A 121,896-nucleotide genomic window follows, 5' to 3' on the forward strand; every position below is an offset into this window, starting at 1 on the left:
GCAAATGATAAGTACTTTTATAGAGGTTTATCATCTTGGACTAGAAACATTGCCTGCAACTTGAAAGTCAATGTTCTTTCACAACAATTGGTATGCTACTTCGGAGTCTGGCAGCTGAAGGTAGTTAGAGAGAGAAGTGATTTCCTTGTGACCCCAACTATTATTTCATACCAGTGTTTGCTGAAGTGTTTGCACATTTCTCAGCACCCAAAGCTGTACACCGTAATGAAGGTGTTAAAACACCTCCCTGCACGCAGGAGGAGCTTCCTCTCCATGCCCCTCCCACTGCCCGGTCCCCCACTCTCCATTCTGCCATCTGTTGTTTGTGTGACTGATCAGGGAGCTGGGCTAGCCCTGAGTACAGCCCTGAGGGCCAGAAGAAGAGGAAGAAGGAGAAAGCTGGGGCAAGGAAGAAGATTCCATCCCCTTTTAATGGTTCTAAGATCAGCTAGTGCCACAGCCATAAGGCATGCAGATTCTCCCAAAGTTTCACTTTTCCCCTCCTTGCGTGGTTAGTCCATGAGTCATTGCCACACAACATAGAAAAATATTTTTTGAAGACTCAGGAAATGCATCTGGATGATCATGAGATATGAAAGCCTATATTTCATTCCTCCTCGGGGAAGAAGTTGTCACAGAAGACTGTTTCTTCTCAAAGCAGTCTCCCCAAATACACCCTTAAGCAAGACAGAGTGTAACTTCTTTATGAGGTGGGTCCTCAAGACAAGGTCCATGAGTCAAGCTCTTACTCATTTCCATTGACATGCCAAGGAGTCTTTTTTGAGGCATGTACCTTCTAGGCAAATAGTGCCATCAGAAATAATTGTAGTGATGCAGCTCTTCCTTCCAAACAAGCCAACATTTGTTAATTCACAGGACATAGTTGGCAGTGCCCTTTGATTAGAGGGCTGAGTCAAAACTCAGATTATGTCTACAGGTGCAGGAGTACCCACGCAACAGACTTTGCTTTTCCCAGAAAATATCTGGCTGCTGTCTTTCCCTCTAGATGTCTCTTCCTCTACATCTTTACTTACTATGCTATGTTCCTTTAAAATTTGACTTACTGAAGTCACTCCTTAGTTATTGGACCTTCTGTTATCTCCACCATGGTGGATTCCCCCTTAGGAAAACAGCCCATTCATCTCTTGACAGGTTCTCTTCATGCCAGCCTGCCTGCCCTGGGTGCTGTTTGCCCACAATTTGCTTTCTATGGTGAAAGCTAGTGATCAACTGTTTTATGACCTCCTCCCTGTCCAGCAACACACGGGAACATGGAGAAGCACAAATATAGTTCATACAAGTAATACCCAAAGCCTCTTTTTACCTACTGAGCGTTTATTTAGGGGTACAAAAATAGTTGCCCCAGGAGTGTGGAAATCATGGATAAAGCAAAGAGTTAAGTATTTCTAGTTCACATGAACAAATGGAACAACATTTCAGGAGTGTTCAACTCATCAGCTGCATCTTTGAAGACCAGAGCCTGGTGTGGTTAAAAGAAGAACATTGAACCTTGTGCTTACAAGCACTTTGTGGACTTCGTAAAAAGGATGATTTTGTTAATGGTTAGCCAAGTCAATAACAAGACTGGGGAAACTGTTAATGATATATTTACCCAAAAGTGCAGCCAGAGCAATTTGTAAAAAGATGTTTGATATCCACATGAATACACAGTCATATCCCAGGGAAAAATGGGCAGAGTGTTGTGAGTGGAGTACAAGCTCCCTGACTCACAAGGAAAATAACAGAGTCGGAGGAGTATCACTTGGAATGATTCCTTCTGAAAAAACAGCATTATATAAGGATAAAATTCATTCCAGTTGTGGTGGATTTCATTTCATTTTTGCCTGCCCACACCTGGGGTCAGAGCAATAACTCGTGCCAAAGAGCCTTTGACTCAGGAACATCCAGGTTTCTGCATGTTGCCTGTGCTGATAGGACACTTTTGTTATGCAAACACTAAATGATGTGGAGTACAGACAAAAAAGAGAACTGGTTTGCACTGGGATGTGGCCAGATGGCACAGAGTCATTCCCTCCATTTCAGCCCCACCTCTGAAGAAAATGCCTTCTTTGCTTATGGATGCTGCCTAAAGTGCCAGTGATGCATGTTAATGCCTACTTTGTTCTCTGCCTTTGCATGAGATCAGCTGCTCAGGGATGATCCCCCTTCCTGTCCACATCTGTGCTAGCCCTGCCTCAGCCTGTACATTACAGCACAGTTTCTGCTCATCAGCAGGGCATAGTTTGGAGAGGCCTCTGAGCCACCAAGGACACCCTCCCCTGCAGGCTGGGGAAAGGCTGCCGCTCTCTCCCATTTTCCACTGCCTCTCTGGGGCCTCACTAACAGCAGCTGATGGTCTGTCCAAAGGGAGCTGTCACATCTGTCTGTAACCATGGTGACCAGTGACTTGGGCCCAGCATCCTGGAGTTCCAGAAGCTAGAGATGAAAGTGCATGTGTAACGTTTCTCTTCTGTGGGACTTTCTCTTTTTCCTGAAAATATCTGCATATTCTGCCCATACTCCAGCCCTGGAGTGCAGACTTATGGAAAGTAGATTCCCTTTGCATTTTTAAATACTTTCAGAGGCTGTTTTTTATTTCCAAGGGAGAAATACTTGGCTTCAAAGAACATATTTAAGAAAACATAACTTCTGTGATCATACATCATCCACTGGATGTACATAAATATCTTCAGTCAGAAAAAATGCACAGAAGATAATGAATACAAAGCAAATCTTATTAAAATATGATCTACCCCTTCGTTTTGTATTACAAACTGTGTTTGCTGAGTACTTTCTCTTTGCATTAAGAGACTCAGTATTGCTGCTTGGCTTTCTGCCACTTTTCATCGTTTAACTCCTTTTGATAATTAGCAGCTCTTCTGTTTATTAGGTTTTTGTTAGTTTGGTGAGGCATCTCCACTGGGCATCTCAACCCCAAGTGTTGCACACAGTCAGTGTCACAGCATGCAGCAGTGCAGGGGAGAGGAGTTCATAGTCACAGGTTCACCCCACTGCTCACTTCTCTTGTACAGGAGTCCAGATCCCACGGTGGCTCCTACACTAGAAATGACAAGCTCAGACACTGGAGGCTTTGCATGTCCCTGGGATCTGCAGACAGGGCAGGACGTGGGTAAACCCTGACCTGAGAGACACTCACTTAAGCCTTTTGAAGAGAAGCAACATAAAAGCACCAAACATTTGTGTAATATATGTGTGTAATGAAGTTAGAAAGCTACTCAGTATCAGAGTGACTAAAAGGGGTGATGTGGGGTCTGCTGAGGCCTGGAGAATTATTTTTGTTGCCTCTTGTGCTCTGTTTGGGCTTTTAAACTGAATTTACTTAGTCTGTCTTGTACACAGCTGCTATGGAAGCACATATATGTAAATATTCATTAAGATAAATACACCAGCTTTAATAAATGCATCTCTTCTCAATGAAACCTGCCCATCTGGCATAAAGTAATGCAGATATTTAAAGCAGGGATAACAAGTAGAAATTTCACCTTTTGTGTGTTACAGTAGATGTCAACAAACTTGTCTCTATTGCCATGATACTGTTACCTATACCCTAAGTAGTCTCTAGGCTCACACACTGCTTGGGCTGTGGGGATGGAAGTGAGGAAGGTTTTCCTCAGGACAGCTAAACTTAAAAAATGGGAATTCAATCCTTAAGCATGACAGAGATGACCTTGGATTTTTTCAACAATACTTCTGGAGTGCCTGGGAACTCCATTTATCTGCCACAGAAGAAGAATGGGCTGCAGGAGTCGCTGCCACAGCCGTGGCCACTGAGTGTGTAGCTGTCACACGGGCAAAGCTCCCCCAACCCAGGGGCTCTGCAGCTCCTCACTCCCCTTGATCTCTAAGGCTCAGAATTACAAAGTGACAGACCTACTCTGCCCGTGTTGAAATCTCTCAGCCTCCATGGAAGCTACCTGAAGTGGAAAGTTCTAAACACTTTCCAAGAGCTACTTGACACTCTGCAAGCTGAAGCTGTAGCAGTTTGTCATTTATTTATCTTTCATTTGCATGTTGGCCATCTTGCTGAATGGTACCTGATACATACTTACACTAAGGTAAGGATTTCCTGGATCACTCCAGCATTAAGGTGTGGTGATGACACTCAGTCTATGTGAAAGTGCACCTGTCTGGTGAATATATGGTCCACAAAGCCCAAACTACTCTCTCCCCTTCTCTTTTTATTTCTCTTGCTCTCTCCCCCTCTCTTTCTCTTTCCCTCTCCCTCTCTTTCTGAAAGGTTGAGGCCAAACTGTCAAATGCTGCTTCTCTGCTGCACACTGTCAAATAAAGGTGCATGTGAAGACACAAGCTAGAATTTACAATAAAATCTGATAAACAGAGGAAGGAGGCAAAAAAGAGCAAGAAAACCTAACTCCCTGCATACTGTAATTTGTCATTGGTGTTCTGATGTTCCATTCAGACCACTGAACCCTTTCAAAAGAATAGAGGTTCAGCTTATGACATCTGATGCTAGCAACAAACTGGAAAGTTTGGAAACTGAATCTCAGGACCTGTGCCTACTGAAGTCTGAGTAATGTTTTGTGTCTTTGTTACCTTGACTTGATCTCCAGTTCAAATTACAGCTCAGAAACTGAGACCATAAAGAGATAAAAGAGAAGTTTATCTGTATCAGACATAACCTTTGCATCCTTTGTGCCTAGTCTCTCTCTAGCTGAATTGGTATAGCTTGACAGGATGTGAGTGAAAAAAGAAATAAAATATTTCCAGATATTTTATCTATACAAGAACCATCCTTGCTCAACTTACCCTGCTTTTGTTTTTGTTTTATTTTCTACCAACACTTGCAAAAGGTGTTTCTTTTTACTGACATTTCTGGGAGTCTTTTTTTAATAGACCAATGTAATATAAACTCACTACATAGCAGAAAAATGCATATGATTTAACGAATGAGTCACATGCAACAAATAATGAATTATGGATAGTAGAAGTCAAAAGAGAAGTCACAAGCCTAATGCAGCATTTAAATCCTGTTTGCAACATCAAACGAATGTGCTTAGATTCAGTTCTTTGCATATTTGCCAGCAAACTGGCAACTTCTCTGGTTTCCATGACCCAGAAAAGAATGCCACTGATTTCCTGATTTCCCTTTGCTAGTTCTTGCTTCCCATACCTTGCTTTCCAGTCTATTTAAAGAAAATATAAAAAGAAAAAAAAAAGAAAAAAAAATGAAAAACACAAGAAACACAGAATCACTAAATGTCCTTTAGGTGAGACTTTCAGAAGGGTAGTCATTGGCCAATGTGCAGACACCACCACAGCTGCCAGGAGTTGCCAGCATTGCTGAAAGACTGAGCCCAGAGAGGAAGGAGCAGGTGCCTGTGAGAGGCAAACTGCTGCAGCCTCTCTGCCCCATCTCTGTGGCCCCTGTACCTGAATGAGGCACATTCAAGGCCCTGCTTATGTCATGTGGTTAAATATACAGTTTTACTTTCCAAAATCTTAATTTTGGCATTTCTCACAAGTGTTATGATCACACTTATTAAATTAATATGTGGGCATGGGTAGAAGAAACAAAAAGCACATTTTGGTTAGTTGCAGTAGAGTCGGAGGCTTGGAATGAAAGTGTCACTGCAAAATTTGTTATACCCCTACTCTGTGACCAAGATTCCATCTTTTATATGTCAAGCAATCAGCCAAAATAGTTGCTTGCTTTTGCACCTTCTGGCACAGGCATTGGTATGATCTTGAGCTAACACAATCTTCCTCTTCAGGAACACACAGTTCAACGTGTGCTCTGCACATGCCAGCCCATCTCTCTGACCCCACAGGCAGAACTGGCTGATGCAGGGAGGGCATTTAAAGAAAAAGCAGGGAGGCAAAGCTGGCTGGCATTGCTCCTGGACTGTACTGTGTCCCTGATTACCTCCTCTGCAGATTGGCTATCAAAGCCAAATCCTTTGCCATCCCTTTTTCCTTCACTTCCAGCCAGATTCACTGCCTGTTCTTTCTCTTGTCTGTGGTTTACCTCCTTCAGTTTAGTTTTCCTCTCCTCCCCCAGATAAAATTGGGATGGTCTGTTTTCTCCTCTCTTCTTCTACTTTTTACTAGAGGACCAACCTGCAGTGCCAGCCCCTTGCAGCAAAGACTGCCTTACTGTGGGTTTGTGCAGTGCTCACCACACAAACATCCTGATGCAATCTGAGCCCTTTTGGTGGTGCTTAGCCAGCCCATCCACTGTGTGAGGAAAGCACTGCCCTCTGTCCTGGGGATGTAACAAGGTGGCCCCTACTGTCTCTGAAGACCTAGCTGAAATCATGTCTCATATGGGAGCTGCCTGATGATGAGCATTGTCTTCAAGGAGTAATTAATTCTGTGGCAAACTTCCTTAAGTCTCCACCTCTCTCTTGTCCTCTCACTTTTCTGCAGCTCCATGGCTTTTTCACAGTACAGCTCCAACAGCCAGTGGAGGAAAGATACTGTGTATTTTCTTGTCCATGCCTTTACAGGCATGGTGGAAGCCTCAGGTATAATTTCCTCACACTCCTAGGACTGGTGATGCTGAAGTGGCATAGGTGGAGCAGGGAAGAGACACCCAGTTTCTCACAAGCAGGAAGAGCTGTCCCAGACTGGTGGCCTCTTTCTGCTCTGGCTTGTGAGGTTGTTGCTGCTGCCTCCACCCCTGCCTGAGGTGAGGGAGCTGCCTGCCTCCTCCGACAGCCCCAGCCGGCCCAGCTTGCCAGAGCAGCGCTGGGAGACCCGGGCTGGCAGCGCCTTCCCTGCACCTGCGGCTGCGGGGCCACTGCTGCCTCTCACCCAGCAGCAGCACCACAATGGGCTGCTGCTCATTGTCTGCAGGCTGCTGGGCAAGGCATGGGCTCCAGCAAGGCTTCCCAGCCTTGCTTGGGAGATTTGGAGGCTGTCCCAGGGCTGAAGAGGCATCTGGGCTCATTGTAGGGAGATGAGCAGGGTCTCACCACTGAAGCGAAGGAAGACAAAGCAGAGCACTTGAAATTCCCGTGTGCTCCATGTCCAGGAAGTCAACCTACATAATATTTTCCTGCTAATACTCTGTTAATGTGTTGGAGTTTGGGGAGATCTTACAGCAAAGAAGGATACTGGGAATGGTTCTGTGAGAAATTGTCCCAGAGAGCTGATGCTTGCGTAGAAAAGGCAGAGGGATGTCTCCTTCCCTTAGGGCATTTACAAAGCACTTCTGGTGCTTTGCAGGGACCTTGCTCCAGCTTGCTATCCAGCTGCTTGGCTCCTGCAGTTACCCCAGAATGGCTGTCACTCCTCCCTTACTGTGGGGAGACAGGGGTTTTGAAAGGCCTCTGTTTGCAAAAGCAGCTCCTCCTACCCTCTGCTTCAGTCTAGCCAGCAATCAGAGGTTGCCATAGGAAGTAATGTGGGTACTTCTGCCACGTGGTTATCTTAGTGATTCTGTGCCTTTGCAAGGCAGAGTTTCATCCCTGAGCTGCCTAGGCAACCTGCTTTAAGCCCTGTCTTAGGGCAGTCAGCAACCTACGAAGGTGGCTGCTAACAGAAAAGCTATGGAGAAGTGAGTCTGGCTACTATTTATAAAGGTAGACATTATTGTCAGTGAACTACACTTCATGAGCAGCGTTTGCTCTCACTCACTGCATGATGTCACTCAGTCTGTGGCCTTATTCTGTAGTGTAGGAAAATGAATACTTTTGGTCAGTACTAGTCATCTGATCCATTCCTATTTGGAGGCAAATTTCATGCTGGAAAATGAGTGTATAGTTAGCTGACAGAAAGGAAACAAAGGCAAAACTTTTCGCTACCACCCAGAATGTTTTTGTTGTTGAAAACAGTGCAATTATAATAAGCCTGATTCATTAGTTCTCTTTTAAAATTCACACACCTTCAGAGATAACAATCTACATTTAAATTCCATTTCTAAGTGACTTAGTTTGACCTGCTTTGCTAGAAATAGTAATCCTGCTCATGAATGCCATCTGCCCATTCAGACTGCTCTTGTACCAAATAATATCTTCAAGGCTGGAGCTTACGGCTTTAACTATCACATGATACACAGTCCCATGCCTCTTAATCAGAGCATCAAGTGATTTATTCAATGTGCTTTTTTATTTCCTGCCACAGCCTGCCCTCTCAGAAGTTTCCAACAGCTTGAGGCAGCCAGAATTCATTCTTAGGGCTGTCTACTTTCTGGCTGGCAATGCTGTTACAAGCAGCATACTTTTCTGCTTTATCTTGCTGTATTTGTTTCTCTCCCAGTAAACTTCTCCTCGTAAAGTGAAAGTCCATGGTAGTGGGGGTGAAACAAGATGATCTTTAAGGTCCATTCCAACCCAAGCTGTTACTATGATTCTACAGTTTCCACACTGTTAGATGAAGCATATAATTCTGCAGTGACTGCAGCAAGATTGTCTCTGGCTCCAAAATCTGCTTTAAGAAAGAAGGTAATTTATTTGTACCCCACCTGACCCAATGGAACCCTGAACCAAAGGCAAACTTCAGGCAGTACTGCACTGTCGATGGAAGATATTGACAAGATTGCATAAGTAACACTACATGATGTTTCTGTGCCACATTGCTGCAGAAAATCTCAGTCTGTAACGCATTTGGCAATTTTTTTTTTTTTTTTTGTGTTTATGTGGCCATGACCTAAAAGCAACATCTCGTAAGGTGAACCATGGGCCAGTCATTACAGCACTGAATGTTTACTCCAAGCTTGCTTTTAACACAAGCAGCCACACTGATTTAGACACATACAGAGCATTCATTTAGTCAGATTTTCTGCTGTAAATGTAATTAGCCCTTTTACCAAAATTTGAATGTAAGTTCCCAAAAGAAAAAATTGATATAAGCACCAGACTTTAAATCCAGCAATTTTTGTTTTATTCTTAAAAGTTCTTAGAATCCTGTAAGCTAAGGAAGCACGTCACTCACTCTTTCCTAGGGCAAACAGAGATCAAAACTACTGAGAAAAAATTTGAAGAGCTTAATGTTGATCTCCTGACTTGTAGCCTTTGATTATCATCACAAGACCATCCTTTCTTCTATTTTAATAAATAAAATCAACAGCAAAATCAGTCTGAAATGAGACAAAAACATCTCTCTTGTTGGAAAGTGCTTAAATATTAAGATTAAGGATGTGTATTGCTGTTTGTTATTATTTTAGGTCACGGTGAAGTTAAGGAAAAGAACTTCCTTAGCACCTTGTTTTAAAATGGCTATCTCCCTGCATGTAGGCACATGATTTGATTCTGGCCATTTTATTGCAATGACAGCCTCCATCTGTGACTCAATTGCACTGTGTTTCTCTTACAGCTGTGCAAGCAGAATGGAGGAGCTGTTACACTGTGCACAGGGTCGGGAGAGAGGCTGTGGTGAGAGCACTGGAGCACAGAGCCAAAGGTACCATTCCCAGCCTTTCTTGGCTCTTAAATTACATTCTGCATTTTTGTGTTTTAGGTGGAACGTTACACTGGAGCTGCAGAAGCAGAAAACCACCCCAGATGAGTCATTCATACATCCTGTGATTGTGATTTTGTTTACCATCCTGACAAGATAAAGATTAGAATCCTTTGAAGGATGACTAAAAATTGTTGCATGTTGCTGCTAAAAGAACATCAGCTGTCTACTTTAGTATTATCTTCTAATTTTTGCAATCTTTCTCATTCATTTCTTGGAGATTGTGTGTTAACAGGAACAGACATCTCCCTTTCTTAAAGGGCCTAGCATTGCAGTGACCAGCTGGGACACCATTAGTGCTGCTGAGGTGACCCTTCTGGTGACATCCAAAGTACTAGAGCAGGATTTCCTGAGCATGTTCAGTACAAGTAAGGATGTGTTAAAGCAGTTGCTGTGTAGAGTGCATGCCACAGAGGAGAGCCTCTGGTCTCCAGCATCACCTTGTGAAAAATACGTATTCAAGAGGTGACCTGGTAAGGCATCACCAGTGTAAAAAAAGAAGAAAAACTGATCTCACACACTGTAGACACATTATTCCAGATGCAAGGGTCCTTCTTTTGTCTCCATGGTGTCCATATGAGTTCTGTCTACAGTCATAGTGATTTGGACACCAGTCCCAGGTACCTAAAGCAGTAGATTTTTCTAAGTTTTCAAACACAGACGCTGTTGTACAGTGGGAGAGGATGCCATATACATTCTGCTGGGCTACTCCACTCAGTCCCCTAGTGCCAACACCAGTTTAAAGTTATTTTCTGAGAAGACAGATGAAAGTGATGATCTGCTTTCATTTCCTGCTAGTCATGAATAGCAGAGACATGTCTGAGATGATTTCTGGACATGACAGGACTGTGTAGGAAGAACCTAAGTCTCAAAGATCGCTTCCAAAATTTGTGATGTTGTTATCAGACACCTTCCAGCAGCAGCCTACTGTGATGACACCGTGCTGCACCTGAAAGAATCCTTTGTGACCTCTGTCAGCGACAGACTCTGACCAAAACCTGATGTTCTTGGATCTCAAAGAAGACTAGCATTTGTAGAACTCATGGATGGGGAAATGAGTCTATCTGAGTCTTCATCAGGAGTTTTGCACCACTGTACCTCAGCTCTGCCAGTTTGAAAAGGATCACAGTGGTGGCCATCTGGAAACTTCTGTTTTATTCTCTGCAGTATCACCCAGACAGTGGTTTGTGGCTGGGACACCTCCAATGGGCATTTCTGCAGTGTTTGGAAGGACAGCTGAATGGTACAGCAGCACAGCTGGAAATGCTGATAGATGAGGTCCCCAAAAAATCTCAACAGGAATTTAGTCTGATCCTCTTCCCCAACCAGTCCTGAAGAACCATAACCTAACCCGATCTGTGGTACAGCAGATGTTAGAGACCTATTGTGGGTAGGGCTGGGGCATGAATATCACATGAAGGGACACACTGCAACAATTCATGGTCCAGATAACCTTTTTCCACTGAACTACACTGGAGCTATTGTTGTTGTCTTGCTGAACATCTGACTGAACATCTACAGCAACTATTGGCAAGAATTGCTTTTGGCAACTTGTGTAACCACATGTGTTTTCAATTAATTCTCTTATCAGGACAAAGGTTAGTAGAAATTGCTGAAGAAAATGCTTGAATAAATTACTGTAACCAATAATTGATATCTGATACAAGGTTTTCCTCAGGAAAGGTGCTGGAATGCATGAGCTAAGTAAAAGTTATTTAGAGACATAATCAAAAATAGTGTAATGCTTCTGTCAGGAAATCAGTACAGAGAAGATCTAGTAGCTGATCAGGTAATGGTAATTTTATAATGTGGTATTTGCAATGAGTATCTTTTAAAGGCAAATCTTAACAGATTTTGATTAATTTTATTTTTCAGCCAAAACATACATGAAGAAATGGTGCAGTTTGTGAGTGTAATTAATATACTTGTGGGAAAACCAAGCATTTTCTATATTAGAGAGAGCCAACCAAATATCTAGTGCAGTAAAACCTGAAGAGTTATGTGGTATTTTACATGTCAGTAAATGTTTTGGTATATAGTCACAACTTCATTCAAAATTAATATTATGTACTTTGTTTTCTCTTCATGGCCAGTATAAAATGCTTCAAAAGAAAATCACAAATACCCTGAACTGTGAAGTATGCACAGTGCTGAATTGAGCTGATAAGAACATTCTGCAACTAAAAAAAGAAAGAGCAGTCTTCTGTGCATCAGTAATAACAAAAGAATCAAGAGCTATGATCATTACATTAAGCTGTGCAGCCAGTTACTAAGTGCTAATCAATAGACACAGATTTAGAAATGAACGTAAGCCCTTTCCAGTAACAGAAGTAAGCAGAGGGCTCAGAAATAGCAGAGTAACAAACCTGCTCTGCCTGGAGGAAGCCATTTCCATCACTCAGGCTCCACTGCCGTCAGCAGTGACACACACAGGCCCTGGAAATGGTACTGCTTCAGTACTGAGTGCAGGCAGCACTGAGGCTTTCTGCTCCCAAATTGCACACACCTGCCTTCTTGTCTGAGCAGAAATGTCTGTTTAAAATCCTACCTGGCCTGGAGCCAGCAAGTGACAAATTGACTTTGTACAACATGCATAAAGACCTGTAAGCGTGATGATCTCAATCTCATCCAGAAAAGGATGGAGATTACTATCTCTCCTCACTTACCATATAAGAATTTTTAATTTGACTGCATGTCTAATTTATTGTAGGGAGAAGTTAGGTAAGACAACAATCAAGATCCATTTACCTGCTGCAGATGCCTGACTTCCAAGCAAAACTCTAAATGCCATCAAAATATTTAGAAATGTCCAGATAGATGTGCAAACAGATTTCCTGGTCACCTGATACTACAGCACCAATACAGGAATTGCTTTAGGTCTCTGTGTCAGACAGAAAATTTTGTCTCCTTGAAATTCAGAAGTTTCCTCTTGGTATAAGAAAGGACTTTTATATCTGGAAAATTTCCAAAAGCTTAGCAAAGCTGAGAAGTCAAATTAAATAGTGATTACATATTTTCAACAACATTTCACTGACAGTGATCTGTGTCTTCTTCCTTCATATCAGCTGCTCCTTGTACAGAGATTGCCTGAGCTATCCCTCAGACAGCTATAATTTTGTAGTAAATCCTTTGAACTTAAGGTGGTATGGGTCTGGTGACTCTAAATACAGACTCAAGCATGAGAGAACTGCACTTAGCCAGTTTGAGTGTGTGGTGAACTTTGCCTTCATGGTGAGGCTTAAGAGATGTTCATGCAGACTGAAATCAAAAGGAATGGCACTGTCCTTCATCTTGCAGGTATATGTCCCCCTCCTGCCTTGTGTTGGCAAAGTACTCATGGCTGTGCCATCAAAGAGATCAGCAAGCTGATCTAGTTGAAAACTTGCCCTAGAAAAATAGCAGATTGTTTTTCAGCTGGGTCAGTGGGTTGATCCAGCTGACTGCAAGATCAGACAAGCATGAGCACTCCTGTTCCAGAACCTAGGCTTAATGAAACTGTGCCCTGAGATGTAGCTGTGACTACATAAAAAGTAAAAAACTAATACGCTCAGCAAATACTTGAGGCAAATCCCAAGTCCATATTACACTGACAGGAGAAGCCATAAAGGTAATTCAGTGAATTAAGACTAATAGGTAGATCAGCAGGGTCATATGTGTCAGGAAAGCTCAAGAAGCAGTCTCAACCATCAGCTCTTCATAAAACCCACAGATATTACACTGAGAGCTTCAGGCATCAAGATTTAGTGACTTTGGTTTTGATACCTTAGCACCCTCACAGTGCTGAGGCAGATCACTGTCTTAAAGGGTTTGTGGCTCTGAATCTCTTCATGTTTCTCTGAAACCTGCTCACTAGTATTAGCCCTAAGAGAGTTGATGCCTATGCACTTGGGATCACACACATTTAGATCAAGTAATTTGGTATTTTAGAACAAATAGAGTTTCTTTAGTGTGACTAGAATAAGGGGATCCTGGCCTTGCTGTCCTTGCAGTTGGAAATTCAGAAGGAAACATCTAAAACTGAAGACTCTAAAAAGTATATGTAGACTTTGAATTGCATGGTTTGGTCACCCTTTTCCTTTTACTATTTTTTTATTAATATTGTGTTTGGAGAAATGACATCAGTGGGAAACCAGAAACTATTTCTGCAGATCAGCTCGGATTGCTTATTCAGAGCCTTTTTGGCAGAACAGGACAGAGTTTTGAATTTTTCACTCTGTTGTCTGAGTTCCTGAGTATGGCCTGAGGCCAAACTGTTCCCTCTTCATATGCCTATATAAAAAACTCAAGCAAACACAATGGAATGGCACATCGGAAAGCTTTTAGACTCCTGCACCACTTAGCACAGTCTTTTTAGCTGTCTCTGCACTGTTTACTCATCCTCCTGCACCACTGGCAGTAAAAGCATGCAGGAATCCTTTTTCTTACCTTCCTTTCCTATGTGCTTTTTTCCTCCAGCAGCACTGCAGACACAGCAGCATATAACCAACTCAAAGGAAAACAAACCAAAGCAACTTTTGAATTCCAAGCCTCTGCAGGACAGGCTGCTTGTGTGAAGCTGAAAAGGAGCCAGAGCATACCAGCAAGGAAGCTGTGATTTCATCCAGCAGTCTGACAGAAAATCCAAGGTTCCACTGCAGCAGTTTGTGCAGATGCAGCAGCCTCCCTCTGGCTGAGTCCATGTCAAATGTTAACAGAGGAGTGCCCAGAAGGTGGATGCCCATGTAATTCGGTGTTGCTGTCCCTTTGCTTTTTAGTAGCGACTCTCTGAGGAAACCAGGTATGCTCTACAGGTTTTCAAACAGTTTTTATTTCTTATGGTGATGTCTAATTTCTAAGGGAAAGGGAAGCCGCAAGGAAATGGGGAGATGGTTGAGAGGAAGAAAGTCCTCCAAGGAGGGTCATTCTTCTTCCCATGGAATGGTGGTAGTGGTGTGGTATGTGAGGGTGTGCAGGAAAATTAACCTGAGTGGAGGTGGCTGGGGCATTTGCCTGGGGTACGAGTAAGCAGGAAAGTCTCTATGAGGTCTGGTGTGAGGACTCAGGGATGATTAGCACTCGAGTCATATGTTTTGGTGTTTGCCCAGGGACTGATATTTGTGGTTTGGCATCTGTGCATCAGCTTGTATGCTAGGTCAGCAGGCAGGGGAGAAACTGGACAGGTAGGGCAGTAGGGCAGAAGGCTTAAGATGGTGTGTGCTGGGCTGGGGAAACACTAAAGGTTGTATCAAACCCATTTGTACCCGTGTGACTCTGGAATGACTCGGCTGACAGCAGTAGAGTAATACTGACAAAACTGAACAGGATTTTGCCTTGTAGTGTGAAAATGAGAAGATTTGGCAGAGGGCCTGGGCGGGTGCTGGGAGATAGTGTCTGAATGCATGTGACTCTGAAAAAGTCTGTGCCGATTGCTGGGTAGATGTCTGAAGCCCTACAAGCATGCATCACCCTTTTCCCATCACAAAGGAAAGAAACAAAGAGGCTGCAGCACTTCAGACAGCCTACCCACTGAATTATTAAAAGCAACTAAATAACTACAGAGCTCCAATGAGTTACATAAAACTGCGAAACTGGCTCACTCCCTTAACTTGAATCCATAGTGTTGTCTCTTCCTAATCACTACATTATAGTAGTAAATCCATGGCTTGGGGCAATGCTTAACACACTTGGAGAAAGAGCTGAAAATATAGTAAGAGGAGGGTGCAGGTGAACTGACAGAACACTGTCAGAAAGGTTCTTGCTGAGGAACAGTCTCCTGCTCCTTGTGAGAAAGTGACAGTGTCTGAAATAGAGCATGTTTTGTGCCCTATTGTGTTTTCAGAGCTCAAGCCTGCCCAAAAATGCTAATCTGGAGACAGAAAAGCAGAAAAGCAAAATAGCTGACTGTTGTTACAGAGACTATTTCATGTGCTGGGTTTATTCCAAAACAGGCAATGTAAATCCTGCATACCATCCATGCTGGCTCTCTTGTACCCTTTTGCTTGCCCAGGATCATCATTCTTCTTGTCAGATTCCCTCACTCTGCCAGAGCTGAACCTGTGTCATGGTTTTAAGTCCAGTTGGAGATGAAACACTATACAGGTTCTCTCTTAACACACAATGGAATGGAGAGAATGCAAGTAAAACTTTTCTCTTGAGATAAGAACATTTTAATAATTTAAAATATATTAAAAAAAAAAGAAAAAAGAAAAAAGAAAAAAGACAAAGTGATGTACAAGGTAATTGCTCACCCTCTGCAGGCCCATGCCAGATCCCCCTTCCTGACCCCAGATCAGCTCTCCTTCCAGGTAACTCCACCAGTTTATATTCTGCACATGACATTCTATGGTGTGGGATATCCCTCTAGTCACTTCAGACCACCTGCCCCAGTTGTGCTCCTTCCCAGTTTCTTTTGCTTACCTCTTCACTGGCAGAGCAAGACACAAGGAAAAAAAAAAGTCCTTGACTAGGGATAAGTGACTTAGAAAAAAACCAAAACATCTGTATGTTATCAACAGCATTCTCATTACAAATCCAAAGCACAGCACTCTAGTAGCAATTGAGAAGGAATTAACTCCACCTTAACTGAAACCAGGACAATATCCACCCCTTATTCCCTACCATTGTACCATGCCAAGTTTCACACTGCCCAATACCCCATCATTTTCCCTATCCATCTGTTTTGATAGATATACTTACAATCATTCTTTTAGTCTATGGGATGCCTCTGTCAAAGGTTCATAAAATGTCCACACACACACACACACACACACACATACCCCAAAAAAACCCCAAAAACCAAAAGGTTTGTGGAATTCTTTTACTCCATGACTTTGGCCTTTGTCTTTGGTAACAGTCCCTCAAACAGGAAAGATGGTGTGAGGTGTTGGATTGGTGCATGGTGTACATTTGAGTCAGTTCTCATTCCAGCACTGCTGCACTTGTTCTGTTCTATCAAAGTTCATTCTTCATTGGTGTGAAGGGGGAAACCAGAAGGAAGTCAGGCTCAGACCCCTAGAATGCTTGTGGCTAAGATTGATGCCATGAGATGCTCAGTGATGCACACAGAAGTGCTAATATCACTACTGGGTAGTTATAACATTGTAATTAACTGTTTATTTTCACCCAGAGTCAAATCTCTTTGAGGCATACTGGACTTCTGCATCCTGCCACATCACTCACCAAGTGCATCCAGGTTTTTAGCAAAAGCAGTCCCATGGATAGGTTTGTCTTTGCCTGAGGCAGGAACAACCCAGGGTCTTCCCAGCATATTTTTAATGTGTACTACAGGAACTTTATCTGCTTCTACAGTATGTAAAAGTTTTGACTGGGCAGAGCCATCCCAAGTGGCCCTCTGGTGTTGACTAACAAGGTGGCTTTTGCTGAATGTGCACATCAATGTTTGAACATCCTACCACTCATTGCTGTCAGTGTAGCCTTTAACAGTCCATTGGATCTTTCCAGAGACATGTATGACAGGAAATGTGATACAACCACTGAATGTGGTTGGGCTCTTTGGCCCAAGTGTCTCTAAGATTGTCTTGGAAATGAGTTCCATTTTTTGATTCAGCTCTTTCTCAAGCTGGACCCTTGTGATTGCTCTGTGTCTGCTTTACCAGCAGCTAAAGAGCACCCTGAATGCTGCTTTGCTCTCCTTGCATGGAGGTGGGTTTATGTCTTCTGAAGATGGAGATACCCAAGGCTCAGGGAAAAAAGTGTTTGCAAATATTAAACATTTATCTTTGCTGAATTACCTTCTCTTTTCCAGCAGAAATCTTATGCAGAAATATTTTAAACAGCTTTATTTGTTTGTTTTTATGTAGCATTAATACATTGGTAAAAGTCATAGTGAGTTTGCCAGAAAATTGTAATGTTTGCCTCATAATTTATTCATAGTCTTGTGATTAATAGGTTTGTGTGGTTGACCTGCATTATCTATTTTTCTTTTAAAAAAATATCAACAAAAACTAATCAATATAGAGTGACTATTTTTGTGAAAGACAAATTTTGCTGCTGAGTCTTTCTAATGTGACTACACTGAAACTCATTAAATTTAAAGAGGTCAAGCCTTTAAAAAAGGTTGCAGAAATAAATTAGTAGAAAATATATAATGTAATTAGCAGGTGTATAAATGTATGTGATATTATGAAGAATAATAGATATAAGTTTTAGAGAAAAAAATATCTCACAGCTCAATGGAGTTTTTTGGGCAGAGGAAGGAGACAGAACTCCCCAGTGAAGTCTCAGAAATCTGACCCTGGAATTGTGTTCTTTGACATAAAAGTTATCTGAAAAAAGAAGCATGGTTTGAGGTGAGAGACGGCAAATTCCTCTAGATGGCAAAAATGAAAGTCAGCCAGAGAAAAAGGATGTCATGCTATGAGTTATTGGGTTAAAATGGCATAAAAAAGTCAGTGTTATCAAAGGAATCCTAACATTGTGTGCAGAGAGAGTAGTACTGAAGAGAGAAGTCCTATTACTCGGGTAGAAGAGATCCCTGAGTTATGACGGTTTTATAAAGGGTAAGAAAGCTGAATAAATGGGACACAGTGAATGATTAAACAGCTGAGGACTCTTCAGGGTGGAACAAAAGAAGCAGATGGGAGAGTTCACAAGGAGTCTTAAAAACATGAGCAATGTAGAGAGAGGAACCAAACAGTCATTGTTCCCTCCTTCACAAAGCAGAAGAACTAGAAGGAACAAAGAGAAATGGGTGGGTAAAAAGTCCCAAACAAATTAAAAGGGGTGCTTTTTTGCCATGTACTTCATCTTTAGAGCACTGCAGGATTTGGTGGGTGCCAGAAGGTTCTGGGGGCTCACAAAGCTACTGGACAAATCAATGGAACAAAAATGAATCAAAGTCTATAAACCATGAAGACACCCCATCTGTCCCAGGGTGTTCTTGATCTGCAAATGGCTGCAAACTGGAACAGGTACTAAGTGTCACCATGTACATGTCCTACTGTCCTGTTCTTGTAGCCTTCTGCAGGCAGCTGATGCTGGGATGAACAGGTCTGTTCTGACCCAGACTGGCCATTTTGGTGAGACAGAATCCATCAGGAAACTGAAACAGTGAAAAAGACACGGAGGTATCTGCATTGAAACAAAACAAAAAATTGTTCCTGTGTGTCAAACTGAATAGCAATGAAGAAAGTTTAGCTGTCACTAGACTAGTGAGCAGTATCAGATGGTTCCAACTATATCCAAGCAAAATAAATAGGCTTTTGTTTCTTGCAAGTGGGGTTTAGACCTGCAGTTCCCAGAGCTACCAGTCTGATGGTAAGCTCCTTTAAAAAACCAATTGTTATCTTGACCAATTCTTGGGGATAACCTTTATTAGGATATGAATGGGTAAGCAAATTATGACAGAAATGCACATCTGGAAACAAGGTCACTTTCAGGGGCTCCTGCATGCTTTTGTGAATTTTTGTATTGTTTGTTCTTTTTTAAATATCTACCCATTCAAAACTCCAAAGTACAATCTTATTTTTTCAAGAAGAGCAGTGCAAAAATTCAGAAATGGTAGATAACAGGTGAAAATGAAAATTGCTAGGACTTTTCCAATGAACCACCACTAAAAAGAAGTTTTTAAAAAATAATATTACTTTCTGTGAATTATGCAATTTCATAGCATTAATTGGGACAAGATCATATAAAGCATGTATGTTATTGAGAACTGCAGAGATGCTTTTTGCAGAGGATTAGGAAGATGGTATTTTTCTATGGGGTGTAGATCCAGCTAAAGGCAATAAGCACATGTGAAAACTGCAGTCTGACATGCTTTTAATGAGATTTTGTCTCAGTTTCACCTGTTGAACCAACTTAAAGGCCACATCCTTCAGCTGACTGTTTACTGCAGAACAGGTGTGAGTTGTTAGACACATGACAATGTGTAACTGTAAGAGACCATGACTGGTATAATTAATGCATCTACAAGCCATGAGCAGGTGCAAATTGAGACTCAAAGTCCTGCCTATATATTTTTGAACCATTTGGATTTCTCATAAGGCTTCTCTCCTTCTTTGTAGTGGGAATTATTCTAGCTTCAATCTGCATAAATTTCTGCATAAATCAAGTTTTCTTACATCGTCCAAACTCACTGCACTAAAGGTAATTTAACTCTAGTTCAACATACATTGTAACCAGTGATTTACCACAGCTGTTTTTGAATAAACTTTAAACTGGATTAATTCCTTCTAAATGGAAAATCCAAGGCTGGTCCAAGTAGATTCACCGATTCAAAACTAATAATGCAAGTACATTTTAATTCTTTCATCTAGATTAGACATTGAACAAATTTAGGTGTGATGCAATATGTTTCCACCAGGCTATCTCGCTACCTCCTCTTCTGCTCTGGAAATGGGCCCTAGAACCATCAGTGAAACCATCCTAATGTCAGAGTGTGCTGCCCAGGAATAACTGCAATGAAAAATCAAGCATTACTGGAAATCAAGTCCTGCTTGCAGTAAGCAAACCTAAACAAGGATTATAAATAACTAGGGAAGACTTTCCACAACTCCTGTGCTTTAAGACCCTTCTGGAAGCATATAATTTCACCTTTGCTTTCTACCTACAAGATAATGTTTTTCTTTTCTCTCTGGTATTTCTATACCACTGTAGCCAAACATGAAGAATGCAAACATGAAGAGTGTTCAGTCTGTATTTCTTTGTCCTTGAATTCATTCAACAGCTTACTCCTCCAACATTGATCTGGAAGTGAGTAGATAATCAGAGACTGTTTCTCCTCATGATATAGATAGACCCACACCTAGATTAGTATTTTTTAAATGGTTTTTTAGACCATTCCTCTATTTCCTAAGTGCAAAACTGTTTTTTCTATTTTATTAACTCTTTTGATTTTTTTAAAGTAGTATAGGAATAAAGGAGTAATGTGCTTCCTTGGGAAAACAGACTGTTATTCATTCCCTGCTGAAAGACTGCTCATCTCAGCTGACAAAAGATGCCCTTTCCACAAACCACTCCAATTTAAGATCATGGACTTAAGACACATCACATATTATATTAATTACTCCACAGTTTTAAGTATTGTTTTTATTATATCATTAAAAGACAGGTAAATTGGCCAAGATAGGTACAATTCATTGGAAAGGAGAGAAAAAGAGACTGTAAAAGTGGCTAACAAAATCTAGGCCTTACATTATGTTACCTTTTCAAGGCTTTCAGCTGAAATCTTTATGATGAGGGTAGATAGAGCTTAATTGAAAAATGTCTAATGGGTACTTAAGAAATTCCAGGAATGGACAGTGGCTCACTGAACACTAAAATTTTGGAACCATTGACCTCCATCCACTCTCTGTGAACATTAATACCGCACACTGAAGAATTTGAGTACCAGTGAGATCTGTGCTGGTCTCAGTGCTGGGGCTTGTTCTGTTGTTCAGGAGAACAGTAGGGAAATACCACTTGTATTCCTGCTCCTTGCTTTCCATCTTATTATCTTCTCCATCTATGCAGAAGAGAAGGAATTATAGTAGAAACCCAGGAAGAATTATGCTGAATAACTTCAAAGGATACTCTTTGTACTCAGGTACTGTTGTAGGACAGAGGGAGTCATCAGTGAACCAATGATAAGAAGAACCAGATTTTATTTGAAGTTATTCTAGTATGAACTGGTGTCATTCTACTTACTTTCATGGAGGTGCTACAAATTTATATTGATGTAAATTAATTCAGAATGCTTAGTATTTTACTGAAAAACTGACTTGAAGAGCAGGCATAGTGTTGCATCTGTGCAGGATCTTTAATTATTGTAATTATTTAATAAATCTGCGTGGGCTGAAAGGTTCTACTTTGAAGCATTCAAGTGAGAAAAACATTATCGTTCTGATAAAATCTTTAATTGTCCCTGCTTATCTTTCTCAGTCCAACAGTTTATAATTTTTTTGTAACACACATGATAACTGTTCAGTGCACTTCTACTTAGGCTATGGCATACTTCCCTTCTAAAGATTTTAGTAAATGCCTTGTGAAGATTCATTCCGATGTTTGTACATGATGGCCAATTCTCTCCTGAAAACTCTTATTTTTAGTAAAATTTGTGTTATCAATCTGAACTGTTCATATTCTTTGCACAGTAAAATCTGATATTCTAAGGGTGAGTTGATGTGCTGTTGGCCATTGTCTCCATTTTCATTGCTGCTGTTACAGTTTTGCTGTACAATCACGCAAGGCAATGTACAGCCTGCTTAGCTTCACTGATCTCCTAGATAATGTGCAAATGGCAAGCACTGTGTTTGCTCTGTCCTACATCTGCTTCTGAGGAAAACTGGGCAGCAGCAGAGGGAACAGGAAAGAGCCTTGGAGGTATTGGCAGGCAGGAGTTTCATGGAAGAGGCCAGTAGAAACCTCTGCCTTCAGGATGCTGTCAGCAGTGAGCAGGGACACGCACATGCAGTCATCGTCTGGCACGTGTAAGATCTGAAAGAAAGATAAAGTCTTTTCAGTAAACAGGAAGTCTTGGTTCTGAGGTAGAAGAGGCTTCTCTTTCTCTTCAGCCTTAGGAAGTAAAGAGGATTTGTGTGACCATTATTATGGCAAGGACTTCCTGAGTCTGGGTTTGGGAATCTTGGCTCATTTTCCTCTCCAGCAGCTGCAATGCCAGATGGGATGGGCTGGATTGAATCCTACCATGTTCCACAGGAGTTTAAAATAAACTGGCTTAAAAGTAGGATTTAGTCTGCCTGAATTTAGTCAGCAACTAACTGTCATCTAAACTCCAGGGCAATGATTGAACCACTTTTCCCCTAAGCTCTTTGTGGCTGCTGCAGAGGCTTGGGTGCCTTTGAAAGCCACTTATCTCTCTGAGCTTCCCAAGGGTGGGCACCTAAGCAGAGACATGGGCAGTCACTGGGGCTCCCACACCTGCAGCTCGGTGACTGTGCTGTGTAACCTTGCTTAGCAGAAAAGCAGTGTCAGACTCCTTTCCCTTCCTTCCTGTTCTATTGGAATGCTGGTGGTGCTTGCCTAGAACTGCTGTTCTTGAGGGATTTAAGCAATTTCTGGGTGAAGAAGTGTTGCCTAGGTGCTTAATTCCTGGAAAAAAGGCACAGTCTTGGGGTCTTCACAGCTGGTCATTGCAGGAAGTTGCTCTCTTGGCTTGGAATACCCCAGAACTGGGTTTAACCCAGTACCCATCTGACAGGGATAGCTTGCTTGTTTCCTGTCAAAAAGGTGAGCACAAACATGAGCAATAGCCAAAAGCAGGTGCCAAGGGAAAAAATAAGAAAGATGGCCATAAGTAGATGCCATAGGAAAAAACATGAGAAGCAGGGTGTACAGGCAGATTGAAATTTATATTTGCAAGACTTAACTGCTGTTACCTCGTGTGTATCTAAACTTACTTTGGCAGGTGGGTCCTGGGATCCTGCTGTTTGAAGCATTCCCAAGATCTGGCTCTGACCATCCGTGTAATCCTTGCAGGCAGCCTGGCTTAAGTTTTACAAAGCCAATATGACACCAAGGTAGCCAGCAGGCCCTGGGATGATAAGTGAAATGCAATTACACGGTCCTCACCAGAAAAGGCAGCAAAGGTCAGGGAGTAGGAGGCTGATGGACCACGGAGAGGCATAAGGATGTGAAAGGATGTACTTGGGCACCCTTAGTATATACATTTTTCTGATTTCTAGAATAAGGACGGTGATGCTAAAGCTAGGCATGCATGAGTTTATGAAGCATATTCTTATTAACATTGCCTGTACCGTATAGCTTTTACTTTCATAAAATTACTGAGTGCCCTGGCCATGCAAGGTGAATTCCTGAGAGCAGCGAGAGCAGCGGCGTGCAGTCAAGGCTCACTATTTATTTATTTGCCTACGCGAACCTGTTCTGTCAGGGAGCTGATGGACCCGCACTCAGGGCAGCCGTTCGTGCTGGGCATTCCAGCCGAGCGCCCGAGCCCAGCTCCGCAGCCCTAAAGCTGCTCCAGGGATTTACTGCGAGCAAACGCCACAGCAGAGCGCCAGCCCTCGGAGCCCTTCGTGAGCCCAGGCAGCGCCGCGGGGACAGCGGGAGGGTGGCCACGGGTACGTGACACGCATGTGAGGGCGTTTTTAATATTGACGTTCAAGCCGGGCAGGGTGCTGGTGGTGGCGGTGGAGTGAACCGGCTTAGGGGAGCACCTCCCGCCCGCTCGGGCCCCCAGCAGGAGCTGCAGGCCGGCCGGCTGCCCGTGAGGCACTTGCCGGGCGCTGTGGCGGCCCGAGCACAGGAGCAGGGGGAGCCGGCAGCCCCAGGCTGGCCGCGGCGCTCCCGGAGCGCCCTTGCGCCGCCAGCCCGGCGGAGCTGGAGCGGGGCGGGCGGAGGCGCGGGCGGGGCGGGCTCTGTGTTGCCGGGGAGACGGGGGCGGGCGGCGCGGCGGGGCCGGGCAGGAACCTCCCGCCATGGGCTGCCGGGACGCTGTCAGCGGGATAAGAGCGGAGCGGGCGGCCGGGCGCGCCGGCTGTGGCGGGGAGAGGAGCGGGTAAGGGCGGGCCGGGCACCGCCACGGCGGGGGGCTCGCCTGGCGGCGCGGGGCCGCGGCAGGGCGCTCGGCACGGGCCCTGGCCGCGGCTTTCGGCGGGCCGGGGCCGGCAGCCGCGGCGGGCTGTCAGTGGCGCTGCAGTCGCCTGGAGATGCCGCTGGCGGCTTGGGGCAGCCCGGCGGCGGCAGGAGTAGGCGGAAGGAGCCGCCGGAGGTGGCGCGGGCGGGCCCGGCCCGGCCCGGGCTCCCGGGCAGCGGCAGCCGGCGGCGGCGGGAGGGGCGCCGCGGGCTCGGGCCGAGCGATCCCGGGCCGGCGGCGGGCGCTGGGCGGCCCGGAGCGGTCCCTGCTGACGTGAGGCCTCGGCCTCTGCCGAAAGGCGACGTTTAACACATGGTGTGCGTGTCCAGGCGGTGCGTGCGGGTTCTCCTCCGCCCCCTCCCGCGTTACCGGGATGCTGCGCGGGTGACCGAGCGCTGGAACGGATTGCCCGGAGAGGTTGTGCAGTCTCCCCCACTGGAGATGTTCAAGAACCGCCTGGACTCAATCCTGTGCCGCGAGCTCTAGGATGACCCTGCCTGGGCAGGGAGCTTGGGGCCGGTGTCCCGCTGTGGTCCCCGCCAGCCCGGCCGCTCAGTGCGCGCCCCTGCGGCACCCGCGCAGCGCTCCGCGAGGCGCTGGCGCAAAGCGCGGACACAAAGCCTGTGCTGTCAGCGAGGCGTGCGTGCAGATAAGGGTGGAAGAAAAGCAAGTGTGGGCTGTTCACGGAAACGCGATAACGCTGGCGAACGTGGAATAGGCAAGAGTCGCAGCGTTTCAGCACCTGAGCTGCCCCTTTCCAAAAACATGCATCAAAATGAGTGGAGAGAGGAGCGATGGGAACTCCTCAACATATTCTTTGATTGAGGGAGAATGTTCAAAGGCACTTCTCCGAGAGAAAAGCAAAAGTCTAAGAATTGGATATTGTCTGATATCCCCAGAGAAACTAAAGGGCTACCTGTTACTAATATCTGCAGTGTCGGGAGAAGGCAAGAAAAGCAAGTGCATCACTGGAAGTGAAAATAAAACTTCTTGCATAAGAGAAAGCAGAGCAATTGAAGAAATTCAGAAAGAAGATCAGGCTGAATGTCATGTCCTAGGAGTTGGAAAAGCGTATAATGTGGTTGTAAATGTGTTGGACTTGGTAAAGAAGAAAATCTGGATAGCAGGCTTTTTATCTTTTTATTTCTTCTTGCTTGTAGTGCCGTGTGAATCAGTAAGACTTCATTATAAGGATCCACAGGAAACTTGGAGCTGGTGACACAAGCTTGTGTACTGTTGCTGATGTGTTGGTGAGACAACTATCTGTTTTAGTCATGTGTATCATAATCTTGTGCCAGGTAGCAGAAAAGAGGTGTCTGGAACATTTAACTTTTCCTGAAGAAAGGATCAGATTTTGCTTACTTGGACAGGAGACCATGTCTGCATAGAGCTTTTATCGTAATGGAGCTACAGTGTGGTAAGGACTCAGGAAAACATTCTTGAGTCTCCTTTATGCCTGTATTGTAGGCACACAGCCCAGTAGTGCAGAGAAGACAGCGTCCTCTCAGATGCTTTAGGAAATCTGTGGTTTACTGGCTCTGAGGATTTCTGGTGGATGTTTCGAATTGAGTGAATGGAAAATATTGTTTTCGTATACTGTCATAGATAAGGAAAAGAAACCCATCTTTTTCTAGGCTGTTTTAATTTAGTTGTTCTTCCTTGTTCTTTGGACAGAAACTTGCAAGCTAAAAGCATGTAGTTTTCAATGCTTTACTTATAAAATCAAAGCCATTTGCCAAAGGAAGTCAGTTGTCACTTGGTTTATTAGACTGTGTACAGATTTCTTGAGAGGAGTTTTTTTGATGTCACTCACTTCCTGCCTTCCCTTTTTTCTTGCCCTGTGAATTTTTTTAACCATACTCAAAGACAGATTTCCATCAAAAATGTTTGATTGTAAGAAGTTTTTCTGTAAGTTTAATAACCATTTAATTAAGGCTCTCCCTTGATGCTTCTTTTGCTTCCTCCTTTACCGTAGTCCCTGGTAGGTTTTTCACGTCACCACATCAGTTGTTGGTGTAGCTTAAGATAGTAAGGAAAGACCCTGGGAGTACTTTGAACAATAGTATAGGATCTGTTGGAAAGTTGGACACTGGGTATATAAGCAGTGGAAAAGAGAAACTGCATTCTCAACACTTACTGAAAGTAAGTCACTGCTTTCATACAGTTCTCTTTTCAGTCGAGGTCAAAGAGCATAAGCAAATATTGTGATTCTATGAACAAGCACTTCAGGAAGCTCAGCTCTCTATTTCTGTTGTCAGTGATTTCTGTAATAGACCATGGTGCTTCCTTATGAGTAGAAGTTGTACACCCTTTCAGCTGGTAATTTAATATTTCCTTCATAGTTGCATAACTTTGCTATTGCCATGGTGGTCTCTTTTCAAATAAGATAATACTGCCCATGAAGGAAATCTGAAGCAAAACTAGTTTTGATACTTGTCTTTTGAGGGCAGAAAGGAGCAGAGGGAATGCAGGGTGAATTGATGATTTTGTAAGAGGATTCTGCTGCACCTGGAAGTGCTGTCCAGAACAAGTTTGCTCATCCTCTGTGGGTGAATTGCAGTTCTTTGCAGTGAACAGCTGTTGTTGACAAGAGCACACTAGTACCTGTTTTATTCCTTTTTGAGGAGTTGTCTGGCTCTGTGGGCTTCCTTAGCTAGGAACTGTAGTAGCTGTTGTGTTACCTCTTTTTTGCTATGCTTGTTGGAAAATTGGATTATATTGTTAGAAAAGGATTGTAATATGCAGTGGTGGAAGGCCTTTATGTATATATGCCTGGGATTGCTTTGTCTCTTGCTTTCTTTTCCAGCTCTGAGATGGTTATGAGAATATCAGGTACTTTGGCAAATTATTCCTTGCTGGAAGTTCATGGGCCTTTAGATAGTGTCAAGTAGTTGAGCTACTGTCATTGCTATTGGTTCCTGTGACAGCACTGATGTGAGGATGGTACACCTGGGACTAGATCAAGTAGCAGAGACTTGAGACTCCTTCTCTTGTGTGATTTGGACTGGTTTGTCTGAGCTTGCTAAGCTGATTGAGCAGCTTCTTACTGCTGAAAGAGGAAATCTCCCAGCACAGCCTTCCCTTCACTGACAGTGATAACTGCCTGATCCCTCAGTATGGCAATTAAACAACAACTCCAGCTGAAAAAGCTAGTTTTCTGCAAAACGGTCTGGGTGGGCCATGTCAGGAAGGAACTGGATGAGTGCAGTCCTGGAGGTAAGAGGAAGAGAAGAATTGCTGGGGAAGAACAAAAGCACCTTCTTGCTAGTCATGAGTTGTCAGGTGGGCTGTGCTGTCTTGTTTAACTCTACCCTAGCTGCATTTTGAGATGTGGGCTTTTACTAAGGTTCAGCAGGGTTTCTGATTCTGTCATGGTCTGTTGAGAAGAACTAATAAAGCAGCATGGTAGGCACCAGGTTTTCTTTTCCTCTGTTTAAATTCAGGTCTTGCATTTGAACATGGCTCTCAGGGACTTTGAAATTAGTGCAAAGTGAAGTCTTGCTTCCAGATGGAGCACTCTATACAGAAGTCATACTGGAATGTGTGATGAGAAAGGAGAAGGCTGTGTGTAATCTTGAGTTTTCTCTTGCTGTAAGCTGTTGGCTCTTTCATGTTTGCTTTTACATGTTTCATGTTTGGCTATTCATGTTTGTAGTCTGGGGTCTGATTAAAATCTGTTTCTGGGAAGTCAGGTTTTTTGTACCAATTATTTAAGTAGAAGTGTGAGTCTTCTCGTGCGTTTCTTAGGTAAGTGTTCTGTGAAGATATAGATTAAATCTTAAATCTTATGCTGAGTAAGAGCAAGGTGGGGAAAAACCCTGTGAAATTCATTAGCTCATGAATGTTGAAAAAGGGATAGGTGTGTTATATTGTCATCCATGTAGTGAAGTCCTGGAATAGTGCTGTATCTTGGTGCCTGTACCTGCTGGAACTTCTGTTGTATCTTTGTTTTGGATGCGTCTCTAAAGTTCCCCTAGCTTTTATTCTTTAGTCACTATTGAACATTTAATCTTCCTTTATATTCTGTACCTCATGGATTTTGTGGTTTTTGATGTGTTACAAAGTAGCCAGGGCTTCTATTCTTCTGCTTCTCTGTCTTCTGTTTTAGTCAGCTTCTCCCCCATAAATAACTCCCTACTGCCTGCTCTTACTGTGGATGAGTTTTTGCAGTGGGGAGGACTGAAAGGGTTGTCTCCTGCACTTCTGAGCTTGTGTAGCTCCCTGCAGGCATCTGGGGCTTGCCCTGTGACACTTGTTTGTATGCTGAGGTACTGTGGGAATTACTCTCAATTACACTATGAAAGCTTTGCTGCACTTCCTGGATAATTTAAAAGGTGGGAAATGGAAGGCAAGTCACGAATAATGGTTTGCAGAAGATGGTTGGAAGACTCGTGCCTGTCAGACCGTGTCTGTCAGATGCTTGCTCAGCCACTCTGACAATCTCAGCTAATTCTATGTTTATGAATTCTTTGCTCTCTTTTCCCACACCCAGAAAGTTGAGCTGCTTGGCTTCAGTTAGAAGTTATCACCATGATCCGTGGAAAAGTACAGGAATATGAAGTACTGTGAGGTTGGAGGAGGGAGTTTCTGATTTTTTTTCAGCTTTTGACAGTAGAGAAAAACCTTTCTGTTTTCCAAAGAGGAAATATTAGGAGGAATTATTTCTGTTGTGAGGCAAGAGTTTAATCTTAATTTCCAAGAATTGACATCAATCATTCTTATAATTTGCTGTAGAGGAAACAAAGCAAAAGCCCTTATGTGTAAAACTGTGTGCTACATGATTTTTATCACTTTTCTTTGTATTACTTGCATCTTTCAATGATACAGGGAGATTTGAGTCAGTGAGGAATATGTAGTTTCATTTTTTATTTGCATGTTTCGGTTAAGAAAAGATCAAAGCTAAGCAGAAAACTTCCTTTATGTGTCTGAATATATAGAGGAAATGCTGGAGGGAATGTGGGGGTGATTTTTCACTCCAGAAGGTACTCCTAATTACTCCAGAACTATTTTTAGAAGCCTAAATTACATCAGTTACAAAGCAAATTTGATTATTGGAGTCCCGCTAAGTCCTTAGTATTTGCAGCAAAAATTATCATATTATGTTTGCTTACTGAAAATGCTACTTGGCTACATATGTACCTTCATCTGGCATACTTCATGCATCTCAGCAGTGTAAAATCTTTTTTTTTTGTGTATTCATGAGAGATGCACATTTATAATTGGGGGCTTCCTAGTATGGCACTATTTTTTTCTTTCTATTGTGAATGGATTAAAGGTTTTCTCTTGTGATTCAGTATTTGTTAAAGTTTGTCTATCTAGTAATAGGTATATTGAGAAACAACATGTTTTTGGTCATTATTATATGTAGCAAAGTGTAATTATTAATTATAATTTTTCTGTTGGAATCTGTACTCTAATTTGCAGTACTGCTTAAACTTCAAAAATAAGTCAAAAATCCTAGCTGTTCTTTATTTGTATTCCTGTTGGAGTAAAGCTGTGTAAAGTGAGATGATGGGAGTCATTTTGCCTGTAGTTATCTGGAATGTTGACTGGGTCATCCGGGTCCATCAGTGCAAGAGGGGCATTTGTTTTGAATGCCACTTTGCTGTAAAGCCTGGGAGAAATACAGGATCTGCTTCCCTAACACCATCAAAGCTATTTCACTTTGTAAAGAAGCTGGCATACTGAGCTTAACAGAAATACCAGTATATGTAACTCTCAGATATTTTGGTGACTTGTTCAATTGCCACTTTTAGAAATGTTTACCTGCTATTTTGTCTGCATCTGACTGCTAATAGCAAATACCAACTTCACAATTGGTTTTAAAGATTCACAAGTGGAATTAGTCTTCAGTCCATCCATGACTTTATTTTTTTTAAATCTCTGATCATTTATCTTCCCCTCTTATTTAATTGCTCTTAGTGGGTACTTTAGTCACAGTGTCAAAACTTACCTTAAGCACTTTGTAGTTTCAATCTTCTAACTACTAAGCTTTCATTTAGGGTAGGTTTTACTCATTCATATCCTTTCAGTAAGAGTGCTTCAAGCACTCAAGAGTGCTGAAATCTTCTCTTTCTCCAGGTGTTGGTGCAATCAAAGTGTATAAGATTATAAGTTACAAAAAGTTTTGTATCATCCTCTAGGTCATGACTTGATCAGATTTGTTGTTCCAAATGCAGGGTGTTCTTCATACTTGTGTTGTGGCCCCAACTGCAGTCACAGGGGCCACACTATTTGCAGTACTGTGGGCTCACATAAGAGGAGATCACAAAGTCTGCCTGGTTGTGCAGGGCTGATCTCTGTGGGCTCAGTACTGGAGACACTGGCACTGACCTTCTGTCTTACCTGCCATAGTAGCCTGCTGCTTTCCTTTCAGTTTGCAGTCTGTGGATGTTGTCTTGATCTTTAGATTTAGTTGTTATTGTGTAGACATGACTGTTAAGGCTTGCTTGTTCTGTGGTTCAAGTATCAAACCTACAGTATGGAAGAAGGTATTTAGGAGTACTACTTATATATATATTAATTTAGTGGAGAACTTGTTAGCCCTCTGAGTAGTGTTCTGAGAAAGTCTTGCTTAGGAGCATTGCCTTGCCACTGCCAAATGTTTTGCAGATCATCTTCATCCTTCATTTTTCTTTTTGTAAGAACTTACTGATCTTTCATAGATTCTGCCTTGTGGTGGAATATTTGTCAGTTCCTTCCTTTAGTACCATGCATTTGCAGAGATGTTGGCCTCTGACACTTTCGATAAGAACTGAAAGAGATCCTAGTTTCAACTCTGCTAACAAAGCTCGTTGCCAGCATTTTCATGGTATTGGTAGCAGCCTTGTATTCTTTAGTGCTTTTTAGCTGATGTCCATGATAGCAGGCATATTTGTTTTTGACACAGTTAGTGCTGTGATGATTATCTTTAAGGCCCCCAGCTTTCCCCATGCCTCTTGTAAGGAATGCTTACTCTCCATGCCTGTGTGCAGTCATCTGAAATATGAAAATTTTAAATGAACTGAAATGAATTTAATTTGGCTAACAACTATGTTGTAGTTAATGGCTCTGGATAGTATAAGACCACAACCTTAGCATAAAATTGAGTATAGCATATGTACAGGGCTAATGTTTAACTTCAGTGTAGGTGGTTGTTTGAGAGCCTGTCTTTCATTAGTGTTGTACTTTTTATCTTGTTAGGTGAATCATCTTTCATTTTTTTGCTTGATTTCTGGCTTGACAAGAATGTATTCACAGGTGTTTCATATTGTTTGATGACTAAATATAATTCCTCATGAAGTTGAGAAACTGTCTCAAAGCAGTATTGTCTAATATGCAGCTAGCCTGTGGTGTTCTTTGCCATTAGTTCTGGCTCAGTGGTATTTCCCCCAGCCACGAAAAGGAGGAAATTATTGATAATTTGTTAACTTGGAATATTGTTCTTTATAACTCAAGGCAGAACCTGAGAACCTGCTGAATTTTAGTGAGAAAAAATGTCCCAAGATGACACTTTGGAAACTGTTGAACAGCAAAGCATGAACTGGGGGCTTGGAGTGTGTGTGTATTGTTGTATGTAAACAAGAATGTGTTCATGTTAATCTGAGATAGCTCTGAGTGATGGTTCTATCATTTAGAGCTGGTTTCACCAATAGTTATGCTAGAGAAGTGAAATTCTAGAAACATGTTGGGGAGAGAAAACATGAACACTGACAGGTCAGAATATATAAGCTGATTAAACTTTAGCAAATACATTGTAGGTTATGTTTTGAAACTATACTCTGACCAAGTTTTAGAAGTGTAGTCTGCAACAACCTTTGTGCCCAAAGACCCAGGAGTTTGATTTCAAAGTATCAGAAAAAAACCTGAGGCCTGAAAATCCATGGGAAATTATAGTCTGGGAGTAAGCAAGGGTTTGGCCTTTTCTTTCTTATTTCACTGTGTGGTACACCACAGGTCTGGGTCTTGATAAGAAGGGTGACAGCTCTGAAACTGTTTCTGAGAAGGTGACCTGCCTGCACCTACTCTAATGCTTCTGTAGCTCAAAGTGTCTGTAGCCTTGGGTATGTTTGACTTGATTTTATATCTATCTTTATCTATATATCTGACAGGTATTTTGGAAAGCACCTGCTCCTTTTATTTGAACAAACCTGGCCTATTATTTGTCTGATCTCATTTGGTTCTTTTCCCTTGGCATTCCTACCTACATGAGCACTTGCTAGTTTAGCAATCATCTCAGTGTTTCCTAACCATATGAAACATGAAAATGCGTATTTTTATTTCTCTAAGGACTATTTTTTTCAGTAAGCACAGTTACCTCCTTTAATTTTTTTTTCTGTGTAAGATACAATGCTTGCACATCCACAAGAGGTAGAAATTTCCTGATTCTTAGGTTGTATAAGCACTGAACTTCTTGGATTAAGTGTGTAGTACCATGGCAGTAGAACACAAGTAAACAATGTGCTTATAGAAGGTTTACAATACTTGTAGAAGCAGCACTCTCAAACTTTGGGTGTTGCAAGACATCCCTCTTAAGTGAGGTGGGAGTTAATACATGAGGTGGCAATATTAAGATTATGCAGACATCAACGTGCTTGTATATACTGAAACATCATTACTCTGATGGTCTCACCATGCTTTTGCAGGTTCATTAAAATAATACTTGTTTACTGTCTTGTGCACTTGACATACTTCCCTGGCTTGTTAAAAAGGCAATGCATATGTTATTTATCCAAACATGCCAAGCATTTTTGTTTTTCACATTTTTCTTTGTTCTGGGAGAGAAAACTCCAAATAACTTCAGAAATAATATTGATCTAGTGGATTACATGTAAGGGTAAAAGCTGGTTACTGAACTCCTTGATGAAATCAAATACTTGGTCAGAAATAGCACTGAGCCAAAAAAGATGACAGCTACCTGCAGTCTTATAATAAATTCTATATGTTGAGAAGTTGATTTTTTTTCATGTGAAGTGTCATGGTTAGAGCAGAACTGCCTTAGCATGTAATCTTCTGTAACCTCGAATAGTTAGTACATAGTAGCAGAGGACAGAGCAGAAAGTGGTTGAAAATATTAAGCAGGAGGTCTTCTGTGGAGCTGGAGTGTTGTCTGGGATGCCTGTTTTGAGAATGAACCAAACTTAAAAGGTTTTGGTTTTGTTCTTGTTTGCTCATGTTTTTGACAGAGTTGTTGGATGGTTAGCAAATGTTGGCTGTGTTTTGTAAGCTATTCTTTTGGCTGATTGCCCTGCATCAGTAATGCTAAGCATCAAAGTGTCTCAAGCTTTCAGAGATGCTGTGCTTAAACTGCAGGTTCCTGTTTTCTTTCTGTCTGTGTGTTGCTCCTGCTGTGTAACCTATTTTGGCAATGTCAGCTGGATATTTATTTCCAGCTTCTGTGAAGTTTTGAATCATATCAAAAGAGCAGAAAAGGAAGAATGCTGATTTTGGTGGTGTGTTACTTTGAGCCTTTACTTGCATTTTCCCACCACGTGCAGATTTCAAGGCAGCACTGTGCTTCCCATTTCCTTCCAGGCTAGACTAGATAATGTATTTCTCTATAGCATGCTCTCATGCACTTGGTCTCCCCAGTTTGCACAGAGGTTTTGTTTCTTAGTTTAATTGTTAGTGTTCTTTAACCAGACAATCAAAATTGCTGTCTGCCACTAACAAGCTAAACTTAGTGTCTGCAATAACCCTGACAATCTTTGCTGCAATAGCAGCAGCCTCTTGTGGAGTGTCTTAGTGTTAATAAGATGCTGATGCTCTTCATTATGTATGCGTCCTCTGCTAACAGAAGCTTGAGCTTAAATTGGAAGTTTAACCCCAGACTAAATCTGATTAAATAATGATTGATATATTAATGCTAAAATCCTTGAAAATGTAACAAGAATGCTCTCCAGAGCATGAACATTAAGCACGAGCAATGAGGCTGGGATAAACATTTGCTAATTGGAATAAATACCGTATGAACTAAATGTAGTATTTGTTGGCCAGAAGTGACTTCTATATATACTTTACTATAGAGAATGGGTGAAAAGGGTACAAGTTTTTAACTAGAGGCCAGAAAAGTCTTTATTGCACAATGCCTTTTAGAAACTAAGGATTTTTCTTTAAAAAAAAAAAAAAAAAGAAAGCTATTTTAATAGCTACTGAAAAAGCAACTTCATTGCAATCTGTACTTAAAAGGGCTTGTAGCCCTGCCATGTCTGGTCAGTGTTTATCTCTTACGTAAACAGAAAACTAGGGAAGGTAAATAAATTAACAACTTTCTGTAGCTATGTGTTATCTAGTTCTCTTGTTCCTGCTGTAGCTGTTGGGCAACACTTTCTAAAAGTAATAAACTTATATTATGGGCTTTTGACTTAGTACTGTATTGTATTATGGGCTTTTGACTTAGTACTGTATTTTATCATGATGCTGCTGTTTACTGGACATTCCAGGCCCTTCTGGGCAATGTATTGCTGGAAACAACTAAGGAAAAGGCCAGTTCACTCCAATATACAGAATACTAGTTCTGAATATGCTTTTTTTTTAAATTTTCTTCTTTCCACAAATACTACTGTTGTAAGAGGTAACATCTAATCATTAGCATGATGCAAATTTAATATATTAATGATTCACTAGATAACTAATTTGGTCTTATTTTTGAGTTCCATCCTTTTGAGGACAATTTTGGTATTTTCTTACAGAGTCCACTTAAGTACAAGACAGTCTTATACTCTAAGATGTTCAGTTGATTAGCAACTTCATAAAAATGGAAAGAAGTTCTGAGAAAATGCAATTTTCAGGTGCAAGAAATAAATTTCTACTACAAAAGTAAATAGGGAATAACTCCCTTGAGAGGTGGTGCACAAAGGGGCCAGAGGGTAGACATGATACAGGTTGAATTATGAGCATGATGCAAAAATGGGCATGTAAAGGGCAGCAGAAGATCAGATTATTCACAGTTAAGTGATTTTTATTTTTTATTAACTTATGGCTTTTTTCCTTTTATGGGTAAATACTATGTAGTAGGGGTGATTTTTATGAAATATGATATTCATATTCTTCTAGCAAATGAAATGGTGCTTTTTTTTAAGAGCTGGCTATATGAAACTCTGACACATAGTGTATTTCAGAACTGTAAAACTGTTAATGTCTCGTTGGGACTGTGTACAGTGTTCTAGTAGGTTTCTTTCTGCTCCCATACAGCTTAGTTAGGTCATATCACAAACTGTTTCCAAAGATGTTTGTGCTGTCTATCTGTTTCAAATCTTCATTGCTGAAAAAGAAATAGGTACAACTCAGAACTAGCTGGCACTTGTTGAAACAAGTCTTAAAATTAGTGCCCCATTATTCTGCATAGTATCTCTTTGCTTTTTATTTTTGCACTGTAGAATCAAAGCATCTTAATTCCTTACACATTCTATATTAAATTACTGTATTAAGAATATATGCCTAATGTCTTTGAGTTAATGGCAACAAAATTGGACTTGCTACTGGTGTTGGGAGTCCACCCTTTTGATAGAATATGGCAATGTGTACTGAATCTACATAACCAGGCAAGCAGTGCAGGAAACCTGGAGACTGAAGTGTCAGCTGGAAGGACACAAAAACATGATGAACAGCTTGTCTCCGTTAGTTTGGTGCAACTGCAAAACCACTAGCTGCTTAAACTATCCTGTTTCAATAAATTGTGTCTATTAGCTGACTGGGTGAGTTAGTTTTTTTGTGAGACTGTGGATGGAATGTTTCCTAGCAGTCAAAGGGAGGCCAATTATTAGGTGCTTGCTTGGGTAACCTATAGTGTTTCTCCCTTTCCTTAAGGAAGTCTGTCATGTAGTGTTCATGCTCATCATAACTTTAATCTGAAATGTTTATTTACTTGCCATCTGAGAATACTAAATCAATGAATTTAGTGCTTTTCTTTCCTTTTTTTCCTGTCCCCATCTGTAGTGTTTTTTGTTTTTTTTTTCCCTCACAAATATTAGTGTGGATGTAATAAATGTCTGAGTGCTCACCTAGAGACCTTTAGTAGTTTAATGTTTTTGAGGCTTTTCTTGGTTACTACCCTTTGCATTCCCAGTGATAAATTTCCAATTGAAGATTTTTCCACTGACAGATTTTCAGGTTTTATTAACTACATCTTCTGCAGTGCTTAGTGTAGTAGAGAATTGGTATTTGGTATTCTGTCAGGACAGACTAGGACAGATTTAAGATGCATTTACATCAACACCTGACTGCATAATTCAGTTCTCCTGCTATCCCTCATGTGTACCTAGAGCTGCAAATTCTTCAGCTATTATATGTGCAGGTAGTGATGACTAAAACCTCATCCTGTTTCTTGAGGGAATTATTTAAACTTGTGTACCTAGCTCATTTTGCATTTTACAAACTAATGGATTTTATGATACTAACTTATCTCATGTATGCCAATTATTTTCTCTGTAATAGAATTTCAATTGTGCACAATCTTAAGCTAAAAGTGAAAACCAGAGCTTTAAAGCTCAAAAAACCCTCAAGGACTACTCTGAAATTTCAAATTCAAAAATTCAAAATTCATAAAATAAATTTCAAATTCCAAAGTCATAAAATAACTTTTAAAAATATTAACCATTATATTTTTCTGTTTTTAAAAACAGGTGAACCAAGAGTGGTATTTCCAGAATATATTTGCTTGTCCTTCCAGATAGGAGATAAATGTGTTAAACTGGCAAAGTGATTCTGGTAAGAGATTTTTGCTACTTCTGCAGTGAATGTATATGTATTATGTATAAATGTTTGCAGTTTTGCTACTAGAGGGAGCTTTCTGTACCATTAGTATAAACAAACTTGATTTTACTTCCAAGGTCTTATTTTTTACCTAATAATTGCATATTAATCCATCTGTTATATTTAAATGTTACCTTGAAAGTTATTTGGCTCTTTTTTTTTTTTTTTTTTTTGCACATTCTGTGCTTGGATATGATGAAAGTATTTGACCTTTTCAAGCTTTTACTTAAGCTGTTTATACAGAAATAGGAGTTAAATGTGCTGTAGCACTCATTAAGTGAGGTTTATGTGGATTAAATGATCTTGTTTCCATAGCTGCCATCACTGATAATTGTTTTTGTTTTGCTTTCTTCTGTGATCCTCTTGAGAGTTTTCTACAGCTGAGTTTTGCTTTTCATGTCTTGTTTAAATGTTTTTCCATGTTCTAGTGCTGAGCATCCAAAGCAAAATTAACAAGTTTGGGAAACAGAACCAATATTTTTGGTATTTCCTTCTGAACAATGGCAGCAGAATTGTCTCTTGAATTATGCACACACTAGTAGTGACTGCTGCCCACTCAGTTATGCCAGAAGGAAAACACTGTCTGGTTTAGCTGTAAATCTGAAGCAACTGTACTTTTGCAACTCCCACAATTATCTGAACTTAGTAAATTTTTTTCTTTTCCCCTTTAAACAATCTGCATACTGTTGGAATAAATAACATGATATTGTTCAAATAAACTATTAAAGAATGTTTTCTGTATGATGTTGTCAGTACTATGTGTTTTGCACATATGCTTCAGGTCAAATACCTTTTAGTAGCAGAGAAATATTGAAGCTATCATAGAGGTTACAAAGAAAAGCTGGGACAATGTAATTAACTTTCATTTATGCAGTGGGAGGGAATGCTTGTGTGCAGGCTTTTTCTTGTTTGATTTATGAAATCAGTGTTTGGGGTCCTGGGCCATTAGCCTGAAATCCTCTAAGTTTGTTCTTTTCTTTCCCTTCTACCCTCCATGGGTATATTGATTTCTCAGGCCAACAGACACTGTCTTTTGGAGGGAGTGAGAAACATGGGAGAAACGCTCTCTTCTTTCCCCCAGTCTTTTGTCTATAAGGAATGTGTTTTCTGATGGATTTAATTTCTGTACTTTCCTCTACTTACAGCTCAGACATGAGCAGTGCCAGTAACTCACTGGCACGGGAATTCTTGACTGATGTCAACAGACTATGCAATGCAGTGGTACAGAGGACTGAAGCCAAGGAAGATGAAGAAGAAGAAACTCATATGGCAGCACTGGGACAATACTTAGTTCAAGGCCGTGGATTTATTTTGCTTACCACTCTGAACTCAATAATTGATCAGGTAGTAGCTTTTCTTAAGTGGTTATAACTTTTGTATTGAGCTTTGTGTGGATTCGTCTGTCTTGTTCTTGGTGCTGGTTTTCTTTCCTTTTTAGGGAGAGTGCATGAGTTTATTCAGAAGACTAGAAATTTGAAAAGATATGTTGTAGTTGCATCCTGTCCTTCAGCAGAAATACAACATGGAAAACTAGATAATCATAGACCTATTTGCCAGCTCATATTTGACTAAGGCATGTGTGAAGCTCAAGTGCAGTAGCTGGGTGGGAGGAGAAGAGACTTCAGTGTCCCAGAATCATGTAAAGTACCAAAATGCTTGAGTCAGCTTTTTGTGTTTGAAAGTTGCTGATCTTTAGGACTGAAACCATCTTGTTAGTGCTGCAAAGCATTCCATAAAATGATTCTGTTTGAATTGTGTGCTTTCTACAGTTCTTCTCTGCACTGAAGTTCTTACTGTATCAGTATTAGAATCCCAGTGTGAGTGGAGGTTTTTTAGTGGTTATTCTGTGGTTTCATATTTTTGCTGTTATATTTTTGGAACAAAGTTTCAAACTTGTCTGGGGCTTCATTTTGGCTTCTTTAAATCACTAAGTTTTGTGCTTTTGACTTTTCTGGGGTTTTTTTTGAGTAATTCTTTCTACAAGGGAGATTAGGAGAGCTTTGTATAGAAACAGTTGCAGAGGTGTAATAAATATCTTGGGTGCTCTCTGATTGGCTCTAGTTAATGATTATAGCACTCTTTGTAGTTAGATTATTTTTTTCAGTGCTTAGAACAGCAGAAAGGCATAAGGAACTGAATGGTGAAAAACTAGGTAAAATAAAGAAGGTTAATCTATTTTTTTGAAGTACAAGATCTTTTTTTATTTTGTACTGAACATAGGAGCTGACATGTCGAGAAGAACTTCTGACCCTCCTCCTGTCCCTTCTGCCATTGGTGTGGAAAATCCCTGTCCAGGAAGAAAAAGCAATAGGTATGTTTTATCACTTACAGTATTAAACATATAAAAGAAGGTTATTTGTGTTTTACTACAGAGCCTAGGACTACTAAAGAGTAGCTCATTCTAGCACATATCCCCTAACATGGAATGGAGATGTGGATTCTGCAGAGAAGTAAAATTTTAAAAATGCCAAAAAATTGTGCAGAGAAGGTAAAGGCTTTTGGTCAGTGTGAAAGGCAATGCTTTTGTTGCTGTGTAAAACCTGGACAGAGAAATGGCAATGGTCTGAGTCAGATTTTTATATTTCACTTTGGGCTCTTACATTTGTCTGGTGTGTTCTTTTCCCTTCCAGAGGGTAAAAGAAAGAGAATGAAGTGAATGAAATTACCTGACTGTTTGAGAGAGTTTAAGGGTTCATACACAAGATCTTCCAGCCTTTTTTTTTTTTTTTTTTTTTTTTTTTTTTCCTATTTGAAACTCCTCCAAACTGAAGGCTTTTGTTAATGTTTGCAGATTTGGAGTCTTTAAAGGGCCAGTTTCATAGAGCTTTTATATAATAAACTTTCCTGCTTGCTCAGTTGAATCATTCTTTCATGTTTCTGTAAGCGTGATGGAATTAAAAAAATATTTTTGTTATTCTGTGACAGCTTAGTGGCTTTTTCAGGGTTAGTTTAAAAGGCTGTTGTGTAAATAGGTTTTAAGATGTTATGGTTCATACACTGCATGATGCACAGCTTTTACTTCTACAAATTACCCTCTCTCAGTACTGAAAGAGTAAGCATGGTGTATCCAGTTGTGTGTTAAGTAGTAGTTTTTTTCCTTGAACTGAGCTAAGTTCCCCTGTATTAGGCAGCTTTTTTCTTTCTGTGCAGGTAATATCCTTTGTTTGGTAAAGTACTCCTGATTAATTTCCTGCCTTCAAAGCAAATGTTTCTTCCTTAAGTATCACAACTATGACTTTTGAAACAGCATGGTACAGTCATGCTTTTACAAAGAAGCATCTTTCAGCTGATGATAACTAGAGAAATTTATTTTTTCTATAACCCACTAGTACACAGGCAATGTCCTAAATGGATGCTGAGAGGGCTGTGAGCTAACACACCTGGTTCCTATAGCAGCTAAGTTGCAAAAAGTGACAATAGAGCATCAAGTTAAAAAGATCTTTCTTCATCCCTTTGGTTTGCTTACTAAAAATTCATTTCACCTACCTTGAAGACATTTCTTTTTGAGAATGGTTTTTTGAGAATACTTATACTAACAGAAAGTTTTAGGAAACTTTTTAGCACACTTTTGTTTAACTCTAAATAGAAAATGAAATAATTTGCCTAGGCTTTAAAAATAGCCAGTATGGCCCCTAAACACGAGTTGTTGCTGCCTGTTTGACACTGAAAATGTCTTACACAGGTGCATGCAAAACTATGAGCTATTAAGATACAAATTTGCTGTGTGTTTTAAATCTGGAAGCACTTAACTATAAAATTAGGAAAAATGCTTTACATATTCTAATGTTCCTTTATCTTTGTTTCAACAGATTTTAATATACCCTTTACAGTAGACATATGTCTGACCAAAGAGAATAATCAAAGTTCCATGAAATCTACTCAGGAAAAACTAAGCTTAGATGGAAGTGTTCATTCATCTCTTCAGACTCCTGTAAAAGTCAGCCTTCGATCTCGAAGAAGCGGCCGTCTGCGCAAAACCACCCACCGCTACTCTGTGCGAGACGCGAGGCGGTCCCAGCTGTCCACCTCAGACTCCGAAGGCAATTCTGATGAAAAGACTGCTGTGATAACAAAGCACAGGCGCTCCCAGATACTGCAGCCCTTTCTAAGCCCTTCTGTTAGGGACAGCTACCCTGGAGGTAGAAGTGATTGCCGACCCCCCAAAGTGGTACCAGGTTCTAAAACTGATACCTCTAATCTAGAAAGTTCCAGCAAATTTGTTCCAGCACATGAGATTTTGAATGAGCCAGCTGCAGGAACTTCTGAGAGCAACATGGATAACTCTCCTTTTGACTTATGCCATGTCTTACTGTCTCTCCTAGAGAAAGTGTGCAAATTTGACATTACTTTGAATCACAGCTCTACTCTTTCAGCGAGTGTTGTGCCCACATTAACAGAGTTCTTATCAGGATTTGGAGACTCCTGCAATGTAAGTAGTAACACAGAAAATGAAGTAGTTTCTGCAGGGTGGACAGAAGAACCTGTGGCTCTGATCCAAAGGATGCTCTTTCGAACAGTACTACATCTTATGTCTTTAGACATTAGCAATACAGAAACAATGCCTGACAATTTACGAAGAAATTTAACAGACTTACTTAAAGCAGCATTAAAAATCAGAATTTGCTTAGAAAAGCAACCTGGTCCTTTTGCTTCAGGATACAAGAAAACACTACAGCAGCTGGTTCAGGATGACTATATATTTTCTAGGTATCGTCACAGAGCTTTGCTTCTACCTGAGGTTATAGAAGGGGTCTTGCAGATTTTGATTTGTTGCCTACAAAGTGCAGCCTCCAATCCATTCTACTTTAGCCAAGCTATAGATCTGGTTCACGAGTTCATACAGCAGCAGGGATTTAAGCTGTTTGAAGTTACAGTGCTTCAAATGGAATGGTTGTGTATGAAGAATGAGGGAGTACCTGGGGAAGCCTCAGAGCATCTGAAAGCCCTAATCAACAGCATCATGAAAATAATCAGCACTGTCAAAAAGGTGAAATCAGACCAGCTCCATCAATCAATGTGTACAAGAAAGCGGCACAGACGATGTGAGTACTCTCACTTCATGAATCACCACAGAGATCTCTCTGGGCTCTCTGTATCTGCTTTTAAAAACCAAGCTTCCAAAAGCCCTTTTGAAACTGCTGATGGAGAAGTTGATTATCCCGAGAGATGCTGTTGCATTGCTGTTTGTGCACACCAGTGTTTGCACTTGCTGCAGCAAGTTTCTTTGAGCAGTACCTGTTCTGAGATTCTCTCAGGTGTATATAATGTAGGAATATGTTGTTGTATGGACCCAAAGTCTGTGATTGTCCCATTGCTCCATGCTTCCAAGTTGCCAATATTAAAAAATTTTCAACAGCACATACTGAACATCCTTAACAAATTTATATTGGATCAACTGGGTGGAGCAGAAGTCTCTCCAAAAATTATACAGGCATCGTGTAATATATGTACTGTTGACTCTGATCAGCTCGCTCAGCTGGAAGATGCCTTGCAGGGCAACTCCAGTGATACCAGTCCCACATCTAGTTCTTCTTGCAGAGTCCAGGGAATTCTGCCTAGCACTGGATCTGAAGATATGTTGTTGAGATGGCATGCATTGGAGGCTTATCAGGACATCATTTTTGAAGAAGACAAACTTCGTGGAGCACAGATTGCAAGCCATATTTGCCACTTAATTCAAAAGGGAAATGTAGTGGTCCAGTGGAAACTGTATAACTGTATCTATCATCCCGTGCTTCAGAGAGGAGTTGAGCTAGCTTGCCATGCTCAACAGCAGCTTGGACTAAGTACAGCTGATAAACTCCTGTGCAGTTACCATAGCCAGGATTTGCCTTCTGAAGTACTTCAGGTTTATTTACAGATGCTCCCTATGTTGCTAAAATCCAGGTTGGTTGATTTTCTGTTTATTATTGAAAAGTGTGCTAATTAGGTACAGAGTTTTGTATATATGTTGCTGATCAGAATGTAAGTTTTATTTGGACTCTAGCCAGTGTTTGACTATTGTGTGTGAGTAACAGGATACAAGCCTAGATTCATAAACTGTTGAAGTGAGGGCTCTCTACTCAGGAGTTAGGGTCTTTAACAAGCAAACTCTGTGGCAACAAGTAAAATCTTTGTCCGGTGTGACATACTCTGCCTCTTCGTTGCTTGTTCTAAAAGTATTCAGGAATGTTAAACAGATTGATATGTCATTTTTCTGTGGGAATTAGAATACATAGTTTTCTGATCTGTTTCCTTTTTTCTTCTAGAATGGTCACTATAGAAACCACTTTTCAAAAATAAGACTTGATGTTTACTTTTCCTGAAATAACTGTTTTCTATCTTACAATATCCTGTTCATTTAAATATAGTTTAAGAACAGAAACCAAAACAACTCCAGAACACAAAAAGGCACAAACATTCTCCCAAGGCATAAAATAGATACTTTTTAATTTATTATTAAATGTTTTAAATAATTTTTAATAAATATATGGAATTCTTTCCAGAATATGAATGTGTCCTTTTGCCCAGGAAAGATTGATCTTATTTCTCTTGAAGTCCTGAAGTGAATTTAGTGGGGTTATCCAAGACAAGGAGTAGACTAGTACTCCAATTTATGTAAAGGGATTATCTAATACAGTTTTAACTTCTATCCTAACTCAAACTGTATCAGAAGCTATTAATTTTTGAAAGTGTACTTAGTAGCAAAGAGGCAAGAGAAATGAAGCTTAGATTAAGAAAAAAGTTTAAGGTGTCCTGTTTTTTACTGGCTTATAAGTAAATAAATAAATGATCCATTTGGTTCTAGAGTAACTTGGTTAGAGTAAATCTTATCCTGTGGGAAGGAGACAGGAGGTAAGTAAGATGGATTTCTATAAGCAAACATAGGATGCTTTTTGTGTGAACAAAAAGTACTTGGAGAGAAGAAGGGAAAAGTAGACCTGAAAGCAAATATACAGAAAGTTTTTATATATTGGACATGCTGGCATAACAATTGCACAAAAACTTGTGCTTGAAAGGTATTCCTGAATTTATCTGGAATTCATCATCTGTGTAACTAGTAGAGAGCTAGGAATATGTCATCAAGTTTATTTGAGAAGTAATCTCTGCTTTCTGGTGAAATTACTGAACAGAGAAATAAAGATAGTTATTAGTTTCAATTGATAATAAAAAAATTGGGCTAGGAAATACCACTAAAGAGCAAATGTCATAATTGATTAACCACCTTCAGTGTTTTGAACATCATATATTTTTGTGGTCTGCATTTTAGAGGGAGGTATTTCCTATATAATGTCTCACCAAAAAAAGTTTTATTTTCCACTCCCATTTGGATGATGCTGAGTTAGGATTCTAGAACGCTGCAGACAAGTTTCTCTTCTCTTTACTTTACAGTAATTTATAGCTATTGCTGACTAATATAGCTAATAGCTAATTTATAGCTATTGCTGAGTTTTTGGCTGGTTTATAAAGTAACTTTCTTGTGCTTTCTCTTGCAGAGTAATTAGAGACTTGTTTCTGAGTTGTAATGGAGTGAATCAAATGATTGAGTTAAATTACTTAGATACATTAAGAAGCCATTCTTTGAAGGTGTTAGAGACTTTGATACTCTGCCTTGATGATCAGCAGGAAGACCAAGCAACACCGGAACTGGAAGGCCTGAACAGTGAACAAAAAGAATCTATGTCTAACTTGCCCACTTCTCTTTGTAGCCAGCCTGCTATTTCAGAAGTTCCTCAAAGCCTGAGCAAGTTTTATGCTGGCTTGAAAGAGGCTTACCCAAAAAAGAAAAAGTTTGTGAGCCAAGACATTCATGTCAACACTATAAACCTGTTCCTCTGTGTTGCTTTTTTATGTATAAGTAAAGAAGCAGATGGTGATCTGGATTCAGCTAATGAGTGTGAAGATACTTCGGGGTATGATAGCACAGCTAGTGAGCCATTAGGCCACAAATTGCCATATCTGTCCCTGGAAAGCCTTACTTTGCCTTCTCTGGAACATATTCATAGGGCTGCAGATATTTGGTCCATGTGTCGTTGCATCTATTTGTATAGTTCAGTTTTCCAGAGACAGTTCCATAGACTTGGAGGATTTGAAGCATGCCGGAGATTAATAATCCTGATAATTCAGAAACTTGCAAAAAATAAGGAAAAGGAGCAAGAGAAGAGGGGGAGAGTATTGAGTGAAAGCAGCAGAAGTTCACATGGAAGTCCTCGAACAGAGCTTCTCAACAAGGATGACTCTGTTCAGCTGGCTAAAAGCAGGGAGGTGATGCAATTGGAGCTTGATAGTTCTGGCAGTCCTGCTAGTGCTGAGCAGCTGGTGCCTGATTCTGTCTCCTGTGACAGTCCTCTGAGTATGGAACACACTTTGGTTTCTTCAGTTGCCAGTGTTGAAGGGATAAAGACTTCTGCAAGAGGAGAGACTGAGTGGGCACTTCAAGGTATCAGACTTCTAGAAGCTCTGCTGACCATCTGTCTACACAGTGCGAGCACCATACAGCAGAAGACGGAAGGGGAAATGTTCCACCAGGTACTGTGCAACTTTCCCCTAGCTTCCTTTGCTCATACTTGTTTCATACAATATTATTGTAACAGTAATTTAGTCAAAAGTTCTTCTAGGGAGGTAAAAACTTTATGCAGTTTTTATGGTACCATGTTTTATATAGTACTGAAAGTGTACAGCTAAGTAATGAGTTTAGAAGTCGGAGTAGTGGTCTGCTTGAGTAGTACTCTTTAGAAAGAGCTAGACTGTTTCTGTTAACTAGAAATAGTGGCATGAATCAAAATGTTTTTCTCCCCCAAAATACAGAATACCTGTGTGGATGATATCTTACTTGAAATAAGAGAGCAGCTGGCTCAGTCAAAAGTGATAGAAACTGACTTGGCAAAACCTCTGTTTGATTCACTGCTTCGTGTTGCGTTGGGCACTTTTTCTGCTGATCTGGATCATTCTGAAGAAAAAATTGAAAAGGTATGAAACACCAGCTAAACAGTCTAATTTTGAATAATGCCAGATTTTCTCAGGTTTGTTCTCTGGGTCTTTTTAATCTTGTTAGGAAATGTTTAAATGTTTGATTATTGTGACAGTTGAAGATGAAATCTCTGCTTCTCATATGAAAGTGGAATGCTGTTTATTGATATGGTCCCCACAATTACTGCTCAGAAATGAGTCATGCCCTAAAAAGTAGCAAGCTCAGTCAACCTGATGTTTTCTTTACTGTTTCAACTCAACAGTGTGATGAACTCTTAAAGGAAGAGCTTCAAATGGGAATGTTGAGTGTCCTTAGTGGCTGTAGACATCTTCACTTTTGAGTGAAGGTCAAGGTGCATGCTGATGGTGATAGTGATTTTGAAACACAGTTTTAATGCTGCTTACTAAGACTTTGGTCAGTTAGTAAGAAAATTCCCTCTTTGCAGATTCAGTTTTTCTACAAAATTAACTATTTTTAATGTATGTCATGTTTCTTGGAAGCATATGATTAATTTCTTTTCCCAATGGTCTTGGAGAAAATAGGCATTTGGATGATTCTAAATTATTTGCTTTTTCTGACCCAAACTTTTTTCCTGACCAATGACATTCTATTTGGTTGTCTTGTACAGACTCATTACCCTGAGAAGGAGCCTGTGTCACAACCTGGAGAAATTTCTGAAGAAACCGAAGAATCACAATGCTGTAGTCTTAAACTTTTTGCTGAGGAGGAAGGATATGAGGCAGATAGTGAAAGTAATCCTGATGATAGTGAAACCAAGAATGAAGGTAAATGGGAACTTTTTGAATATACAAAACTGTCTTTATGATATAGTAAAGCTTATCTGTTTTTTGAGATGTAACAAAACAGTGCAAGCACCTTAAACAGATAGAAATCATTAACTTTATTTACTTTCGATAGGATGGAGTTACAGCTGGAGAAATAAATGTTCTTACTGAATACAGTAAGACAAATTGTTCTGTCTTGGTTGTTTTGGTTTATGTGACTCTTGCTCTAAAGTCATGTTGCTCAAATGTATTATTGTGATCTAGAAACTCCAGAGATATGTATCTGTAGTTTGTTTGAAAAAATCAGTGCTCAAATTTTTTTCTTTATAATTGTAACTCTGGTGAAAATTAAGTAGTCTAATTATGTTATAGAATGGCAGATTGAAAGGGATCCCAAGGGGCATCTGGTTCAACTTTTTTTCACAAAAGCACAGACTAGACAAGATAGCCTTGGCACCTTTTCCATCTGAATCTAAAGTATCCAATGTACCGCTTCCCTGGGGAGATTTATTCCAATGTCTGATTTCTCATTTGGGAAAACTTTCCTGTTGTCTATATGGAATTTCCCCAGAAGTAACATGTACCTGTTACTCTTTGCTTTGTCCACATGGCTCCTTGGACAAAAGGAGTCTACCTTCTTTGTAGAAACTCTAAGCTGCCTTTTCTCAAGGCTGAGCAAGCCCAGTTCTCTCAACCTTTCCTCCCATCTTTTTTGTGTAGTGGGGACTACAGCTGAACACAGTGTTCCAGGTGTGGCCTGACAAGCACTGAGTGGAGTGGGATAATAATTTTTCTCTTTCCTGGTGATGTCCTTGTTGATGCACCCCAGCATCCCATTGGCTTTCTTTGCCCCAGCAGCACACGTTCATTCATTCTGAGCTTGCTGTCCACAGGGACCCCAGCTTTCCAGCCAGGCAGGTCCCAGTCTGAGCTGCTCTCCTAGATTGTTTTCTCATGTGCAGACATTGCATTTGTCCTTTCAGAACTTCATTAAGTCCTTGTTAGCCCACTCCTACAGCCTGTCCAGGTCTTCCTGCAGGGTGGCTCTCCCTTGCCAGGTGTCCACTTCCCCACTAAGTTTGGTGTCATTAGCAAACTCCATCAGGGTGGGTTGATCCCATCACTCATGAAGATATTAAACAGTGCTGGGCCCAGTATCAATCCCTGGGGACCCTGTTGGTGGCAGTGTCCAGTTTAAAACAGATTTACCACCAGCCCCTGGGTGCAGCCAGGCAGTCTGTGCCCACCTACTGCACAGCCCCCTTGTCTCCACCCTAATGCATCAGTTTCTCTGGGAAGAGCCTGTGGGAAACTTTAGAAAGCCTTGGAGAAATCTAGGTAAGCATCTGCTGCTAATTCCATGTCAACCCAGCAGGTTTCTTGCTTGTGGAAGGTGATCAAGTTTCTCAAGCACTTGTTTGGCTTTTCCCAATCACATGCTTCATTTGACTTCATAGTCCTGTTGTTATACAGCATATCTCTTTATTCTAAACAATTGATGTGCACATATATTGCTGTATTCTGTTTGTGTAATTAATTTAAAACATAAATTTGCTTTAATTTTTTCTTTTGTGCTGAGCACACCTGGGTGCTCATTTTCTGATATGAGATCAGCATGAGTAGAAGCAGCCTTTAATAAACTGCATCAAAGTGCTGCTGTTTACCTGTGTGACTAGGCTTTATCAATAGATTTGTAATATTTTAGAAGCATTTCTGATTAAAAAAATTAATCTGAAATACTTCCATGACCCATTTGCATGTAAATTATGTCTGTACCAAATAATTTTAGGTGATGTACAGGGGAGGCTTACATGTTTGGGTTTTTTCTTTGATTGTCACACAGATATTCTGTCATGTGCATTTTCAGTTAAATAACACATTGCTTCCTCCAGCCTTTTAATATTAAATTATTTAAATTTATCTCCTTTCTTGGCAGGTGCAAAGTTTGCATAGAAGCCTGGGGCTCTATTACAATTATTTTGCTGTTGTTTCATGAACTGCATATCTTGCCATTACTATATGTGTCCAATTCCCAGGGAATGAAGCCAGATAGTTTGAGAGTATGTGATGGAAGAAACTGCATCCTTGCTCTTCTGTGTTAGCAGGAAAATATAAAAAACTGAAGCAGAATATAAAATCATGCTAGTTTCTGAAAATTGTTTATAACCTAGTGATTATTTTTGGTTTGTACTTATGAGAAGGTTGGAGATATGTCCTTGGATATTCTGCTTAAATGATGCAAACTGTATTCACCTGAGTAAATTTCAGTAAGACACATGTGGTTTCTTTTTAGGAGCAGACACAAAGGCAGAACCAGGATGTACTGGTGTGTCAGGTTATTTTAATGGCCTAGCTGAAAACATCAATCAAGGAGAATTAATGTATCCTGAAATCTGCATGTTGGAATTAAACTTGCTCTCAGCTGGTAATGCAAGTTTAGATGTGCTTGCTCATGTATTTCAAAGCTGCCTCAATATCATAAGCCAGAAGGAGAGAAATGCCACTGTCCTTATAGAACAGGTAAAAATGTTATTAACAGAGGCAACATTTTAGCAGTTGTGTATCTCTATTTTTATCTAACTAATAGTGATTATGGGTACTCTCACTTTTTATGGGATTTGATAAGATGTGAAACAATGTAAATGACTGATACAGTAAGCTGCATTGCATTTAAGTTACTGGGAACTAAGTAATTTATTGATACATATATGCCCTACAACACTCTTGAGTTTTGCAGATGTCTTTTTTTATCAAGATTGTTCATTCCCTACATATAGATTTGATGATTGTCAGGGCCTTAAGAAGAAGGGCAGATATCTCCTTATATGTGTATATGTGTAAGCATTCTAGACTTTTTAAAGAAAATATACTTTTGGAAACTGTGAATCATGCACATCAAAAATATTCCATGCTTTTTTTCTTTGTAAGGTTTTATTAGAAGTTAGTTGTGCAAATGATCATGCCTTCATGATCCTTTGGGGTTTCTGACAGTTATCTTTTTTTAACAACTGAATTGGACATTCCTCCTGCAAAAGATAATAATTTGATATTCAAAGTCTCTCTTCTGCAACTGAACTGTACAGAAGATGAAATATTGTTCATTGATAAATATGAAGAGTCCACAATTTCAAGTGATATGAATTATCATTGAAATTAATACTAGGCAGGAATTTATTAGAATATTTATTTCTTAGTTCTTTGAGCTGATGTATATTCTTCAGGTATTCATTTTGCTTATTCTTTTCAACAGGGAGCTGTTAAACACCTTTTGGGAGGATTTTTGAATATCTTGACACAAACAGATTCTAGTTTTCATGGTGAGTTAAAGGTCCGAGTAACTTCAGTATTGTTTTTTAAAATCTAATGTTTTCAGTCAAACAATGCCAATGCAAAATTGACAAGGGAAATTCATTGGTGTGTGAGTTTATGCAGCTGCTTTTTTAACTTGTAAGAAACTTGCACAACTTTAGTGTAAATATAGGGTTATTTCTGAGCTAGTGGAAATAAGTTAAAGAAATGCTGGCAGATCTGAAAATGGTAGTTGAAAGCATAAACACTAGTGTGACAGTGTTAAACATTGCTTGCAAAAAATAGCAGCTGATGAATTCTCATTCCATCACAACATAAGTCTGCATTTCCAATTTCTTTGCAACCCAGATCTTGATGATGTCTTAAGTTATATTTCTAACTGGAAAGCAGCTAGCTAATCCAAGAATGTGGAAGCACTGCCTATGAAAATACTTGCCATAAGGTAGCTTCTCATGGTGGTTCATAACAGGAGGTAATGTAAACCCATCCCAGGACTTGGATCCATAGTGGCTTTGTGGGGAGAGCCTTTGCAAGGCAGATACTTGGTTTTCAGGCTTTGCCTCCATTTTGCAAACCCTAGACAAAATTTAGCATAGCACTGATTGATTCAATGAAGTTTTGTATGATAGTATCAGGATGTATTGTTGGGTCTGTCTAGAATTCATCTTGTAATTGTTACTGCTTCCTTAACTTGAAATGTTTTTCAAAAACATTTCAAATTCCAAATTAATCTTTCCTTGTGAAAGCATACAATATGAATTTTTAAAGCTTAAAAGAATGAATTTCAACAATATTATTGTCTCTTTATTTTTAGCATGTCAGGTGGTGCTGGTAGATCTGCTGGTTTCCTTGATGAGTTCACAGACCTGTTCTGAAGAGCTGACTCTTCTTCTGAGGATATTTTTGGAGAAGACACCTTGCACGGTATGTGTGGAGTAGCACATAGCAAAATTCAGAGGTCTAATGAGAAAAATGAAGCAAAAGGAAAATCCTTTTGTGTCCAAGAATTTTGGGAAATGAGGGAAACACAGCAATGTTTGAACTGGTCAGAGCAAGTAAAATTTGGATTTAGAGGTAGTTCTTCCTCAAAACTGGAAAGAGGAGATAAGAGAAGGGTTTCGAAGGGTGTGTTGGTCCTGGGCACTCTCTTCTGCACAAGAAACCAAAATCCTCTCAAGGAGACTGACATTGTGATTATAGATGACAGAACAATAATACTGAAATTGGAAGCAATTCCTTTAGAGTTGAGACATCTCTTTTTCAAGAATGCTTTAGCAGCAAGAGTTGATTTTGAAGGTGTCCTTGGTGGGTGTGATGCTGGAATCTACTGCTTGTGTGGGGTATTCTGCTAAAATAACTCTGGTTTCTGTGAGTCCGTAGAAAAATAAAAGTGGAAGAAAAAAATAACTCTGCAGTGTGCAATAATACCAAACCAAACAGAATCACAAGTCAGTTTTTCAATGATAGCTTGTAATTATCAGGCAAATAAAAAGAGAAACTTCTTGGCTTAAGGGCTGAGCTAGTTTTACCACAGGTTATGCAATAACAAAGTCATGGCCTGGATGTACTTTTTTTTAACCAGCCTCAAAACACAGGGCAAAAGGTGCAGTCTTATTATGCACATAACTGAAGTGAGATAAGATTGTGCAATGAACACCTGCTGTGTTTCAGCTGATTCCTGAGCATGGTAACTTGAAATCTAACCTGCCCAGACTAAATTCCCAAAGCTTTCTTGGGCCATAGTCTAATTTACTACCTGATGCTTTGCCAGTGTGTGTAGGTTTGGATATATGAACTCACTTCTCTTAGAAAAACATTAATCCAAGTTTAAATGAGTAGGCTTCTATTTAGTTGCATGATACTTGACTACAAGGTGTAAACAATTTCTTTTATTTTCTCATTTATTTGTTTTATTTCTTCTAGGAGGTATTACTCAAGGGTGTATTGAAGATTGTAAACACTAATATTTATATGAATCCATTACAATACCTCGCCTTTCCTTTTCTGAATGGCACAAATTTGAGTAGCAGTTCCTCACAAAAATGCACTGGCACTTCCAACAATAAAAATGCTGGACTACTAAAAAGAGCAAAATTGTCACATAGTAAGAAAGAGGCAGATGGTGAAAACTTGAGTCACCAGCTACTTTCTTCTTGGCATGTAGCCCCAATTCACTTGCCTTTAGTTGGGCAAAACTGTTGGCCACACATGTCTGATGGCTTCAGCGTCTCACTGTGGTTTCGTCTGGAGTATACTCATGAAACAGAAGGTTCAACAGAAAAGGGGAAAAAAGTCAAGTGGAGAAACAGACTCATACCTGTAAGAGAGAACAGTTTTGACAGCACAGGTGAGGATATAGTATTTTGTTTTTGTTTAGTTTGCACTGAAGAATTCTGGTTGTAAATATTACTAGTCTATGTATTGTATACAAAAGTTACAGTGGGAGTCATAAAATTTCAACAGAACTGGTAGTATTTCTGATTTTTTTCATGACTACTGTACCATATACTTAGAAATTAAACATTTCCAACCCTAATTCTTGAATTAGATTTATGCCTACTTCCTTAGAAATGTAGTATTCTCATTGAATTTGTAACTTCAGTAACGTTTCTGCTACTTCATGTTATGATGAAAATGATAAATGCTACAGCTGTGGTTATAGAAAAAACATGCTCAAGTTTGATTTTATGTATTGATGATCTAGTCTCAGGCTGACTCCACATAAATCCTCTTAACTCTCCTTGTGAGTGCACCATGTAAATGCCAATAACTCTACAATAATTTTGTGTTTATGCTTTTGTAGGGACTCATCTGCTCCCAAAATGTTCTTAGCAGAATCCTTTGGATTATAATTTGTAAAGGGAAATGTCTCCCATTCACAACACTTGGAATACCTTTACTCTTTTTATCTTCTATTTGTATTTAACTATAAGGAGGGAAAACCCAACCCTGAATCTCGGAGCTCCCTAGTGTTGCTTTTTTTAAATCTGCTTTTGCTTGATAAAGTAAGAATACCGATCATGCTTAAAGGGTAGGATGATTTGTGAAAAAAAGGAAGGTTTCTTTAGTGCATACTTGTAGGTCAACACGGGAATGTAATATGATATATCAAAAGCATCATTAGTGGAGTGTATTCAGTTCAGTGGACTTATATATTACAAAGAAAAGCATGTAAAGTGCTGGGTTAATGTTAAGTTCCTCTTTTGTTTGAGACCTGGGTTTCTAAAGAGAATCAAGCTTATTAGTTAACCCACTGAAAAAAAAAAACCAAACCGAACTGCCGCAACCAAACAAAAACCAATTTTTTGCAGTACCTGAACTGTTTCTTTTCACACTTGATATATGCTGTGAAAGGCATTGTTGTTGTATTATATTGTAATTGCAACATATTTCTATTTCTAGAAGAAACAAAAACTATAGGAATGGAATATGCAAGCCTGGGAGATAAGCTTGTTGAAGACGGCTGTATTCATATAATTTCACTGGGTTCCAAAGCTCTGATGATTCAAGTTTGGGCAGACTTGAACACTGGAGCATTCATATTTCGGTATGGTGTATTAGTCCAGAAGCAGTCCTGTGAACATACTGTATTGTTACCTCTAGTAGCAACTTGCAAAGGATAGTGATGGAGAGTAGAGAACTAATTTCTATAGAGTAGAGACATCTTGCACACTGATGGGCAACATCAAGTAACTGTATTGGATACAGATCTACAGGTTTATCAGCTTCAACTGTTAAGCTCTGGTCATGTGTGTTTCATGTAGTCATTTATAAATAACTGCACACAAGGTAGCAATTCAAGTTCTAATGAAATTACACAATAAATGTGAGAAAATGGAAAAGAGTTTTGCAGCTGTAGGTTTTCACACCTCAGCTGTGAAAATTGCTATTATGTAGTACTTACTGGGACAGTCTTGGTTTTAATCTTCTGAGCACATTTTAGCCCTAATATAGTTCTCAGAAATAAGCCTCAAGTATCTTTGAAATATGTCTAAAACTGCAATTTTAGAACACTTTATTTCAGTGTTCAGAGTGCCTGAATTTTTTCAATAAATTGAATTCAACTTTTCTCTAAAATAGGGATCTTTATCTTAAATGTAAGCAGATTTATGCAGACACATTAAATAACTAAGGTGAAAGTGTTGTGATGATTTCCCTAGGTTATGTTGAGCACACTAAAAATACTGTGATCAAAAAAATTACCTGTCAAAGTTAAGGAATGCAATCTCAAATTAACTGAGGCCAGAAGGGCAGATTTGGGGCTTAAAATACAAATATGAAAACACTCACCCTCATTTTTCCTTTTATGTTGTTTTCATAGTATGTGCATGGATCCAAATGACGAGATGAAAGCTGGTCTTCTGGCACAGGCTGAATCTCCAGGGAATGTTTTCCTTGTGGGCAGGTGGCAGCATTTGGCATTAACATACCTGCAGAAGCCAGAAGGCAAGAAAAATTTCCATGGAAAGCTGTTGCTGTGGGTTTCTGGTCAGAGGTAAAGAACACATTAGTTGTACCTTGATATGTATCATCTTAAAAAGATATTTTCTGGTAAGAAAACATCTGCAATGTTTTGATGCAAGCTGCAATTAAGGTTGAGTAATCTTCTAGGAGGATAGGAGAGGGAGTATGTTACACTTCTAGGATTTTTTTTTAGAATATTAAAGATATCCAGAATATTCATGGATTACTTTGAGAATTGTCAGTTTATACCATGGACCAGTGCAGACATCAATGTTTTTCATCATAAATAAGTGAAAGAGACAAGTACTACAAGATCTTGAGTAAGATCCTCAATAAGCTGTGGCATGGAGTTGGCAGTAGCCATAATGTATCTGGCTGAATCCAAATTAAGGAGGTGTAGGTCAGGTACTGACAATATTGTTGGAAGTAGGAATTAAAAGGAGTAGGAGAAAAGGCAGTCACCTTGTTCCACTGAGAAAAATAGGGAAGAAGTTAAAAGATATTTCAGACAAGACCTGACAGTGAAAAGTACTACTTCCACTGCAAGGTTAAGGTCCATGCTCCTAAATGAGGTACCTAATACTAGGTTGAGTAGGCCTGTGCCTGCATGAATTATTCACTGATTAGAGAAACAGGAATTTATTAAATATCAGTCTTTACCATTTGTTTTTAAAGTCCAGTCTCTGGAGGCTGTGTCAGGCCTGTGCATGCTGATATTCAATAAAGTCCAAATATGGAGATATAGGGTTAAAGCTAAAAAGACTGCAATATTTTCCCCATGTGTAGTTGTTGAGGCCTCTCTATATATAGATTTAGTTGCTAGTTTGCTAATAGTTAGGCTCTTTTGGGAAGCTTTGAATGACCTTTATGGTCCAATCAGTCTGTTTATAAAGTTAATTGGATGCTTTCTGAAAGCATCAGGCTTATTGCCTGTGGGTGTGCAGCACACCAGTTCTGACAGTTTCCTGGTACAAGCAAATCCTCAACATGGTATTCTCCAGCATTTGGGAGTCACAGTTTTCATGATGTGCATTAGCATGCTCAAAGGACTTTAACTTGTTAGGAATAGTAGAAGTTATTGAAAAATTGTGGTATTTTAGAAGTGTGTATAGTGTTAGATATCATTTAGTCTTTGAGATCAGAGGAAAGAAGGAAGAACTTTCAGAGCTAGGAAAAGTTGATTTCATGGCAGCTCTGGCTGGGACTCTATCTGTCTTGTGCAGTATTGGAGTGCATATGTCATTATGTTACTGAGCTTGGAGGTGCCTGGAAGTTGAAGAGACTTCAGTCATTTGGTGTTGATGGCAGCATGGCTACTGAATATTAAAATGAATTTTAAACCAGAATATCTTAGAACTGATCAGTATTGCTTATATTTAAACTTGTTCATTTATATGTATTTTTAGGCAATGTGAGATTAATTTAGATTTTGCACTACCAAGGAAAACAAGCTTATCATCTGACAGTAACAAAACATTTTGCATGATTGGCCATTGCACATCATCCCAAGAAGATCTGCTTCGATTGTCGGGTAGATGGGATCTTGGAAATCTGCTTCTGTTTAATGGTACTTTTGTATGCTATTTTCTTAAATAAGTGCTAATTTCCTCCTTCCCTTCCAAAATCAAAGACTTATTTTAATATGTTTTTTAGCATGCCAAGTTTTTACAGTAAAAACAATAATACAACCTTTAGCAGGGTAATATCAGGGAGAATGTAGGCAAATGTTTCAGTATTGAATACTTCCTAATGTGTGTATGTGTGTCCTTCTGCCATATTCTCTTGCTTTCTGTTTAGTGCAATAATGACAATTTTCTTAGAATTTTTTACAATAACACCTTGGGGTAGGGGATAGAGAGCTAGTGGTATTTGCTTTTTTTTTTTTTTTTTAAAGCACTCAGTATCTTACCTGGAAAATTTATTTCACTAAACTGCTCACTTCAAATCACATAAAGTATATTTGAAAAGTTAACAAAATCTGAACCACTGAATGCTCTGAGTTAAGCATGCTTATTTCTGGAACTTGTAGTGTTACTTTGGAGAGTTCTTAAATGTATAATTCTCCTCCTTCCTTGGGAAGTCTTATCTAGTACTTCTGGGTGTTTGCTTAATGCTGAAGGTTGGAACCCTGCTGCTTTGTCACCTGGCATTTCAGATGCTGTGGCCCAGTCAGGACTACTCCATAAGTGAGATCAGTTTATCCAGTATGTGTGGTGCATGCAGATCCTGTGTGTGTAGATGTGTATTTGTGGGCCATAGGAAGGAAATTTGTCACTAATGTAACCTGTAGAATCTACATGGTCTGGTTGCCATGTGCCTGCTGCCTGTAGTATCCAGAGAGCCCTGGATTTGATGCTGTACAGTTGTCATGCACCAGTAGATCAGACCTGGGTCCTTCTGGATGCTTCTTTTGAGTTTATGTTCTCAGGTCACAGATGACCCAAGATGTTGCCCAGAAAGAGGAGGAAGGTTCATTTGGTCTTCTACTTCCTATGGGGTTTTTTTCCCCCTTCTGTCATTTGTAGTGAGCTGTTGTTGTTGCATCCTGCTCAGTCACTGCCCAAGTCTCCAAGACAATGCAAAATGTTGTTGCTATCTGTAACCTTGCTATGCTTTAAAAGCTTTGAGGAGGCTTGGATAGATGACTTTTTAATTTTAAAAAGCTAAATTATTCAGATATATTGATCTTCAGTTCATGCAGGTCATTTTCCTGACTTGGTGTGAGTTACCTTTGCCACTGAATTAATTTGGCCTGTGATGTGTCAGAAGTCACTGATCTGCTGTAGCTAATAGCAAGCATTAGGCTGCACTGATTGTTCTATCATCAGAGCCTACAAAATCCAGTTGCTGATATTCCTTGTGAAGTCTCTGATCCTACTAGCCAATGTATGAATTTTATTTTATTGTACAGTGAAGAGTTAACAGATTGTTTTCTGGATTTTAGGTGCAAATATTGGACCAGAAGAAGCATTTTACTTATACACATGTGGCCCAGACTTCACATCTGTAATGCCTTGTAAATATGGCAAAACATTGATTGATTGCTCAAAGTACATAAGTAAAGAGATTCTACAATGTGAACAAGTTAAGGAGCTCTTCATGGCAAAAAAGGAAGTGGATATTGGGATTTTAATTGTAAGTTTCTACTTAAAAATGATCCTTAATCTTTTAGAACTTATTGAGAAAGTGGGAATATGTTTCCAGCTGTCTTCCAAAGTGCTTCATTTGATCAAAGGAGAGGATCAAATCTTCTTCTCATTAAGAACATTGCAGGGCTCTTCCTGCTTATTTTAATGGAAGCTGAACTCCACACAGGGTGACCATTTCATCTTGCTTCAGGTTAGGTTCTGAAAATTTCTGAATGTTCCAGCATCTATAAATAATACTGCACATTAAATTAGTGGATAAATAGGTGCCTCCAAAAGCTCTAGGATGGATACATTGCTCTTCCCTCCATTAGTGTAAAAGTAGCCAAGGACTGCTAAATTAACCTTTTAAGATTAAAACTGAGAGAAGAAGAGAAATGAGGATTTATCTGGCTTTAAGGAAGCAAAATAATTAATTCAAATTCCTTGAAGGTTTTGGAGGAAATAAGTTTGCATCATGTTTGGCTGAAAAATCATTTTCCAGCTGGCAGATACTGCTTTCCTCATCTTTCCAGACTGAAACATCCCTGCCAGATGCAGGTGTAAATATACTTATTGCTAGAAGAAGAATAAAATAAAACTTTTCAGTGAAGCCTGCTGTATTCTGGGAATTCATACGCTAGTGATTCCTGCTGTATGAATTGTTCCCACTAGAGGGATTTTTCTGATTTCATTTTGTAGCTGTAGGCAAAGGCTCATTCTGTCTGGATGTGATCCTTGTAGACAATGGTACTAAATTTTGAATAGGTTAAGAAGAAATGAATGGGATAAAAGCTTAACAAATCAGTCATGCAATTTATAAGCTTATTTTGCCTTACAGAACACCAGATAGAACCATGTGCTCAAGTGATAAAATAATCTTTGCACTTTTGCATACAGTGCAAGCTCCTTAAATGAAATTATTTCTCTATTTTAAATAACCTTCCAAATAAGATCATTTTACATTTCTGTGAAAATAAGCTAGATACTTTCCATAGGAGCTTTGGTTCTGATTTAAGTCTCTTTATTAATGAAACTTGTGTTGAGTTTCTACTGGCAAAGCTGATGAAAGAATAGAATTAAAATAAAAAGCTGGAGAAGATTTTTAAAACATCAGTATTTTTGACTTTCCATTTTAGAAAATTAAACTATCCAAAATACCTCTATATGCTCATTTTATTTTAAATTTTTAGTAACTTTGTTTTTTATGCAAAACAGTTATGTAATTCTTCAGGTAATGAAGGGGGGGGGGAATCCTTGGAAAAATTTCTTAGTGTTTTCTTAGTTTTCTGTGCTTTAGCTATTGCATGAGTTTGCTGAGATTTGGGAATCCTGTTGCATTTTAGTGTACATGTATCCACACACAACCTAAGTGCATGTTTATGATAAAGTAGAAATGAACTGCCAAAGTTGGTACTACCTGCTGTTAGGTGACTTTTGTCTTTGGCTTTTTGTGTCCTTTTTGTAGGGGGGTTTTTATATTAAATTTCTAGAAAAAAATTTAACTTTTTTTTTTTTCCAGGAGAGTCTTGCTGTTGTTTATGCCACAAGCTGCCCGGGTCAGTACACCATATACGAGCCTGTGATTAGACTGAAAGGCCAAGTGAAAACTGTACCTTCTCAGAGACCTTTCAGTTTGAAAGAAGTTCAGAGCAATGTGTTGGACCCTTATCACCTAAAAGCACTTCAGCCAGTTGAATATAAAACTCTTCAGGCTATACTACATGAGATTGGAGGCACTGGTGCATTTGTTTTCCTCTTTGCTAGGGTAAGGAGGCTGAAGGAGAGGGGTGTGTGCATGTGTTCTCCCATATAAACTTTTCCTTGTATCTTGGGTAGAAAATCACATTATTCTAGCTATCGTGCTCAAGTCTGCATGTGATGCTTTTCTGTTAAAGAAAATACCTGTGGCATAAGACTGCATCCTTCTGGGAGTGTTAAACTGGAAATGTAATTATAATTCTGTTGCATTATGGTTTTTATAATATTGCCAGTATGCAAGATGGGGAGTTACATTCTGATTTAGAAATGGGGCTTTTAACTATCAAGAGAAATTGTTTTTAGGGACGTTTTAGAGCTGATTATGTTTTTTGTCTTTGATTTTGAGGCACCTAAATTCATTGCCTATCTTTAACCACTTTAACCACAGGATATTCACAAGGCAAGTATGAATAAATATGAAGCTACATGGTGTGCAAAGCTTTATTTTTACTTAGTGAATAGTGAGAGCTTTTTGGTGACAACTGCTCAGCTGTATTCAAAGGCTTATCCTAAGAAAAATTGCTATTTGAAAAATAGTAAAGGCCTTAACTTAGTTACTGCTTAACTGTGATCTGTACATGGAGAGTCTAATATCTGTACTAGCAGTCTCTGAAGTACTACTGTAGGCCCAAGACATGTCTGATTTATATGCCTCTGGTATTGTTCTGAAAGATATGAGAGTAGTAACAAATGCACATGAGATTATGGTTATAGAGACACTGCCAGTTGTAATTTCATCACTGATAGTGAAATCTGAGATGAAAACACTAATCCATGTTATTTTATGATTGTAAATTTATGCTGAGTATCTGCTATAGATCCTGCTGAAGACTTATTGCATCAGTACAGCAAGCAAACAATAGATCAGCTGTGGGATAATACATGTTTCATAATCCAGGTGTATAAATGTGTAAGTGCAGCTGAATTAATAGGTACATGTCAAGAGAACCTATAGAATCTGAAATCCCATTAATGTGAGACTTCATTCTTGTATATTTTTGGTAAAAATGCTAGTTGCTCTTAGGATTCAAGAATTGTGGAAAACAAAGAGGGAAAAGGGATTAATGCTCTTCATCTATAAAATTGCTGGTCTCTTTTTGGATAAAATAAAACTAATGTTTGACATTTACTGCTAGACTTAGTCTAGAACTTCAGAAACCTTTTTTATAGCTTAAAGACTTCAGAAAGATATTTTTTTTCAGGGCAAACAGTTTATTCTTATTAGTGGCTCATGTATTTCACAGCATTGTGACTTTGTAGCAGAGCAAGTACCTTCTACTTAAAATTTATTTAGAACAGATTTTTTTCCTAGAAAGGGATTCTTGTAATGGGACTTGTATTTCCTTAGCAGGTCATAATTTAGCACAGTAGAAATGATCACTTCAAGTACAATATCTGAATGTGCACACAGACACAATGAGGGTTAGGTACATAACCTCAAATGCTTTAGAAGAGATTTAATCTGTAAGTAGTTAGGAGTGCAAAAAAGCTTTTTTTCCTAGATGTTCTCACTTAAATTTATTAAATTTGCCTTTTCCTCAGGTAGTAGAGATTAGCAGCTGTGAAGACACTCAAGCTTTAGCACTACAACTGATACTATCTTTAACAAAATACAATCAGCAGAGAATACAGGAGATGGACAACTGCAATGGTTATTCTATGATTCGTCGGGTGTTGATCAAACCACAATGCATTGTTGGATTTTGCATGTTGAAGGTAAAATCCTCTTTTAAATATGGTACTTTGTTCAATATTAGGAAAAATATAGAAACTTCTGAGATTTTAGTTGTACATTTGAAGCAGTTTTTACAAAGACAGAACAGTGATTTGAAGCAAGATTGGTATTGACCAAGTAGGTATGTCTTAGCTATCAAGAGTATGCTGCCTCTTTAAAGATTTAATTTTTTTAATAATTTGAATAGAACAACTGTACTGCTTTGTTTTGATGCTCAAAAAAAATTTTCCCCCTCTTTAAGACTCTCCTTGAAGGATGCTGCAGTGATGAGATTCTCTATATAAATGAAAGTGGGCAATTCCAGCTTGACCCAGATTCTACTGCAGTTATTCAAGATGTCCAGTTGCTAGAAAAGCTGCTGCTTGATTGGAAGATATGGTCTAAAGCAAAGGTAAATACTTTAATTTTGGAAGTACTTCAGGTCTAAAAGTCAACATTTAAAAAAACCCAAACTATTATCAAATCTGAAATTAATTTCTCCAGATATGTTAGTAACTGGAGGAATAGTAGTAGTTAGTTAATTGCTGCAATTTTCTAAAATTAATGTTCCTTGTTTTCCTTTGAATAGCAGTTTGTAATATCCATCTCCTATGATCAATAATGTAATGTATTAAATTCTGTAAATGTGCTGTACGCACATTTGAATTCAATTGATCATTTTTTTGGTGGAGAAACTAAGGAGTTTAAAAAACTATTTTAACTAAAACAAAGCTTTTGAAAATAACCATTCAGGGTTAATGTAGCTAAGAATGTACAAAACTAATTTTTGACAAGTAAATTTTTTGTAGCTTAATCATTAAAACATGCTGAATTTTGTACGAGCATGACCTTCCTGATTAATTTCTAACCTGTTCTGACCTGACCACTTGCACTCATTTAGTCATCATCTTGGGTTTAAAACTAACTTGACTTTGTGTTTGTTGGGGTGTTTTTTCCTTAGTATGTAGACTCACAAATATATTTATGAAGATACATTCCTGTTTTTTTGTTTCTCAGCAAGGTGTTTGGGAAACCCTGTTAGCAGCTCTAGAAATCCTGATCCGAGCTAACCATCACCAACAGATGTTTAACATTAAACAGCTGTTGAAAGCTCAAGTGGTCCATCACTTCCTGTTGACCTGTCAAGTTCTGCAGGTACTTCCACTCTGAAATCCTACTTTGTGCTTGGCAAATGCTCATTTTTATTTGGGGAGGGTGGGGTAGAAGGGACTAAATTCTGTAGCAGAAGTTGAGTAGTTTGTCCTCTGTGCTTCCAGACTACTTCCATCTTCAACAGGCATTGTTGCTGTAAACTGGTACAGTTCTCTGCTGGGTGCTCCATTTACTGCTGGGCAGAAGGGACAAGAGCTTGTTATCACCTGGTGTGATTTGCAGACCTAGGCTCTAGGTTACTTACACAGCCGTGCACCAGCAGGAGCTGAAATGAATTGTCCTTCTTATACAGAAAGATGTGAGGTGTCTCTTGCTGGTTCTTGTCTTTGCTACTGAAAACCAGACACTGTGCAGGTAGTGAAGTTGTCTGTGCTGTTATCTCATCAGAGCTATTGGGCCAGTTTGCCTGTAGTGCTCAGTCTGGGCACTCATCTCAATTTTGGCACAGTAGCTTCATCCTTGGCTTGGAAATAGCTGTACCAGAAAGGACTTTAGAGAAATGCTTCAGTCCTTTGATGGGTTTAAGAGGATGATTTTGTAATGGTTTCCTGCTTATAGTAACGTGTCAATTTGTGAAAAGATGTATTGTAATCACTTTTTCCTGTACTCTTATTTTCTATCTTACGTTCCTTTTTTATTCTGAGTTTCTCACTTTAACACATGAAATGTGTTTATTGTTGTTTTTCCTCTTTTAATGCCTTTTTTTTTTTTTTTACAAAAATATTTCTCATTTTAGTATCTATAAATTTTTAGTTTCTTAATTTTTATGTGGTGTTCCTTACTTTTGAAACTTGCTGGTGATACGGTTAACTTCTAAAATTGTATTAGTGCAAATGCCTAGATACAGAATCATTCATAATATTTCTTATATTTTGCATATTGGGGGGGAAAAAATAATGATTTTTAAAAATCACACAAATTGGTCAATGATTTGGCAATTTTGTGGGGGATGATGGAACAAAGATGAAACTTCATAAGCCATTCTCTTGGGAAAAACTTACTTAAATTAACTTCATCTTTTCCCACAGCAGTCTAAGTTAAGGTGCTTCTGTATCAAAAAAGGAGGTAAATTTAAAGAAATTGGAAAGAAACAAGATAATCACAATGTTCACATTTTAACAGGGTTTCTCCACAAGTTTTGTGAAGTTTTGTTCTAAAATCCATGTTATTTTAATAGATTTTTTTCAGGTAGCCATTGTCAAACTATATGGAGTGCTTGATTAAGCTGCAATTAGAAATGTAATTATCAATTAATCTCAAATGTGTATGTTTACAAAAATGGTTACTGAAGTGGAAATACAGAAGACTCAGTATGGTACTGTTGAAAAATTTATTAGTATGTTTGAATTACTGGTATTGGCAACTATTAATTTCTCTACAATATGTAATCCAATGACAATAAATGATAATTTCAATGGTGATTCTTCTCCTCAAGTTCCAGCATCTCATGGCAGAGCATATAGTATGGAGAAGATGCTGATTTTTCTAAAAATTAACTTACATAACACATGCAATATTTGGTGCATGACAGACTTAGATAACATTCAGGATGTACAGTAGCTCCTCTCAAAATTAAAGAATACAGCTTTCTTAGATGAGCTTTTCTTGTCTGTTCTACTGCAACATGACAGTTTTTAAAAAAAACCAGACAGTTTGTCAAATTGAAATTGCAAGTAGTTTACATTTGGCCTACTCTTTCTTTCCAGGAGCATAAAGAGGGACACCTTGCATCCCTGCCTCGGGAGGTTTGCAGGTCATTTGTGAAAATAATTGAAGAAGTGCTTGGTTCTCCCCCAGACCTGGAATTGCTGACATTGGTCTTCAATTTCCTCTTAGCAGTTCACCCTCCCACTAATACATATGTTTGTCACAACCCTACCAACTTCTACTTTTCCCTGCACATAGGTAAATATGCCACATAGAGATCAACAATAAGATAAAAATTGGTCATGAACTAATATTTTTTAAAATTTTGCTCTATTTTAATGATTATATATTAAAAATGATTGACCTGTTGGGACTTAATACTGTAAACTACTTTTATTCTCTGAAACAGGTTACAGTTAGATTTTGTTTACTTGGAGAGTCTTCTATCTATAGCCATAGATAATTTCTCTGGTGATTGTGCCTATAACTTTCTTAGTTTGATGCTAATAAATGGTGTGCTTAAGTTTAGCTGCCTAAATGTGTGGACATTTGTCTGTGGGCAAGTTTAGAAAAATTCATATAGCTTATCTAGTAAATGGTAACTAGGTAAATGGAACTTCTTTGGAAATGTGTATTTGGTCTGTTTTCCACTTCTACTTTGTTTCCTCTTACTGAATCCCTGAAAAAATAAAGGGCCAGAGGAGCATTTTTAGTAGTTGATCGCTCACATTACAGGACATCATTGTCAGGCACCATCAGTTCATTGCATACAAGTTCCTGGCAATGCTTATGGGCTTTGGGGGCTGCAGACCTAGAACAGAAGCTGCTTTAATGTATCTGTACTGAATGATCATGTTGGCAAAATGACTAATGTGAGGTGATGTGAATAATGTATAGTTCATGCTTTAATATTAGCATTGTACAACCTAAGCTATAACTTATGTAAATGTGGAAAGCATCACCCAAGTTTGAAATATTTTCCTTTTGCAAATACCTGTGTAACCTCGAGCTTTAGTGATCAGTTTCAAAGCACAGTTGTGTTTATCTGTATCTGTCCTCTAATACTAACTGTTGTAAAATTCTGAGTAAGGGGAGAATGCATGTTTTAATACTTGAAGCCTTTTTAGGCTGTTTGAGAACAGCCATGTTTTTGACATGATAAAGTCAGTTGTCACAACTTGTATGTCTGCAAGGACTATCTCTAAATGTAATTACTTTAATACATCGTAGTATCTTTATTGTTCTAAAGGAAATTTTGAAGTCCTATCACTAACCAGAAACTGCTTTTTCCCAGTTGTTTGGACTTGAGCACTTCTCATTAGCTTCCAGTGATCAGCTCAAAATGTAACCACCTGTCTATTGTGAGTCTAATTTATCAGCAATGCAAACAAAAAGCTTTTCTGAACTTTCCCCCTTATCTTTTCTTTCTAGATGGCAAAATTTTCCAGGAGAAAGTTGAGTCACTTAGGTACCTGAGAAATTCCAGCAGTGGTGGGAAGTCAGTAGACAATTCTGCATTTGTGATTACATCTCCAACTGGATTTACAGCTTTACCACTGGAAGGTAAAACAAGGATGTTAAAACTAAATCTTTAGGCAAATGACTAGAGTGCCTTGAAGTGTTACTTTCCCACAGATATTTCTTGCAAAGCTCCCTGTCACTTGGAGCTTGATGCCTGAACAGCAGAGTAAGAAGGATGGAAGAGAACTAAACTGCCCTTCATTCTTAAGTTGAAACAAATTGCCACGTTGATGGCTCAGGCAGTGAAGTGGACCAGATAAGCAGAATAATTTCATTTGTTTAACAGGTCTGCTAGAGATGTATGTAAGTGCCCTGACCAGGCAGCATTTAAAGCAGTGAGCCATAAACTGCTGTCTTATCTGGGCAGAAAGCATTAAGCTGATATTTTTCTTTATTTGTGCAATATCCCTAGAATCCATCCATATATTTCAGATTATGTGCCAGTGGCTATATTCTGGATATCATATGCAATACCTTTTACAATTGATATATTTTTGCTACTTTGCTTAGGAAAAGGAAATTGAGTCTTCAAGCACTGGTTCACTTGAAACAATATTTATTCATGGTTTTTTTTGTCTTTTTAGTAAAGAAGTGGTATGATGAACATACTTAGTACTAAATCAGTCCTTTTTCCTTATGGAAAATGTATGAAGTCTCATTGCTCTAAATGAGTATTTTTAGTACTTTTTTTAATATCAGCATTACCAAATTACTGTTTTTGAATAGAGGTTATTCATGTGTACCAGAGGAATCCACCACATAATTTTTTGTGAAAATAAATGTTTGAGTGTTTGTAATACTAAATTTGAATTTCCAAATTTATATTAAAAAATGTATAACTTATATAATCTTTTATTTAATCAGGAGCTATAATAGTGATACGACAAGGAGTAATGGGTGCAAATTAAAAGGGGAAGTTTAGGTTAGATAGTAGGAGGAAATCTGTCACTGTAGGGTGGTGAGACACTGGAACAAGTTGCCTAGGAAGATTGTGAATGCCCTAGCCCTGGCAGAGTTCAAGGTCAGGCTGGATGAGGCTCTGAGCAGCCTGGTATAGTGGGAGGTGTCCTGCCTATGGCATGCTACCTGCATGTGGGTTTGCAGTTTGTTGTACTACCTGCTAAGGTGTGTGGAGACTGTAAGACTGTTGCAGCTGTGTAGATCTCCCCTGTTGTGTGAAGGCCAGCCTTGTCTGGCTGTGTTGGCATATGTGTGTGTGCATAGTCATGTATTTCTTTCATATATTTCTCATTAAAAATACATTGCTGATGCATCATCACTGCATTACTACTAACTGATGCATAATTTTCAAAACACTTGTGAATGAGAAAATTCTCCTTTTCCTAGACTAACAGGAAACTACTTCTACCAGTCTTGCATGCTGATATCTTTCTCTTAAAACTATATTTTGTAATATGCTCTGTAAGTTTGACTGTTTCAGGTCAAAATGTGCAGTTAAAAGCAAGGACTGTTAATTAAAACATGTAGTCATTTGTTCTAAATTTGAAGTATCTGTAAAACCTTGGTGCAAAAGTGTTGCTGAGTAGTAATTTGATGTCCACTGAAACACTGCAGATTGGACCTCTTACACAAAGCTCCAAATAGAACAAGCTGGTTTATTTGACCCTGTTTTGAGCAAGGATTCTGGTGTAGACACCTCCAGATGTGCCCTGTGCCCTCTGTGATTCGTTAAAAGTTTCTGTTGAGGATTAGGTGAAAAGATCATAACTTAAATCTAGAAACCTTGGCATACTGGCAAAAATTCCTTTGCATTTGTTTCTGTCACATTTGTGACTTACTAAACATATGGCTACATAATCGTTTACTATCTACTTTGATTAACCAAATCTGAGCTGTGTTAGGCATTGATTCAGTTTTGCACATAACATTAACTTGGGTCACTACAATTTTAAGTAGGTGAAGAGTGTAACATTGAGAAAAGCAGGGTTTTAGTGTGTAAGAATGCTGAAGATATCCTTATTTCTCTAGGGAGCACTTCCAAGACTAGTGTACAGCAGAAGATAACCTCTCAGGTGCCTAGAAGGCTTTCTAAAAGCTTGCCAGCATCACCTACTTCCTCACCCCAGGTTCATCAGAAAAGACTGGGAACCAGTGTTGATGACCTGCAGATCCTCAGTGAGCGTGACTACGTTGATCTTCAGGGTAGAATTGGTTTGGTAGAAAGTTCTGAAACTGTAAAGAGAGTGCAGGAAGAACTCTTCCTTAGCAGCTGTGAGTCTGCAAAAACAGTTTGTGACTCAGAGCTAACATCTGCCGAAACATTTGAGGATATTGCAAAAGAAGTGGAGTTATCTGAAAATGCATTAGAGAGTAAAGAAATTGATACAGAGCTGAAATGTAATGAAGCTGCTGCTGGTGGTGGTGCAGCTGAGGCATCACCACGTCGTCCAGACAATCTGAAAGGACTGCCTTCATTGCAGAAGGGGCAGAGTAATTTTGCAGGATTGGGCTTGGCCTTCTCTGTTCTTGGAGCGTCATCAGCCATTGCTCGCTGGCCAAGCTTGGCTGACAGGAATGTTCTTCCTGAGGACTGGGACAGTCTTGCTTTTTCTTCAGCTAATGAGAACACCCCAAAACCATCTGAGAGCCCTGATGACAGGTAAGCATATAAAATAATAAATTAACATGAGCTTGAATTTTTTTGGAATAGTAATCAAGAGCAAGAACTGTGAAATTAAAAGTCTGGAAACTAAGGGAATGTTTTCAATGGCTGTCACACACAAATTTATTAAGTTTTTAGTGTATAGAATGTTCTGTTGTTTCAGTTTTTGCTTTATTTATATAACAAATTTTTTAAATTGGAATTTTTTACTATGCACAGTAAAAGTGGGAACTGCTCACAAAAAAAGTAGTTCTGGTCAGATCATCCTTTTTAACTATCTAAAAATAAGTGTTTGATGGTTAGGAGTATTGGAGAAATGATGTCTTCTAAATTTCTAACCTGAACCCTCTTCCTGTCCCTCAAGAATTGTAGTTTTGCTTTTTTTAATCTTTCCTGCTGTAGTAAAACATTCCTCTGTTTTCAGATGTGCAGAAGACTATCTCGTGCTTATCTGTTGTGGATTATATGATCTCTTGCGTGGAGTTCTCCTAATCCTACCAGATATCATGCTAGAAGATGTGATGGACAAACTTATCCAACCTGATTATCTTATAGTTCTGGTGAACCATCCATCTCCTCTCATACAACAAGGAGTCATTAAAGTAGGCCTATATCAAATGTTTTCTCCTAAAAAGATGTGAACCAGCATGGTTAACATGTTGGAAGTGTGATGGGGTTTCAATATTTTTGTTCAGCCTTCTTCAGTTTTCTACATTTAGTTCTGAGTTTTAAAAAGCAGCATAAATACAAACTCTTTGAATAGATAAATGTAGTTCCCCAATGTAAGCCAAAGACCTTAAGAGCTTATGAGAGTATTACCATTGTAAATGGAAGCAACAGTGTAGAGTCAGTGACACAAAACATGATGCAGTGTGTAAAAACTGTTTACACCTTAGTTTGAGTTGTAACAGTTGACTTTGAGTTATTCTGAGGAATCATTCACACATTTGTGGACTGAAATGGACTTGAGGCTTCAAAATGTTTTCAGAGTTTTTTTTGGTAGTATTAAGGACAGTGTTTCTGTATGATGACATTACGTAGATAAACTTTGAATAGATTTCTATTTTAATTTAAAAAAGAACAAGACTGTATGGCTTTAATGAGAACAAATGTCATGCATGCATTTGCATGCACATCGAAGTGTTAGACTGAAGAAACATGAAGTCTGAGAATTCATGTATGTATTTACTAACTGTTGTGAGTGAGTTCATCTGCCTCAAACTTGATGAAAAGCATAGGAGTGTTCAAATAAAAAATATAGTATCAGATGTTGATTGTAACAAGGACAGTGTAAATTGTAAAACATCAATTATACTATTGCAGCTGCAATCTTGAATTTAAAAAAAAATTATTTCGATCACAGACAAAAATTTAACTTTCAGGGCAATTATATTAAATGTTTAACTCTTACACCATAATTATGCATTTATTTTTAGTTACTGGATGCATATTTCAACAGAGCAAGGAGGGAGCAGAAGGAGAAATTCTTAAAGAATCGTGGCTTTTCTTTGCTAGCCAACCAGCTCTATCTCCATCAGGGGACTCAGGAGGTTATAGAATGCTTTTTGGAAATGCTTTTTGGCCGCTCTGTTGGCTTGGATGAAGAGTAAGTAATGCTGTGCTTTTGTGTCCTGTAACAATGTATGATGTATAAACAGTGCACTTTGCTGGTCAACAACCATAAAAAAGGTTCCTTCAGACTATTTTGGTATGTTTTGCTTGTTTAACATTGAAATGTATTAAAATCCTTAGGGCTATTTTGTGGCCCTTAAACTCTTTGTAAGCAGCTTCATCTGATGGAGGCTGTCAGCTGGGATCTTGTAAACACTCAGAGTTTGAGTACCTCAGAGGCCTTGAACTCAAATGGTCTAATCAGTTTAACTCACTCTGTCTCTGATTCTACATGAAACTGATTTGTATCCTAAATTTTAAGTAGTAGTCACTAGACTTCTTGGATTTTAGTAGGTAATTAAGGAAAAATCTTGATGCCATAGCTGCTTCTTTGTCTTGGCTCCAGATTTAAATGGCTGTCTCTTATGGAAAATGCCAGAAATACACCATTTTCATAACCTGAAGAGACACCTCATACTGACAGAAAAGATTACCTTTAAGCAGATGGCTGTACAAGTAAATTATATTTTTTAGAATTAGTCTGACTACTTAATGCTTGTACAGAAATCAGAAATGTGTAAATATAATAATTGGAAAAATCTTGACAAAAGTTCCTTCTCAATTGCTGCCTCTACAGGATTTGTAGCCAAATTACTTCTGCTTCTTGAACCTGATCTTCACCACTCCAAAACTACTCCTGTTTAACTGCAATATTTAGTCATGGCTGCTTAATTTGCTCCAAGGCAGAGAACTGTTATTTCTTTAGAATTTATTGTGAGCCTGGAAAGATAATTCTAATGTCTTAAGCTTTTAGGATTGTGTGCAATAGTCATATGATGCATTGATAACCTTGTAACAGTTATGCAGTTTCTTAGTGTATAAATAAAACAAGGTCTGAAGCACTGCCTTGAATTCTGCAATCATTATAAGGCAGGTGCCAAACTTGAACTTCAGCAGTAATGGATATAGGATATCCAACCTGATGTCAGTCTGTGTATGGTTAGTGATGACAAGCTGTATCTGTCTGTTCTCTTGATAGTGTCTATTTTAGTTATAATAGTAACTATTGGAAAGATGATGCATCCTTTTTCTACAGTGATTATAGCCCCCTGTATTTTGATGAAGTTTGGTGGTTAGCTGAATCATCCGATTTACTTTTTAGGCACTTCATTTCTTTGTGGCTCTAGGAAAAGTTTACTTTTCTCTTATTGGACTTTTTAGTAGATAGGTATTGTTACTACAGTGAGATGTAGGAAATTACCATGGACATCTTTGCCAAAAGACAAGCATATGGTGCACAACTGGTATTCCAGTTACATGTACTATTTTTGTTATCAGTTTGTTCTTTAGGATGCCATTTACTCTTGTCTCTGTTAACAGATTTGATCTGGAGGATGTCAAGAATGTTGGACTCTTTCGAAAATGGTGTGTCATTCCTGTACTGGGTCTAATAGAGAATTCTCTCTATGATAATGTTCTGCTGCATAACTGCTTCTGTCTCCTCCTGCAAATCATAAATTCCTGCTCAAAAGTTGCAGACCTACTGCTTGATAATGGTTTGCTCTATGTGTTGTGTAATACCCTGGCTGCTCTCAATGGACTGGAAACAAAGTGAGTATTGTTTCTGTTGCTATCAAATATTCTAGGCACAGCCTTAAAGCTAGCAAGAAATTACTGTTATATTTTTTCTACTTTTTGAGATTATCACAGAGCATGTGCAAAATACTGGGTTTGAGGTTTTCAGCTTTATACCTGTAAGTTAATGTTTAGTTAGTTCAATTAACGGAATATGAAATGTTCCCTCCATACCTTAAACATTCAAGTGGAATGTCATCTTAAAATGTGAGTTTGTCACACTATCTGCACTTTCAATGCTTTTCTTAATAAAACTGAACAGTAAGATAAAGGCCCAGGAAATGGTAGCATTCTACTGTATCTATGCCAATATCTAAACTGAAGAAAATTCTCTCCTGTGCTCCTGATGATTTAATATTTGATATTTTGACTACTTCAGTGACTTTATTGGCTATAAAGATTCTGTACTTCAAAAAAGGTTGTACAGGGAACAAAGGAGACAGGGTTTTGTTATTTTAGTTCATTAGTTGGTATCCTGAAAAAATTGAAAGGTTTACTTTTTATTTCAATGTAGCCTTTGTTCAGCATGATTACAAAATGAGATTATTCTGATATTTTTTTGAGTAATATAAGATTTCAGACTTGTTATTTAACTTAAAATCTGATAGTAATACATCATTCCTTTTCTAATAAAACTGTGCTGCACTAAACATTAGAATGCCTCAAAAATGTGCAGGTATCCAATCTGCTAATGTTAATGCTAAAGAAATGTCTTGAGTTATAATTTTCTAGTCTTCAGCAGTAGGATTTTTATATGAAGTACAACATAATGTTAGGTGTAGTTGGCATAAGTAGCAAGGGGAATAATACTGGGTCTTGTTAAGAGTTACAGTTTACTAGAATTGTCATGTTTCTGGTAACTACAACTTTGTTTGCAGCATTCCCTTGAATGACTACAAGTTACTTGCATGCGATATACAACAGCTGCTGGTAGCAGTTGCAATTCATGCCTGCAGCTCCTCAGGTTCTCAATATTTTCGAGTTATTGAAGACCTCATTGTGCTGCTGGGTCATCTCCAAAATAGTAAAAATGCAAGGATGCAAAGTAAGTTGTCTGCTAATTTTTGGGATCGTGGGACTGGAAAAGTAAATCCCTTCCCCACTGTTTTTTTGTTTAATTTTCCTGCTGAGGGAGAAGGGGAAGTTTTCTAGTCATCAATCTTTCTCATCTATGTGGTTCTCAAATTAGTAGTTTCCCTTAGGAGCCTGCCATGTGGTCAAGAATTGTGTACTGCTAATCCGAAAAAACAATGTAAAAGTTCTTTAAGGATATTTAAATGAAAATATTCTGTATAGTTTCATTTAGCTTGTTTAAGAGTAATCAAATTCAATGGCTTTTCTATGAGAACTTATTTCTGTAGTGTCTGTATCTGTGTGTGGAATAGTGAGGTGACTTTGATTCCTGTTAAATCTAGGGTTTTATAGTTCCTCGCAGATTTTGTTTTGACTTGCTACAAACATCTGGTAAGAAGTCCTGACGTTGTGTGAAGTATGTCATGTATACTTTGCATGCCCCTCTCTCTAGATATGGCAGTTGTTCTGCAGTTAAGAGTTCTTCAGGCAGCTGTTGAGTTAATAAGAACCACAGCGAGCCAAGATGCTCAGGAGCAGGCCAGTTCAGCCCCGGCACCCTCGGCACCACATCGTGCAATGTTTCAAAAGCGCAAGGGCATCGCGGGTGAGTAGAAGTGTAGCATTCCTGTACTTTCTGCTGCATGTATTACTTGATGATTTCATGGTATTACCTTCTTTGGGGGTTCTCTGAAATTCACAAGTTGCTTAATAAAGGTGTTTTTAAAGTAATTCATAATGCTTGTAGTAGCCAACCTCACAATAAGTTAATGCCAAAGTCATGTTAGTGCTTGTAACTAACACAGCTGTCATGTGGAGATTGCTTTGTTGCACAGCTTTTCATTAGAGATCATCCTGAAATAAATACCTGCCACTCCAAATTTGGACTTGGAAGTGCCACTGTGCTTGTGTTTTTAAAACCTCTGAAATACCTTCCCTGTATTTGATAGCTAGTCAGTCCTTCTGCAGAGGTTTTGGAGTTGTCTGGATGTAAGTTGATTTGTATGTCTCTTACAAAAGCTGCATTAAAGACTTCACAGAAGATGTAACTTAAAAACCTGGTAAACACTTTTTATTCCCTGTTTACTGTGGGAATGTTTCTCTTGAGATGGCCAGCTTTTGAAACTTCTCTCCATCAACCTAGTGAAATATTCTATATGCATATTCAGTACAGTGAAAATGTTGGTAAGGCACTGAAGGTAAATAGAAAGTTATTTCCAAAAGAAGGAATACAGTCAAGGCCTCGCAGTTCATCTCAAGAAAATTCTGAGAAATATTCTTATAAGTTAGATACTATGCTTCTGTTAGTGGCAATAGGTATGGTACAAAATGTGCTTGCTGATATGTCTGGCTCTCATTTGTGCTGATGAACCCACTCTGCAATATGCAATATTTTGTTGTATCACTTATTTTTAATCTTTTATCCTATTTATACAATAAAATAGAAATGAAAGTGGTGGGTTTGAATGTTTAGCACAAAGATATGGAAGATATGATCTTTAGACTAACTTATTTCATGGTATTACTTATTTAAGTTTATATATCTATTCTCAACAAGCTTTAAAAATTAAAAATAAGAAAGAAAAACACCCAATGACACTTATATTCCCTTTGATACTGTTGTATTTCAAACGTTTGTTTCATTAAATTATGTGAACTCTTTAGATAAAAGTAGTTGCTGAGTGTTTGAGTTTTTGTGCATTTTTTTTTTTTTTAGTAGAATTCTATCTGTGCTTCTCTTCTTAAAGGTTCCAGGAAGTTTTCACTTGCTCAGTCTGATGCTCTGCTGGTGAAAATGCGCTCACTGGCAAGTGAGGAATTCAACATGATGATGCAGCGGAGAATGAGCCAAGAAAATCCTATCCAAGCCACTGAGTCTGAGTTTGCACAAAGGTTACAGAGGCTGACTGTTTTGGCTGTTAACAGGCTCATTTATTTAGGTAGGATTTCTTTTTGGTTTCTGTTTTGATGAGAAATGAATTCATGCATTTGGAGTGCTGGAGTGTTAGAGAGGTAAGTTGTTCCATTGACATAAGTTTAGTGGATTTAGCCATAAAGCATCTTTCTGTATGATTTGTCTCTCACTATTATGTAACTGGCATTCTGGGTAATGTTTTTATCTGAATGAACTGAACAAGTTTTTTTTATTTCTGCATTAGTCCATTCATGTGTTAACTGCCTGAATTATTACCTGAATATTTAACTGCCAAAGGGAGCATCGGCTCTCTTAAAATGCAATTTTTCTATAAAATGGCTACATTGGTTAGCAAGACTTGATGATTTTGAGAGCTAGTTCAAATTCTGCAAAAGCAAGTGAGTATAAGTATAGTAAATAGATCAGTAAAGACAATATTTGATATAATGCCAACTATAGATTTGTAGACTTGTCTTGCCTGAGATGATACTGATCAATATATGCCTCTTAAATTTTAAGCTTCTACTGAAGAGTGCCTTGATGTGCTGGGTATAACAGAAAATGCAAGTCAAAGCAGACTTTCAGCATCCCAGCTGGAAGTTCCTGAAGAGGAAAGCCAGCAAGAACTAACTAGCAGAATAAATCCTTTTCTAAAAGAAATGGTCAAAATGTTGATGGAAGGAATCAAAGTATCCATTGTAAGTAATTAGATGCTGTCCACATTAAAGCATGCTTCATAAGGTTTCTTTACTAGAAACTTTAATGCATAGTGTGTTTTGTCCATCAGTGTTTTTTTTACTACCTCTTTCCATTCAACTGTGGCATTAAAAACCCTATTCAGCTTCCCAGTTACTTTGCAGTTGTAAAATAAAAAAAGGCTCTGTTCTGAGTTTTACCCTTTACCTTAAAATTTAGCAAAATTCTACTGGAACAAGAACATATAACTTAAACAGACTTTCTTGTACTATGAAAATTTGCTTGGTCTCCTAGACTTAAATATTTAAGCTTCCTGAAGCCTATAAAACCAGATCTTCTGTGCATCCACAGGTGGAGGAGATTTTTTGAGCAATTTGTTTATAGCATATTTTAGAGTTGGGAAGCAGAGATTTTTTTTATTTTTTTTTTTTTTCTCCAATTCCTGGTAAAGTGCTGAAAGTCTTCTAATATACAGGTATTACCTTGTCACCCTTTCCAAGGCAATCAGTTTTTGTTTGGATAATACAAAGTGTGCACTACTCTTCCTTAGGTCATCTTGGTAAAAGTAGTTCTACCTAGTTTTCTTTCTAGCTGAGAAAAGTTTGATAGGTGTATTATCTTTACATTGTGCCCTATTTCTAGTACTTTTCCAAGATGACAAGTTTTTTCTTATGAACACATACACCTCCTTCCAATGTCTGGTTTCTAATCTTTTGAGGTAATCCATTCAGAAACTGGTGATTAATGTAAAAGTGCTGTTGATTAAAATGAGCAATAAAAAACCCTCTGGTTTTTAAATTGTCTGCATCACAATTTTCACTTTTTGGATTGTTTTAGTAGAATGCATTTTAAGCCATAATAATAATCACTATACTAAACCAAAACACTTAGTTTGGTAGATAAACCTTTGCTTTGCATTTTTATCATATTAAGTGTGTTGATAAAAGAAAGTCCTAACTCTGTAATATTAAAAAGGTGTCTCCATTGCTTAGGGCACCAGCAGAATGAGCACTCCAAAGCAGCAGTGGAACAGAATCCTCTTGTTATGTAAGGATACATTCCGTACTCAGCTTGGGAGGCTTCTTGTGCATAGCTTGTCTCCTGTAAGGCCTCTGCAGGAGAGGAAACAGGCTTTGGAGATGGTTCAGGAAGTAAACCAGCAAGAGATTCTGCGTGACTGCCTTAGCCCAACTTTGCAGGTAAGCTCAAGAGTTTTTGAGAGAAGTTTCAAAAACTTATATTCCATTTTTTGTCTAGATTTTACAATTGTTTAGAATTGTATGTGGCAAGTTGTTCACTGCTATGTTTAGTGACAATGTTTAGTGACATTTGTCATACAAAACACCTGTGTGTACCTCTGCAATTACTATCCTATCCTGAGGACAGATTAAGTTGGAACATGTTGATGCTGTTCTGCATCAAACATATATCCTGTGTAGTGCAGAGACAAAAGGTGATACTAGTTTTAACATGAATAATTTTACTGAGGAAACTAGGAATTAGCTTACCCTAAAAAAGCAAATTAAGGAAGGAATTATCCTTGCTTTGGAACTCTTAACTGCATATTTCCTGAAGCTTGTAAGAATTGATTGCAGCTAGATTTTACGAAACAGTCAATCCTCATCCAAAGCAATACTCTCTCTTTTCTTACTTAGCTTTTATTAGTTCTTACAGTGGGATTGTGTATTCCATGTTCTTAAGTTAAAAAGTTGAATAAGTTCTCCCTGCTTTTCTGAGTTTGTCAGAAGAAAGCTTCTAGTTGTACTATGTTAGTGCAAGCTTGAAAGCAATAATTTCTTAGAGTCACATGGAGAAATCAGGTAGGAGTGTTGCAGTTTGAGATCTTCAGGAACTGCAAGAATGAGATAAAAGACATGCCAGAGTTTGTCACTGTATACTAAAGAGAGAAAGTATTTATTAGATTAGTTTATGGCACTCACAAATTTCTGATCATGTGTATGTTATTCAAATAAGTTTTCTCAGAAAAGAGCTGATGTACCAGCAGTGGCTTCTGTGTGAGAGTGTCATGTTGAGTGCATTTATGGTTTTTGTCTGCTTAACTTCATTATCTGTCAGCTCTAATTTGATTAATCAAATGAAGTGTACTGTTCTTGGCAGGCAAAATTAGAAGTCTCTGGCACATATTTCCTAAAGTATAAATAAGGCTGCAGGATCAGAGTACTAGGGGAAGAAACAGTTTTCTTTCAAGCCATTTGAAAAGTCACAAGATCCTGGGGCAAATCTTATCATGTGAGGATAAAATTCAGCATGTTTTTCTAGTTTTATGAAAGTTTATCTTTTACCATTAAAGTTGTCTTTTTCTTTAAATTAGAGAATAATTAGAAGAAATCTGCACAGTCTGACTAGAAAAGGGAATAGAAGTAGAGGGGAAAATGCTGTTCAGTGTTGTGGAAACGAGCATGACCATACAGCTGTGCTCTCCTCTTTCCTTTTCATCTTCTAGCATGGACCTAAATTAGTGCTCTATTTGTATGAGTTAATGCACAATCACAGCGATGGAATGACCAAAGAACAACAAAGAGCAGCAGGAGATTTAATGAATACATTGAAAAGTTGTGGCTATAAATGCATTCCCCTGAGCCCACGACCGAAACCGGATTTAATAAAAGCTTTGAAAGAGGTTTGTGAATAAAAAATTTGCTTTAAAATCTGGTGTATTTGAGACAGTTGTCTTATATGGGATCAAGGTTTAACTGCAGATTGTGGTGTTCTTTGGTGCATGGCTTATTCTTTTGGGAATTTTCTTTGAGTTCTCAATAATTCTGTCGCATACTCTCAACTCTTGACAGTAACCTCACAAGCTTCTTGGTTAAACATATTTAATTCAGAGGAAGATGGGAGTTCGTAATAAGCTACTAGTATCTCTTATTTTCAAGAAAATATTTTTTTATTTCTTGCAAAGAGAAAAGTTATGTATAAATATAATGAAATGGCAGTAATCGAAATGAAGCCTTACTGGTTTTAAATGCTGTGAAGATATCAGCTGAACAGTTTTGTCACTCTTCTTTTTTAAAACTGGCATACCCTTTTGCCTCCTCTTCTTTATTCTGTCCATCTGAGAAAAGAAAGTAATTTATAAAACTTCCATTCAGGATCAGAAGAAATATGAGATGGAAGAAGGTGTAAACAAAGCTGCTTGGGAGAAGACAATGGCTAATAATCGGCAGAAGTAAGTACCTTAGTGGGGCTGTGAGATTTTTAAGAAATATTCTCTGTTCAGCACTTCCAATTGCAAAGTTGCCTGTGTGATTATTATCAATGGGGTTTTCAAATTACAGCATCACTAGTTTTCAGGCTTGTAAGTGTACTGTTATATTATAGGCATATGCATTTTTGGTAGATTGTGTAATAAATGGCATTGTGTGAAGCTCAATACTGAATTGGGTTTTTTGCACATTTGGCATTTCACCCTTAATTTTATGACTATACCTCTGTCCAATCACCTCTGCTGTTGCTGTGGTCTGTGCAATTAAATGTCCCTGCAACTAACCCTGATTTTCAACAGATGAAATATTGTTTTCAGTATACAATTTGAATATTTTTGTGAATTATGTACACTACTGCTCCTTGGCATAATTGTAAATTTCAATACATTGTGGTATATTGAGCTTTCCATTAATCGAAATTGGAGGCTTTGCCATAAAAATCAGATTTGAGGTGCACATACAGTGTGCTTTGAAGTAGGCAAGTGCAGTAGCTGTGAGGGTCAGCTTAGTCAAGTCCAGGCAGACGAGTGTTAAGACTATTATATTGAATGGCTTAGGAGATTTAATCAGTGGTAAATTAGTGTCCTTACTCCAGATTTTTATTGTAATGAGTATGCATGAATTAGTCAAGCACGTTAATACATAGCTGTTGATCTTCTGACTGGCTTGTCTTGTCTTTGGCCTAAAGTAATAGAGGTTTTTTGATGACTAAGAAGCAGAAGGTACTCATGAATCTCATTATGTAGGCTAAGTTGTTCTGCTGTAGCAAGAACTCTACATATCAACTGCCAAACTGATTGTATTTTATGAAGCATTTTGGTGTCTTTCCCTTTTCACTGTGTTTATTTGGCGTTTTAGAACACAATTCTTCTCTTCAGTCTCTTTCAGCGTCTAGATACAAAATCTAAAGACATTTCTAAAATAGCTGGAGACATCACACAAGCTGTGTCGCTGTCACAAGGAATGGAAAGGAAGAAAGTAATCCAGCACATCAGGGGGATGTATAAGGCAGAGCTAAGTGCCAGCAGACATTGGCAGGAACTTGTTCAGCAGCTTACCCATGATCGGTGAGTTTTCTCATCTCGGTGAAAAAGTGAGAGAGACTTGATGCCTGACATGCACTTCTCATTCTACTCAGAGGCATATGAAATGGTGATGATATTAAAATTAGAATTGCTTTTGCTAACCATCTGATAGTTAGACTTGTAAAAGACTTGGTTTCTTTTTTTTTTACCCTATCTTTTAGGGTCAGTAGCCAAGTAGTGTTTCTATCCCATTTAGACAGTTTTCTTCATCATATACATTTTGCTATGCCAAATACGTTGAAGAGTGTCCTGAAGTTTTCAAATCTTGCACAACATAGATGGAATAAAAAAATATTTTTGGGTCCTGTTATTCACATTAGCATCTAGATACTCTGTTCACTAAACAATGTAGAACAAAGGATGTTCGTGCTGACAAGAAACCAAACCCGTGGTATTTTCACCACGGTAGAACTAGTATTATCTCATGTTTGCAGCAGTAGAGTGTTCAAAATAGTGTTGGATGCATTGGATTGCTGTTTTCATTAGAGTGAGTAGCTTCAGGAACAGTCTTACAGTAGCAGCTTGTGAAAAGATATTTAGTGGAATAGCTCATGAAAATGAACTACAGAAATCAGTTTAATACTTTCTCAGAAATAATTGCACAGTGTACTTCTGTGCAACTTCTGCCTTTCTACTAGTTCAAAAAGAACAGAATTAATAAGCACATATATACTGCCTCTGCTGACAAACTCCTAAAATGTATCTTTTTATCAGAGCACTTTGGTACGACCCAGTCTATTATCCAACTTCTTGGCAACTGGATCCAACAGAGGGCCCAAACAGAGAGAGGCGCCGTTTGCAGAGGTGCTACCTAACTATTCCAAACAAATACCTTCTCCCAGACAGGCAAAAACAGGAAGGTAATTAAAACAATTTCAATGCTGAATGTAGCATCATGTCTGAATTGTAATGACTGTTACTACCTTATTTTTTATGTCTTTATAGGTATGATAAAAACTCCATTGTCTTATTTATTTGAAGACAAAACACATTCTTCTCACTCCTCTACTGTTAAGGACAAAGCTGCAAGTGAACATATAAGGCAAGTTTTGGATGACACTTGCTTCCCTTTCCTATCTTTTCTCAGTCAAATAAAACAGTTGTCTAAAAAACATTTTTTGTCTTAAAAATATTTTTTTTAAAAAAATCAAGTGGGAAATGAGGTTAGTGTCAAAAATAGTAGGCAGTTTGCTTTACTCAAAAGCAAAAGACTAGAGCTACCAAATACCATCTGGTGTGCTGTAGATAGGACTTGTGGGATAACCTGATGAGATCTCCTGTTTTCATTTAGTGGCACTGCCTGTCCTAGATATCTAAGATCTGGTAGGTTTTCCATCAGAGTTCAAAAGCAAGTTCTCTTTCCATCATCTCTGCTTTTATAACTGCATTACTCAGCTCTGCAGTTGTGTCAATTTGCCACCTGTTACAGGCACTAATGCAGCCTAAAATAACTGCAGAGAACATGCAAAAAAATAAGTACAAATACACTCATAAGTAAGTCTAGAAAGTTGAGGTTCTGTTGTCTTTGCTTCTTTGGCATACGAACCATTAGTCATGTTGTTGGACAGCTTTTCTTCAGCTGTAACCTTGGAGGCTGTTTGGTTTAGGTTGGTTTTAGGTTTGCTGAAAGGTCCATAAATCAATAAGGATAGGCATTTCCATAATCCATAAGCATTTCCACTTTGGAATATTTCAGAGTTAATCGAAGATGTGTAAGTGTAGCACCTTCTAGAGAAACTGCTGGTGAACTGTTACTAGGTAAGTAGAGTATTCAATCTTTAGAAATACATTTTTGGTGTACAAGTCTGCTGTATATATAAACATGGCTAATTTTTTATAAGTAATTGAGCTGTTGCCTGGCTTTGTGGATTACATACTTTATATGTCAGTTTTGCCTTTCTTCTCTGCTGTTTTCATGAGTGCTCTTTGAACTGCCAGCAAGTTTTAAGATTTTCAGGCCACTTGCTAAAAGATGTGGAATGATAAATTGTATTTCTGTCAAGTACTGTCTTGCCCCAGGTACTATTCTTAGCATTCTTAACTCTTGAATACTGTTTACGTAACCCAAAGAGGTATTGTGCAGTATCATGTACTTTTTTTTGCTGTAGGAAAATGTGGCATGTATTTTGTTGAAGATAATGCTTCAGACACAATTGAAAATTCGGTAAGTGTCCCGCTTTAATTTTTCCAAACTATGGCCATGAGTAGTTTTCTTCTTCAGTAATTTCAGTCCTAGTAGTTTAGAGTTAGGTCTCTGGACAAAGCTAGCCAAATGGATGAGTTTGGTTTGTGTTGCTTCTGTTGACCCTGGCTATGGAATTGGTGGTGATAGAAGAAAAAAGGAAAATGTGGGACTGGGAGGGAATTAGAAACAGGTGATGTGAGGAGGATCCTGCATCTTGTGGTCCATTGCTTTGAGTTCATCAGCAAAATGCACACAGTTTGCTTTGATCTGCACCTGACAACTTGCCTTAGTGGAAGGTGGAGCACTATGAAGTGCAGAAAGGCACAGGTGTATGAATTGTGCTCCACAGCATCTCATTTTTGAATTTTACAATATATATGATGTTTTAGCTCCTCCCTTTTTCTGTGCAAGAGGATTGCTTCATGAAGGAAATAGGAGCTGAGCTAATCCTCCTGATATACAAAGACTCTGATGTGTAAATTGTTTACACATCCAACAGACATGTAAAGTAATCAAGATATGGATTGCACTACTGAAAGCTTTAAACTGCTTTTACAGGGCTCTTCTTTGTATCTACCAAACAGGCAGTTCCTGTGGTTTAAGAGGCTACCAACTTCTTTGTCCTTCACAGAACTGTCAGAGCTGGGATTTGCAGCAAAGCTTTGCTTGCTCTGATGGGCTGTCCAATATTTTTAGCTTAAGAGACATTGAAAATGTGGCATTGCTTCCTAGTGCTGGATAGGGAACTGGAGCAGCTGAGGAGTATGTGTCATGCTCTACCCACTGCCTTGAGGAGAGTGGAGGATGGGAAAAGTAGCTGAAGAAAATCACTAGAGTCTTTTAAAGTTTGCCTTATGCTGGAATATTATAAAGTGGTTGCATTGCAAGGTTTCTTGTTTGGAAAATCTGCTATTTAAAATTACTTTCTAAATTGCAAATTCTACAGAGTTTTCATGGAGAAACTGAACCAGCATCATTTTCTTGGACCTATGAGGAAATTAAGGAAGTTCATAAGCGCTGGTGGCAGTTGAGAGACAATGCTGTGGAAATATTTCTAACAAATGGCAGAACTTTACTCTTGGCTTTTGATAACACAAAGGTACTGTGGCACCAATGCAGAGTAGTGCACCAAAGCATTTTACTGTGGTTTTATAATATGTATATTCATGCATTAGGGTTTTAAGGAGACCTGTTGCATGGACTAATTAAATTCTTGCTAATACCTTTGAAAGAACTTGGCTCAGCTAGGCTTCTGGACGATCATAGGCATGTTGTAAAACACATATCTGATATATTAAGACATTAAAGAATCTTAGTGATACTAGACATTATTCTATTACAGCAGATACCTGGAAATATACTTAAATATACTTAAATATACTTAAACTTACTCTTGATAATTTTAAACTTTTAAATTGTGTGATTAAATCTATGGTGTTTTCTTCTAGGTCCGTGATGATGTGTACCACAACATCTTGACTAACAATTTGCCTAACCTTTTGGAATATGGAAACATTACTGCTTTGACCCACCTGTGGTGCACAGGACAGATTACTAACTTTGAATATCTGACTCATTTAAACAAACATGCGGGTCGTTCCTTCAATGATCTCATGCAATATCCAGTATTTCCTTTTATACTTTCTGACTACACCAATGAAACGCTGGACCTAAACGATCCCTCAGTATATAGGTAATATGGAATGCTTAAAACTCTTCTCTTCCAAATACTTGAACTGATCATACTATATAAATTTCTAGCTTAATTGTACTAAACTGCACACGCACACAAATGGAACTATTCAGGGACAAGTGTTATCTCTAATAATTTATGTTTTTACTGTAAGTGGCTGCTCTGCCTGAGATTTTGATATGAAACAGGTGTGTAGATTCAAATGCAATGTATCAGACTTGCACTGTTGTAATAAGATGTGTAATTCACAGAATTAAATAGAAGCTGTATGTTTAAAATACTATGATTACACACTTCCAGGCCAATTAGCAAAAATTAAATAGAAAAGGGAAAAATATTGTAAATTACTTGGTCAGTTACAAAATCAGTCTTCATTTGAATGGATTCAAGTGAATTGTCCTACCCTAATAAATTTCTGTTGTACTGATTTAGCATTTGTGTGCACTAAGTCTTTGCATTTATAGGATGGCTCTGATTTGACTGAGGCGCTTGGCATTTGCTTACCTGTTACTGTGCTGTGGATCTGAGTTTGCCTTTAACCCCAACTAGAAGTTGCTTTCTTATTTTCTGAACTTTCCTCCAAAGTGTTATATTAAACGTGTTATTCTTAATGATGTGAATCAAAATTGTAATAAAAATTACAACATATCAGTACTGCTTCTGTTGCAGAAACCTGGTCAAACCAATTGCTGTGCAGTCTAAAGAAAAAGAAGATCGTTATGTGGATACTTACAAGGTAATTTGGATAACTTTTTCTTCTTGCCTTTGTCCCATTTATAAATGACACAGTGGCTTTAGTTTTTGTAACAAATCTTTACTGGGGGAAAAGAAACTGCAAATACAGTATTTCATGGCTACAGAACTCTTATTTCCTGTATATTTTTCAGGAAATATTTAATGGGAATTGTTTTATAACATGCTTGGAACTTGTGGTTTTTTTTCTGTACATGAAACAAATCAATTTAGCCCATCCATGTGGTACTGTTGAGGAATGTAAATGGGTACACCTTATATGAGAGCTTGTAGACATTTGAAGGTCCCTAAAGATCAGGAAGATAATTTACTGCTGTTTACTTGGCATTACTTTGGTGGAATTTGTAGCTATTTGTTCTGTTTGATAAAGAGAGGCTGTTTGCCCTCAAGTATTCTGTTATTTTAACATGCCCTACTATGATAATGGTGCTTTTTGATTTTTTTTTTTCCCCCTTGAAAATGTTTTAAAGGCTGTAGGAAATAGTAACATACTGGGGAATTAAAGCATCTGCAGCTGGACTTTCAAACTTGTCTGTGTCACTGTGGTCTAATGTATTATTTGCAAATACTGTTTTTTCTATGACTCCTGTGTTAGAAAACAAGATGGGGAGTGGCGAAAAGCAAAAGTAGTAAATAATGGAAAATAGGCCATTTAAATTGGCTAAAGACTTGGATACCTAATTGGATTGTAAAAGTGATTGTGTCTTCAGATATTTACAAGTGTATTTGATTCCAGATCACTTTTGAATGTATGTTTCTGAAACGTATGAGCTTATTCCTGAGCAATGTAGACAAGCTCCTATTTTTGTTGTTGGAATGCATCTAAGGAGGAGGTTTGTGATTTTATTTTTTTGTTCTCTTACTTTTCTAGTATTTAGAAGAAGAGTACCGTAAAGGAGCACGAGAGGATGATCCAATGCCCCCTGTACAACCATATCACTATGGATCTCATTATTCTAACAGTGGAACTGTACTGCATTTCCTAGTTAGGCTGCCACCTTTTACTAAAATGTTTTTAGCTTATCAAGGTAAGGTTGCACTGGCTTTTACTTGTGTTTTACATTGGGGCCTTGTTTGGAAAACCTATGCTAAATAGGGTAACATAGCATTCCTGGGTTTTCCAATTACAGATAGCTGAACCTAGTAAAATTAAACCTGGTGGGCTTTAACAGTTAGTTCCATTCTTGAAATTATCAAGCTAGACCATAAAGCTGGTCATCTGATATTTATACCTTAGTTTCTGTAGCATAAAAAGCTGACCTCTATTTGACTTGCAGCCCATGTGTAACACATAGCAATTAAAATGAGAGAATTCTAAATGTTCTCAGCTAACTAGAGAGCAGTTAATTATGTGAAGTTGCAGATGTGCAACTGTTAGTGTCCATCATCAGTGTAACAATTGAGTTTGGATTTCTTTACAGATCAAAGTTTTGACATCCCAGACAGAACTTTTCACTCTACCAATACAACCTGGCGCCTCTCTTCGTATGAATCAATGACTGATGTAAAGGAGCTTATACCAGAATTTTTCTACCTTCCCGACTTTCTAGTTAACAGAGAAGGTATACTAAGAGGACAACAGAACTGTATACCCAAAAGAGTTGTGTGATTGAGCTTATGGGTTGAAACTGAGAACATTTATATCCCTTGGCTGAATATGCTAAGTAGTAGATATATGGGAGAAATCTGGCACAAATTTGTGGGATATGCTAAAAAAACTGCTATGTAGGAATTAAGCAAAGTTTTTCCCTAATTTCCCTAATCAGCAGGGCAAAGGAGTTTGCTGTTTTCTCATTTTTCCATTTGAATGAGTACAGCTGAATGTGTTTTGGAGGCACTTGTTAATGATGCTGCTTTGTTGATTGTTAATCACTGTGTTTATTTGTTGAGTTTTGGAGAACCCTATAGACCTCTTTGGTCCAAAACTAAAATGTTGGAATATTCACTCCCCTGCTTCTAGGTTTTGATTTTGGAGTGCGTCAAAATGGTGATAGAGTTAACCACGTCAATCTTCCGCCCTGGGCCCGTAATGATCCTCGTCTGTTCATCTTGATTCACCGTCAGGCCTTGGAGTCTGATCATGTTTCCCAGACAATCTGCCACTGGATTGACTTGGTGTTTGGTTATAAGCAAAAAGGCAAGGCCTCTGTTCAGGCTATTAATGTCTTTCATCCTGCAGTAAGTATTTGTTAAGCAGTGTGTTTGTTCACTGTCCTTAGTAACTTGATAGGGGAGAGTTTGGTCTGACTTGCTTGGAAAACATCAAGCATGAAACAAGATCCCTCATTTGTGAAATCTTGAAGAATAAGAGAAAGCTTTAACCATTTCAATATTGAACTGTAAGGTCCCAGGGGGTATTGAGACTTAATGATTTTATTTTTTTTTTTGTTCCTGTTTCTTGTCTTGAGCTAGGTTTGGGGGATGATCAGGTCTTGTGGATAGTTCTTTGCAGCAGTGTGATTGTTGTAACTGTGTGTATTTGCTTCTGCCTAATTGAAAAGCCTTTAATTTAGGCAGGTGCTGCTGCAGCTTTTGATAGGATTAAAAAAGTCCTGAGCTCATGGTGTTTTCCTTCATACATATCCTGTTCTATCCCTCTAATGAGCATTTTTCTCTACAGTAAATTTAATTTCAAAAAAGTCTTCATTTGATGTAGAGAATTCCAGAGTTTTACTGGTTAATTGCAACATGGCTATCTTGAATTGCATTCTTTTAGCTTCAATCCTTACTTATCACAAAGTTTGCTCAGAAGGTAGTCCTGGTATTAAATGCATTCAATATGTTTAATGTTTTGAGTGTTTGTTCTTTAGCTGGAAAAGCTAGTAAAATGGTAGTGTTTGGCAGTGATGGGTTTTTCAAGTAGCCATCCAAATACTTCCCTTTGTTTTACTCTTTTTGTGCTTAAGTATTGATTTAGTTGGTACCTTGAGCTTCAAATATTAGGTTTGTGTGTTCATCATTTTTTTTAAGTGAAAAGTCAAGGCCTTTGGTGTGGCTGAGGAAAAGTGTGTGATGCACAATTGGACAGGCATGAAAAAGACAAATAGAAGGAAATAATTTCCACTCTCATGAAGTATGAGGTTTCTTTCTCCTTCCCTACCCCAAAAGAGAGCTTTTATATGCTCATTAAAAAGAGGTAATGAAAACAAACATCTCCAACTCTTTCCAATTCTTTTGTTCATCAGCAGCAGCCCTTCCAGTTTTGCACAGATTGGTGAAGGTCTCAAAGAAAACCTCTTTGACAGAAATCAGTCATGGCACATATGTAGGAGCAGGTCATGTGATAATCCTGAAAATGGCAGTTTATTCCAATAAAGAGGTGGTGACAAGGTTACTGCTCTCAGTGGCTCTATATTCAGCACAGTCATTGTGGGGTGGCTTCTGGTCCACACCTTAAGCAAACAACTGAATAGTCTGCCTCTGAATATGTGTGTATGTGTTGCAAAATCTTTCCCAAAGACAAACCTGGCAAGCTTATTCTTGCCCCTCCCCTTTCTTTTCTGTCTGTAGACCTATTTTGGGATGGATGTTTCTGCTGTTGAAGATCCTGTTCAGAGAAGAGCCCTTGAAACAATGATAAAAACATACGGGCAAACACCTCGCCAGCTGTTTCATGCAGCACACATTAGTAGACCTGGATCCAGGCTTATCATGGAAGGAGAACTTCCTGCTGCCATGGGATTACTAGTGCAGTTTGCTTTCAGAGAAACCAGAGAACACACTAAAGAAATCATTTATCCAGTATGTAATTTTCAATTGCAAGATGGTTTAATTAATATCCATGTGCTGTAGTTGTTATACCTTGTACCCTTGGTTTAGAATTTTCTTCCCAAAAGTGCTACTTGCTATTTTGTACGGTAAATAAAATACACAAAATTAGTAAGTGATAGTGAAAATGGTTGTGGGAAATAAGTGTTGGAAAGCATTTCAGTTAACCAATTTTATGCTTTCAGTGGTGAATTGTAGAATCTGTGTGCAGAGCTATAGCAAGCAAACACATATTGTGCTTTCTTCCATCCTCAGCTTTTTCACTGGCTGTAGGAGTATTAAACTTTCTTCACTTCAAGCACTTGTTTTCCCTGAAGTCCAGTCAGAAACTGCATCCTTGGATCTAGAGATCTGTATTTTTCACTAAACTACACTGAACTAGAAGCTTGCTGCCTACTCCTTTAAAGGAGTAAAAGTACCTTAAAGTTAACAGTTTAACTCATGATGCTGAAGTGCTTTAAACTTGTCCTTCTAGTGGTTTTAGAGTCAAGACTTCAGCTGTTCTTGCCTTGTGATTGATTCATGTCAGCTTCCTGTAAGCATTCTCCATTGCTAATGAAATTATGCTTTTCTGAAAATTCTATAATTTGAACCTTGTCTGTGCTTGTTTTAGAGTCCATTACCATGGATAAAAGGCTTGAAGTGGGGAGAATATGTTGGTTCCCCAAGTGCTCCAGACCCTGTTGTCTGCTTTAGCCAACCACATGGAGAAAGGTTTGGCTCTCTCCAGGCTCTACCAACTAAAGCTATCTGTGGTTTGTCCAGCAAATTTTGCCTTTTGATGATATATAGCAAGGAGCAAGGTATGAATTTGTCCTTATTCTCTATATACACAATATATGTGAAATGAGCCATAAAAAATTAAATCTAATGCTACTATTGTTTTTCAGCAAACTTCGTAAGTTCAGTTGCTTTTTCCAAAGATTAATTTATAACTCCATTAACAGCTTCCACCTGTGGTGTATTTGCTGGAGGGTGGATTTTACTTATAATTTTCAAAACTGCAGTAGAGACATTCTGTAATTAAGTTCATATTTTTCATTGAAGTGACTGAAGCATGAGAATTTAACTTTGGAACTTGCCAACAGATTGGGTCCAAGAACTGAAGAACAGATGAGAACTCATGTGGCAACAGAAAGGAAAACATAGGAAATGGATTTTAGAGGCAGACAATGAGAAAAGTTAACAATAAAAGAGCAGAGGTGAAGAATCCTCTGCTTTCAGTTAAACTGCTTGGAGGGATTCTTATTGAGAATGTACAAACAAGTTCTCACAATCTTTTGTTTTCTTGGTGGCTTACACCAGTGCAGTCCTTCTAAAAATAAATCGCTTCACATTTACTCAACAAAAACAAGTAATACTCTCCTTGAAGTTACAAGCACTCATTTCTCTAGGTGGGAGGTATTTTGTCTGCTCCTTTTCTCTGTTCTCATAAGATGCAACTCTTCCTCAAAAAAGTTTAGTCCAGGTTACAGTTTGTCTTGGGAGAAGATGGAATATTTGTTCAGTTTCTGAAAACTCTGTATAATGCATTACAGACAAGACCTTATTTTGAAACTTTGGGAGAGGGGATTATATTTTATCTTGCGATAAAACATGAACCTGAGACTTTTGTTGTTGGCTATTAAAGTGACTGAATCTTGCTGTGCATGTGACACAATCCTGTGTGCCTTCCCTCAGGCGTGAGGAGCATGCACAGCACCGACATTCAGTGGTCAGCGATCCTGAGCTGGGGATATGCTGATAACATCTTACGACTGAAAAGCAAGCAAAGTGAGCCTCCAGTAAATTTTATACAGAGCTCACAGCTCCACCAGGTAAAACAAAATCAGTCTCTCAATTTCATATTGGTGGTTTAAGTATTGGCTTGACTTGGCAGTGGGATACACTTGCTTTCAATCTTTTTGATTTCCTTTGCAATGTGTTCCTCATGGTTCTACTGTTGTATCTTGTTCTTTGTTGTTTTCTGTACTAGATAAAGATTCCTTCTGAATTAATTTGATTTTCGTAGCTATTCCTTCCTATAGAATGTTGCTGTGAATTTAAAAAAGCTTAAGTTCTGTCCCAAGAAAAAAATCAATACAGGAAAAAAGTATAGGTGCTTCATGTTAGAAGAACAACTCTACTGTAGTTTAGGATCCATTTAAAAAAGATGGTCTAAAAGATGGTTAGAAAAAGCTGCATAATCTCTGCCACAGTCCAGAGACTTGTAAGATCCTGCCAAAAAGATTTTGGTGGATGATCTTGAAGTCTACATTAGTTCATTTCTTTAGCTATGAATTCCAGGCTACATAAAACTCCCTCTTTACTCTGTTTCTGACATAGTAACAAATGCAACCTAGAGTAGCTTGGATTTCTTTAGTTTAGGTGTTTTACATGGCTTTTCATAGGATAACAATAAAGTATCAGTTTGACCAATGCTGTGGCATAATGAAAACGGCAGTTAGAATAGTTTTTCTGGTCTGATTTTTTTCCTGGCTTTGGTTTGTCTTTTCAAGGTAACAAGTTGTGCTTGGGTGCCAGACAGTTGTCAGCTGTTCACAGGTAGTAAATCTGGTGTCATCACAGCATATATGAACAGATTCACCAGCAATACGGTAAGTTATGTTGGGTAGAATTCATAATAAAGTGTGTTCAATATTCCAGTCTTCTTTTTTTTTTTAGCAGGAAAATGAGAAAGAGCCATATTCTGGATAATTGCTAAAAAAAATTACATGTGTTTTTAGTTCTTATTTTTGAAGGCTCCTCTGACCCCTTGGCATATTTGCTTGCATGTATTTCTTAAGCTGCTGTTTATATGCAGCTTTAGTCAGCCCTCATCACCTGAGTGCACAATGTGCTCTGACTGTTGAGGACAGGGCCTAGAACTGAAGCTCTCTGGAACAGTGAAGCTCTCTGCATTAGGGAGTAACTTCTGTGAAGGAGACAGAGCCTTTCAATGCTTTAACTGAAGCTATGGAATGCAATTCTCCAAGATAAGCAATAACTCAAGTGCAGAAGGTACTTTAACTCAGAGAACTGGGATGAATTCTCAGACAGTGTATATATTAACCACCAAGCCTCTTAATTTTGTCATATTTTCCAAGGGGAAAAATTGTGAGTAGGGAAGGGAGAAAGTAACTTGCATTACTTAATCTGTTAGTGGAAAAATCTGGGAGTAGTAGAGAGTCCCTTACTACTGTTTGCTAATAAGTATGGTATAAATGGAAAAAATAGAAAGCATAAATAGAGGTCCAAATTAAAAATCTGATTCTGACTGAGTTTTGAAGCTTTCATCTGAATCTTCCATACTTTCTTTAGCAGTAATTTCTATTCTCCATAATTTTAAAAAAGAGTAGGCAATTTTCTGAACAGTGCATTTTAGGTGTGTCTGCAGTATTACCCATAGCAACTGAACTAAACTGATGTCCTAGATGTAGCTTGATACAGATATTGGCAAACATATTTGGTGGTGTAGTCCTTGATGCTCTTGAATCCCTACATTAGCATGAGCTAGAGAGAACCTTGGTATGATCTGCTATGCCTACCCAGTTTCCTGTTTTCAGTAGTGGCAAACAGCAGATGCTTAGACTAGGAAGAGCATAAACACAGCAATTAAGATTTATTTTTTTCCCCTTGGCTTTCTTCCAGTTTCTGGTGATCTGCCACTCATATTTCCTAAGCTCAGCAGCACTTTGAGAATAGAAAATGAAATAGAGCTTCAAGCCTGTGAGCTTTAGTTAGTTGGATCATAAGTCAGGCACGTTAACTGCTCCCCAGAATAGAGAACTTGTAAATAACCTGTACTGAGATTTGGATTCCAGTTAAATTTTTAATAGAAATGAAATATACTTACCTTCTGCAAATCTGAAAAGAAACTCTAGTTAGTAGGGTTATAGTTCTTGAGTTCCTTCTGTTTCCTAGAAAAAAGTGATTTTTGTTCATCTGCACAGTTGATGTTCCTTGAAACCATCTTTGCTGTATTTCTCAGCACTGACAGGTTTGTGCCCCAGGCAGAGGGACATTGTGTTAGCTCCTGTTGTTGAGTCAGTTACCCAAGTCACGTCTGCAGGGAATGCAAATGTGCTTCCTGACATCTGCTCTGTATACATCTTGTCAGCTGATCAGTGATAAAGTGAACAGTTTCTTATAATGCAGTACTTGAAACATGGATATTTTGCCCTGTTTCACATTTGTATAAATGCAGTGCATGGGCATGAAGTAGATATCATGTTGTTAATTTGACATGGGAACTCAAAGGCATGCTGTCAGAATTCAGAAATGGCTCCATGTTGTGCTTCAGGTGCTCTGTTTTTCCTTGCCTTATGATGATGAAAACCCCATGAAGTACTGCTTTGACACTGTGATCTGTGCTGACAATGTCACACCTGCATGAGCCCCTCAGCCACAAGTGTCTGGCTGTACACATTATTTCAGCCTTCACTTGCTGACTGTTAGAGGTGTCTTGCAAGCAGAGTGCACTTGAAGGACCTGTTTCAGTAAAACTGGGAAGTGATCATTTCAATTCTCCACTTGAGTGCTTAGGGAGAAAGAGCTGCTGTTTAAAGGTAGCTATGTACATGCATGTTTTCTTACATCTAAATACCATTTTGGGAGTTGTCACCTAAAAACAGGAGGAAAGTAAGAAGGGGAAAACATCTCAGTCCTGAGAAATGCCTATTTCATTACTTATTAGAACTTCAATTACTTAATAACTTATAAGTTGTTAGAACTTAATAAGTACTTAAGTTCTTACAGTTGGTCTTAGAATTCCGGCTTGTCTCATTGCAATATTGTTACTATATGAATCAATAACTATTGCTATTAGTGTGGTAGAGAGAAGCTGCTAAAGGTGGGTGCTGCTTTCAGTTCAAGTGTTGAAATGCAGATCAAGAGGAAACACTTTTAAAGGAAGTGGAAGTAGCAGAGTAAAAAGGTTATTGAAATGAGTTCTTCATAAAAACACAAGTCTTGTTTGTTACTGTTATAGAAAATTTTGGTACAATTTTTTTTCCCTTAACTGAGAAAGGATTAAAGAAGGATTTTTACATATGAGGTGTCAGTGAGAATGACACCTGGGTACTTTCATAAAATAAATGTCTTATATGGATGAGATGCTCAGCAGCAAGAGCAAACTAGCAGGTCTTTCTGTTGTCAGACTGTGCACTGCCTTTTGCAGTGTTACATAGATTAGATTGGCCCTTTTAGTGCAAAGATGTAAATTTTCTACAAACTGACTTGAGCATGTGTCTACTTTTATCTTGCCTTTTTGAACTTTCAGGGTTTTTTTGTAGACCTGCTATAGGCAGCTGTCCTATACCCTCATGCAAAAATGCAGAATGCTCTGACATGGGTGAGGAAACATGCAGAAAACTGTTCCTTTACAAAGATTATTCTAATCTCTGTACAGCAAGTTGTCTTAAAGCATTAGCATTCTGATTAAGCAGCTCCTTCAACTTAGCCAGTTTTCAGGAAGTTTGAATGATTTCAAATTATATTACTTGAATGAAAAGTGTTGCTTGGTGTTAAATTTTGCTGCTTTAATTTTTGCCTAGCAATTTCTGTATTTAAACTTGACTTTCTGCATGTTTTTCCAACTTAGTATCGTTGAAGAACTTGGCACCAATTGAGGAATTCCTGGTAATTTGCTGTACAGTGTTGACTTCCAAGCTGGGCTTTCCTTTTATGTTTCCAAGTGCTTCCACGAGATGATAAAATATTGAAAACTGTCATTTCACTGTCTGGAAAGAACAGTCTTGCAGAAAACAAATCAACCAACTTTAAGCTGTGTAATTGAGACAGAACTACAGTAGTTTTTCATTCTGGTTCATCAGGTCACATCAATACATTTGCTGAGGCTAAAGCATTGAAAGCAAAGTTGAACATCAATGGCAGCTATGTCTTATCACATTAAAAAGTGTTAAACATAATAAAGTGTGAGCATAGTTGCTCAAATGATGATATTAAAAGCAATGGGAACTGTTCTTTGAAATCTAAGACTTAAACTAGGCTTATCACTTCTAGAAAAAGACATTAATTTTCTTTTTCATGACAGTTTGTCTTAACTTGCTGTCTTTCAGCCTTCAGAGATAGAAATGGAGTCGCAAGTCCATCTGTATGGACACACAGCAGAGATAACAAGCTTATTTGTGTGCAAACCATACAGTATAATGATAAGTGTCAGCAAAGATGGAACCTGTATAATATGGGATTTGAACAGGTACAAGTATACATGTAACTCTTTCCCATAGCTTTCTTCTAAATACAGGTTTTCCTATTCTTGGATGTCTTTGCCCTGTTGGTTAGTTGAATTTATTCTGTGTATATATATTGTTGTGAAGTCAAACCCTTACTGTTTTTTCTCATAAAAGGTGCTAAAATTTTACAGTGAATATAAAAAATGCCATGATTGTGCAATATGTTGATTGAAATTAATGTAATTATCTTTAATATTTTCCTCAGAGGACCTTTTCTGCATTTGAGTCTGAAATTTAGGCTTGTTCCCTTTGTTTTCTTCAGGCTGTGCTATGTCCAGAGTCTGGCTGGGCACAAGAGTCCTGTGACTGCAGTTTCAGCTAGTGAAACCACTGGTGATATTGCAACAGTTTGTGATTCAGGTATATTTCTCAGTCAAGAAAGCTGTTTTGACTTGCAGACCAAATAAATCAGGAGACTTGTAATTAAATTACTTACTGAGTGTGTGTTAATCATCTGAGGATTCAGTCACACAGGAGCAACATTTTGCTTTTTTTTTTACATAGTAACATATAAATTTCTCAAGTGATTGGGCAAGTGTTTGAATATAATGTAGACATATAAAGGCCAACAGCTTGGTCTCTTTATAAAAAGACTTGAAATTTCAAAGGTGCCTGGGAGACTCACATTTTGTGATATTTGCTGCTTTCATTTTAACAGAGATTTGTTGTCAAAGGTACAATTCTTCTGGGGAGTATCGTGTATTACAGAGTACAGGCAAGGGGTATTAAAGGACAAGGGGAAATTATTCTGGCAGCTTTAGAAAACAAATATTTAGGTTTTTAAACTTGCTTGGAGATTTTCAAATCCATTTCTATATCTCACAAAACATTTTTTTTCTGCAAAACATTGTATTCTTTAATTAGTAAGGGACATTACATTTCTTTTTAAGACAATTCCTTTCAAGGCAAAAGCAGTAATTGGATTGTTAACTCATTGATAGAAGCAAATAATGCCAGATAACCAGGTAAGAGAACTGTGCTTGTTATTTTTAAAGTATTTTCTTTAAAATGCAAGCTAAGGTATGAGAATCAACTGCTTAGATGGTATGAATTCTGTCTTAGTGCCTTCCCAGTTAGTACATGAAAGTTGGTCATTAAAAGTAAATTCACATAGTGCTTTGTAAGTAAAATGCTCCATAAATAGGATGTGATGGCTTCTAAATCACTGCAGTTCCATAAGTATGATGTGATAGCTTCTAAATTACTGCAGTGACTTGGCATTATGTGTGCTTCCTGTCTCAGAGAGAGAGAAGTAATTGCACACATCACTCAGTCATTTAAACCTTATGAACTCTCAAGAAGTTGAATTCTTTACCACGGAATATTTAAATGTTATGGACATAACTGGTCTAGATTTATTTTCATAATACTCCCATGCTATATATTCTGTTGCAGTTGGAGGAGGCAGTGATTTGAGACTTTGGACAGTTAATGGTGATCTTGTTGGACACGTGCACTGCAGAGAAAGTATTTGCTCTGTTGCTTTCTCTAACCAGCCTGAAGGTGTGTCTGTCAATGTGATTGCAGGAGGCCTTGAAAATGGAGTTGTAAGGTAAACATTTGAAATATTTATTTATTAAAATGCTCTATCACTTAGGCTCAGAGAGCACATAGCCAAACATCCTGCTGGCATTTGGCTTTAAAGAAGGTGGACAAGCTGTTACTCAGCTCCCAGTCTTAGCAGTTGCTAAATAGATTGTTTATCACTGAAGTATTTGTAAAAGCAAGTGTGAAGAAAAATGGCTCTTTCTTTCAGACTGTGGAGTACATGGGACTTGAAGCCAGTACGAGAAATAACATTTTCGAAGTCAGCCAAACCTATTGTAAGGTAAAAAGATCCTAAGTATACAGCAAATACATTTTTCTGTTTAGTGGGGGGGAGAAAACCAAACCAAGAAAAAAAAAACACAACAAAATAGTCTCAGTATTGAACATGAAAATAAGTGGTAAACACTGTCTAAAAAGAGCAATGCAATCCTACTAATTATTCATGAAAGCAAAGTGAGCACAAGTGTACTGTATTCGTAATGACAGTAATAACTAGGTTCTGCTGCTGGCAGATGGAAGTTAGCAGGATTCCCTTGAAAACTGAACAATAGCTACCCCTCTTATTTTAAATTTTTTTCCTCAGAAGCTGTGTGAAAATGAGAATCTTAACTATGCCAGACTTAAATAGACAGAGTGTTTCTTCCTCAAAATTAAATGTAAATGCTGCCTTTTCCATTTTTTCTGATGCTGGAGGGAAATGGTGGAGAAATAGGCAAACTCGGAGTAGCCTGGAAGCCCCCATTTTGGAGTTGTTAGTTGTGTTGTTAGTTTTCTGAGTCCCCTTCATGTAGATGAGCAGAATTCTCGTGCCAAAGTGTTTTCAGAAAATGGTCAAAGGATTGAGTCTTTGATATCCCCAGTGGTACATTAGTCTGCACAAAGGTCTTAGTTGCACCAAAATTTTATCTTAATGTTAGCATAGTAACAAATGATTCTGAAAAATTTTGTTTTGACTGTTGGTAAAATAGCATTTAAAATCTGAACTACCTTTTTTTCTTTTAGAAATTAAAAAGATCATCTGACAGTGTCTGTTTTTGTTACTGCCTTTAAGCAGCAAATTTCACAGAGCTTGTTGATAACGATTTAGTAGCTATTGAATAATTTAAAGTTTCCTGCTTTAATGTGACAGTAAATGGATGCTGACCTTCATGCTCTCTAACATTACCCATGGCATGACTGAAGAGCTTTACTAGCCCTGTTACAGCTCAAGAAATGCCCATCTGAACAAAAGTACTCTGCTCTGCCATGAAATCCGATGGATTTAGTTTCTGCCTTTGTCAGCAAAGCAAGTTCAGAGGTCACTGAGTTCTGTTGCAGAAAATCCTTTCTTCTCAGAAACAGAAGGGAAGAGGGTAGGATTTTGCTACTAATCCTGCCCTTTGCTGTGACACTGCAAAGAAATGAGTATTAAACTACAGGGGATGTCAAAGTGCTAGCCAAAGCTGCAGTTCAGCCTGTTTGGATACAAATGGATAAGCAGGTATATGCAAACATATTGCTCTATTAATGTAGGCACTGGGCCTCCCCTGACAGCTTGTCTCTGGCTGAACTCTCATGGGCTTTTGATGTCTTCCAGCATTATAAATAGCCACATTTGGTATAAAGACACTCTTTCCTTGTTTTGCAGCCTTACGTTTTCCTGCGACGGCCATCACTTGTTCACGGCTAACAGTGATGGGAATGTCATCGCCTGGTGCCGCAAGGACCAGCAGCGCTTGAAGCTGCCCATGTTCTACTCCTTCCTCAGCAGCTATGCAGCTGGGTGATGGTGGGGCCTGCTGCTAACTCATGTCTCTGATGCACTTTAATCCCAATAGTTTATAGGAGCTCTTATTTAACTGGACTTTGAAGTACTTTGAATGTCTCCAGAATGACTGAATAGGTGGGTTTTTTCTTTAAAGAGCAGCCTAAAGGTGTTTGTAAGATTGCATATGTGCATGCACAAACTTGAAGCATATCCAGGTCAGCAGGAAGCTCTGGTCATACTATCCAATGCCAGCAAAGTGACTAAAAAATGCTCAATGCTGCAATATGAAACACCAACAGTACTTTTTTAAAGCACTTCTTGGACAGAAGTATTTAAAAAAATGAATAATGCTTATTTCTCCTCTTAGTATGTAAAATATCAGCAACATCAAGTTCTGTAAATATCCATTGAAATGTCAGCATATGTATATCTGATTAGTTGAGTGGGGTATGGTTAGCTCTGGGATAAACAATCCAAAACTTAAAAATCAGTGACCACTTAAAATTGCTTTTTTTGAGAAGCAAAGAACTTAGTAGGTGCTTTTTGCACCATCTTATGGTATTGTAATGCTAAAAAAATTGAATTTCTGCTGTCTTTATATTTGTAATTTTTGCCATCTTCTCTGTTAGTGTAATAGTCTTTGCAATGGAAGACAGTAAAATATTTGTCATACTAGTGGGTAGATACATAATGACATCATGTAACATTGGTTAGATCACAATGCAGTGTGAACTCCTTAACTCTTTGTGATAGTTGGCTGTCACAGTCCTGTGGCAGAACATCTGTTATGTGCACACACAGCTTATCTTCCAGAGCTCTAAAAAGAGGTGTTAAAGAAGGCACAGATGTGCTCCTGTTCTAGTGTCATTGAGGTTAAATACACTGTAAAATGTTTGAATCTAACTGCTGGAATAATCAATGTTCATAAGCATCAGATGATTTGGAAAGGTTCACACAGATACACTGTGTGAATTTGTTGTGTACTCCTGGGTGCTATTTTATGAGGGGGAAAAATAAGCCTCTGTTGTGAACGGCTTAACAAATTTGAAATCTTAGGTCACATGAAAAATTAGCATTTCAGTTGATGGATTTTAAGACCTCTAAACCTGGCACCTTGACTGAGTGCCTACTAGTCATGTGGACAGTAAAGCAAGAATGCTACGCAAGTCTGTAATTACATTTTCCTTTTAAATTGCTTGGCTTTTTTATCACTGACGTGTTCTGCTACTGCCATTCAAACTGCTGTATCTTCTCATGTTTAAGGCTCATCTGCTTTCAGAACACTTTACATGAAATTGTCAGATCATGATGGTCACACACACACAAGCAATCTTTACACTTGTTTTGAAAATTCCAAATAGTCTTCAGAAATCCTTGAGACTTCCTGGTTGAAGAACTTTTCAAATTAGAAAAACTTAAGAAAAATGTTCTCATAGTTCAAGACACAAAGGTTCATTGTTGGTTCAATTAAGCAAGTGGCTGCATACTGTATGGATTGAGTTTTAAACTGCATATTATTGTAGCAGCATTGTATGGGATGGCTTTAGTAGTATTTTTCTGTCTTAATGTAAGGTCCAAATACAGACTGAAAAGCTTCCTGGCTCATGTCGATGTGATGTGCTTTGTTTAAGAGAAAAAAGACAAACATTGTGGTTTTGGGGTGCTCTTGTGCTCCCTGTTTTGGGGTGTTGCTCACAAAGGCTTATTTTTTTATAAAGTAGAATTCCACTTGTTACAAACCAATATGCAAAACTGCTGGCCTTGTAAAGAGTGCAATATTATATATTTTTATGTAAAAGTAAAAATGATTTTTTGAAGCAAGGAATATTTATTCAGCTTAATATTCTGGAACTATTAAAATAACATTGCAATAGTGTCTGTGCATGATGTACTTAAATTTCCTGTAAATGTCACATTCCACACTGTATTTGTATATATACTGTCACATTGTTGGGTAATAAACAGATCTTTGTATCAAACCATTTTGAGATTATTAGAAATGTGGTTTTGGCTTTGTTGCAACTTTCTTTTATGGAATCTTTCATTCCTTGCTCCAGATCAGTTTCTGCTGATTCCCTTGTCTTTCATATTTTAAAAATTACGAAGTGGGAGAATTCTGTTCATGGGCTACATCCTGTGTCTGTCAAACTGAAGGTGGTGAGTGTAAGATGGCAAGTGGGAAACTCTAGGCGTATCACTTTGCACAAGTGTGCATGCATCCTTCCTTCCCATAAGATGCATGACTAGAATTTGGATGAAATGATGGCTCTCAAAGCAGATCTCCTTCCCTCCCTTCCATCTGCCTTCTCACTGAAAACCTGTCTGAGCTGCAAAGGCAGAAAAGAAACTCCTCCATGGATTCTCAGGAGGATGGGTGGAAATTTGAAGACTCTTGTCAGGGAGGCATCTGACAGGATGTGAGGCTCTTTCTGCTGGAAGTCAGAGTTTGGGAGAGGTTCATGGGATAAGGCTTTGTTCTGATAGTGGACAGACAAGGTAAGAAATAGAAGGGGAGGCAATAGCTGGGTATTCACTTGTGTTGGGGAGAAGCAGTCTCCAGCCCATTACTGAAAGGGAACCCTGATCTTGCATTTAGAGGTCCACTGCTTAGACAAACCCAGGACAATGAACAGAAGGAAAAAAGAAAAAAAAAAGCCTGAACTAAGCAAAAACACAATAATAATAGTAAAAGATAACAATGGAGTGGTGGGGGAAATCCCACCTGGTTTGCTATTAACAAACTTTTAGTTTACCTTTTGTCTTCATGCCTTCTTTTGTTTAAAGCTGTATTGGGTTTTTTTTCCTTCTTGCATATGAAAATGGAAGTCACACTATCACAAAAACTCAAACAATTACTATCTAAAAGCTCTGCTTGCCTTGAAAATTATCCACTATATATTTAAGCCTCTGTATGTACAGACACATTTTTTTACTTTGCTGCTATATTAAGTTATAAACTACTGACAAATGACTGCTGTTCAGAGATTTGCCATTACTGCTCTGGAGAGGGGTCAGAAAGGCACTGATTTTTGCTTTGAGGTTTCTATAATAGGTTCTGTGTATTTTATAATTTTGAAAAAAGATGGAAATGAAATGTGGCTGTTCTTATTAAACTTAAACTATTCTGGACTACACAGCAAAAAGTAGTTGAGAAACAGAAGCTTGCTTACTGTCTCCAGCTTTGAGCTAGCATTCCCAGAAAAAAAAAAAAATCCTGATTCTCTAATGCAATTGACTGGAGCTCATATATAACTCATTAGAGCCAAGTTCATGTAAATTCAAGGAGTAGAAATTTGTGTTAGCTGTATGAGTATTGCCTCAGAACCTGTAGGGGAGACTCCTGGTTGTGGTGGAAGGTAAGAGTTTGCAGATTTAAATAAAAGCAGTTTGAAAGAAATATCTATATAGTATATGATGAAAATATATTTTAAAACAACCATTTCCCACCTTTATATTTCAGCTTAAGTCATAAAATTGTTAGAATCCACTGGTAAAAATGTTCTTATGACAATGGTCTCATGATTAGAGCTATCTAACATGTTATTTGTCTAAGAGCATGTAACTCCTTTGTCTATGAAATGGGGACTTTTGTAGACTGATTATGTGGTTGAGCATGAATGAGCAGCAGCACAGGCCAGTGGAGTTTCCATCAGTTTCTGGAGCTCTAGTTATGGCAAGCTTGTGAACTTATTTACTTGTGAACTTATTTAGTGGTGTCTATCTAATTCCTGTTGCATCTCCTTCTGCCAAGTCACTACCCCAAAAGCCATTGACTTTGTCTCAGAAGAGGCTGCCCTTGCTCCAAAGCACCTTTAGAAATAGGAATCTTCCTTGTTCTCTTCCATATAGAAAACCAATGTTACTTAGAAATTCTGTTCCATTAGGATGGAATGAGAAAAAGTGCTGAGGGCAGGTTGGAGAAAACATACACCCCTCCAGAAGGAACAGCCATTTCATTGGGGAAAAACATTAATGAGACTCTGGTGCTCCTGCCACTGGGTTATCATGGCTGACAGAATTTTCAGTTTAAAATGTTAATTGGCACTTTTAAATGGTGCTGACCTGTACAGCTCTTATAGAGAGAAGCATTAAAAAAAAAAAAAAGAAGTGTGAAGCTGAATTGCATTGTTCTGACAAGGTGAGTGTAAGGAGCCCCTTTCCCGCAGCAGTGCCATTCCTCACGGCAGGCTCTCGACACCATCCTCGTGTAGTTCTGTGTGGGGACACGGGCACTGCGGGCTCTCACCCGAGCCCCGGTGCCGTTCGGGCCGTGCTCCCTTCAGGAACGACACCGAGCTGCTGGAGCATGTTTTGTACCTGCAATTAACTTGGGGGGAGCTCAGGTCCTGTGAGGAGTGGCTGCAGGAGCCGGGCATGTTCAGCCTGGAGCAAAGGAAACTCGGGAGACCTTACTGCGCTCTACGATCAGGGGAAGGGAGGCTGGAGCCAGGCGGGGCCGGGCTCTTCTCCCAGGCCGCAAGTGACAGGATGGGAGCCAATGGCCTCAAGCCGTGCCTGGGGCTCTTCAATTTCCACAGTAAGAAGAATTTCTTCACGTAGATGGTAACTTTGGAATGGATTGCCCAGGGAAAGACTGGGCATGGCACTTATCGCCATGGTCTAGTTGAGAGAGGGTGTTCGATCAAAGGCTGGACTCGATGGTCTCAGAGGCCTTTTCCACGCTAATTGACGATGTTTCTGTGATCTGTGATTCTGTTTGAGAATACCTAGAGAACCGCTCGGTCCCCAGCGCCTGCTGGAGCCGGGGCAGGAGGCGGCTGCAGCAGCAATCGGGAGGGACAGCGGCGGGCGGAGCGTGAGGGCGGCGGCGCCGGGCCCGCGGCCGCCCCGCCCCGCAGCGCCATGTGCCACGGCCGGGCCGCCCGCAGCCTGCGCGCCCGCACGGGGAGGGAGGGACAGCGGGAGGGAGAGAGGGAGTGCCCGGGGGCCCGGGCGGGAGAAGGTGCAGGGAGGGGCGGAGAAGGCGCAGAGTGAGTCGAGGTTTCCGCGGGGCTCTCGCCGTGGAGGCCGGTGTCCCTTGGCCGCTCCGCCCGGTGGTCCCGTGGGTGCTGCGGGTACGCGAGGGCCGGAGTGTCCCGGAGATCCGCAGGAGTCGGCGCTGGGCTTCGGGCTGCGCTGTCGCTGCCACCGGCGGGGAGCATCCTTCGGAGAGCCCGCCCTAGCCCAGGTATCCCGCGGGCGGCGGAGGGGGTGTCTGCCCGGCGTGCTCGTTCCTGCTCCGCCAGCTGCCTGCTCCGGGAAGTGGCCGCTTTTCCCGCTGCCCGGCTCGCCCTGGCGGAGGAACAGCTCCCGCTGCCCGGCTGCTGCTGGCGGCAGTCACTGATGTGTGTGCGGTGCTGGGAGCTGCTGCACAGCAGAGCCATTAGGGCAGTGCAGCGAGACAGAAAACTCGGAATAACAACTTGGGAAACGCTTCTGCCCTGCAGGTGATGCAGTGCCGAGCTTCCCGGAGGCGCTCTCCCTACCTTGTAGGTTACAGTTCCGTTCAAATACGTTTTAAGCGGAATAATCAATATTCCCTGTGTATTTCTTTGAAAGCTCACAGCTATAGTTCAAAATTAGCTAAAGAGGTAAAACAGTAGCCAGGGATAATCTTTCTGCCTCAGACTTTCTAAATCACTGATGATTTGCTGGGCTATACGTTCACATAACGTGTATGCTCATGGTAAATATTATAATATTTATCTATTATATATATTTATATATAATACTGCATGAAAAGATTGCCCTTGGGAAATACCACATTAATTCAGCCATTGTTTCCTTTGATTTTGTTCATGTTGAGAAGCAAGATGATATTTTTGAATAAGAATTTGGGTATGATGGCAAGAATTTTTGGAACTTGGCAATTGGACTGGATATAAGGCTGGATATGTTAGATGAGGACTGAGCTGTTGGAGTTTGGCTGATTTACAATTACGTGAGGAGAACTTATTTTCAAAGTCACCACATTTTTGATATGAAAATTGCATTCTTTCCTTATCGTGAACAATAGTTCTTGCCTTTAATCTAATAATTTCTGCTTGAACTACTAAGCTTCTCCTTAGGAGATGGAGTGAAAAGCTGTAGTAATTTTCTTGTATTTCTTTGTGCAGCCATGAGATAGAGAAGGAAAAGGATTCCTTACCCTGCCTCTCTCTTTACAAAGCTACATCAGTTGCTGTAAATCTTAGAGTAAGAACTGAGATAGCAAAGGAAGTTGAGTTTCCGATTCTTTTCCTTGTTTTTTCTTTCGAATTTTTTGGTATACCAGTTTGGCATTGAACAGCTGTGAGACTATAAATTTTGCTGCTTATGTTCCTGCAAGTGGATAATGAAATGTGATGGTCTTTCCTCAATTTAGGATGTGATTTGCAGGTCATTATCCAGGGATGATTCCCGCTAAAGTCACTGGGACTTAGTTGAATGATTGGGTTAACTTTCCTATTGGGCTGTGTGGTCCAAGAAGTACAGAGCTTGTGTGGAAGGTGTTCTTTGGAGCTGTCAACCCCAGGTTTTCTAATCTAGTAATTTCATGTCCATCCCTTGAAATTAAGGCAGCAATTTGGTTTGGGGCTTTTTAGATTGAATTCTAGAGGTCACTTTTATGGTATGGCATTTTAAGATTGCACTTGAAACTGGAGGGGGGAAATTGCAGCTTTTCATCCCTGTTACTTGTAGAAATCCATCCCGAAGAGCTTGAAAATTCAATTTTGCTTCTATATTGCTCAAGTTTTTAGACTTTTTCTGCATTTTATTAACAATTATTTATAATGTTTAGTAAGAGAAGGTTGCACTCCTTACTCAAATGCAGCATCAAGCTATACCTGCAAATATTTATGCAGCTTTCTGCATTGCCATAAGATAAATTTGCCTTTGAAGTGCTGTTGGGTACAATCTTCCATTGCAAAAACAAAGGAAAAGCTGCTCTTCACAAGCATATTTACTAGTCTGGGAAATTAAAAACTTCAGCACACACGAGTTACGTGCACTCAGAAAAAGGATGAAGTAGGGTAAACAAAAACAAAATGCCAGAAGCTGCAGCTGGCTGGGAGGCTGTCGCTGTGCAGCTTTCAGGAGTGATGCTTTAGGAAGGGGCTGTCTGGTGTGGGGTGCCAGTCAGCAGAAACTGCTTGGCTAAAAAGGGCTGTGTAGCTGCTGTCACTGTTCTTGGTTAGCGCGGCCGGTGCTCCCCTAAAAGAAAAGAATCAATAGAGACCAGGTCAATGAACTGGGTGTGCTGCACCAAAACACCCTGGATAAATGAGCTCCCACATAATCCAGGTCTGCTGGCTGCAGCAGAAACATGTAGACTGCATGTAGGCTGCTCATTAGCACAGTCACTGGAACTACAGTGATTATCAGGACCTGTGTGTGCCCGCATTGATCCAGCATAAAACCAGCCAGGAATGAGCAATAGCAAACCCAGGTGAGGATTTCTGGTTCGAGGGGTTTTAGGAATTCAGATGATGGGGAGAAGTTGTTCCTTTTAAACATCAAAAGTGATGTGGCCAGCAGATCAAGGGAGGTGATTCTGCCCCTCTGCTCAGCTCTGGAGAGACCCCACACTGCATCCAGCTCTGGGGTCCCCAGCTCAGGAAGGGCATTGACCTGTTGGAACTAATCCAGGGAGGGACACCAGGATATCAAGGGGCAGGAGCACCTCTCCTGTGAGGAATATCTGAAAGAGTTGGAATTGTTCATCCTAGAGAAACAGAGGTTCCAGGGAGACCTTTTTGCAACCTTACAGAGGCTTAAAAGAAAAACTGGGACAGAATTTTTAGCAGGGCCAGTTATGAAAGGAAAATGGGTAATAGTTTTAAACTAAAAGAGGGTTGATTCAGACCAGGTATAAGGAAAAAAAATACCCTGAGTGTGGTGAAACACTGTAACAAGTTGCCCAGAGAAATGATGGATGCCCCATCCCTGGAAACATTCCAGGTCAGCTTGGATAGGGCCCTGAGCAACTGGTTACAGTAGAAGATGTTCCTGCTCATTGCAGGGGCCTTGAACCAGATCCCATAGGCTGCTCACCCAGGTACAATATGAAGATAAATGTGCCTTCCTGTGGCACTAAAGGCCTAGAGAATACTTGGGCAGTGTAAGAGGAGTCTCTAAAGAGAGAGGATCAGATCCATTTGCCAGGCTGCAGCCTCAGATGAAACACATCCTTCGAGAGGGTGCTTGAAGGAGAGGCTTCCTCACATTCCAGGAGATGGGTGTGTAATAGATTCTCTTGTAATTAAAATTTCGGTTCTCTCCAGAGCTTTACTTCTAAGTAACAATTTTATTTCATTAAAGAATATGAAGGTTATTATAGGTCCTAAGGAGAACAAAATCAAATGTCATACAAAGCTTTGTCTGCAACCAGGACCTTTACCACAGCCTGATTTGAAAGTGAGTACAGTTCTCATTGTCAGCATCACACCATATGGAACAGGGCCTTAAATGATGCACAGATATGTACTGTGTTTGCAGAGAGTGTGAGAAGGTAGAGGTATATGAGAAGTCAGTCTCACAAAGTTATGGAACCAGACCTGTCGGGAAAAGATTGAGATTAAATACTTAAATGGATGCTAAACACTTCCAGAAATATAGTAGTTAAACATTTAAATGCATGTAAAGGCCAAGGTTGGAGCAGGATTTGGAACAGAACAAATGTTTGTGCTTCAGAGTATAAACAAACCTCTTGCTGGGGATAAGTGGAAATTTTCTCCAGTGTCTGAAATGCCTTGTGCAGACTTTTTTTGGTTTTTAAAGTTCTTTTTTTAATGAAACCTCACATTGTGGTTGTTTTCTGGTACTGTGAAATGCTTCACTAGGCAAGATACATATTTTCTTCTTTAAAATTTTCCTAGTTTATGTTTCAGAATATAGGTAAGGATATATTATCTTTGTAACATTGCTTTAGAAACATGGTTTGAATTTTTAGAAGCATTTTTATGCCTAATAGCCTTTTCAAAATTCTACTATGGACTTAACACAATCCTTCTGTAAATGCTTAAACACTGGCTGGAAGTACTATGAGCAGTTTTCTTGCCAGCTTTGTTGTAGCCAGTGACAGTTCAAATTGTCTAACTCTAATGTTTATACCTTTTACAGTATGACTGAATGAATTGCCAGAAAAGCTTGGGAGATCTGCAATTCTCTGGACTGTTCAGGAGTTGCAGTTGCTTAATAAAGCTTAATTTAAATGTATGGCAAATGTAGAAAGGCCTCTGATTTGATTTAACTTTGACTTTTTTGACTTTGTGATTATTAGTAAGGTAGATGTGGAGATGATAAAATTTAAATTATTCACTCTTGGGGGGTATCATTTTGTTAACAAAGCTAAATGTGTTTATTCTAATTTTTATGGATAGGTTGATACTTAAAAGTGAGGGGGTTGAGTCAAATAAAAAGTCCAGAGATGAGCTGTAATTCAGAACCTTCTCCTTTTGTGAATGTCTTGATCCTTTCTGATGTTTGACTTTCCACTGCAAGTCAAAACATGTCTCAAAATTGATTGGAGGCTGTGGCTTGGTTGTGGATTTTTGTTTGTTACTTGGCATTTTATGCAAAGCCAGTTCCTCCACATGTATTCAGTCCTGTGCCTTGTGAGAAATATGAGTTGAAAATTGTAAACAAAGATGAAGACAAAGAACCTGCTGTGTTCTGACACGATTTTATTTCATCAGAGCACACAAGGGGGAAACTTGTGTTCCTTTCAAATGACACATGTATATGCAGAAAACTTGTTCTTTGTCTTGGCATATGTTAAAGCTCTTGTTTTGTTTGGCACAATTAATATATTCTGAAGTAGCATTTCCCTGCCTTGACTTATACTAGACCTGAAGTAAAAAGATTCTATTGTTTCTTCAAATTAGTGTTGAGCATGGCTCACCATGGCATTTGTATTCACCATCCTGTTTTACAGCTCAGGTTACTGATTTTTAGAAACAGTCTGTTTCATACCAGGCTGTGAGAAGAAAAAAACTGTCTTTTCCTTGTCTCTGAGCATTTGAATTATGGAAAATCAAAGTAGTTAAAAAATTATTCCTCCATTCTTTCTGTACTATGGATTGTGCTCTTCTCTTGTACGTACAATGTCCTTGTTAGACTCAAGTTTTTTTACAGGAGTGTTTCCAGTGTCCTACTTTATTTTCTGTTTGTATCTTTCACCCCAGTGACTGGATCAGGTAAGCTAACTAGATTCAAGAAGGGAAATCTGTGTGGTTCTAGATGTTTGTTTCTCACCCAGAAATAAGGAGCAAGTATTCATTTTGAAAGGCCTGAGCCTAAAACTCCTTTGGCAGCAGTGCAAAATGCCTCCTTGTATGTGTCCTTTCTGCCTCTCACACCCTGTGTCATTTGCATTTTGCTGAACTTTGTATTTCTGAGGCTTGGTGCCAGACTAATCTGGCTGCAGGTGGCACTTGTGGTAAGGACCACAGGGGCATGTTGCCTGATTGAAACCTCAGCATCCAGTCTCACGAGGTAGTACAACTTGTCTGGGACCTGTCTAGGTCATCTGTATCCCACCACCTTTCCATGTGGCCTTAGTCCAACCTCCAGTGACTTCAAAATGGTGACTTTTCCTTGTGCTGGGCCAGTGCTGCATAGAGGGCCAGCACAAGGGGGTCTAACATGCAGGCAACCTCTGGCATAAATATTGTAACTTAGTCAGGTCTGAATGTGGATGTCTCGACTCATTTGGTAACAGTGCTGAGGACTGCTGGATATTGAGTTGATTTAATCCCTCAAGGAGTAGCAATGCAACAGAACCAAATTCTGACATACCTTACCTAGATGTCCCTTCCCAAGAGCTGCAGATCTCTTAAAAAATAAAGCATTCCTGTCCTGTACAGTGTACTGTACTGGGTTTAGTCATCTTTGGACTCCTCTGGGGATGTCTAAGCAAAATGTTGGAAACCACTGCATTATTTCTTCTTAATTTGTTACCTCATTTCTAAATTTTTTATTGATAGTCACAATTCTGACTTGCTCTCTATCTTAGAATTCCTCTCTGATGCTTGGTGAGAGCAGTGTGGCACTCATTTCCACTGCACACATTTCTGAGCTTGTTTTGATGTTTCTAGGTGTAACTGGGGCATGGAGCCAGACTGTGCAATGCCTGCAAGGTTTGTTTGTGAACAGCTGTTCTGTGTTGGCAACGTGAACCAGGGCAACCATTTTCACACTGAAGTCATGGTCATGTGCTCTGCATTTGTATGTCATTTGCAGGATGCAGGCAGAATGCTGACTATTGAGGGTGCAAATATGTAATGCAATAAGGTGCCATGGAGCAAGACAAGAGAAATAAATGGTGTCTGCTTTGAATTCATGACCAACAGCCTGGCAGTGTTGATGTGATGGGCAAGGGTTGGTTAAAATTCAGATAATCTCAGCGATTGCTGCATTTGCTATCTGTTCTTTAAATGGTCTCAACTTTGTCTCTTCCAGGAAAAACAAAATGAAGGAACTAGTGTCAAACAGTACAACCAGTATTTCTCAAGCCAGGAAAGCTGTGGAGCAATTAAAAATGGAAGCATACATGGATAGAATGAAGGTAAGCATATTGTTGATACTGTGAATTCACTGACTAATTTGTGGAACAGCATGCTTTTAATAATGCAGGAATTAAGAATCTGTGTTGAGCAGTTAAACAATATTCAGTACTGTAAGTTACATACTGACTGGTGGTTCTAGTGAAGTGATTTCCAATGCCTGGCTTCAAGTCTGCTTCTGAGTGAGTGTCTGTTACATTGTCAAAAGTGGCATTTTGTGTAATACTTAAAATCAGCTGGCGGGTGCAAGGGCGCTCTTTTTTGTCACTTGTAGCTGAATTTAAGTGCAGCTCTGGTTTCTTGGTTTTTCTCCTTTAAGAATTGGAATATGTCTTTAAGGTACTGCAAAATTTTTGGAAAATTATGAGACAAGCTGAATTGCTTTGTTTTGTTTTGCAGATGTCATTGCACAAAACATGTGTGATTGCAATGTGCAGTTATGATTCTTCCCACTTGATAACTTGTATGTGAAGATTTGATTTCATCATGCCTCTAAATACATGTGGATTAAATATTATCATTAAAGACACTATTAAACAGAGGTTTTCAGGTTTTTTAACTAAAAAATCCCATGGATTATTCTTGTATATCTTTCTGCTTTCCACTAGGCTAAAATTTTGTGAAATATCAAGCTATAATAATGCCATAGTAGTTTTAAAGAAAGCAATGCTCATTTCTTTTGCTCTCTGCCTCTGAAAATAGGGAATAATTATTTCAATTAAAAATCCAGTCTCTGCAAGGAAGAAGTTTTTAGTCTTTATATCTTTAAAAATGTGTTGTAATTATCCAGTTCTCTGTAAAAAAGGGTAACTGAGTTGTTACAAACTGCAACTGAGATTATTAAGTCAGTAGGACAATTTAAAAATGTTGTACATGAAAATCTTCATGTAGTCTTAATTCATTTTGTTTGTCCATCCATGCTGTGTGCTGGAAGTCTGCATGTAGTCAGCATGGGGACAGTAGTATATATTTATGATTTTTAAAATAGTCTCAGATCACAAACTCATCAGCTGGAAAATTAGTATTTATAATTCAGAAACATTAGTGCAATTCACATGAGTGGTCAGTCTTGCTCATATGAAAAAAGAAATTTCATTTGCTCTGTTTTGTGGCAGTTTTTAGTGATGTCTTGTAAGACCATTGCATTTGCAAAAGTAGTTCCTCTATTTCATAGTGTGTCACAAATTCATCACATAACCTGTTCACAGAGACAGGTGTTTGTTTCCTGCAGTAAAAGAAGGTCTGCCTTTGTTAGTCCTAACTCAGGTTATATTGCAGCTGCATGAGCAGAACTGGCAAGGGATTGTGTGGGTGGGAGAGGAAAGGGTTGGAAAAATGTGGCCCAGTTTATTGGCATTTGAAATTGTTGATACTTGGTAGATTGTCTTAAACTTGCTTCCATATATGCAGTGGTAACTGTCACATCATAAGACCAGTTATGCAAATAGCTTCATTAGTTAAGTGTATAACATTCTTAATTGCATATGCAAGAAAGATGTAGCTGCAAGAAAGAAATAGGTTATTTTTACAGTCTGTTTAATTAAAAAGAACACAGTTATTAGCAAATGTGGCAGACCTTAAAAACAAGTAGCTTGAAAGTGCAATTAGTTCACTTTTTGAAACAGCCTGGGACCAAAAACACACCAAAGAAAATCTGACATGTTTAAGAGTTATGAAGGTTTCTATACTAACATTGAACAAATATAACTTTTCAAAATGCTTTGATTTCTAAAATTTCTTTGAGCAAGCGTATGAGGGATTGTGAGAAACAGTTCACTGGCTTTTTATTCCTTCAAAATCTGCTTGGCTTTTTGACCTTGAATCAGTTAAGTGTGTTTCAGCACAGCCAAATTTTACCAAGAAACTTTCCAGTGGTTTCAACAGGAGATTTTAAGTTCTCAAATCATCACTGTAAAGGTAGATAAATGAACTTACTTATGGTGTTTTGCATCTCATTAAACTAGTTAGACATTTAACAAAAGATCAGGGCTTTCCAAATAATTTAATTAAGCCCTCTTTTGCAAATAGCTATAGCCAAGTTGTTATTGCCACAATAGGCAAGACCACATTGCTAACATTGAAGAGGGGTCTGTGTTATTGACTGGGGAAATCAGAAGTTCCAGTTTATATTTCTACTACAGAGGCACTTTGTTTCCCATGCACAGTAGCTGCTGTAACCAGCAAGAGTTGAGTCTGCTCGATTAAAATGTTGTAATTAAAAGTGTGTTGATAGTTGCTGACTCCCCACTGTATTCTGGATTTTTCAACTAATTGAAGAAGTCCTATTGAGTTTCTAGCCAGTCAGAGCAGCAAAGCAGTGCTATGTTCTGAGGTTCCACAAAGAGAGCTCACTGCTGAGGTGTGAAAGAAACAGGACAGCTCAAAAGAGGAGGATGGATATTGGTTGGTACTTGGAAGGAGGATTACTGTGGGTTTTTTGTAAACCATAGGAATCCCAGAAGAATCATAATTGAACCTGTCTAACCTGGCAAAGGAACAGCTAGAGTTATAACTGAGAAGTAAGTAGGAAGCTGGAAATGCAGCTTCCAAGCTAGGAAACACCAAAGTAAATCAGATGAACACAGTGTGACCTCATGACTAGCAGAAAAAAAGTGTCTTCTCAAGGTGCTAACAGTGAAATTGAGAAAGCAAAGTTAGTATTGGTGTTCATCAGAGTTCTCCTTAGAATAAAGCACTGCTTAATCTTCTCTTTGCAAGCAGAAAAGCAAGAGTGCTCTGACATTTAAGACCCTTGGCATATCAGTTATCATTCCATTTTCTTTTTTCTTAGGAAGATAGGAAGTATTCCTAACTGGCCTGAATAGTGTTGGGGGATGAACAGTGAGAATGAAAATAAATGTGTGTGAATCTCTTTGTTTTAGATATAAAGGATAAGCAGAGTGGCTGTTGTAGCCAGGCTGGTAATTAGTCACAATCCATGACAAGGCAGAAGACAGTGTAATTGCAGCATTTTGCCCTGTCACTGAAGCTTATAATTATTATGCAGCTAACAGGATATTCTGACTCTGGCAGTTTTTATCACCTCTGCTATTCTGAAATATAATGGTAAAATTTCACAGTCCTCCTGAGATTAATACTTTAAAGCATCAGGGTTGAGTGTTTTGTTGGACTTTTCTCCTTTTTGTTAATTTGATAACCAGATGTGTTTTTTGCTAAAGAGAATAAAAGTAATTCTACAAAATGTGAGATCAGTGTGATACCTAACCTATATACTCCCTCTCTTCTAATCCATACACTTTAAAATATTTTTTTAAAATTAAATGTTAACTTTCTGATAGAATTCATCAATCAAACTGGAGTCTGATTTTTCTTTTCTTTAGCCACTTCTGCAATATGTATAAATTACTTTGAATTTGCAGACCAAGCCGTATTGCTAGGAAAGCTGACATGACAAATGTGTTGGCTTCATTTGAATATTCAAATCACATGCATTTATTTTAATTCTTAGGAAAATCTATTTTGAAGCTGTCCAGCAGCCCCAAAGGCAAGTGAAAGCTATGATAGAGTGGGCTCCATTTAACCCCTTCCACGGCACAATGGGATGCCTTCAGCACTCCAGTGTGTCCAGCACAGCCTGCAGCCCTGGCCGTGGGGCACCTCTGGGTGCTGCCTGTGCCAAAGCTGCCATCCCTGCTGGAGCCTTGGTGCCATGCTCAGTGCCCAGGCCTTCCAGCACTGCTCTTCCCAATAATGGCACAGAGAAGGAAACTTCCTGGAGGCAACATTGTATTTTCCTCTTTTTTGGGCCACAGGTCTGACTTTGCCAACATTGCTCACAGCTACGGGAACTTGTGTTTTCATTGCTCCTGGACTGTGATCAGCTCATTTAACTCCCTGTGGTGAATGGCCATTATTCCACTGTGCAGGCCTAAGTTACTCTGCTTTTAGTCAAGAAATGGTTATAATTGACTTTTATGACTACTGTAATCCCAGTGGGAGGATTTTTCCTCTCAAAACCTTTTATTTGTTTAAAGGATGAAAATATATGGCCTAGGGCAGGTTTAGTTTGTGACAATGATCACGTTCCTCAGTTTCTTGTTGCTGGTTTGTTTTAAAATAAATTGTACTAAATCAATTTGACTTACTATTTAAAAGCAAACTAAAATGTGATTTAAACACTGACATTGAAGGAAGGGTTTCTTTTTGCAGAAAAAGGTGATGGGGCATTGGAGTGGGGTGTCCAGGGAGATGGTGGAGTCTGTAACTTTCCACACATTTTTGCTTTACTTGCTTCTTTCTTGAGAAGCACTGGTCCTTGTGAACATCTTTTCTGATTTGTTCAGTTTTATATTTCACGTGTGCCCAGCAGCCTTCTGTTCACATGTAGTGTCTCTGCATCCTTTTGTCTTACAGGCCAGTTCACAGACCAATTAATTTTAAATAACCGTAACACCCTTATTTCCTCCATTAGGGGAATGGTCTATACTGGGGTGCCAACCACAGGTTCTCCATAGGCTTAAGCATTCCACAAAGGCATACAGAAATTAAAAATAAAGAAATAAAGAGGCTGTAATTATCTTCAGAAGTTCATTCAAATTTCATGCAAATTCTGATTCAATACCCATTGACTTCAAGAGTCTAATCTGAAGCCTACTATGGGCTGGGTTCATGTCAAAGCAAGCAGGGTGTGGGGAAGCTTAAAGCCAGCATTGATGACACAATACTAGAAAACTTGCTAGAAAAACACCAGAGATGTGATTTGTTTCTTCTCTTCACTCTAGCTGTGCAAACGTGCTGACCTCAGTATTTGGTGGGGGACAAGCTGTCATGGTGCTCAGAGAAAAGACTTCTTTGTAAAGACTCCAGAATTCATTTTCTCAACTATCAGAATACTTCAAACAATACAATAATTCACCAAAACAAAGAGATACAGATAGCTGAGAATATCTTATTGACTGAGCAAAACAAAAAAAAATTGTATATACTTTCTAAATCCTTGAAAATGAAAAAAGGACTGAGTCACTATGGCCTACTGCCACCAATATTCTTATGGCACAATGCTGCAAAAATTACAAGGTGTAATATTTCATTTTTCATTTAATGCAAAATAGCTTGCATTGCAAATATTCAACACACTGCTACATTTTTGTATGCATTTGTATTTTTGTAAACTTTTCAGTAAGCATAAACCCATGTTCTAAATTTGGAGACTTGAGAATTGTTTTATTTTAGAAGTATAAAAATATGAAGTTAAAAATATTAAGGTAGGGCTCAAGTTTAAATGAATGCCGTGGATGAAGGACTACTAATAGTAATTTACTGAGCAGAAGACATTAGTCTTTCTTCATTGAAAAGAGCAGTATTTAGCTTAAATGAGAGCTATGACACATGGTGTTCAAGTTTTGTACCTGGTTTATTATTTCTTTTTAATTCCATGGTCATGTGCCTGAAGAACTTTTTATTTGGCAGCCAGAGGAGCAAAAGGTAGAGAGAGTGTGTGTGGAAAACCTTAAAACCAATGAATGGGAGTAAGAGCTGAAGCAAGTTTCTCTACAGAAAGAAACACTTCAAGGAGAATCCTCATTGCTTATGGGTAGTTAACATAAAAATGTTATGATGGCTATGTGCTCCTGACCTCCTCCTGATGGAGAGGAACAGCTCAGCGTGGATGATATCAATTGATATCCTCTATGTCACTGTTAGATAAAATGTATGAAAGGATTACTAGGCCTAGGAAGAGCAAGTTGAGAGAGGTGTCTAAAATTTAAAGGATAAAGCAATCAACTCCCTGTTTTATGATAGCTTCCATTATCATTTGTTCTATGAAAAATATTTATGCAATTCAGAATGGTTTAGAATCAAGTATTACAGTAGTTCTCTCTTCTCTTCTATTAGGTATCCAAGGCTGCAGCAGATTTATTGGCATATTGTGATGCACACATTGGAGAAGATCCCCTCATTATTCCTGTACCTGCATCTGAAAATCCCTTTAGGGAGAAGAAACTCTTTTGTACTATCCTTTGAGTCAGTTTTCAATTAAAAATGTCATCTGCCAAAACTTGGTATCAGTGTTGCATGCTTTTAGTATTTTTTCCTTCAGTTGTCAATACTTATCCCTTAACTACAATGTTTTTGGAAGGTAGTGCAATTCCTGCTTAAAAAAAACCCCTAAAATTAAAAAGGAAAGCCCTTAAAATACAATGTAATGCTTGTCTTTCAGAGCAATGTACAAGTTTAACTTCAATTCTTCATAAATATTTTTTTGGTCTTAATGAAAATATCAAGTATCAAATTGTAGATATCTTTGCCAGTCATAGATTTTTCTGGTTCCTAAATGAGTCATACCAATTCTTGAAGCTATTTTTAACATTCTTATTTTCTTTGGAAGGTGAATTCAGTTCAATTGCCTTTACAAATTTCTATCTAAAGAAAGTAGTGTGACCTTTTCCTCAAGTAGCACTACTGAGGAAAAAGTCCCAGTGATTTACAATGTTTAGAATGATTGGTCTTATACAGTAAGTGGTGTCTATAAACATGTTTTTTGAAGATTGTAAGAAACTTGACTACAGAAACAATCCTAGTAAAGTGCTGTTGTAGCTACAAGCAAAATGAAGATGTACAGCCACACACGAGGATTGCATCAATAAAACTGTAGAAAAATGTGGTTTCTTGTATCTTATTTTGAATGATAATGATTTTAATTATTTAGAAAGTAAACTGAACAGTGAAATAAGTGGTCCTTAGGGTTTTAGTGGGGGGGTGCCTGAACAGCACAGGGAGGGGGAATTACATTTTCTGAGCAACCCTCCACATTCTTTCGCCCATGAGAGTAGGACTTTATTGGGATGGAGACTAATGGCAAATAAATGTTGTTCTAGAATATGCAACGAGACTATTGTGCTGTTGCTAGCCACTATGTTTGTATATTTTGTGGCTGCAGATTAGTTAAGTTGTCGGCAAGTGGAAGTTCTGGGATGTTTCTTTGTTTTGACTTTAAAGTGCAGTGAGAGGAAAAGAATGAGGTGTGAAATAAGACTGTCTTCTTCATGAAGTAAAAATTAAGTTGATACGAGGCACCTGATGGAAGCAACTGTTACTTTACATATTTTTTTTTGTTCTTCTCCTTATTAAAAAAATAAATATAAATTCTTCCAATCTGATGCATTAGGGTGGTTGTCTCACTGCAGTAGCTGATATGTAGAGTGTATCAGCCAGCCCCATAAGGCAGGAGACAATTTCATTAGAGCTGCACCAGTCTGAGCTGAGGCTCTGAACAGCCACCCATAACAGATCAAGCTTCCTCCCTTCCTCTGCACAAACTTGTATTTCATAAACATCTTAAATACCTGCAAGGCAAGAAACTAGCTGAGGAACTGAGGGCCTTGGGATATTCTGAAGTGCTGAATTCAGATGCTAAAAAAGGCTGCTTGGTGAACAAAGCCATGTGCATTTCCCCCAAATGCATGTACCTTCTCCAGCTTATTTTTAGCAGTTTCCATCGATGTCTGTTGTCCTGTTTAGTGCAGTGGAAATACAAGATGTCTGCATGGTGCAGGTTTTGTTTTCTTTGCTATTCAACTTGGATAATGTGCCTCACTTTACTGTGTTCAGCTACTAGTCTGGGCACACGAGAGAGGGGCCTTTGGATGGTGCTTCTGCTGCTGGCAGAACTCACCTCATGTCTCACATGCAACATTATTGTAAAGAACCCCTACATAACCATATTCCTTTTAACTAATAGGCTTTTGGGATGTCTTTCATTCAAAGATTTGCTTTTTTTAACTGGGCAGCTGAAGACATCAGCATTATCTTAGCAGGCTTGACATACCTATGCTGAATAACACTCAAGTGTCCTGAACAGGTCTTATTTTTGGTAGGTTTAGCCATGGTTCTTATTTCAAAGTTTTCAGTTTAAGAATCCTATTCCTAACTTTTAACAAGAATATTTCTTAATGTATGGTGTGTCTTTATTTTGGGGGTAGAGAAATTTGGTTCAGCTAACTGAGTAGCTATTTTATTGGCAGTGAAATAAAAAAAGGCTTTCTGAAAATATTTATTTTAAAGGAGCAACAAAATGCTTAATAAGGTTCTTTAGGGAATCCTTCCTACAGTGTACACGATTTGGTAACTGCTCTGATCACCATGGCAACATTTTCATTTGTCCTTCCGCATGTATGGTTTTAACTGGAACAGCATGGGAGGAGAATATAGGGCATACAGCTTTATTCTCAAAGGCTTTGTAACAACTTGCATTTGTGGCTCATCATTAGCATTCCCATCTAAAATAACAAAATTGCCACAGCTTATTACACTATTGCAAACAGCTGGCTTTCTGTTTCCAATTAGGGTTAGTGTCTGACATCCTGAGATTGAAACATTTCAGGAGTTTTGAGCATCTCTGGTTATAAGAGCCATATTTACAAAAATCCAGAATTATTATTCACAAGAGGAGACTGTAATTCCTTTGATCTTCAGGTTTTTCTCCAAAATTTTTCTTCAAAGAGTTGTGAATGTGTTGGAGTTGTGTTTTAAATAGCGGTTCCCATGTTTGTGGCTTCTTTCATCAATTCATAAATTTCATTAGGTCAAAAAATGAAAATGTATCTATTAAGATCATTTCATGCTTCTAATTTTTAAAAAGTAAATACATGGAATACCATAAAGTGCATATTTATGTAGGTAGATGTCTGTAAATGTGTTTGAAGAGGTTAAACTGTAGAATCATAATTCCTTACGGGAAAACAGAACATCTTTCTCTAATATCCTTGGGCCTTGTTTACCAGTTCCTTCAATGAAGATATACTATTGGCAAATTAGTAATTTGAAGGGGAAGAGGGTGAGATGAACTTGAAAGATCAGCTCTTCAAATAAAATTGTAACAACTTTGAATTGCATACAAATATATTACTTTACTTAAGAACACTGTCAAAAAATTGACTATCTGAAAAAAAAAATGGCATCATGTGGTTCACTCTTTCTTAATGCCAGCTTGATCCACAAAACAATATCTAAAAGAATGTATTTTCCTCCAATCTCAGAAAACCATAAAATGTTATTGTCATTAATATATTTTGTGCTGCTTTGGCCTTTGAGGCAGTTTGGATTATCTGCTTTTGATACCTAAGTTTCATGCTTAAGCATCTTGCCTCAGATCTACACAAAAATATCTGAATGATTTTGTATATTTTTCTAAATAATGAATATATATTAAATAATGAAGTATAGAATGATATAAAAAACCAAAAGCTCTCCAAAACATGGATTTATCTAACAGAAATCTAATTCTCTAGGCTGAAGCAAGGAGTTTATATTTTCATCAAATTTGATTTGATTTCTACTAGTTTCAATGAAAACAATACCAGACCTGCTGCCATCCTAATACTGTACTGCTCTCTCTGTGTTTCATTTCATATGCCATTAGGCTTGTTTATTTGTAGCTCAGGCCCAGAAAGTAATGAGTGCTCTTTTAACTGGGTGAGTTGGGGCTGTCATCTCACAGAGTGAGAACTTCAGAACAGAATTAGATTCAAGGAGGATTGGACATGTTATGAGTATCCCCTTTCTTCATATGCCAAATCTTGCTGCTCTGATAAAATGAGAATTCCCAACGGCTTGGTGGTCAATTGTCATGTCTCAGTAGTGCATGTGGGGCTGCTGTTTTCCTCCATCAGGTTAATCTCCTTGGTTTACTGTAAGATGCTACCATTTCAATCCTAAAAACTTTCCTCCTCTCTGTTATATACTAAATTTCCCTCCTTTGCTTCCTATATCATGTATGAAATTAGTAGCAAGGTGCTTGGCTGGTGCTGATAGGCAAGCTAACTTCCATGAAATTATGGTCAAAGGAGGAGAAGAATATGGAGGGAAGTTTAAACTAAGCTATTCTACATGACACCATAGGTTAAAATAAATACAACCTTGGCTGTCAGTGGCATTAAGGTAAACAATTATTCATAAGGGTGCTGTAACCAGGCTTTTTTGCAGTGACTTACAGCTGATTCAGCTCCAATAGAAGGAAAGAACACTTTGGGAAAAACAGTCTGTAAAGGTGCTTATTAAAGCCTAAACTTCAATAAGGCAGTCACTCACCAGTTGGATTTCTGATATCAAAGGAGTAACAAAATATGTGCTTTCAGAGGACCTGTTTTTTCTATCTCTTCATTATATAGGGATAAAAATCTGTATACATAATTTTCTTAGAAAATGCCAGAATTATGACTGTCCTTTGGGTCTGCATCAGAATATGGATTTGTTTAGTCAAGGAGACTAAAGAAAACTTGGGGGAGGATTGGTTCCGAGGAAGTACAGGCTTCTTTTACTGAAAACTAATACTTAAAGTCATTAGACTAACTTAAATAGTAATGTGTGAAAAAGAGTGTGCAAACTTACCAGAATAAGTGTTACATAAAATTTTACAGGCACCTGCACATTTAGTCTTTAGGTAAATAATGTGCATTTGCATCTAATTGAATCCACTTTATAGCACTATTAAATTAAGTACAGCCATAAATACTAGAACTGGTATGGGAACAACATTTCTGTCTGTTAGAGGAAGATGTATGTCTGAGTTTGTCAAGTACATTTACACCACTCACGCTTGTGAACAAACAAAATGAGCAGCTTTACCCTAAAATTGGGTCTTTTCTTCCCCAAATACCTATTACAAGTAGAAACTGCACAGGCTCATCTATTACTGCCACCTACTGATAAAATGATAAACAGCTGACTGAGACAAAAAATCTCCAATATCAACTACTAACGACCAAAAGGGGGATTCTAAATTAATGCACAAACTGTCTGAAACAAGGAGCTAGCATTCCTGTTTTTGTGGGCTGCACTGTGTAAGATTTCACGTGTCACTGGGACAGTGCTGCACCGCTGGAGTGCAGTTAAACCTCATGCTTCAGTTCCAGACTGCTCAGTTTAGGAAGACACAGATGACAAATACATTATTTGGCTAAATAGGTCAGGTGTCTGGCTAAAAACGCCGTCAAAAGTTGGGGAAGTCGTTGTGTGTATCAGCTGGAGCTAATTTTCCAGTTTAATTCAGAGGCCTGTTCCTCGGTGCTGGTGAGACACCAGTTGTGCCCTCTGCTCCCTGGAGCAAGTGAGGTGACTGCTAGCAGCAGTAAGGCTCAGCTCTAGGCCAGAGTGAGCCCCCAGCCCAGAGAGCACCCAGCAGCTCTCACTGACTGCTGCTCTGATCCTTCACACTCCACTCCTGCCTGTTGGGTTTTTATTTCAGGGGTGGGGGCTGTTCAATTACCAGAATCTGGGCCAAATACTTCCTCATATGCCACAGCACAATAATACAGCCAGAACAGAACTTAGGTCACTGCTTATGCTTAGAATAGCATTTTATAGAAAATACACTAGGCTGGCATAAAGACGTGTTTCAAAAGATCACCCATTCCACAAAACGTATTTGTCGTGTAGCTGCTCACTGCACCACACTCTCTTGTGTCTTTGAGCTTTAGGTGGCGTCCTTGAGCCCTTCACTCTCTCTATGGCATCCTCTAAAGACATGCACAAATACTCAGCAAAAGGAAGGAAAAAACCATCTTTTCTAGAAAAGAACTATTGTGACTTTCTAAAAACCTTTCAAGTAGCAGTAACTTCAAAGATATTGACTGCGTAACAATCTGTCTCCGGCAAATGCGGCTCAGATGACTTTTTATCCTTAACTTTCTTGTTGCAAAAACTGTTCACGAGGGTGGATTCTTGTCTGAGAGGCTTCTCCCTGGAGAGCATACCAGCTTCTATCCTACTCATCAAAACACAATACACATAAATAGATTTCCAATATATATACCTGCAGTGCTGATATGAACATGCCAGTCATACCCTTAATAGATCAAGTCACAAAACTTCAGGTGCTAAGATTCTTGAGGAAAAAAATCCTCTACAGAAACTTTGAGAATATAAAGAATGTTACAGATAGCAGCCTTTCTGATGTCTTCTTTCTCAGCCTTCACATGCTCTTTTTGTACTGAGTTTGCTTCACACTCTGGAAAATTACTACAGAAAACAACTATGAAATAGAAATTAGAAGGCCATAAAAGTGATTACATTTCTTTACAGTTCTGTCCATACCAGCTAAACAAATACTTCTAACAGGGGAGTGAATATATTTGAGGATATTTAATCAGAATCTGGATAATTGAGAAAGTACATTAAAAGATCATTAAGGAGGCCAAGTTAAGCAGTTGTTTAAGAAATGTCAGAGGTAGGTTTCTTTATGCATATTCCATTTGCTTCTCTCATTTATATGTACTACTGTCCCAGATCACCATGGCAGGAATTCCCACAAGGCACAGTATAGGCAGTGCTCAGTTAATGAGCAGTTTAGTCAGTACTATTTTGGTGTTATTCATTGTGTAGCCCCAGGCCTGATTTACTCACAAATTCTGCTTTCCATGTAGAACTGTTCCCTGATGAGCTTCTCTGTGGTGCTCATCACGGGTTGCTTCACAAAGTATCTCCACAGTATCCTGGAGGAATATGAGGGTGGAACTATTTGCATCTTACAGTGGGAAGCTGAGGCAGAGCCTGGACAAATTGTGAGTATCTGCTGCTCCAGAGTTAGCTCTTTCACCATCTCACACAATGTTCCCACTTGCTCAGCCATCAGCTCAGTCCTCAGCTCTACAAACTGGAATGCCTTTTGCAAGTCAAGCACATAGAAACTATGGAGGGGAAAAAGGTAATGTGAAAAATTTAGCTTTGTGATTTTCCTGGTCTTGTCAGTTCTCCCAAGCAGCAATGACCCTTAGCCTTGTAACCCCTATTTTGTGAACCCACCTCATTAACTTTGCACTTGCTGCAACAAATGAAGCAGCCACCTGGTGCTTTCTCCAGCAGACCACATCTATCCTAGGGCAAAGAAAGCACCATGATGGGAAAAGAGCAAGAGGTCATGTAAATTATTTTAAATGAAATATAGCCTGAATATTATCTATCTAGTGATGGATAATAATGAAATGATAAACAATATTGTGGCCAATTTGCTTTGCAATCCCCCATCTTATCTCTTTACCAGGTATGTGATTAAAAAGTGTATTTGCTGTTGTAGGTCTTTGTAAAACTTTCTACAAACTGTATTCTCTTCTGTACATGCATCCTGAAGTCTTTGTGCCACTTGTTAAAAAATAACTGTGTTCTAGCTGCACATGAAATAGCTAACCCCACCAGCTGGCTGCTGCCTGATTATTTGATGTTCCACATCTCTGAGAGACATTCCCATTTGCTCTCTGAGATGTGCTTGTCAAGATTTAGCTGCTGCCATACGGGTAGTTTTGAGTCCATTTCTATTTTTGATTGTCATGAGGGTGTCAAGGAGTCAACGTAGACTGTAAAATTTATTATTGCTATATTGGTAAGTTTGGATAACTGTGACCTAATTCAGCAAAACTTAGAGCTACTCCTCCAAACAGACAAGAAG

The 121,896-nt window shown here is 38.8% G+C and overlaps 2 protein-coding genes and 1 long non-coding RNA gene across 4 annotated transcripts; 2 read left to right on the forward strand and 1 right to left on the reverse strand.

Moving 5' to 3' along the window:
• Positions 1–20,520: 20,520 nt before the first annotated feature.
• Positions 20,521–23,439, reverse strand: LOC306798458. The gene is made up of 3 exons (XR_013773356.1): positions 23,258–23,439; positions 22,779–22,912; positions 20,521–21,855 (listed from the first exon to the last, which is right to left on the reverse strand). It is a non-coding gene; the product is annotated as an uncharacterized lncRNA (long non-coding RNA).
• A 326-nt stretch (positions 23,440–23,765) lies between these two features.
• LYST (lysosomal trafficking regulator) lies at positions 23,766–98,932 on the forward strand. Its single transcript, XM_079298467.1, has 53 exons — positions 23,766–23,896; positions 36,577–36,661; positions 37,852–38,050; positions 38,927–39,017; positions 40,516–42,592; positions 44,182–45,214; positions 45,494–45,655; positions 46,285–46,441; positions 48,735–48,961; positions 49,692–49,758; positions 50,565–50,674; positions 51,674–52,097; positions 53,153–53,297; positions 54,072–54,245; positions 55,621–55,781; positions 57,159–57,349; positions 58,862–59,107; positions 60,643–60,816; positions 61,077–61,226; positions 61,832–61,969; positions 63,694–63,892; positions 65,066–65,197; positions 67,145–67,775; positions 68,203–68,380; positions 69,215–69,384; positions 70,770–71,000; positions 71,903–72,069; positions 72,550–72,702; positions 73,844–74,035; positions 74,530–74,708; positions 75,699–75,905; positions 77,171–77,347; positions 77,820–77,896; positions 78,812–79,000; positions 79,733–79,878; positions 79,964–80,060; positions 80,715–80,776; positions 81,127–81,182; positions 82,150–82,302; positions 82,652–82,896; positions 83,566–83,632; positions 84,521–84,677; positions 85,071–85,211; positions 85,610–85,827; positions 87,160–87,390; positions 88,031–88,220; positions 89,098–89,234; positions 89,916–90,014; positions 93,477–93,616; positions 93,916–94,013; positions 95,049–95,205; positions 95,410–95,481; positions 96,829–98,932. The coding sequence occupies exons 3-53, from the start codon at positions 37,859–37,861 to the stop codon at positions 96,965–96,967; spliced, it is 11,406 nt and encodes a 3,801-aa protein (XP_079154593.1). The 5' UTR covers positions 23,766–23,896; positions 36,577–36,661; positions 37,852–37,858; the 3' UTR covers positions 96,968–98,932.
• A 3,167-nt stretch (positions 98,933–102,099) lies between these two features.
• Positions 102,100–115,115, forward strand: GNG4 (G protein subunit gamma 4). Of its 2 annotated transcripts, none has more exons than XM_079297881.1 (3): positions 102,100–102,437; positions 108,391–108,496; positions 114,351–115,115. In XM_079297881.1, the coding sequence occupies exons 2-3, from the start codon at positions 108,401–108,403 to the stop codon at positions 114,477–114,479; spliced, it is 225 nt and encodes a 74-aa protein (XP_079154007.1). In that variant the 5' UTR covers positions 102,100–102,437; positions 108,391–108,400; the 3' UTR covers positions 114,480–115,115. The 2 variants fall into 2 exon arrangements, with proteins under 2 accessions (XP_079154007.1, XP_079154006.1); XM_079297880.1 differs by lacking the exon at positions 102,100–102,437 and adding an exon at positions 107,928–108,309.
• The last annotated feature ends 6,781 nt before the right edge of the window (positions 115,116–121,896 follow it).

Source organism: Erithacus rubecula, assembly GCF_903797595.1.
Source record: "Erithacus rubecula genome assembly, chromosome: 2".
NCBI lineage: Eukaryota > Metazoa > Chordata > Aves > Passeriformes > Muscicapidae > Erithacus > Erithacus rubecula.

What these genes read in the sequence shown, in the direction of transcription:
- GNG4 (XM_079297881.1), top strand. Translation starts at nt 108,401, where the DNA reads ATGAAGGAACTAGTGTCAAACAGTACAACCAGTATTTCTCAAGCCAGG. An exon ending in CATACATGGATAGAATGAAG is followed by an intron (nt 108,497 to 114,350) that starts GTAAGCATATTG and finishes CTCTTCTATTAG; the next exon opens with GTATCCAAGGCTGCAGCAGA.
- LYST (XM_079298467.1), top strand. Translation starts at nt 37,859, where the DNA reads ATGAGCAGTGCCAGTAACTCACTGGCACGGGAATTCTTGACTGATGTC. An exon ending in TCTGTTGGCTTGGATGAAGA is followed by an intron (nt 69,385 to 70,769) that starts GTAAGTAATGCT and finishes CTCTGTTAACAG; the next exon opens with ATTTGATCTGGAGGATGTCA. An exon ending in GCTGCAAGTGAACATATAAG is followed by an intron (nt 80,061 to 80,714) that starts GCAAGTTTTGGA and finishes GGAATATTTCAG; the next exon opens with AGTTAATCGAAGATGTGTAA.